At 43.3% G+C, this 130066-nt stretch overlaps 1 protein-coding gene across 4 annotated transcripts; it reads left to right on the top strand.

The window, feature by feature from the left end:
• Window positions 1-24034: 24034 nt before the first annotated feature.
• Window positions 24035-113975, top strand: CHSY1 (chondroitin sulfate synthase 1). 4 transcript variants are annotated; one of them, XM_086364898.1, is made up of 3 exons: window positions 24035-24357; window positions 39809-40304; window positions 110987-113975. In XM_086364898.1, exons 1-3 carry the CDS (start codon window positions 24035-24037, stop codon window positions 112577-112579), a joined length of 2412 nt encoding a protein of 803 aa, XP_086221024.1. In that variant the 3' UTR covers window positions 112580-113975. The 4 variants fall into 4 exon arrangements, with proteins under 4 accessions (XP_086221024.1, XP_086221027.1, XP_086221026.1 ...); XM_086364901.1 differs by lacking the exon at window positions 24035-24357 and adding an exon at window positions 36275-36295; XM_086364900.1 differs by lacking the exon at window positions 24035-24357 and adding an exon at window positions 36310-36532.
• The last annotated feature ends 16091 nt before the right edge of the window (window positions 113976-130066 follow it).

The following is a 130066-nucleotide window of genomic DNA, read 5'->3' as shown; positions in this document are numbered from 1 at the left end:
ACAGAAATGCAAAGGATCATAAGAGATCACTACGGGCAAATATGCCAATAAAAGGACAACCTTGAAGATATGGGAAAATTCTTAGAAAGGTAGTCTCCCAAGACTGAAGAAATAGAAAATATGTACAGACCACAAATACTGAAATTGAAACCGTGATTAAAAACTCCCAATAAATAAAAGTTCAAGACTAGATGGCTTTAGAGGTGAATTCTAACAAACATTTGTTGTTGTCACTCAGTGTGTCTGACGCTGTGACCCCATGGACTGCAGCACACCAGGCTTCCCTGTTTTTCAGTATCTCCTGGAATTAGCTCAAACTCATGTCCATTGAATTGATGATGCCATCGGACTATCTCATCCTCTGTTGTCTCCTTTTCCTACTGCTATATATCTTTCCCAGCATCAGGGTCTTTTCCCATGAGTTTGGCTCTTCACATCAGGTGGCCAAAGTATTGGAGCTTCAGCTTCAGCATCAGTCCTTCCAATGAATATTCAGGGTTGATTTCCTTTAGAATTGACTGCTTTGATCTCCTTGCTGTCCAAGGGACTCAATAGAGTCTCTTCCAGCACCACAGTTTGAAAGCCTCAATTCTTTAGTGCTTAACCGTCTTTATGGTCCAACTGTCAATGTCTGTACACGACTTCTGAAAAAGCATAGCTTTGACTATATGGAGCTTTTGTCAGCAAACTAATGCTTCTGTTTTTAATATGCTGTCTAGGTTTGTCATAGCTTTTATTCCAAGGAGCAAGTATCTTAATTCATGGCTGCAGTCACCATCCACAGTGATTTTGGAGCCCAAGTAAATAAAGTCTGTCACTGTTTCCATTGTTTCCCTATCTATATGCCATGAAATGATGGGACCAGATACCATGATCTTTGTTTTCTGAATGTTGAGTTTTAAGCCAGCTTTTTCACTCCTCTGTCACCTTCATCAAGAGGCTCTTTAGTTCCTCTTCCCTTTCTGCAGTTAGGGTGGTATCTACATATCTGAGGTTATTGATATTTCTCCTGGCAATCTTGATTCCAGCTTGAGCCTCATCCAGCCTGGCATTTTGCATGATGTACTCTGCATGTAAGTTAAATAAGCAGGGTGACATTATACAGCCTTAATGTCCTCCTTTCCCAATTTCGAACCAGTCTGTTCTGTGTCCGTTCTAACTGTTGCTTCTTGACCTGCATACAGGTTTCTCAGGATGTATATAAGGTGGTCTGATATTCCTATCTCTTTAAGAATTTTCCAGTTTCTTGTGATGTACATAGTCAAAGGATTTAGCATAGTCAATGAAGCAGAAGTAGATTGTTTTTCTGGAATCCTCTTGCTTTTTTGATGATCCAGTGAATGTTGGCAATTTGATCTCTCATTCCTCTGCCTTTTCTAAATCCAGCTTGAACATCTGGAAGTTCACAGTTCACATACTGGTAAAGCCTCACTTGGAGAATTTTGAGCATTACTTTGCTAGCATCTGAAATGAGTACAATTGTGTGGAAGTTTGAACATTCTTTGGCATTGCCCTTCTTTGGGACTGAGATGAAAACTGACTTTTTTCAGTCCTGTGGCCACTTCTGAGTCTTCCAAGTTTGCTGGCATACTGAGTGCAGCACTTTAACAGCATCATCTTTTAGGATTTTGAAATAGCTCAGCTGGAATTCCATCATCTCCAGTAGCTTTGTTTGTAGTGATGCTTCCTAAGGCCCACTTGACCTCACTCCAAGATGTCTAACTCCGGGTGAAAGATCACACCATCGTGGTTATCCAGGTCATTAAGATCTTTTGAGTATAGTTCTTCTGTGTATTCTTGCCACCTTTTCTTAGTATCTTCTGCTTCTCTTAGATCCATACTGTTTCTGTCCTTTATTGTGCCTGTATTTGCATGAAAATCTTCCTTTGTTGTCTCTAATTTTCTTGAAGAGATCTCTAGTCTTTGCCATTCTATTGTTTTCCTCTTTTTCTTTGCATTGTCATTTAGGAAGACTCTCCTTGCTGTTCATTGAAACTCTCCATTCAGATGGGTATATCTATCTCTTTCTCCTTTGCTTTTGACTTCTCTTCTCGTCTTAGCTACTTATAAGGCCTCCTTAGATGACCATTTTGCCTGTTGGCATTTCTTTTTCTTGGAGATGATTTTGATCATTGCCTTTTATACAATGTCATGAACCTCAGTCCATAGTTCATCAGGCACTCTATCAGACCTAATCCCTTGAATCTATTTCTCACTTCCACTGTATAATCATAAGGGATTTGATTTAGGTCAGAACTGAATGGACAAGTGGTTTTCCCTACTTTCTTCAATTTAAGACTGAATTTTTCAGTAAGGAGCTGATGATCTGAGCCACAGTCAGCTCCCAGTCTTGTTTTTGTTGACTTCTCCATCTTTGGCTCAAAGAATATTATTGGTCTGATTTCCACATTGATCATCTGATGATGTCCATGTGTAGAGTCTTCTCTTGTGTTGTTGGAAGGTGTTTGCTATGACCGTGCATTCTCTTGGCAAAACTCTGTTAGCCTTTTTCCTGCTTCATTTTGTACTTCAAGGCCTAACTTGCCTGTTATTCCAGGTATCTCTTGACTACCTACTTGTACATTCCAGTCCCCTATGACATCTGTTTTTTGTTTTGTTTTGTTTTAGTTCTAGAAAGTCTTGTAGATCTTCGTAGAACCATTCAACTTCAGCTTCTTTGGCCTTAGTGGTTGAGGCATAGACTTGGATTACTGTGATGTTTAGTGGATTTGCCTTGTAAATGAGCTGAAATCATTCTGTTGTTTTTGAGAGTGCACCCAAGTATTCCATTTTGGACTCTTGTTAACTATGAGGGCTACTCCATTTCTTCTAAGGGATCCACAGTAGTAGATAAAATGGTCATCTGAATTAAATTCACACATCCTGGTGTATTTTAGTTCACTGATGCCTAAAAGTTGGAGAAGACTCTTGAGAGTCCCTTGGACTTCAAGGAGATCCAACCAGTCCATCCTAAAGATCAGTCCTGGGTGTTCGTTGGTAGGACTGATGTTGAAGCTGAAACTCCAGTACTTTGGTCGCCTGATGCGAAGAGCTGACTCATTGGAAAAGACCCTGATGCTGGGAAAGATTGAGGGCAGGAGGAGAAGGGGACGACAGAGGATGAGGTGGTTGGATGGCATCACCGACTCGATGGACATAGGTTTGGGTAGACTCCAGGAGTTGGTGATGGACAGGGAGGCCTGGCATGCTGCGGTTCATGGGGTCACAAAGAGTCAGACACGACTGAGCAACTGAACTGAACTGATGCCTAAAATGCCAGTGTTCACTCTTACCATCTCCTGTTTGACCACTTCCAATTTACCTTGATTCATGGACTTAACATTGCAGTTTCCTATGCAATATTTTTCTTTTTTTCCACAATAGTAAAAGATATTTATCAGTTTCACAATCAATAACCAGACAAAAATTAAAAGGCAATTACAATTGTAAGCCATAATGAGAACATGATTAACTTAACAATATAAAATAACTACATACAATTTGGGAGAGTCAAGCAGAGTGATGTGGTAAGTGGAAGTGGATATGTGCATGTTTTCATCCACCCAGCCAGTCTGTCTTTTGGTTGGTGCATTTAACCCATTTACATTCAAGGTAATGATTGGTATGTGTGATCCTATTAGTGTATTCTTAATTGTTTTGTGTTTATTTTCTATAGATCTTTTTCTTTGCCTCTGTTTCCTGCCTAGAGAAGTTCCTTTAGCACTTGTTGTAAAGCTGGTTTGGTGGTGCTGAATTCTCTTAACTTTTGCTTGTCTGGAAAGCTTTTGAGTCTTGCTTGATAGAGTATTCTAGCATGCCATTCCCTTCTGGCTTGTAGAGTTTTCTGTTGAGAAATGAGCTGATAGCCTGATGGGAGTTCTCTTGTATGTTATTTGTCATTTTTCCCTTGCTGCTTTTAATATTTTACCTTTGTCTTCAATTTTTATCAGTTTGATTACTATGTGTCTCAATGTGTTCCTCTGTGGGTTTATCCTGCCTGGGACTCTCTATGCTTCCTGGACTTGGTTGCTTATATCCTTTCCCATGTTTGGGAAGTTTTCAGCTATTATCTCTTCAGATATTTTCTCAGGTCTTTTCTCTGTCTCTTCTCTTTCTGGGACCCCTATAATGCAAGTGTTGGTGCGTTTAATATCCCAGAGGTCTCTTAGGCTGTTTTCAGTTCTTTTTTCTATATTCTGTTCTGCGGCAGTGATTTCCACCATTCTGTCCTCCAGGTCATTTATCTGCGCTTCTGCCTCTGTTATTCTCCTACTGATTCCTTCTAGTGTATTATTCATCTCTGTTTGTTTGTTCCTTAGTTCTTGTAGATCTTTGGTAAACATTTCTTGCATCTTCTCAATTTTTGCCTCTATTCTTTTCCTGAGACCCTGGATCATCTTCACTATCACTTTTGTAAATTCTTCTGGAAGGCTGCCTATCTCTACTTCATTTAGTTGTTTTTTGGGGTTTTATCTTGTCCCTTCATCTGGGACATAACTTTCTGCTTTTTCATCGTGATTAACTTTCTGTAATGTGTTTTTTGTTTTAGCCACTGTGAGATTGTGCTGCCTTCTTGCTTCTTCTGTCTGCACTCTGATGGCTGAGGCTAAGGCTTGTGTGAGCTTCTTGATGGGAGGGACTGGCAACAGGAAATATGGGTCTTGCTCTGGTGGGCATGGCCTTGCTGACTAAAGCTTTAATCCAATTATATACTGATGGGTGAGGTTACACTCCCTCCAGTAGTTGTTTGGCCTGAAGCGACCCAACCCTGGGGTCTGCGGGCTTTATGGTAGGGTTAGTGGCAAACTCCAGGAGGGTTTCCACCGAGGGGGACCTTCCAGTGCCCCTGTCCCTGTGGTGAGCCTCTGCCAACCCGTGCTTCCACAGGAGGCTCTGCAACACTAGCAGGTCGTTTTGGTTCAGTCTTCTGTAGGGTCAGTGCTCCTCTCCTCTGGGTCTTATGCATGCAAAATTTTGTTTGTGCCCTCCAAGACTGGAGTCTGTTTCCCCCAGTCCTCTGGGGGACTCCTTTCTCCTGGGTCCTGGTGCACACAAGGTTTTGTTTGTGTCCTCCAGGAGTCTCTGTTTCCCCAGTCCTGTGGAAGTTCTGAGATCAAATCCAGCTGGCCTTCATATTCAAATTCCCTAGGGGTTCCCAGTCCCTTTGTCAGATCCGCAGACTGGGAAGCCTGACATGGGGTTCAGAATGTTCACAACAGTGTGAGAACTTCTTTGGTATTATTATTCTCCAGTCTGTGTCACCCACCTGGCCGGTATAGGATTTAATTCTATCGTGATTGCACCCCTCCTGTTGTCTCACTGCTGCTGCTGCTTTGTCTTTTGATGTGGGATAGCTTTTTTTGGTGGGTTCCAGCATCCTCCTGCCGATGGTTGTTCAAAAGCTAGTTGCAATTTGGGTGCTCTTGCAGCAGGAGATGAGTACACACCCTTCTACTCTGCCATCTTGAACCAAATGCAATATTGTTCTTTCTAGCATCAGACTACTTTCACCACCAGATACATCCACAACTGCGTGTTGTTTCTGCGGCTTTGGCTCAGCCTCTTCATTCCTTCTGGACCTATTTTCCACTCTTCTCTAATAGCATATTTGACACCTACCTACATGGGGAGTTCATCTTTCAGTGTCATATCTTTTTGCCTTTTCGTGCTGTTCATGGGCTTCTCAAGGCAAGAATGCTGAAGTAGTTTGCTATTCCCTTCTCCAGTGGATCATGTTTTGTCAGAACTCTCCACTATGACCCATCCATCTTGAGTGGCCGTACATGGCATGGCTCATAGTTTCATTGAGTTAGACAAGGCTGTGACCCATGTGATCAGTTTGGTTAGTTTTCTGTGATTGTGGTTTTTATTCTGTCTGCTTTCTGATAGATAAGGATAAGAGGCTTGTGGAAGTTTCCTGATGGGAGGGACTGGCTGTGGGGGAATCTGGGTCTTGCTCTGATGGGCAAGACCAGGCTCAGTAAACCTTTAATCCAATTTTCTGCTATGGGTTGGGCTGTGTTCCTGCCCTGTAGTTTGGTCTAAGACCAAACTATGGTAGGGGTAGTGGAGGTAATGGTGACCTCTTCCAAAGGACTTATGCAAGCATGCTTCACCTTCCAGAACTGCTATACTCAGTGCCCCTGACCCCGCAGCAGGCCACTGTCAACCCATGCCTCCACCAGAGACTCCTGAACAATCACAGGCAAGTCTGGATCCGTCTCTTGGGGGGTCACTGCTTCTTTCTCTTGGGTCCTGGTGTGCACAAGGTTTTGTTTGTGCCCTCCAAGAGTCTCTGTTTCTCCAGCCCTGTGGAAACTCTGCAATCAAATTCTGCTGACCTGCAAATTCAAAGTCCCTGAGAGTTTTCAGTCCATTTGTCAGATCCCCAGGTTGGGAAATCTGTTGTGCGGCCTAGAAGTTTCACAGCAGTGCAAGAACTTCTTTGGTATAATTGTTCTCCAGTTTGTGGATCGCCCACCTGGTGGTTGTATAGTGGGGCTAATGGTGACCTCCTTCAAGAGGACTTAGGCCACGTACTGCAACTCCCAGGACTGGTGCTACTAGAGCCCCTGTCCCCGTGGCTGGCCACTGCTGACCCACGCCTCCACAGGAGACACTCACAGGCAGGTCTGGCTCAGTCTCTTGTGGGGGTCATTGCTCCTCTCCCTGGGTCCTGCTGTGCACAAGGTTTTATTTGCACCCTCTGAGCATCTCTGGTGGGTCTGAGGTTTGATTTTAAATGTGATTGCACCCCTCTTACTGTCTTCTTGTGGCTTCTCCTTTGCCCTTGAATGTGAATATCTTTTTTTTTTTGGTGGGTTCCAACATTCTCTTGTCAATGGTGTTCAGCAGCTAGTTGCGATTTTTGTGTTCTCGCAGGAGAAGATGAGCACACGTCCTTCTACTCTGCCATCTTACTGAGTGTAAGTAAGTTTGAGCCTAGCTTTTTATGTGTTTTCTTGCCACCTTTTCTTAATATCTTCTGCTTCTGTTAGGTCCATACCATTTCTTTCGTTTATAGTACCCATCTTTGCATGAAATGTTTTCCTTGATCTCTCCAATTTTCTTGAAGAGATCTCTAGTCTTTCCCATTCTATTGTTTTCCTCTAATTCTTTGCACTGTTCACTTAAGAAGTCTTTCTTATCTCTCCTTAATATTCTCAGGAACTCTGCATTCAGTTGGATATATCTTTTCCTTTCTTCTTTGCCTTTTGCCTCTCTTCTTTTCTCAGCTATGTGAAAGGTCTCCTCAGACAACCACTTTGCCTTTTTGCATTTCTTCTTCTTTGGGATGGTTTTGGTTACCACCTCCTGTACAGTGTTAGGAACCTCTGTCCATAGTCCTTGAGGCACTCTGTGTAGCAATATCTAATCCCTTGAGTCTATTCATCACCTCCACTGTGTATTCATAAGGGATTTTATTTAAGTCATACCTGAACGACCTAGTGCTTATCTCTAATTTAAACCTAAATTTTTCAATAAGGAGCTGATGATCAGAGCCACAGTCAGCTCCAGGTCCTGTATTTTCTGACTCTGTAGAGCTTCTCCATCTTTGTCTGCAATAAGTATAATCAATCTGATTTCAGTATTGACCATCTGGTGACATCCATGTGTAGAGTCATCTCTTGTGTTGTCGGAAGAGCATGTTTGCTGGACCAGTGTGTTCTCCTGGCAAAACTCTGTTAGCCTTTGCCCTGCTTCACTTTGTTCTCCAAGACCAAACTTGCCTGTTACTCCAAGTATGTCTTGACTTGCTACTTTTGCATTCCAGTCCCCTATGGTGAAAAGTGTTATGGATCTTCATAGAACTGTTCAACTTCTGCTTCTTTAGCATTATGGTTGGGGCAAAGACTTGGATCACTGTGATGTTGAATGGTTTGCCTTGGAAATGAACTGAGATCATTCTCTTGCTTTTGAGGCTGTGCCCAAGTACTGCATTTCAGACTCTTGACTATGACAGCTACTCCATTTCTTCTAAGCCTTTCTTGCCCACAATAGTAGATATAATGGTCATTTGAATTAAATTAACCCATTTTTGTCCATTTTAGTTAACTGATTCCTAAAATGTTAATGTTCATGCTTGCCATCTCCTGCTTGACCAAGTTCAACTTACCTTGATTCATGGACCTAACATTAGATCTCTATGAAATGTTGTTCTTCACTGCATCAGACTTTACTTTCACCACCAGACACATCCACAATTGAGCATCATTTCTGCCTTGGTCCACCCTCTTCATTCTTTCTAGAACTATTTCTCTGCTTTGCCCCAGTAACATACTGGACACCTACCAACCTGGGGGGCTCATCTTCCGGTGTCATATCTTTTTGCTCTTTCATATTGTTTCACAGAGTTCTAGAAGTAAGAATACTGGAGTGGTTTGCCATTCCCTTCTCCAGTGGACCATGTTTTGTCAGAACTGTCCACCATGACCTGTCCATCTTGGGTGGCCCTGCACGGCCATGGCTTACAGCTTCATTGAGTTAGACAAGGCTGTGATCCATATGATCATTTGGCTAGCTTTCTGTGATTGTGGTTTTCATCCTAGAGACTGTGGGATTGTAGTTCTTACTTCTTCTGTCTGCCCTCTGATGGCTGAGGATAAGAGGCCTGTGCAGATTTCCCAATGAGAAGGACTGGCTGTGGGGAAAATTGGGTCTTACTCTGGTGGGTAGGAGAAGGCAATGGCAGCTCACTCCAGCACTCTTGCCTGGAAAATCCCATGGATGGAGGAGCCTGGTGGGCTGCAGTCCATGGGGTCGCTAGGAGTCGGACATGACTGAGTGACTTCCCTTTCACTTTTCACTTTCATGCATTGGAGAAGGAAATGGCAACCCACTCCAGTGTTCTTGCCTGGAGAATCCCAGGGACGGCAGAGCCTGGTGGGCTGCTGTCTATGGGATCGCACAGAGTTGGACATGACTGAAGTGACTTAGCAGCTGGTGGGTAGGGCCACGCTCAGTAAATCTCTAATCCAATTGTCTTCCGATTGATAGGGCTCTGCTCCCTCTCTGTTTGTTTGGCTTGAGGCCTCCCAGCCCTGGAGTCTACAGGCTCTATGGTAGGGCTCTAGTGAACCCTCCAGAGGGTTCACCAGCACACACCTCCCAGGACTGCTGCTGCCAGTGCCCCTGTCCCAGAGGCTGGCCACCGCTGACCCACACTTCTGCAGGAGACCCTCAGACACTCACAGGCAGGCCTGGCTCAGTCTCTGTGGTGCTACTGCTCCTCTCCCCTGGTTCCTGGTGCACACAAGTTTGTGCCCTCCAAGAATCTCTGTTTCCCCCAGCCCTGTGGAAGTTCTATAATCAAATCCCTATGGCCTTCAAGATCAGTTTCCCTGGGGACTCCATTCCCTCTTGCCGGATTGCCAGGCTGTGGGGCCTGGAACCTTCATAGCCTTCCTTCAGTAACTGATGGAAAATGTAGACTCAGCAAGGATGTTTTAGATCAACTTGATCCAACTGACATTTACAGAGCACTCCTCCCCAACTCAGGAGAACATACATTCTTTTTTCAAGTGTTCATAGAACATTTCCAAAGGTAGATAATACTCTAGCCATAAAATAAATGTTGAAAAGTGTTTAAAGATTCAAGTCATACAACATTTTTTTTTTTTCTGGCTGTCATGGAATTAAATTAGAAATCAGTAACAGAAAGATATCTGGGAAAATCCATTTCTCAAATATTTGGAAACATCTAACTAATCCATGAGTCAAAAAATAAAGGGAAAATAAGCATTTTTAACTAAATATAAAAATACAACACTCAAAATTTGTGGGATGCTGGTAACATAGTACTTGGCGGAACATTTATAGAATTAAACACCTATATCACAAAAGAAAAAGGCTCAAATCAGTTACCACCTCTCCGATTTCAAAAAACAAGAAAAATAAAAGCAGATTAATCCCAAAGTAACTAGAACAAAGGAAAAAATAATGATCAGAGCAGGAATCATTGAAAAAGGAAACAATAGAGAAAATCAATAAAACCAAAAGCTGGTTCTTTGATTTAAAAAATCAATAAAATTGAAAAATCTGTAACCAAACTAATCTGGTAGGGGGAAGAAAAGATACGAATTACCAATATTCGAATTGAGGAAGATAATATCACTATGGATTCTGTAGATATTAAAAGGATAAAGGGGAAATACTACAAACTTTATGCCAAGAAATTTGATAATTTAGAGGAAAAGGATAAATTTCTTGGAAGACACAGACTACCGAAGATTATTTAAGAAAAACAGAAAACCCAGGTGGTGCAGTGGTAAAGAATCTGCCTGCCAATGCAGGAGACGCAAGAGACATGGGTTCAATCCCTGGGTTGAAAAGATCCCCTGGAAAGGAAATGGCAACCCACTCCAGTGTTCTTGCCTGGGAAATCCCATGCACAGAGGAGCCTGGTGGGCTACAGTCCATGGTGTTGCAAAGAGTTGGACATGATTGAGCATGTATGCACACACAGATAATCTAAATAGTCCTATATCTATTAATGAAATTGAATCTATAGTTTAAAAGTTTTCCACAAGGAAAACTCCAGGCTCAGATGGCTCCCCTGGTACATTCTACCAAACATGTAAGAAAGATATAATACAAATTCTACACAAACTCTTGCAGAAAATCAAAGAAGAGAGAACTTTCTGACTCATTCTATAAGGATACCATTACCTCAATATGAAAATCATGCAAACACCTTACCAAAAAAAGGAACTAAAATTTAACATTTCCCAAGACATCTCCCATGAACATAAATGCATAAATTCTAAATCAAAATTGATAAAGTCCTATAATTTACAAAAAGAATAAAGAGGTCATGACATAATGATGAAGTGTGGGTTGTTTTAACATTGAAAACCAGTCAGTATAATTCAATGTATTAAAAAACTAGGAAACACCATATGATCTCAATAGGCACAGAAAAAACATTTAACAAAACTTAACACCAATTCCTAATAAAACTCAGTGAACTAGGACTAGAAAGGAATGTCCTCAACTTGATAAAGGGCATCTACCAAAAACGACCAGTTGTATCCATACCGGAAAGGAAAGTAAAACTATTATGTGCAGATGATCTGACCATCTATGTAGAAAATCTGATAGAATTTACAAAATGTTATCTGAACCTTTGAATTTAGCATGGTTGTGTGATTGGTCAGTATGCAGATTTCAATTGCATTTCCGTATACTAGCTATCTAATATAAACAATAGGAAACTAAAACCTTAAAATGATATTCTCATTATCACCAAAAACAAGAAATGCTTAAATCTGAAAAATATGTAAAAGATCTGTGTATTGAAAACTATAAATCTTTGGTGAGGGAAATTTAAAAAACATAAATTATATTTAAAAAAGATATATAAACAATATATTTATTTATGAGTTGCAAGATTTCATATTGTTAAGACAACATTTTTCCCCAAATTGATCTAAAGACTCTATGCAGTATCAATCAGAATTTCAGCAGGCATTTTCATAGAAATTGAGAAGGCAATTCTAAAATTCACAAAGGATGTAAAGTATTCAGAATATCAGAATCAGATCAGATCAGATCAGTCGCTCAGTTGTGTCCGACTCTTTGCGACCCCATGAATCGCAGCACACCAGGCCTCCCTATCCATCACCAACTCCCGGAGTTCACTCAGACTCGTGTCCATCGAGTCAGTGATGCCATCCAGCCATCTCATCCTCTGTTGTCCCCTTCTCCTCCTGCCCCCAATTCCTCCCAGCATCAGAGTCTTTTTCCAATGAGTCAACTCTTCACATGAAGTGGCCAAAGTACTGGAGTTTCAGCTTCAGCATCATTCCTTCCAAAGAACGCCCAGGGCTGATCTCCTTCAGAATGGACTGGTTGGATCTCCTTGCAGTCCAAGGGACTCTCAAGAATATCAGAATAGTCAACGTCAAAAAAGAAGTAAGTTGGAGGCCTCATGTTACCTGATTTCAAGACTTACAAAGCTACAGTACCAAGACATTGTATAGGAGGCAGTGATCAAGACCATCCCCAAGAAAAAGATGCCAAAAGGCAACATGGTTGTCGGAGGAGGTCTTACAAGTAGCTGAGAAAAGAAGAGAGGCGAAAGGCAAAGGAGAAAAGGAAAGATATACCCATTTGAATGCAGAGCTCTAAAGAATAGCAAGGAGAGAGAAAGCCTTCCTCAGTGATCAATGCAAAAAAATATAAGAAAACAATAAAATGGGAAAGGCTAGAGATCTCTTCAAGAATATTAGAGATACCAAGGGAACATTTCATGCAAAGATGGGCTCAATAAAGGACAGAAATGGTATGGACCAAACAGAAGCAGAAGATAGTAAGAAGAGGTGGCAAGAATACACAGAAGAACTATACAAAAAAGATCTTCATGACCCAGATAACCACGATGGTGTGATCACTCACCTAGAGCCAGACATCCGGAATGTGCAGTCAAATGGGCCTTAGGAAGGATCACTAGGATCAAAGGTAGTGGAGGTGATAGAATTCCAGTTGAGCTATTTCAAATCCTAAAAGACCATGCTGTGAAAGTGTTGCACTCAATATGCCAGCAAATTTGGAAAACTCAGCAGTGGCCACAGGACTGGAAAAGGTCAGTTTTCATTCCAATCCCAAAGAAAGGCAATGCCAAAGAATGCTGAAAGTACCACACAATTGCACTCATTTTACACGTTAGCAAAGTAATGCTCAAAATTCTCCAAGCCAGGCTTGAACAGTACATGAACCATGAACTTCCAGATTTTCAAGCTGGATTTAACAAAGGCAGAGGAACCATAGATCAAATTGCCAGCATCTACTGGATCATTGAAAAGGCAAGAGAGTTCCAGAAAAACATTTACTTCTGCTTTATTGACTATGCCAAAACTTTTGACTGTGTGGATCACAACAAACTGGAAAATTCTTAAAGAGATGGGAATACCAGACCACCTGCCCTGCCTCCTGAGAAGTCTGCATGCAGGTCAAGAAGTAATAGTTAGAACCAGACATGGAGCAACAGACTGGTTCCAAATTGGGAAAGGCATATGTGAAGGCTGTATATGGTCACCCTACTTATTTAACTTCTATGCAGAGTACATCATGCAAAATACTGGGCTGGATGAAGCACAAGCTGGAATTAAGATTGCCAGGAGAAATATCAATAACCTCAGATATGCAGATGCCACCACCCTTATGGCAGAAAGCGAAGAACTAAAGAGCCTCTTGATGAAAGTGAAAGAGGAGAGTGAAAAGTTGACTTAAAACTCAGCATTCAGAAAACTGCAAAGATCATGGCATCCAGTCCCATCACTTCATGGCAAATAGATGGGGAAACAATGGGAACAGTGAGAGACTATTATTTTCTGTGCTCCAAAATCACTGCAGATGGTGACTGCAGCCATGAAATTAAAAGACGTTTACCCTTTGGAAGAAAAACTATGACCAACCTAGACAGCATATTAAAAAGCAGAGACATTACTTTGCCAACAAAGGTCCATCTAGTTAAAGCTATGGTTTTTCCAGTAGTCATGTATGGATGTGAGAGTTGGACTCTAAAGAAAGCTGAGCACCAAAGAATTGATGCTTTTGAACTGTGGTGTTGGAGAAGACTCTTTTTTCTTTTTTTGGCTTTTTTTTTCTTACATATATTATGAAGTTCTTACATATCATAGTTCTTTTTAACATAGTTCCCTAGGCTCACCTTTAATCAACGTGCATAGATAATCAAAGTGAAATTGATTTATGCTCTGGTCATATACCCAGGCTCATTAGAATTTAAGAAACAGCAGAGAAGACTCTTGAGAATCCCTTGGACTGAAAGGAGATCCAACCAGTCCATCCTAAAGGAGACCAGCCCTGGGTGTTCATTGGAAGGACTGATGCTGAAGCTGAAGCTCCAGTGCTTTGGCCACATGATGTGAAGAACTTTCTCATTGGGAAACACCCTGATGCTGGGAAAGATTGAAGGTGGGAGGAGAAGGGGATGACAGAAAATGAGATGGTTGGATGGCATCAGCGACTCAATGGACATGAGTTTGAGTAAACTCCTCGAGTTGGTGATGGACATGGAGGCCTGGCATGCTGCAGTCCATGGGGTTACAAAGAGTTGGACACGACTGAGTGACTGAACTGAACTGTTTTTTTAAGTGTGCAGTTCAGCAGCGTTAAGAATATTGACATTTTTATACAGCAGCTCTCTAGGTTCACCTTTCAAAATAGGAACCTTACAGATTAAACAACTATTCCCTCTTACTCTCTGCCACCTTCTGGCACCCAGCAGTCTACTTTCAGTCTCTATGAATTTGACTGCTTTAACCTCATATAAGTGGAATCACACAGTTTTTGTCCTTATGTGATCTACTCATTTCACTTCACATAATGCCCTCAAGGTTCATGCGAGTTGCAGCAGGATGATCCATGTGTGACAGGATTTCCTACCTTTTTTGAAAAAACTGAAGTATAGTTGGTTTACAATTCTGTGGCAGTTCCTGCTGCACTGCAAAGTAACATATGTGTGTGTGTGTGTGTGTGTGTATTTTTTCTATTTTTTAAAAGTGAACAAAAGCATTGAACAGACAGTTCACCAAAATGACATACAGATAGCTTTTCATGAGAAAGTCCTCAGCGTCATTAGTCATTAGGAAAAAGCAGTTAAAACCACCATGAGGTTCTACTACATACTTATTAAAAAGGTTATTAAAGATGACTCACTATTCCAAGTGTTGATGAAGATGTGAAAGAGCTGAAATTCACTGCTAGAAGAAAAAAAAAAAAAAAGAGAAAACGTTTGACAGTTCCTAAGTTGAGGGCTTCCCTGGTGGCTCAGATGGTAAAGAATCCGCCTGCAATGCATGAGACCTGGACAAGTGAATGGCTGCTACCCACTCCAGTATTCTTGCCTGGAGAATTCCATGGACAGAGGAGCCTGTCAGGCTACAGTCCATGGGGTCACAAAGAATCGAACACGACTGAGCAATTTTCACTTTCAAAAGTTAAATCACGTACTCTACAATCCAGTCATTCCTCTCCTAAGTATTTGCCTAAGGGGAATGAAAGCATGTGTTCATATGAAGACTTCCACATGAATGTTCATAGCAGCTTTGCATGTAACAGCCTAAGTCAAAATCAATACAAATGTCCATCAGTAGGTGAATGCTGGTATGTTCATAGAATTCAGTGCTACTCAGCAGTAAAGTGGAATGAACTCTTGATACATGCAACAACATGAATGGACTCCAAAATAATGTACATGAAAGAAGCCAGATTTTTAAAAGTAGGTACTCTATAATTCCATTTATGCAAAACTATAGAAAATGCACACTAGTCTATGGTGATCAGTGTCCCCGAGATGGAGGTTGGGGCAGGGAAGGAGTAACTTTTGGGAATGACGGATGAGTTCATGTTATTGATCATGGTTGTCTCAGTCTGTTCAGGCTGATATAACAAAATACAACAGACTAGGTGGCTTATAAACAACAGAAATGTATTTCTCACATGAAATCTGGAAGCCTGAGATGAGGGTGTCAGCACAGTTGGATGAGGGTCCCCTTCCAGGTCTCAGACTTATTGTGTCCTGACATAGTGGGAAGGGCTAGAGAACTGTATGGGTCCCTTTATAAAGACGCTAGTCTCATTCATGAGGGGTCTCCATCGCAAGGGCCCTACTTCCTGATGCCGTCACCTCAGAGTTTAGGATTTCAGCATATAAGAACTGGGAGGGGGACACAAACATTCAGCTTATAGCAGTGGTGGTGTTTTCACAGATGCATACTTGTATAAAAAATTAACAAATTGTACATTTGAAATGTGTGCAGTTTATTGTAAATCAATTAGATCTCAATAAAACTTAAAATCTTTCTGTTCAAATGACTGGCAAGGTTTCTGTCCCCTGACTAGACTCTGATGGCACAGGTGGTACTGATGGGGGTGTCAGAGCTCTCTGTGGGATCTGTGAGTCTGTGTCAGTTTTGCTGTCTTGACAGCATGAAATCTCACCAAGGACTGAAGCAGAGGTGGTTTGGGCCTGGCATTGTCCCAGGTGTGTCATGCACAGTTCCCACATCTGAGCCGAAGTAACACAGCTTCTCATCCTTCTGATGTTCACTCACTTGTAACTTGGCTTCATTACTATGAAATATTTATAAATAAAAAATGTTTTGCAGTGACATAAATGCTCATTTCTCAGTAAACCAAATAAAACAGAGATTGGAAAGTATCATAAAATCCAGAAAATATAGAGCAGAGACCAATTATACTAGTTTAGTTAATTTCCTTCTGTTCACTTCAACATCACTGAAATGTTCGGCATCAGGGCCAGGTGTGTCGAGGGCCACTTTTAGTTTGTGGTAATGAAAGCATGTTAGTGATGAGATTTTTCTTGTGTTTGCTAGGCAAGAGGGCACATGTGCAGGGCGCCCTCTGAATTCAGGTGTGGGTCGAAACTGGTGCCCTCCTTGCGGGGAGCAAAACCAAAGCAAACGCTGTGTGCAGTTGACCACACCACCAGCAGTTTAATCAGAAGGATTAAAGGTGGCTTTTTGAGAAGAATCGCAAAGAAAACATTTGGAGCTCTGGGGCCCGCAGACAGCCTCTCCAATGTGAACCCCTTTGCAGCTGTGAATCTGAACAGTTGCAGGAGGAATCTGCTCCCATATACAATCAATTTACACTGGCTGACACTTTTCATATATTGAGGAAATCAGCCTATTTTCCACAAGAAAGCAGATATCCATGGCTCTCAAAACTATTTGGGTATCAGAGTCATGAAGGGGAAGTGAGCGCTAAACCTATACTCCCCCAGAGTGTCTCACTCAATTTCAAAATATAAGGAAGGGATAGTTTCTAGCTGACTGAGCTCAATTCCTCTCATTTTTACAGTATCATCAGCTGCTGCTGCTGCTGCTAAGTCGCTTCAGTCGTGTTCAACTCTGTGCGACCCCATAGACGGCAGCCCACCAGGCTCCCCCATCTCTGGGATTCTCCAGGCAAGAACACTGGAGTGGGTTGCCATTTCCTTCTCCAATACATGAAAGTGAAAAGTGAAAGTGAAGTCGTGTCTGACTCTTAGCGACACCCCATGGATTGCAGCCCACCAGGCTCCTCCGTACATGGGATTTTCCAGGCAAGAGTACTGGAGTGGGGTGCCACTGCCTTCTCTGTATCCTGAGCTAGTTAGTCACAAATCCAAGTCCAGGATATCACTTGGGCAAATGCTGGTAAAGTGGAGCCATAAAATAAAATACTCGACATTATTCTCTTTTGAGTCCAAGAGTACAGGCCTTCTGGTGACAGAAATAACTACACACCATAAGAGGGCGCCATTGTCCCAAAGTTCTAGAGCTGCTCCAGACTTTCTTTTGTGTAGTGTTCCAAGAGTCCAAGAGTTTTGAAAGATGGATTTTTTTTTAAGTGGGGGGAAAAGATGTGGCAAGAGCTCCTAAAATTATGAGAGATCCAAAAATTAAGTCCGAGGAGGAGCCACTACAAAACAAATGGAGAAAGAGATTCTGAAATGAGTACTGCTGCTGCTGCGGCTGCTAAGTCGCTTCAGTCGTGTCCAACTCTGTGCGACCCCATAGACGGCAGCCCCCCAGGTTCCCCCGTCCCTGGGATTCTCCAGGCAAGAACACTGGAGTGGGTTGCCATTTCCTTCTCCAATGTATGAAAGTGAAAAGTGAAAGTGAAGTCGCTCAGTCGTGTCTGACTCTTCACAACCCCATGGACTGCAGCCTACCAGATTTTCCAGGCAAGAGTACTGGAGTGGGTTGCCACTGCCTTCTCCCTGAAATGAGTACAGGCATGTCCATTTTGATGGTTTGAGAAGGCTCTTAATATTTCCATAGCTGGAAGAACACTTATAATGATATGCGAAATAAACGGGAAAGTAAAAGTAATTAGACCTCAGAAATTAGACCTCATTTTAACCAGTTCCTAGGGGGCGAGAGACAAAGCTTGAAAGAAGATATTTGGGGGATTCTTGCTTACAGTCTGCGGCATTCCGGCCCAGAAGGCAGACTGACTGGTTTGGTGGCAGCTCTCACCATGCTAACTGGCGCCAATTTCCACTTCTGTTAAACAAGAGCAGTGGAAGCAAATAAGTTGTCAGAATCTATGGTCTTAATGGTCAATGATCTGCGAATAGCATTTTAGGGCTTCAACTTGTAGGAAATGGGTACTTTTTTTGGAGAGGTGGATAGATAATACAGTCACACACTAAAAAATCAGAAGGGTATTTAAAAGTACCCATTGGGAACTACTGGCTTATGTCTCTCCTTTCAACCAGCCCCACCACCCACCCCAGGTTTCATGTCATTTCGTGTGTATTCTTCTAGTGTTCTGTTGTAAAGACCTGAGCAAAATTCTTATTCTCTCTGCTTTTTGTCCTAACGGAATGGCAGTCTCTCAATCAAAGAAAGGAGAGGGTTTCCTCACCCTGTTTTACATCTGCAGAATATCTCATTCTCTGATGGATACAGAGTTGTTTACTTCCTCACTCCCCTGTAAATGGACACAGGTCTAATCGTTTACTATCAAACACGGGTGGCAGAGAATAATCCAGTACAAGTGTCATTCTGTACTGGTATGACTGGAGGAAAAATTCTCAGCAGTGAGGATGCTGAGTCAAAAGTAAATTCATTAGTAATTTGCAACTGTGATGAAATTGCCGTCCAGACGAGTTGCAGGACTTGGCTCTCCCAGCCGGTTTCAGAGCCTCTTTCTCCAGACTCCCCAGCAGAATGTCTCATCTCACTGTGTTTATTTTAAACTCGGGTAGAGGCCTTACTACCATGACTGATAACAATTTTATCACCCATCACTGGGTGATAGAAGTCTTTATGACCCTAGCCTGAGCAGAGCGTGATAGCATGACAACAAGGTGTACAAATAAATGATCAATGCAGTGAGGTCATTTATCCAGTTTTATGGTGTTAAAATTTTATCCTTGCATTGCCCTTTATGTGTTTGTGGATCTGAATTTCTGCTGCCTCAGTTTGAAGCTTAAATCTTCTGCAGCTTGAATTCCACTCCACCACCCCAGGCAATTTTATGCTTCATTAGGCCTTGAGTAAAGCAAAGAGAGTTTGAGTTGCACATCTGGAACATTTCCACGAGACTCCCAGGCCTGACCACCACTGTGTGCGGCCCTCAGGTGGCAAGGCGGCAGGCCAGCTGACCAGTGTCTGGGGGTGGGGAGGCACTCCTTCCCTCTTGAGAAATGGAAGCTTTGTCTTTGTGCAAACTCTCCAGCTGTGGAAACTCCAGCACGGCTTTAAAGATTAATGGCATTACTTGGCAATGAATGGGAAAGGCAAACTGCTCTGCTACACAAGGATTAAGTCCTAGACTAGGAGCAAACTGTCGCCAGCCTTTGCAGTGAGGTTATCTCCCAGAGAACATTCAGGCAGTTTCCTGGTGCTGGCAGCCACCAGCGTTTTCTAGTTAGTAAGATTACATCCCGTCCGGACAGCACACAGAGTGGCGCTCAGTTCCTCATCCCGTCCGGACAGCACACAGAGTGGCGCTCAGTTCCTCGTCTCTCCCTCCCACACACAAACACTTGCACTTGTGTGAGAAACACACACACGCGGACTCAGTGTCTGACAGAAGAATGGACAGAGCTGATAAGCAGAACAAGGAAGCATAAAGTACATTCTAGCACACCAGCGTCGCAACCATTAGCGTGTGGAAGCCTGAAGGCATATCAGTTGCCGTTTCCTGCATCTGGCTGGAAATGCTGCAAATACAAGGGAAACAGGGAGCAAAATTCATTAGCTAATGAGGACCTTAAATGTCAGTTTAATAGCAGCATTAATAATAAAGCAAAGTTTTATTGGGTTAATAGAGGTTAAGTGGTAATATTAGTAAAATGGTCATTATAGATTTTCTTCTTTGCAGGCAATGAACAGAGCCTTCTGAAAGCACAGATTATAACTCCCTCCTCTGCATTTGCTTTTTCTTAAAAGAGGCATTTCTAAAGGTTTTAAAAATTATGACCACTTTTTGCATTGCCCCCTGTTTGAGGCAGGAGTCTAGTAGCTGTGTCTTTAAAGAAGCCCTTACAGGGAACTCTGTCAGTTGTTCAAGGCTTGCTGCCAACAAACAATTGAGGTATTTACCAAGGGTTTCCAAGAAATTGCTGCAAATTATATGAAATATTATACCTGTAACAGGCATTCAATGTATTAGGAACAGGGAAAAAATGTAACATGTGTGGGAACAGTGTTGCAATTTGTGAGAAAGTGTTCAGTAATGTAGGTAGAGATGAATCACACTCATGAAAACAGAAAGGAAGTTGGATGATGTGGCACTTTTGAACAAATTTTTCATCATCTGTCTAGAATCACTGAGGAGAAACTTCTAACATGAACTAGTGGAAAGGCTCACAAGGAAACTAAGACACTGAGGTGTCTGCATATGCTTGTCTGGGGGGATACCCTCCACGCAGAAGGAAGCTGAGACCCCAACACTCGATGGGAGGCCCCGATTCAGCCCAGGCTGCCTCATGGGTGGGGTGTGCCTTTAGGAGTCTTCCTCACTGAATACCTCTATCTGATTATGGTTAACACCATTCCTTTTTTAAATGAGAAAGACCGTTAATGACTTCAACTTAACAAAGAGGGCTCCTAGAACAGCTCCTTGGAGGAAAGTTTTTTCCTCAGTTTCCTGAGGTGAAACGGCCAGGAAATCTGATAAACCGACTTCCTCACCTTTGCAAATAAATAAAGGAAAAGAAGACACAGGGGCAGCCTTGAGGGAGTTCCGGGGAGGGGGCACGTGTGTGCAGGGCAGGGGTCTCAGAGGCGCGCCCTGCCACAGATCCCTGCTGGTGTCAGCTGTATCTGCGGTGGGGCCAGTCTCTGGATGGACCTCGTGCTGGGCTTATTTGTCTGGCCCCTGGGGCCTCTGGCTGTTCCTGAAGTCTTTGGTTCTGGGCACTTGCCTCCAGCTGTGAAATCCTCCCACACAGGAGAGTTCTGCCTCCTGATGCAGACCTCTGAGGAGGCCCTTGTGTCCTCACTTCTGGGTCCCTCCCCAGAACTGTCTTAGCCAGACCGTCCAGCTGTGCAGGAGCTTCCTCTCTGCTTCCCCACCTGCAACGTGCAGGCTCTTGGAGACCCTGGCCTGCACCTACATGACCCCGCCCTCCCTAGTCTCCTGCTTGCTCCTGGCCTAGCATCACCCCATTGTCCCGAGCACTTGACCTGTGTAGTATTTCCCTTGACCCAGGTGCTCTGAACCTTCAGGCTCAATCTTTATGGAAAATAGGTTACTTTCTCTACATTAAGAAACACGCACTCCTGTTGAGCCTACAGGTGTGCAGCTAAGGCTGCTGACCTAGGAACTGACGGGGACCTAGGAGCCAGGAAATGGAGGGGGACAAAACATAATTCAAAAAGCTAAGATCGTGACATCCAGTCCCATCACTTCATGGCAAACAGATGCGGAAAAAATGGAAACAGTGACAGACTTTATTTTCTTGGGCTCCAAAATCACCGCGGATAGTGACTGCAGCCATGAAATTAAAAGATGCTTGCTCCTTGGAAGAAAAGCTATGATGAACTTTGACGGCGTATTAAAAAGCAGACATCACTTTGCCAACAAAGGTCCATTCAGTCAAAGCTATGGTTTTTCCGATAGTCACGTATGGGTGTTAGAATTGGACCATAAAGAAAGCTGAGCGCTGAAGAATTGATGCTTTTGCATTGTGGTGCTGGGGAAGAAGACACTTGAGAAGCTGGTTCTCAAAACCTGTCAAGAAATCCGTGGCACTTCTATGTATGTGAAGACCCAACTCATTGGAAAAAGACCCTGATGCTGGGAAAGTTTGAAGGTAGGAGGAGAAGGGGATGGCAGAGGATGAGATGGTTGGATGGCATCATTGACTCAATGAATGAGTCTGAGCAAGCTCCAGGAGCTAGTGAAGGACAAAGAAGCCTGGCATGCTGCAGTCCACAGGGTTGCAAAGAGTTGAACATGACTGAGTGACTGAACAACAACACACCATTTATGTGCTTTTTAAATCAGATTTTAGTCTAGATGAGGAAACAGAGACATTTAAAGCAAGTTAGAAAATATTGAAATCATTATGTCAAAAAATTGAACATCTGTACCTAGCTAGATTTGTGCTTTATGGACATCATTGTGAATTATGAGGCTGTTGCTGAATTTGGGGGAACTTGGCATTTGTGGCTTATGGTCTTACTGGAAACCCCTTTGGCTGATTTTTGAGTCTGTAATTCATGGTTATGAATTCTGCATTTTTTTCTCAAGACCACTGTTGGAATCCTGTGTTCACTGTATAATGAGTATTTTATTTTTAGATGTGGATCACCTACCCAGGGAGCCTGTGGGAAGGTGGGTAACGAACTATATCTGGCACAATTCACAAGTGCCAGAGAAAGTGCTGATATCCAAAGAAACCAAGAGTGACCACTATTTAACTGCAGAGATGATCTCTCTCCTGTAAGATGGCACTTTAAATTGTGTATATTTTATCATTTGGTCATCTCAGCAATGAACAAAGATCCAAGGTTTACCCAAGCATGCTTATTTTCTGTCCCTAATTCTTGGGTTCATTTGTTTAAATGACGGGAACCTGTCAGGCCAAGGGAATTACTGTGCTGTCTGGGAGTTTCATTTAAAAAAAAACTCCAACACACTGGCGACTAAATAATAATACTGTTTACACAAATATTTGTTGTGTGGTCATTTCATCAGCTTTTGTTACCTTATCTGTTTTAAGAAGAAGTGCATAAAATTCAAAATCCATCATAGAGAAGCCGATTATCAAAAGCTGTCTTTAGAAATCCACGGCACTTTTACGGATAGATTATGTTAAAAAAAAAAAAAAAAGACTCAGGTTAGAGATACTAACTGATGAGTTTCTACATAGAATATATTAAAAAAAAAGCATATTAACACCATCTACCATTTCTTCAACATCCTTTAAATGCTGCTAGTGTTAGAAGGTTGGACACTGAGTATAGCTTTCTTTTTCTTTCTTTTTTTAGCTTAGAAACTAGTAGCAGAGAACAAGGTAGCTGAATTCACGGTTCATTCTGCAGTCATGCACGTTTCAAACGGCTCCTGAGCTGTTTATGCTACACATGCTCGCTCGTACCCACAGAGCTGCGGGAACAAAGATACAGTGTGAATCGGAAGGACGCAGGGAAGGTGGCCGGAGAGGTCCGCCCGGCTGGAGGGCTGGGCATGGGGAGGCGAGTGTGTCTGAGGACAGTGTGTGCAGGAGGAACGCGCGGTTCGTCCCCCACGAGTGCAGTGTTCGACGACCAAGAAGCCCCTTCTTAGAAATCCCTGATAAGATCCACGCTGGCGCAGCGTCTCGCGGCAGCCGGAGGCCGGGTGGGACAGCCTCGGGGCAGCGCCGCGCGCCGCGGCAGGGATGCCCGGCGCGAGCCGGCGGGGCGGGTAACGGGCGGCCGGGCGCCTTGCTCCCAGCCCCAGGCGGCGCCGAGCCCGACCCACGCCCCCTCCGCCCGGGGCCGCCGCAGACCGCGAGGGCGGGGCCCCGAGCTGGGCTTTCTTTTTTGGGCAAACTTTCGCCACGTGAACCGCCCCCCATTCACTGCTGCGCCAATCGCGCGGCGCGGACGGATCCCGAGCGGGGCCACAGCGCACCGCCCCCTGCGCGCCGTGCGTGACGTGCGGCGATGGCGCGCGGAGCCGGACGATGAGCAGCGGCCGCGCCGGCGCCGGCCACGGACATCAGCGCGCCGCGCGCAGCGCCAGCGGAGCCGAGCGCCCGGGGGGCGCCGCGCGGGGAGCCGAGCCGGCCGGGGGGCGCGGGGCGCGGGGCGCGGCCGGGGAGCCGCGGCCGGCGCGCGCCGAGCATGCTGCGCCCCTGAAGGCGGGGGCGCGCGAGCGGGACCGAGCGCCGGCGCGGGGCCTGCGGACGGCCCGCGCTCCGCGATGGGCACGGCGGGCCCGCCGCAGCCGCGGCGCTGCCCGGGCGGGGCCGCGTAGGGCGGGCTGGCCTCGGCGGGCGGGCTGAGGGCGCGCGGAGCGGCGGCGGCGGCGGCGGCCCGGCGGGCGGAGCGGCGCGGGCATGGCCGTGCGCGGCCGGCGCGCCTGGCTCAGCGTGCTGCTCGGGCTCGTGCTGGGTTTCGTGCTGGCCTCGCGGCTCGTGCTGCCCCGCGCCTCCGAGTTGAAGCGGGCGGGCCCGCGGCGCCGCGCCAGCCCCGAGGCTTGCCGGCCCGGGCAGGCGGCCGCGGTGCCCCTGGCCGGCGGGGCGCGCGGGGATGCGCGCGGGCAGCGGCTCTGGCCCCATGGCGAGGCCCAGGATGGCGTCCCGCGCGACAGGAACTTTCTCTTCGTGGGAGTCATGACTGCACAGAAGTACCTGCAGACCCGCGCGGTGGCGGCCTTCAGGTGAGTCCCCGCTCCCGGGCGGCGTCCAGCATCCGAGCGCGCTGCCCCGCGGCCCGCCTGCGGCGCGCGTCTTTGCCTGCTTCCCAGACCCGGTGCTCGCTGGGCTTCCGTGGGGCCGCTGTGCCCCGCGGGGCGTGCCGGGCGTTGGCAGCGGGCTCAGGGGCGGTATAGCGAGCGCAACGCTCAAAAGCAGGGGCTTTGGGGTCCAGTGGACCAGCTTGGCCCCTCTGGGTGTAGTCTTCACGCGAACTTTGTGCTCCGCGCTTCATCTTTTCTTGTCCAAGTCCTTTCTTTTGTTGAAAAAGCACGACTGAACATTTCCAAACACCCATAAGAGTGTTTGGAAAACTCAGCACAATGCTGGTGATAGTGGTGGCAGCGGGGTTATTATTCGAGTCTCTGAAAGCTGCACTTTTGGCCTTGCAGAACTAGAGCCTGTGTAAGTTAATTTGGTTAGAGGCCTTCCACTTGCAGTTTTCACTGCTGGAACCATTCTGGTAAATGGAAGGGGTACACGCTGCACACTCAACCCCACCAGACTGGAAAAAGAACCTTTGGGAAAAGCAGTTCTTGGCTCATGGTAGATTTGTTAACTAGCCCAATTTAGTGACGTGTGTGTTATCCGGTATCTGGGTCCTAGTTGGCCATATGAGTCAGAAAAGTGGCTGGAATCATGTTCAGGATTAACAAAGGGATTAGCCAAAGTAATCTTTAGAAGAGTGAAAGAGAGATGATATTGGAATGAATTTGAGGTAGAAGAAGGATGTATTAATAGATTCAGTAAAGAGATTTAATGGAAACCTTATATGTGTGAAGTACAGAAACGCTTACTCTACAGATAAGATTTGGTATTCATCCAACCACAGAGCAAACCAACCTGAGAGGTCTGCTGGGAATGGACTCTTAGAGCAGTCATTACTGAGCGAGGCCAAGCTGGTTGTTGTTGGTTCTTAATTTATAACCATCACCTTTATAACTTCAGCTTTTAACTGTAGTCCTGGACTAAATTTTCAGGCATTAGATGTTGTGAGGAGAAAAGCATATTTGGGTCTCCGTTGCTCTAGAGGAGGAGGTAAAGGGTTGAAAAGGAAGGTAGAGAGCAGGAGAGAATGTCTGCCTTTTCAGTGCATTGATTCCCCATTCCTGTATATTTCCACTGGATCTTGTTTAAGTCCATGACCTAGGTTCTGCCAGAAGGAGACTGAGTGCCTGAAAAGGTTAGAAAAGGTAGCATAAATTTGACTAAGATCATGACTTGGGAACAAACATGCAGATCATGTTTTTCTCCCAGATCTGTTGAATTAGGTGGAGTTGTGCTTTTTGTTGTTTTGTGGGGTTTTTTTTTTTTTTTCCTTTGAAGTATAGTTGATTTACAGTGTTTTAGGTGTACATCAAAAAAGCATTTGATTTTTGGGAAAAAAAAAAGGAATATATAATCAGAAATTGAGGGTGAGCTGTATACATTGTTTACAGTGTGGTTTTTAAAGTAAATCTATATGACTCCAATTCGGTGACAAGTTTTTTGAAATCACAAGTTTGGGACAGTTACCAAAAGTGGTTTGTTCAAATAGGGGACATGTAACTCCCTGCCCCCCAAGCAAATACTTTTTCATAGATACAAAATCACAAACTAGAAGGGGTCCTGGTAACACCAGCAGTACTCAGAAAATGGTTTGCAAACTGGATACTATTTAACACTTGGAAATGATCTTCCCCAAACCCATGCTTGAGGCTCTATGCTTGGCCTCCTTTCCAAATCTCCTACCTCATCTTTCTTGGATGTAGGATTTTATCTCATTGTTTATTTTCTTTAAGGCAGCTAGGGAAAAGTAAAAACATAATTTGTCCTCTGGCCCTTCTTTGTGGAAGCTCTGCCTTTTTGATAAAACCCTTACCAGGAAACGGTATATTCTGTTCAGTCATTCTGTCAGCTTTCCTGCATACTTCTTCTTGTATCTCTCTGATCTTAAGTAGTCACATTAGTTGGAGCCTGGGGGTGGACCCAGCCTTTCTGGTTAAGGTCCTCTCCTCCTCAGCCTGTCAACATTGTGATTAGACTGGCTGTAGGAGATGACACAAGACGATTTTAGCCTTAAGGAACTTTTGGGGAAAGCCAAAATTGGGATGGAGGTTATAGGATGTAACTTATAATTATGGCTTTGCTGTGCTTTGCAGCCTGGGCCAAAAGTCCACACTCAGCTTTTAAACTGGAAATTTCACGCGGTATAAAAGTTGGCTTGAATCTTCTAGCACAGGGTAGAACTCTAGTTTGGCACTGAGTTCTACATTTCCGCTGAAAGGTGAATACGTTCTTTACCTTAGGAAAAAAAGTCAATGTTTTTATTTTTGTTTATTAAAGTAAAATTTTTGTTCGGTTTATAGGTCAAAGGAGATGGCAGTGTTTTTAGAAAGATGACACTATGGTGTACTTTTATGCTAGGACGTTGACAGTGTCAGAATTCAGATTTAGGGACTACTAACTGTCTGAGATTCAGAAAGGAGCTATAAAAGCCTTTGAAAAATTCAAGGAGATACATTTGTCTGCACTGAAGTTGGTACACTTATGTGATGGGAGAGCACCATCATTACCAACTCTTCAGCTCTGCCATATGCTTCCAGTGAGGAGAGGGAGCACCAATAGATGTTAGCAGTGCTGCTACTGCTGCTGCTGCTAAGTTGCTTCAGTCGTGTCCGACTCTGTGCGACCCCACAGACGGCAGCCCACCAGGCTGCCCTGTCCCTGGGATTCACAGGCAAGAATACTGGAGTGGGTTGCCATTTCCTTCTCCAATGCATGAAGGTGAAAAGTGAAAGTGAAGTAGCTCAGTCCTGTCCGACTCTGAACAACCCCATGGACTGCAGCCTACCGGGCTCCTCCGTGCATGGGATTTTCCAGGCATGAGTATTGGAGTGGGGTGCCATCGCCTTCTCCGGTTAGCAGTACAGCGACAGCTGAAAGCAGGCGAAGCAAAACTCAGAGTGTAATCTTCAGACAGGCCAGCAGTAGCGCTCCTTCACAGGCTCCGAGCAGATATCATAGCCTTATGTTCACGGGAGTGATCTTGGCTCATCAAAATGATCCCATACACTTAGGATTCATCCCTTTGTTCAACAAATAATGTGCATGGTGCCTTGGGCCTGGACTCTGAATGTTTGGAAGCACAAAAGTGAAGATGCTTGTTCTCATGGAGCTTCTGCTCTAGTGAGAGGGACAGATACTTAAAAAGAGGGCTTCAGCTAGTGATGGTACTGTGGAACAAATAGAGCAGGGTAAAGGCAGGGTGAGGGGATGTCCTCTCTCTGTTAGATGTTTGGGGAACATCTCCGAGAATGTGGTGTTTGGGCTGAGATCTGGGAATGTCATTGATGAGTGTGCTTGGCAGAGGGAAGAGCTGGTAAATTATAAGACAGAAATCAGTTTGAAACTTGAAGAAGATCAATAAAAGAAAGAAGATGTGTGTCTGGTGTCATGGAATTTTACTCTAAGTGAATTAGAAAGCCTTTGGAGGTTTTGGGCTTCCCTGATAGCTCCGTTGGTAGGGAATCTGCCTGCAATGCAGGAGACCCTGGTTCGATTCCTGGGTCGGGAAGATCTACTGGAGAAGGGATAGGCTACCCACTCCAGTATTCTTGAGCATCCCTTGCGGCTCAGCTGGTAAAGAATCTGCCTGCAATGCGGGAGTGTGGGTTCAATTCCTGGGTTGGGAAGATGCCCTGGAGGAGGGAAAAGCTACCCGCTCCAGTATTCTGGCCTAGAGAATTCCACGGACTCTATGGTCCATGGGGTTCTAAAGAGCAGGACACAACTGAGCGGCTTTCACTTGGATGGTTTAGATGGGAAAGGGAGGGGCTTGCATTATATTCTGAAAAGTTAATTCATGCTATTGTGTGAATAGGTTGTGGGGGAGCAAGGAGCTATTAGGTGGTCTAGGTGAAGATGGTTGGGATGGAGAGAGGAGCATGGCCCAACGATATATGCAGGAGCCAAAGTTGGGGACGTGTTGACAAAATGCTTTAGAGGCCGTGAAGCAGAGAGAAATTCAGGATAATTTCTAGGATTTTGCCTTGAAAGAAAGGGTGGGTGGCGGTGTCATTTATTGAGATGGGGAAAACTAAAGGAGGAATGAATTTAGGGGGAAGGAGGTTAAGTCAGCAGAAATCTGGTTTTGTACAGGAGCAGGTGGATGTATCCTTAGTTTTATAAATATAATGAATTTTAAAAGGAATTGAGAACAGGTTTATATCTGAAGTGATTACAGTGTTGGAACTCTGAAGCTGTCTTAAAGTAAAATTCCCTTAGGGTTCTGGATAGCGTGGTGTTCTACAAGTCAATATGTAAGATTTTTTTTTTCTTTCACTCATCTGCAAAGTATTTGTATTCTAGGTAATTTCACTTTAAAATGGTTCTGTGATTCTTCTAAAGTAATTTAGTGTGCTGGTTAGTGATAGTTCATTGGAGTCTCCGGCTGGGTTCATTATGTTTTACTGTTACTAGATGCAATTTTTTTTTCCATGTTTTTCTTCGTTACATCATTTGATATGCCGAAGTTAGATGTTCATGTCGTTCAGTCTCTTCCTTTCAGGAAGCGCAGAAAGTTTATTGCCCTGGAGAGAGTTTTTTTTTTTTTTTGACCGTGCTTCTCAGCTTGTGGGATCTTAGTTCCCCAATCAGGGATCACAGCTACTCCCCCTGCATTGGAAGCGTGCAGTCTTAACTGGTGGACAACCAGTGAAGTCCCAAGATTTTTTTTAAGGAACATTTTTCTCATTTTAGAAGGGGTACAAATCATCTCACCATCATTTTCACTCCAAAGGATACATTGTCTCAGCACCACCTGTTAAATAAGCTCCCATTTCCCTACCAATTTGAAATGCCATCTTCATCATACTCAAGATTCTTGGGTATGTTTTTGGACTTCCTGTTTTGTTTCATTGATCTTTCTGTCTGTTCTTGTTCCAGTACCACCCACTGAAATTATTGAAGATTGAATAATATTTTAATATCCGGTAGACAAGTCCCCTTTGTTACTCTTCTGTTTCAAACATTACTTGGCTACACTTACCTGTTCTTGCTGAGAGAGTTTTGGTGTGCTTTGGATTTTTTTTTTTAATTAATGGTTTGATTTAAAAAAAATTGTATTTAGATTCAGTCCATTTTTATGCCCTGAACACTAAACTAATACAACACTATCTGTTTATCCTGACTCTTGCTTCCCCTGAGCTGAACATGGGGAACTGATTTGTTCTTTTTCTCAGAATAGAGAGGTGGCTGGTTTCCCTTCTTTGCCCCAAGAGTGATAAAGGGCGCTCTTAAATATTAGCGTCCGTTTATAGGGAATTATGGGAAGAAAGATCGAGAAACACTAGCTTTAGATACAAGAATCTTATTGCAAGATGTTTTATCAATTAATGGCCTCTTCCTAATGTTTTAAATGAAGGCAGACTGTTCCTTTTACCAGTCTCCATGAGCAGATCTCAGAGTTCCTTCTTTTTTGAATGCTGTAAACCATGTTTATCTTGAAACAGTTTAGAGTAGTGCTTGCTTTCTCAGAAGTCAATTTGGCAAAAAATTACTGAAAGCCTTCTATAGTCAAAATAATTAACATGTAAGTGAACTTTTGGGGGCACAACCCATTTCACATTATAAATTACCTGTATAAGAATACTGATGAAAATTACAGTCCTGAAAATTAGTTTAATGTTATATATCATGGTTCCAGATCTCGATGTCTTCAAACAGAATATTCCAAGGATGGTTTGGTTTTCAATAGAAGATATACACAATTGTGTTTTTGTTGCATTGGCAATTTCATTTTTCCCCATTCGTTAGTTAAGCTGCAGTTTTTGAAAGTAGATTAATAATTCCATTCTTGTGGAATTAATTGTCTAGGGAAGGAAGCAAGCAAATGCTACCACTGAATGATAGGGCTCGCAAGGTGCCTGGACTTGTTACTGTGTGGGTGCAGAAGAGAGAGGTCTGCATTGACTTACGAAGGGGATTGAGGAAGGTCTCCCTCACAGTCTTACCCCTCTTCCCTTGCATAGTCTTGAAGGATGAGCTGGAGTTTCTGGGGCAGACAACAGGTTCCTGGAAACTTGAAATAGCAGGAGGTAGTGAAGGGATGATGAGAAAGAACAGTTCATGGGACTGGGAGCTGAGACCTAGCAATTCTACTAGGGATGCTTCCGAGGGAATTTAAAAATGTGCTCAAGTATGTATTCTATGAAGTGGGAATTACACGAAACTTTGGTGTCCTGCATTAGGAACTATGGACCATGATTGATTTCTCTAGTTTGTCCATTTTGTGATCTGCTTCTCTAATCTTTAAAAATACTGTGGCTGAAATATGTTTATTGGAATGAAGAAAAGTTCATAATATATCTAAATGAGAGTAGGTTTTAAAACTGTATGCCAAGTATGAGACCATTTTTAAAAACAAATGAAATGTTTCTTTTTCTGTGATATAGAAAAGAAAGTATAAAAGATATACATACCGTGATGCTGAATGATTTTTCATATTCTTGGCACTTTCTGTATTTTTGAGTTTTTCTGCAGTGAGAACTTATTTTATAGTGAAGCTACATAACTACAAGTTTTTAAAAAACAGAGAGGTGACAGCTCTTGGGAGGAAGTATGAATGCAGTTTTGAGTGTGTTAATTGCTGGTACCTGCAGGACTGCTGGGCACAGGGGGCATGTTGGCTGGGGCTTGAAGTCAGGGCCATTCTTGTTTCAGTAAATGACAATCATTCCTGCCCCCAAATGTAGGGATAACACGTTTATGTGGAGTTACTATAACTGTATGTCATCAGTTACTGTATCTGTACACTTCCAGATGATACTGAGGAGAGTCAGGTGACAGCATTTTTAATGTGAGGGCTTTTGTGTATTCATAGTATTCTCTTCCTCCGTCTTCTGGTTCTGGATGAAATTGAAGGAATGAGAAACTTAGTTATGATGTAAAAGAAGCGGAACTGGGGCTTCGCTGGTGGTCCAGTGGTAAAGCATCCGCTTTACAACGCAGGGGACACCGGTTTGATCCCTGTTCTGGAAAGATCCTCCATACCATGGAGCACCTGAGCCCGAGCCTCCGCAGTGGAAGCCACGGCGGTGAGAAGCCTGTGCTCCGCGACAGAGAGCCGCCCCTGCTTGCCACAGCTGGAGGAAACCTGTGTGTAGCAACAAAGACCCTCCACAACCAAACGATAAATAAATCTTTTTAGAACAAGGTAGTGAAACTGTTCACCTCACCTTAATTGTCATGAACTGAAGCGTTCGTGGCTACTATATTTGTTCTGTAGTTAAGTATTTTTCTGTGGATGATTAAAAATGAGGTGGTCTGCTCTGATTTGATGTCAACTCTGGGCTTGCAAAGCCTGAGGATGATTGAAAATGTAGCTATTAATGCCATTAAAATGATTGCTTTGTAATTGAACCTAGATGCAACCTAATACTAGAAAATAATTGGGCAGGATTTGGAGTGACAGAGGGACCCAAAGACAGAATGAAAGTTTCAGGAAGTTAGTTTTGAATGAAGTCTTCTGGCATTTGAAATCAGCCCAAACTACGAAGGTATCCTTCGATGGGCAGGTCTTAGCCAGGCAGACAGATAACATGGCAGGCAGTGACTGAAACGGGTATAAGGCTGCTTCTCCCTATCTGTGATGCCTGTTTTCTCAGCTGGGGCTTCCCTGGTGGCTCAGATGGTAAGGAATCTGCCTGCAATGCTGGAGACCTGGGTTCAATCCCTGGGTTGGGAAGATCCCCTGGAGAAGGACATGGCAACCCACTCTAGTATTCTTGCCTGGAGAATCCCCATGGACCGAAGAGTCTGGCGAACTGCAGTCCATGGGGTCGCAAAAAGTTGGACCCGACTGAGCGACTAAGCACACGCACACAGCAGAGGAGGAGGGACTGCAGAAGTGTGAGTGATGACCTGGGAGAGTAGTGTGAGATGAGCAAGGCAGCGAACGTGTTAGAGTCAGACCTCACTGGTGGCCTGGCTTCCACGTTTTTAGCTGTGTGATCTTGGGCAACTTACTTACCTGGCTCTGAGCCTGAGTCTCCTCTGTAAAATGTGGGTCTCAGTATCTCTCGCATCTCGTGGCGTTGTTGTAAGGTCGAGTGTCTGATGCCCTCAGCATGCACTGCCCCTTACGCCGTAACTGTTGCGTTGTTGATGATTGTGAGGCAGGCTTGATGCCAGGGAGCACTCCAGCAGAAGACGACGACTGGCTTCACAGGAGTTGGCTGTGGGTTCAGGGTAGTTTCAAACAACACTGATTTTTTTTTTTTTTTTTCCCTTAAAATTACATTTGAAAACTTAATTTTGTTTATGCATGGTTAAGAATTAGTTGTGTGTTTACCCTTTTTAAGTGTAAGCAGCAAAATATAAACTTATAGCTTTCTAAAAGTAGCTAAGACTTGAAGCTTGGAAATGGACCACAGGATCAGAATTTATCTTCTGCTATTAACACTCCAAATTTTAATTCTTGTGTTTCATGGATGGCGTATTTGTGGTCTCTGTTGGTAAGTGTTTCTGTTGTTTGCTGTGAACCTAGGCTCAAAGGGCAGATTGCTCTTAATACCGTGGTGCTGCCTCCTGGGCTTCTGCCCAGGCTATTGTTGAGGTGGGAAGCTGTCACCCACCCTCCAACAGCTTTATTGAGTGGGGGAGCTCTTTAATGTTTGCTTTTAGCTTAAGTCTGGTTTTCAGGATTAATGGTCAGTGGTCTAATTTGATTTTTCCTTTAAAAAATTTTCCCAACATTTGTGATCCCTGTTATATACTTCCCCACCCGCTTCCAAAAAGACTTTGAGATTGCTCATGTCATACAGTCATAGCAGCGAGGCAGTTAAACATTTAAAAATAGGAAGCCACATACCCGGAAACCACATGCATAGAAGAGGGAAGCTGCAGCTCAGTACTCTGACTGCAGTGCTCCTGGAGGTAATGGGCTGAATAGGCTTGTGGTCTCCTGCCAGGGACATTCCTTCAGTTCCAGGAGAGGCTGTGAGTCCTCACTGGGTAGCCTGCCTGGGAAGCCCTCCTTGTTCTCCAGGCCCCTGTCTGCTCTGACTGGCAGTCTAGAACTGTCCTTTGTGGACTCTCTTGGGAGGTTGAACTAAGGCTGCTGCTCCATCGCGTTGTGCCTCCTGTAAGGGTGCTCTGTTCCTTTGCTCCATTTCTTTGCCGTAGACACAGGGGAGAAACTTCCTTGGGGTCTTAGTATCTAGAACCATTATCTCACTTGACCCTGAACAGTGGGGCCCAGTCTTGTGACTCCTCTTGGTTGCCTGCTGAAAGGCTTACAACTAAATTTGGCGCCATGTTAGCAGACATAGAGGACGTGTGACAACTGATAAGGTCTCGCCCCTTGAGCTCACTGGGTAATCATGGTCCGGTACTGAGGTGGGCAGGCAGCCCTGACCCTGATTTTGTCCTCTCTGCTACAGGTACCACCTTCATGCCTTGCTCCAACTTTCCTACTTTTGTTTTTCTTTTGCCTAATTTTCTTGATTATTCTTTTCATCTTGTATGCATTTTGGTTAAGTTGTCTTAAATCCTTTCTGTAATAGGGAAGAATATAAATGTGTACATTTAATTACACAAGCATAATTACAGGAGCCAAACATCCTGGAGTGTGAAGTCAAGTGGGCTTTAGGAAGCATTACTACAAACAGAAAACTAGTGGAGGTGATGAAATTTCAGCTGAACTGTTTCAAATCCTGAAAGATGATGCGGTTAAAGTGCTGTACTCAGCATGCCAGCAAATTTGGGAAACTCAGCAGGGGCCACAGGACTGGAAAAGATCAGTTTTCATTCTAGTTCCAAAGAAGGGCAATGCCAGAGAATGTTCAAACTACTTCACAGTTGCACTTATTTCACGTACTAGCAAGGTAATGCTCAAAAATCCTTAAGCTAGGCTTCAGCAGTATATGAACTGAGAACTTCCAGATGTCCAAGCTGGATTTAGAAAAGGCAGAGGAACCAGAGATCAAATTGCCAACATCTGCTGGATCACAGAAAAAGCAAGAGAATTCCAGAAAAACATCTGCTTCTGCTTCCTCGATTAGAATACCTTACCTGCCTCCTGCGAAACCTGTATGCAGATCAAGAAGCAACAGTTAGAACCAGGCATGGAATAACAAGCTGCTTCAAAATCGTGAAAGGAGTACGTCAAGGCTGTATATTGTCACCCTGCTTGTTTAACTTCTGTGCAGAGTGCATCATGTGAAATGCCAAGCTAGATGAATCACAACCTGGAATCAAAATTGCTGGGAGAAATATCAATAACCTCAGATATGCGCATGACACCACCTTTATGGCAGAAAGTGAAGAGGAATTGAAGAGCCTCTTGATGAAAGTGAGAGGAGAGCAAAAAGCTGGCTTAAAACTCAACATTCAGAAAACTAAGATCATGGCATCTGGTCCCATCACTTCATGGCAAATAGATGGGGAAATGATGGAAACAGTGACAGACTTTATTTTCTTGGGCTCCAAAATCACTGGATGGTGACTCCAGCCATGAAATTAAAAGACTCTTGCTTCTTAGAAGACAAGCCATGACCAACCTAGACAAACAGCATTAAAAAGCAGAGGTATCACTTTGCTAACAAAGGTCCATCTAGTCAGAGCTATGGATTTTCCAGTAGTCATGTATGGATGTGAGAGTTGGACCATAAAGAAGGCTGAGCGCTGAAGAACTGATGCTTTTGAACTGTGGTATTGGAGAAGACTCTTTGAGAGTCCCTTGGACTCTCAAGGAGCTCCAACCAGTCCATCCTAAAGGAAATCAACCCTGAATATTCATTGGAAGGATGGACTGATGCTGAAGCTCCAATACTTTGCCCACCTCATGCAAAAAGCCAGCTCGTTGGAGAAGACTTTGATGCTAGGGACTACAGAGGGTGAGATGGTTGGATGGCATCACTGACTCAGTGAACATGAATTTGAGCAAACTCAGGGAGAGAGTGAAGGACAGGGAAGCCTGGCATGCTGCAGTCCATGGGGTTGCAAAGAATCGGACATGACTGAGGGACTAAACAAACAAACAAACCTATCAATTCGTAGGGGAAAACTGTATTCTCCCTTCCTTCCTTGACTAGAAATTACAAAGTGATTTGATCATGAGTCCTTTCAAACTTACACTGTAACCATCAAACCACATATGTAATAATGATTCGGGGCAACTCACAGAAAATCTCCACTTATTTATAAAACTTAATATAACTTTTAAAGCCTAGAAAATGTGAAAGTACTCAATCTTACTCCATTTTTCTCTTAGTTTTTTTCCCATTAAATAGAGTAAAAAGTATCACACAAGTAAAATTATCTCATGTCAAGTTCTATTTCTTTGGATGCTTTTTAGTTTGAAGCTTTCCCTTGGACTTAAAATTTTTTTTCTGTAACTGTATTTGTTGTAGAAAACATGAAGAAAAGTAAATCCCTTCTGATCCTCTATCCAAAAATAACTATTGTAAACACTTTGGGGTAGAGTTGTTCATTATTTTACTTTGTGTGTGTACTTTTGTTCCCCTGTTACTCCATATCACAAGTATTCTATTGCTTGCTTTTAAACTTAGCTACATGAATGTGTACCCAGGACAGTACTCATGCTGTAGATGTGGTTTTGTACAGAAATGTATTTTATGTAGTTTTTCTTAAAGTGACATAAATAGAGATGGAAACTGTTATTAAATCCCAATTCAGCAAAGGCATTCCTCAGCGAAGCTAATGTTGTGCAGCTGCGTGACCTCACTGTGATTTAACTCGGTATAGGGGTAGGGTTTAGAAGCCTGGAGGAAAGGAGGATTATTGGCTTGGCATTCGCAGATTTCAGTTATCTTGTCTGCTTTAGCAAGAGTTGGTTATCAGCTCATTGGAAAGTGAGCTTTCTGGCAGGGACCCATTCAGATGTTCTGTGGTTTGAATTAAGTAGGAGCTCTTTCCCCTCAGTTACAAATGTGTTGATGGCAAAGTTGATGTTTGCTTATGAAAATTAAGGATGCTAACCTGTTTCTGTCTCAGAAAGGGGAGGGCAGTTTGCTTCTTCAGTAGCATTTTCTTCATTTCTTTGGAATTATGGATGCCCTCACCTTGGTTCCCCGAGGGTGATGAATCATGATTTGTGTTCCAGAACTCTTTAACTTTATGGAGCTAGTTAAGCTAAAGGTATCCTAAGTTAAAAGATCGTAATTTATCGAGATTAAAGGATTTACAACAACTCCATATTGAGAGATTTCCCTCAAATCACCAGCCATCTAAGCAAAAGGGCAGCATGAGATTCCATGGGTTACCTGAGGAAAAGATAATAATGGTTGGTGTTACCTTAAACTGCAGAGAGGCTTTCAAAGATGGTTTGAAGTTAGATTGTCTGTTTTTAAAATTAATTGCTTGCTCTTCCTGGACACATTAACGCCATTTCAGGTTACAGTTCAAGTGTTAATCACTTCACTGATGGTTGTGCCGCTAGGGCTTCCATCTCTGTATTCTCTGTGGGGCAGCCATGGGAAGCAGAGCCAGACCAAATGGGTTTTTATTCTGTTTAGTATGAAGGATTGCGGTGTTTTAAGTGAGAGCGCTTTTAAAGTTTAGTCTTTTTAGACTTGCACCCTGATGTTGTCTTGAGGTTCATAATATGATAGAACTTGTCCTATAGCTTCAGTGTCCGGTTTTTAGCCAGAAACAAGAGAAGCAGCATTCATCTCCCTGCTTTCACTTTGGGGTGTAATCTTGAGACCGACTATTCTAAATTCAGCCCACAGTTTCCTCTCTCTCTCATTTTTATTTCAGTACCTTATTTTATTTGCAAACTCTTGTCTTCCCTAATGAGTCACACCTGCATACTTGCTTATCTCACGCCAGGCTGGCGTTTTTAGGTATAATAATCCACTTAACCCTCACCCCAACCCTACAAAGCAGATATTTTTTATTATCTCCGGTTCACAGATAAGGATAGTGAGCCACAGAATATTTTGCCCAAAGTGAAGGCAGGATTTTCATCCCAGCAGCCTGAATCCTGAGTCCACGCTTTTAGCCGTCACACACCATATTGTGTCTCGAGAACAGGTTTTTCCTGTGGAGGTGGACGTTGTCTTACAGCCCCTGTATTCCAGATAATCCCATGATGCTTTAGTATTTTAATGGCTTGTGGAATTGACTACTTTAGTACTACTTTGAACTTGGTCTGTGTTGTTAATCACAGAAGCATTTGGGTGGAAGCTAAAGCTAAATTGATTTTATTCATTACCCTTTTAAAATCAGCTGTGAGATACTACAGACTATTTAGCTTTAAATTGCATTTCAGAAGTAGCATGAATGGTAGTATATTTCAACTCAAGTATCATGTGGATTTTACCTCTTAATAATTGTATTCTGGTTGTGTTTTGATAAAATTGGTTTCTTTGTGCACATAGGAATATTAATGTGGCTCTCTTGGAAATTTTTCAAAGATAAGAAACAAATGGTTTCTTCCCTTTAGCATGCCCACACATGTACAAAGGTATCTTTCAGTCACTTACTTCACACGGCTGAGCAGTGTTTACTGAACACTATTACATGCCAGGGACTGATATATGAGTTATATTTTGTGTAGATTGGGGCTCATTCCCATTTTAAAATGGGCTTTTTCTTTATGAGAGGGTTGATTTCTCTTTAAATTAATTTCCTCATTCCTGCTATGTTTGCATACTTTTCAGGAGCATATCATTTGTAAAAATGTAGTAACCTGGTATATTTTCTATAGTCCAGTCAGGTTTCATTTATGCCAAATTCTTTGTTAAGGGTTCTATAACTGGCGTAAGACCTATAGGTCCATTTTAAATCCATAGGCATTAAGGGAAAAGCACGATCAGGTGGCGCTAGTGGTAAAGAACATGCCAGTGCAGGAGACAGAAGAGGTGCAAATTCGATCCCTGGGTTGGAAAGATCCCCTGGAGGAGGGCATGGCAACCCACTCCAGTATTCTTTCCTGGAGAATCTGGTGGGCTGCAGTCCATAGGGTTGCAAAGAGTTGGACACAGCTGACGCGACTTAGCACTTGTTACAACTACTATACTATATACATTCTAAGATGGGCATTGTTTTCACATTTTAGCATCTCTGAAGTGAAGATGCATTTTACAGTGGCTGGCATTATGTGATTACAACTGGCAGTATAGGCATATCTCATAGTTAACACTGGAAATTTGTAGCTGCTGCAGAAAAACAAGTATCACAAGAATGCAAGGCACACAATTTTTTTTTTTCTTCCCACTGCATATGAAAGTTATGTTTATGCTATACTGTGGTCTTTTAAGTGTGCATATCACTATGTTTAAAAACCAATGTACATATGCTAATTTAAAAATATTTTATTGCTAAAAATGCTAACCATTATCTGAGCCTACAGAGAGCATAAATGTTTTTCGTTGATCTTTCAGTTGTTTTTCACTATAATAAATATAATTGTAACAGTTACCTACAATAAGACTATATTGGAAAGAACATCATTTGGAAACTAGGCTTTTTGACTGTATTAAGGCTAAATGTACGGTTTCATTTATTCTCTATGATGTTTTTTCTAGAAGTCGTTTGTATATAAATGTATTTTTGTAGCTAGACTACTTCAACTCTTAATATGTAGCATAAAGAAAGCATAAGGAAAAATGTAATCTGATGGCCTTAAATCTGTTGTTTGGCAGCAGAATTCGTCACTGTTTTCTCTTAATTGACCCCTAATGTTTCCTCTGGCAGGGAATGAGCAGTTTCCTATGAAAGGCATGTGTTCCAGAGCTCAGGGCCCTTCACCTTGACTCCAGCGGCTTCCTGCTGTTTTAAAGCATAAAGGCCCCCTCGCTGGGGGGCTGTCAGGCCCTGCACTCTTCCCCCTGCTCTCCCCCAAGACTGCCCCTGCCCCTGGGTCTGCTGCACCCTTGATGTTCCCCTGCCACGAGGGAAGCAGTCCCTCCTCCGCTCTGGTTCGCATCCTTCTGCTTGGAGAGAGATGCACTTCAGCTGGAGGATCTGTGTTTTGCTCACCACTGCATCCCTGTGGCCTAGCACATAGTTGGCACTTGATGAGCGTTCCAAGAAAATGTGTTGAATGAGCAATTTTATTTTTTAATCTTTTGTTTTATAGAGCAGAGGGTTTTATAGGTGGGGAGTCGGTAGTATCAGAAAATTAACCTGAATATCTAGACTTCGATTTTCCAGCCTTAGCCAAAACATAGTTATCTGGGAAATATTTTAATATTCATCATTCTTTTTCGTTGGGATTCCTTTGAAAACAAGTTAGAACTTTGCAGTACCCGGTAGTGTGGGCTTCTGTTAAGGAGAAGCAAGCATATCAAGTAGCTTTTTATCATCCTTTTGAATGTACAGTGATTCAACATGAGTCGATATGGGAATTTATAGAAATGGGAAGCTTGGAATGAACTGTTCTCTCACTGATGTTTACTTTAATTCCAGGACGTGGTCCAAGACAATTCCTGGGAAAGTTGAATTCTTCTCTAGTGAGGGTTCAGACACGTCGATCTCGATCCCAGTAGTACCACTGCGGGGCGTGGATGACTCCTACCCACCCCAGAAGAAGTCTTTCATGATGCTCAAGTACATGCATGACCACTACTTGGACAAATACGAATGGTTTATGAGAGCAGATGATGATGTTTACATCAAAGGAGACCGTCTGGAGAGTTTTCTGAGGAGTTTGAACAGCAGTGAACCCCTCTTTCTTGGGCAGACGGGACTGGGCACCACGGAAGAAATGGGGAAGCTTGCTCTGGAACCTGGCGAGAACTTCTGTATGGGGGGGCCTGGTGTGATCATGAGCCGAGAAGTTCTCCGGAGAATGGTCCCACACATCGGCAAGTGCCTCCGGGAAATGTATACGACCCACGAGGACGTCGAGGTGGGAAGGTGCGTCCGAAGGTTTGCGGGGGTGCAGTGCGTCTGGTCTTACGAGGTAAGAAAAAGAAGAAAAGCTGTTGATTTTGTCGTTAGTTCTGGACCACCATAGGAAACCGTGATAATGTCCTTAACGCTTAACAATTGGTACTAAGTTATTATATATTTTTACCTTAGTTCTTTTGAGTTCTCTCTCATTACCTTTTCTCTTAGCTTTTAAATTTTCCTTCGTACTCTGGTCCTGAAATTTTAGTTAATGATGGCGTTTGGGACCCAAAGAAAAGGGTTAATACAGGTCACGGTGATACTTTCATGATTTTCCCGAAGATTCATTTACTCTGACTTCTGATTCTGCAGATGTGATTTGCAAGAGTGGCCTTTTTCTTCCAAAGGCCTGACGCCTCTCATCTGGTCATGCTGACCGCATAGTTTAGAGACTTACATGTTTTGAATTCATAAAATGAGTAATAATGTAAAACAACCGACAGTATTTGGGTTTGCATTTATTTTAAACCTTGACTTTCTTACAGTTACTAAGATCTGGAAGTTTGCAATACAGTTTTCCTTTCAGAATAGGCAGTTTATGAGTTATATTGATACATAAGTGCAATTTTTTGAAGGAAACCTACTTGGAGATGTTTTCTTTTTAATAGTTCTGGAGAATATGAGTTAGCTTTTGACTTTTCTGTGTTTATTGGCAGATGTTCACCTCTTGCCTGCAGTTGCAGGATGTGATATTAGTCAGAATGGAAAAAATTATTTAGGTTGTGTTGTGTTTAGATGGATAAACTACTGATAGTTGTGAGGCACAGAGGGGATTGCTAGACCTTTGCCCAAGAAAAAGAAACGCAGCTTCAGATGTAAACTGTTAGCCTGTCTTCAGAGTTAATTTTCTAAAGTGCTTATGTGAAGAAATGGTGTTCTTGCCTGTACTTGTCTTTTCCCTGGACTTCTTTTGAAATGTCTCCTAATCATACTGTTTCTTTTGTTTGAACTTTTAGCTAAGTGGACACTTTCAAGTATACAGGCAGCAGCCTTCCTGCAGTTTCCAAATACAAAAGATGCCTTTTGAATCAGAATGCCATCTGAGTGAACCCTGTCATCTCTGTCTCTTCCCGTGCCCCTCCATCCACCAGCTCTTGCTCCCTGGATTGAGGGGAGGTTCTGTTTTCACAGATTTTTGCTGCTAGGAAAGCTATTTGGGAATTTCGTGGAGTTTTAAACAAAATACAGCTACTGTATTCTTGCATTTTCCTCATGCTTAATTAAGTAGTTTTAACTTGAACATGTTTCATCATGTTTAAAATGTGTAATGCCCTCTGTGTTTTGGAGTGGTTTATACTGCCCCTGAACGCTGAGGCGCTAGCCTCCTTGCTAGAAATGTCGAGGATAGGCCCGCCTTTGAGGTGCGTGCCAAGTCACTCCCGTCCTGTGTGACTCTCTGCGACCCTACGGGCTGTAGTGCACCAGGCTCCTCTCTTCATGAGGTTCTCCAGGCAAGAGTACCAGAGTGGGTTGCTATGCCCTCCTCCAGGGGACCTTCCCAGCGCAGGCATTGAACTGTCTCCTGCGTTGGTGGGCGGGTTCTTGACCGCTAACACCGCCTGTTAAGCAAGCCCGTCTCAGTGTTGTCGCACTGTTAGACCTTACACGCTGCTAGGTAGGCACCAACGCTCAGTGGACTGAGTTATCAAGAACTTAGACCTAACATTAATGCCGAGATAGAGGGAGGAAGTATTATCCTGAGGTTGTAGGACTTGGGAGCCAGTTTGAGGGGCTATTTTTCTTTTCACGATGTGAGCGCCAAAGTTTTGTAAGGCCTGAAGTGAGGGTGCTGGAATCATCCCATCTGTATACTTGGAACTGCTGGTTAGACTTCATGGGTCTGGTAAATGACCTTATTAAAAAAAGGGCCTGGTTGGGGAGGAAGCTCCCTTCACTGCTTGTGTGACCCGTCACTGCTTGTGTGACCGTGTCCCTGCCCAGGAGCTCCTGAGTCACCTTGGATGCAGGCCCCACTCCTCTGCATTTCTCTAAAGCCTGATGACAGTTTTTTCTAGATACTGCTGGCTTGGCCTCCACAAGACTTATACCAGATGACTTTCCTTCTGTGGGAGAATATCTTTTACCTGGGCCTTCCCCAGAGGCTCAGAGGTAGGGAATCTACCTGCCAGTGCAGGAAACTTGCCTTAGATCCCTGGGTTGGAAAGATCCCCTGGAGGAGGAAACAGCAACCCGCTCCAGTATCCTTGCCTGGGAAATCCCACGGACAGAGGAGCCTGGCGGGCCACAGTCCATGGGGTCCAAAGAGTCGGACCTGACTGAGCAGCTGAACGACAGCAGCAGTCTTTTACTGCAGTGAAGCTTGTCTTTTCACTGTAAATATGGGATTTCTAATATATGCAAGTTATGAATTTAAGTGTAGTCTAATTCATCATTCTTTCTCTGTGTGGTTTGTGCTTTTTTTTATGTCTTAAGAAGTTCTTCCCTTCCTTGGGTCACAGGAACTTTATATATATATTTCTTTGTAAATTTAATTTTCACGTAGAGTTTTTCACTGTCATTTTTAAGAACTCTATTGAGGCATTCACCACTTTGTTAGACTTTTGATTTCTTTTCTCTTTCCCTTTATGTAGGGCTTTAAGCAGTTCTAACCTGAAAAGTCATTAGAATTTATTATTATGTTCACCATAATCCCCTCATGTGGATGAGGAACTTTTATTAAACTTTCTGTAAAATCTAGCTTCTCTGTTAAGGCTCACATTATGAGAAATTATTGAGGTGGAGTCTTATATTAAAGACAGCTATGTTAAGCTTTGGATCTTGGAAGGTACTGTTATAAACGTAGCCAGAAGGTTTTTTTTTTTCCTTTTTGCAAGTCCCAAGTAACGCCTTGGGATTACACTTACATAATTAAAGTGGCTCCTCAGAAGCAACTGTCATAAGCAAAATTCAGATTCATTTCTACACTTGTTTTGACTTTTTTTTTTTGCCATGCCATGCAGCACATGGGGATCTTAGTTCCCTGATTGAACTTGTGACCCCCTGCATTTGAAGCGTGAAGTCTTAACCACTGTACCACCAGAGAAGTCCCTGTTTTGTCTATTAATAGTGGCTGATTCTTAATACATGACTTTAAAAACTTTATTTGGCAGTCATTTTAATTTTATAGGAACATTACAGGAATTAAAAAAAAAAATGCAAGCCTACACTCAGTGTAACCTGTTAGTGTTTTATCCATTTGTGCCATCATTTGCTTGTATTCCCACTTGCCCCCCCTTTCCTTCCAGTACAGAGACATAGACATACTCAGCCACCATTTAAGGGTAGCTTTCTTTGTGGCCCTTTACTTTAAACAGTGTCAGTGTATTTTGACTACAAATATACAAATTCTCTTACACCACCACAGTACAGCTTAAGTAAATGAAACATAATGTCTGTAGACTCAGTAAAGCCCCAGCAACATCTCCTCCTTCTCCATTACAGCCTCCATCCTGGGGTCAGGCATTACATTTGATTGTCATGTCTCTTTAATCTGGGGTGTTTGCATAGCCTCTTTCTTTGTTTTTCACGACCTTGGCATTTTTAAAACATGATTTTCATATTGAAAATAAGTGACTTAAATATAGTAAACCATTAGATGGTTTTTAGTAATGCTCTTCAAGGTTTGTTAAAACCTCCCATGAGAGCACCTCTCAGCACAGTGTGGGCCTTGAGACTGTTAATGCTGGTCAGAAAGTCAGGAGGAGCTCGCAAGCCTGATTCTCCCTTGTCACATAGGATCAGTATCACTACCTCACATTCTTTTCTTAAGAAACATTATTGAACAGTTCGAAACAGTTAATTTATTTAGGCAAATATATGACATATTATACCACACACTACTCTTTTAATAGGAGGGACAAAAACGAAAGTTGAGCCAAGTAACCCATGCATCTTCATTTCTTACTGAAGTGTATTTATGCCTCTGGAAAAGTGCACAGATCATACCTAAGTGCAGAGCTCAGTGGGTTTTGGCAAACTGGACACAGCTGGGTAACCAGCATTCAGATCTTTCTTGTATGATTTTAACTCAGTGTTGGACTAATAATGAATGTGTTTGGGGTAGAAAATAATCATTACCAGTGAAAGTCAGTAACAGGAATAGATACAGCAACTTAAAGTGAAAGTCGCTCAGTCGTGTCCGACTCTTTGCGACCCCATGGACTATACAGTTCATGGAATTCTCCAGGCCAGAATACTGGAGTAGCTTTTCCCTTCTCCAGGGGATCTTCCCAACCCAGGGATCAAACCCAGGTCTCCTGCATTGCAGGCGAATTCTTTACCAGCTGAGCCACAAGGGAAGCCCATTTTTAGCAACTTAAAGATCTTTTTAATAGTTAATGCTGTCACGTGGTTCAAAATTCGTACGGGCAAAGGGCTTACAAAGATAAGTCCTCCCACCATTATCTCCAGCCACTGGGTTCCCCCGAAAGTCAGTCACCGTGGTCCACCTTTACAGTTGCACTCTATGCATTGTTTCTTGTTTTTCAGGCCCTAAGTCATTTCTGACTCACGACCCCATGGACTGCAGCATGCCAGGCTCCTCTGTCCTGTATATAAGCAGTTACGTTTGTGTATCTTCCCCCTTTTTATACAGATGGCAGCATGCTTTACATACTATGCCCATCTTGCTAGTCTACACTTATATGGATTGGAAGATTTTCAATTTGATACAGAAAGAGTGTTACCGTTTTCATGGCATTCAGGCTATTTCTAGTTTTTTCCAGCCGTGTTTCTAACCAGTGATGCGTCCTAATGTTTCCCAGTCTTTTACATCATGGCACACGGCAGCTGCCTCCAGAGGGCTCCTGCTACCCCAGTCCTTAACGCTCTACCCGCCCCGTCCAGACCCAAAAGGGTGGTTATTTGGCACATCCTGAACTGTTTGGGGATACATCAGTACACCAAGTGGAGAAGGCAATGGCACCCCACTCCAGTACTCTTGCCTGGCAAATCCCACGGACGGGGGAGCCTGGTGGGCTGCAGTCCAAGGGGTCGCTAAGGGTCGGACATGACTGAGCAACTTCACTTTCACTGTTCACTTGCATGCATTGGAGAAGGAAATGGCAACCCACTCCAGTGTTCTTGCCTGGAGAATCCCAGGGACGGGGGAGCCTGGTGGGCTGCCCCGCACAGAGGTTGAACATGACTGAAGCGACTTAGCAGCAGCAGCAGCAGTATACCAAGACCATCAGTGGTGATGTCTGAGTTAACTGGTAAGTGTTTGTTAAGGGAAATTGGTAGGAAATTGCCAAAGAAGGATGAAAGAAAAATGGCCTTTTTCTGTCTCAGAGACTTTAGTTAAGGAGATAAAAATATATATGTTCATGAAATAGTTGGAAAAAACTTAGAAGTGTTCAACCTTGTGATGCTGATTTTAAAAATATAAAACAGGGAAAGGTAAGATCTATTCAGTTCAGTCTTTCAGTCATGTCTGACTTTTTGCGCAGCACGCCAGGCCTCCCTGTCCATCACCAACTCCTGGAGTCCACCCAAACCCATGTCCATCGAGTTGGTGATGCCATCCAACCATCTCATCCTCTGTCGTCCCCTTCTCCTCCTGCCCTCAATCTTTCCCAGCATCAGGGTCTTTGCAAATGAGTCAGCTCTTCACATCAGGTGGCCAAAGTATTGGAGTTCAGCTTCAACATCAGTCCTTCCAATGAACACCCAGGACTGATTTCCTTTAGGATGGACTGGTTTGATCTCCTTGCAGTCCAAGGGACTCTCAAGAGTCTTCTCCAACACCACAGTTCAAAAGCATCGATTCTTCGGTGCCATACGTGACCACTGGAAAAACCATAGCCTCGTCGGTAAGATCTATGACGTTCTTTTTTTAGAAAGGCGTATCACCAAGGGAGATTGGAGTTTAGAGCAAAATACATGAAAAGAGAAGTTCTTCTGTGTTAGTCTGACTGGTTTTTAAAGGAATATTGAACATCCTTACGTCAGAAGTCTGAGTTTTTTTCCTTTAATGACAGAAGAAATAATATTTCTTAATGCTAATTGTTGTAGAGCTGGTTTGTGTTATATGGGGATGCCTTCCTCGTTCCTTTAGGCTGCCCCTTAACCTTTCCTGCCCAAGACCCAGGCAGGCTTCTACAGGCTAGATGCTCAAATACTGAGCACTAGTGTGCCTGCTTCTTCAAGGCAGAACCCCTGTGGTCTTCTACTGAGTCTTTTTCTTTTGTTCTGGCAGTTTGGTGGTTCACTTTCCAAGCCCTAATAGATTACCTTCTAATCTGTGAGCACCTACGGTATAAGGACTGTGTCAGTTGTAAGTGGGAAGGGCATGAAAGGAAGTGAAAAATAAAAGAAAATGCAGCTATGACCTGCACAATAGTCTTGAGACCAAATATTATCTTACTGATTTCTTTCTAGTTTCATTCAATATGGTTGGAAAACATACTTTGTATTTCCAGTTTTTAAAAATTGCTAAATCTTTTTTATGGTGTCACATGTGGTATACCCTGGAGAATGTTCCACATGCACTGGAGAAAAATGTGTATTCTGCTCTTGTTGTGTGGGCTGTTGTCTGTTAAATCTAGTTGGTTTTTATGTTGATCAAGTCTGTTTCTGTCTTTGTCTGGCTAGTTTTTCTGTCCATAACTGAAAGTCAGATATTGAAATCTCCAATATTATTGTTGAATTGTCTATATTTCTCCCTTTTATTATGTCAGTTTTTGCCTAATACATTTTGGGCCTCTCTTGTTATGTGCAGTTATGTTTCAGTTCAGTTCAGTTGCTCAGTCGTGTCCGACTCTCTGCGACCCCATGAATCGCAGCATTTATGTTTATAACTCTTATATTTTCACAATGAATGACTCCTTTTATCAGTATAAAATTTCTTCTTTTATCTTTAGTAACAATTTTTGTCTTGGTTCAGTCCCTCAGTTGGTTCCAACTCTTCTTGATACCATGGACTACAGCACGTGAGGCTTCCCTGTCCATCACCAGCTCCCGGAGTTTGCTCAAACTCAAGTCCATCGAGTTAGTCATGTCATCGAACCATCTCATCATTTGTTGTTCCTTTCTCCTGCTGCCTTCAATCTTTTGAGCATCAGGGTCTTTTAAAATGAGTCAGGTCTACATATTACGTGGCCAGAGTTTTAGAGCTTCACCGTCAGTCCTTCCAATGAATATTCAGGACTGATTTCCTTTAGGATTGACTGGTTTGATCTCCTTGCACTCCAAGGGACTCTCAGGAGTCTTCTGTAGCACCACAGTTCAAAAGCATCAATTCTTTGGTGCTCAGCTTTCGTCGCAGTCCAACTCTCACATCCATATATGACTACTGGAAAAACCATAGCTTTGACTAGACGGACCTCTGTCGGCAAAGTAATGCCTCTGCTTTTTAATATGCTGTCTAGGTTGGTCATAACTTTCCTTCCAAGGAGTAAGCATCTTTTAATTTCATGGCTGCAGTCACCATCTGCACTGATTTTGGAGCCCCAAAAAATAAAGTCTGTCACTGTTTCCATTGTTTCCCCATCTGTTTGACATGAAGTGATGGGACCAGATGCCATGATCTTAGTTTTCAGAATGTTGAGTTTTAAGCCAACTTTTTCACTCTCCTCTTTCACTTTCATCAAGAGGCTCCTTAGTTCTTCACTTTCTACCATAAGGATGGTATCATCTGTGTGTCAGAGGTTATTGATATTTCTCCCGGGCGATCCTGATTCCAGCTTGTGCTTCATCCAGCCCTGCATTTTGCGTGATGTACTCTGCATATAAGTTAAATAAGCAGGGTGACCATATACAGCCTTGATGTACTCCTTTCCCAATTTGGAACAAATCATGTTCCATGTCTGGTTCTACCTGTTGTTTCTTGACCTGCATGCAGATTTCTCAGGAGGCAAGGAAGGTGGTCTAGTATTCCTATCTTTTGAAGAATTTTCCACAGTTTGTTATAATCCACAATAAAGAAGTAGATGTTTTTCTGGAACTCCCTTGCTTTTTCAGTGATCCAGTGGATGTTGGCAATTTGATCTCTCATTTCTCTGCCTTTTCTAAATCCAGCTTGAACATTTGGAAGTTCATAGTTCACATACTGTTGAAGTCTGAGTTGGAGAATTTTGAGCATTATTTTGCTAGCGTGTAAAATGAGTGCAATTATGCTGTGGTTTGAGCATTCTTTGGCATTGCCTTTCTTTGGGATTGGAATGAAAACTGACGTTTTCCAGACCCATGGCTCCTGCTGAGTTTTCCCAATTTGCTGGCATATTGAGTGTAGCACTTTAACAGCATCATTTTTTATCATTTGAGATAGCTCAACTGGAGTTTCATCACCTCCGCTAGCTTTGTTTGTAGTGATGCTTCCTAAGGCCCACTTGACTTCACATTCCAGGATGTCTGGCTTTAGGTGAGTGATCACATCATTGTGGTTATCCAGGTCATGATGACCTTTTTTGTATAGTTCTTCCATGTATTGTTGCCACCTCTTCTTAATATCTTCTGCTTCTGTTAGGTTCATACCATTTCTGTCTTTTATTGTGGCCCATCTTTGCATGAAATGTTCCCTTGGTATCTTTAATTTTTTTGAAGAGATCTCTAGTCTTTCCCTTTCTATTGTTTTCCTCTATTCCTTTGCATTGATCACTGAGGAAGGCTTTATTATCTCTCCTTGCTGTTCTTTGGAACTCTGCATCGAAATGGGTGTATCTTTCCTTTTCTCCTTTGCCTTTCACTTCTCTTCTTTTCTCAGCTATCTATCTGTAAGGCCTCCTCAGACAACCATTCTGCCTTTTGGCATTTTTTTTTCTTGGGGATGGTCTTGATCACTGCCTCCTGTACAATGTCACGAACCTCCGTCCGTAGTTCTTCAAGCGCTCTATCAGATCTAATCCCTTGAATCTATTTCTCATTTCTGCTGTATAATCAAGGGATTTGATTTAGGTCATACCTTCATGGTCTAGTGGTTTTCCCTACTTTCTTCAACTTAAGTCTGAATTTGGCAATAAGGAGTTCATGATCTAAGCCACAGTCAGCTTCTGGTCTTGTTTTTGCTGACTTTATAGAGCTTCTTCATCTTTGGCTGCAAAAAACATATCAGTCTGATTTCGGTATTGACCATCTGGTGATGTCCATGTGTAGAGTTTTCTCTTGTGTTGTTGTAAGAGGGTGTTTGCTATGACCACTGCATTCTCTTGGCAAAATGGTCAGCCTTTGCCCTGCTTCATTTTGTACTCCAAGGTCAGATTTGCCTGTTACTCCAGGTATCTTTTGATTTCCAACTTTTGGATTACAGTCCTTTACGATGAAAAGGACATGTTTTGGGGATGTTAGTTGTAGTTCTTCATATAACCGTTCAACTTCAGCTTCATCAGCATTGCTGGTTGGGGCATAGACTTGGATTACTGTGATATTGAATGATTTGCCTTGTAAACGAACAGAGATCATTTTGTCATTTTTGAAGTTGCATCCAAGTACTGCATTTTGGACTCTTTTGTTGACTTTGAGGGCCACTCCATTTATTCTAAGGGTTTCTTGCCCACAGTAGTAGATACAATTGTCATCTGAATTAAATTCAGCCATTCCAGTCCATTTTACTTCACTGATTCCTAAAATGTGAATGTTCACTCTTGCCATCTCCTCTTTGACCACTTCCAATTTACCTTGATTCGTGGACCTAACATTCTAGGACTAACATTCCTAAGCCATATTGCTCTTTACAGCATCAGACTTTACTTCCATCACCAGTCACATCCACAGCTGGGCGTTGTTTTTGCTTTGGCTCCATCTCTCCATTCTTTCTAGAGTTATTTCTCCACTCTTCTCCAGTAGCATATTTGGCACCTACCAACCTGGGGAGTTCATCTTTCAGAGTCATATCTTTTTGCCTTTTCATACTGTTCTTGGGATTCTCAAAGCAAAAATACTGAAGTGGTTTACCATTCCCTTCTCCTGTGGACCACATTTTGTCAGAGCTCTCCACTGTGACCCATCCGTCTTGGGTAGCCCTACAAGGCATGGCTTGTAGTTTCACTGAGTTAGACAGTGCTGTCGTCCATGTGATCAGTTTGATTAGTTTTCTGTTTTTGTGGTTTTCATTCTGTCTGCCCTCTGATGGAGAAGGATTAGAGGCTTATGGGAGAGGTTCCTGATGGGAGAGACTGACTGAGGGGGAAACTGGGTCTTGTTCTGATGGGTGGGCCATGCTCAGTAGATCTTTAATCCAATTTTCTGTTGATGGGCTGTGTTCCCTCCCTGTTGTTTGACCTGAGACTAAACTATGGTGGAGGTGATGAAGATAGGGCAACCTCCTTCCAAAGATCCTGTGGAGGCCCTGCCGCAGTCAGTGCCCCCAGCCCGAAGCAGGCCCCCACCAACCCATGCCTCCACCAGAGACTCCTGGACACTCACGCGCAAGTCTCTTATGGGCTCACTGCCCCTTTCTCCTGGGTCCTGGTGTGCACAAGGTTTTGTTTGTGCCCTCCAAGAGTCTACTTCCCCAGTCCTGTGGAAGTTCTGTAATCAAAACCCATTGGCCTCCAAGTCAAATTCCCTGGGGGTTCTCAGTCCCTTTGCCAGATCCCCAGGTTGGGAAATCTGTTGTGTGTCCTAGAATTTATTTGGTATAATTGTTCTGCAGTTTGTGGGTCATCTGCTCAGTGGCTCTATGGTCGCGTTAGTGGCGACCTCCTCCAAAAGGGCTTATGCCACGTGCTGTGACCCAGGTCTGCACCCAGAGCCCCTGCCCCTGCGGCAGGCCACTGCTGACCTGTACCTCCGTAGGAGACACTCAAACACTCAAAGGCAGGTCTGGCTCAGTCTCTGTGAGGTCTCTGGGTCCTGGTGTGCACAAGATTTTGTTTGTCCTCTGAGCATCTCTGGTGGGTATGGGGTTTGATTCTAAATGCGAGTTTGCCCTTCCTTCCATCTTGCGGGGGCTTCTCCATTGCCCTTTGTGGGGTATCTTTTTTTGGTGGGATCCAACATTCTCCTGTCAAAGGTTGTTAAGCAGCGAGTTGTAATTTTGGAGTAAGATGAGCGCAGGTCCTTCTACTCCACCATCTAAAAGTCTGTCTTATCTGATGTTAGTATAACCACTCCATCTCTTTTGCATGGTACCTTTTGTTCCATCCTTGCTCTTTCATCCTGTTTGAGTCTTTGACTCTAAAGTATATCTCCTTTATGGTTAGCCAACGGAAGGATAGGGGGAAGGGGTGGTTAGAGAGTTTGGGATTGGACATGGACAGATATAGACAGACTACTCTATTTTAAATGGATAACTGACAGGGACTACTACATAGCACACAGAACTCTGCTCAGTGTTACATGGCAGCCTGGATGGAAGGGGAGTTTTCCGGGAGGATGGATACTTATGTATGTATGGCTGAGTCCCTTTGCTGTACACCTGGAACTATCACAACAGTGTTAATTGGCTAGACCCCATACAAAATAAAAGTTTAAAAAAACAGAGTGTATCTAGTAGAAACCATATAGTTAGATCATTTTTTAACACATTTTGCCATTCTGCTTTTTGATTGAAGTGTTTAACCTCTTTATATTTAATATTACTGATACAGTGAACTACTGCACAATTGCACACATCTCACACACTATCAAAGTAATGCTCAAAATTCTCTAAGCCAGGCTTCAACAGTACGTGAACTGTGAACTTCCAGATGTTAAAACCAGATTTAGAAAAGTCAGAGGAACCAGAAATCAGATTGTCAACATCCTTTGGATCATTGAAAAAGCAAGAGAGTTCAGAAGAACATCTGCTTCTGCTTTATTGACTACGCCAAAGCTTTTGACTGTGTGAATCACAACAAACTGTGGAAAATTTTTAAAGAGATGGGAATACCAGAGCACCTGACCTGCCTCCTGAGAAATCAGTATGCAGGTCAAGAAGCAACAGTTAAAACTGGACATGGAACAACAGACTGGTTCCAAATCGGAAAAGGAGTACATGAAAGCTGTAAATGGTCACCCTGCTTATTTAACTTATATGCAGAGTACATCATGTGAAATGCTGGGCTGGATGAAGTACAAGCTGGAATCAAGATTGCCAGGAGAAATATCAGTAACCTTAGAGATTCAGATAACACCACCCTTATGGCAGAAAGTGAAAAAGAATAAAGAACCTTTTGAGTGAAGGTGAAAGAGGAGAGTGAAAAAGTTGGCTTAAAGCTCAACATTCAGAAAACTAAGATCATGGCATCTGGTCCCATCACTTCATGGGAAATAGATGGGGAAACAACAGAAACAGTGACACTATTTTGGGGGGCTCTAAAACACTGCAGATGGTGACTGCAGCCATGAAATTAAAAGATGCTTGCTCCTTGGAAGAAAAGTTACGACCAACCTAGACAGCATATTAAAAAGCAAAGACATTACTTTGCCAACAAAGGTCCATCTAGTCAAGGCTATGATTTTTCCAGTAGTCATGTATGGATGTGAGAGTTGGACTATAAAGAAAGCTGAGCCCTGAAGAACTGATGCTTTTGAACTGTGATGTTGAAGAAGACTCTTGAGAGCCCCTTGAGCTGCAAAGAGATCCAACCAGTCAATCCTAAAGGAAATCAGTCCTGAATATTCATTGGAAGGACTGATGCTGAGGCATTGAAACTCCAATACTTTGGCCACCTGATGCGAAGAGCTGACTCATTTGAAAAGACCCTGATGCTGGGAAAGATCGAAGGCGGGAGGAGACGGGGACAACAGAGGATGAGATGGTTGGATGGCATCAGCAACTCAATGGACGTGAGTTTGAGTAAACTCCGGGAGTTGGAGATGGACAGGGAGTCCTGGCGTGCTGCAGTCCATGGAGTTGCAAAGAGTCAGACACGACTGAGTGACTGAACTGACTGAACTGAGGATTTATGTCTCTCATTTTGCTATGTTTTTTATATGTCATGTCTTTTTTTTGTTCCTCCTTGCCACTTTCTTTTGTGTTAAATACACATTTTCTATACATTTTCACTCTTGTCATTTCTTTTTTTATTTTTTGTTATTTTTTTAGAAGTCACTCTGAGTGTTAAAATTAACGTATTAACTGATAAAAACCTTGATCAAATTAATTCCAGCTTAATAGCAGTAATATACAAAATCTTTGCTTCTGTATACCTAATTCTCCCCTCAGTCCTTCATGCTGTTATTATATGGAAATTATATATCTCTGTATAATTATGTATGCCCACTGAGGTGCATTTATAATTATTGCTTTATGCAGTTGTCTTTTAAATCACGATAAAGAAAGAAAGACTTAGAATTTTAAAAAATGCACTTATAGTATTTTTTGTATTTAGCTATATGGTTACTCTTAGTGGACTTCTTATTCGTGTGTATCTGTGTTACTGCCCAGTATCTCTCCATTTCGGTGTGAAAGACTTCAGTATTCCTTGGGGTGGTTCGGGCAGAGTGCCGGGTGCTGCCGCAGTGGGAGGCCCATGCGCCACCACGAAGAAGAGCCCCGCTCAGTGCCGCTGGAGAGAGCCCGCACCCAGCACAACCGAAAACAAAAAAGACGTTCTTACAAGTGCGGTCTCCTCGGGCACCACTGGGCAGGTCGGGTGACAATGGTTCTCTGGGAACGGGACTGCGAAGGATGTGCAGCCCCATCCTGCCTCCTTCCATGGCTGCCATGCCGCTGGTTTTCACCGTGACGGTGAGCTAGTGATTTTCAAATTTAACACATTGCTAGGACTCTGGGAAGGGAAATAGGGCAAGTAATAATGTCACAAAACCCAATGTTCTTACCAAAATTTCAGTTATTCTTGTAGAAATGCTTCCTGAATTACTGCAGACCTTTGACTAATATTCAGAGTCCTGAAAAAAGTGTCTGAAAAAATTTGGGGGGCATATGTCTTTGTGACGGCTTCCAAGGTGGCACGAGTGTGAAGAGCCTGCCTGCTCGTGCAGGAGTGGTGAGAGATGCAGGTTCAGTCCCTGAGTCCTGAAGATCCCCTGGAGGAGGGCATGGCAACCCAGTCCAGTGTTCTTGCCGGGGAAATCCCATGGACAGAGGAGCCTTGCAGGCTGTGGTCCACGGTGTAACAGAGTCGACATGACTGAAGCGACTTAGCATGCATGTACCCAGGTGGCTCAGTGGTAAAGAATCTGCCTGCAAATGCAGGAGATGTGGGTTCAGGAGATCCCCAGATCAGGAAGATCCTCTGGAGGAGAAAATGGCAACCCACTCCAGTATCCTTGCCAGGAAAATCCCAGGGAGAGGAGTCTGGTGGGCTACAGTTGATGGGGTCACAAAGAGTCAGACACGACTAAACAACTAACACTTTGTAATAACAGTGTTTTCTTGGAATCTCTGTTTTCTTTTATAATTTTGAGAATACTGTTCTGATGGAACAAATCACAGTTTACCTGAAATGAAGAAGTCCATTGCTTTGGACCTGCAATTATCTTTGTGGCAAGATGAAACCTCCTATAGGTACTTAAACACTTCTGAAACGGTTTCAGTGTTTGATATAGCAGAGTCTTGTGGTTGTGAGGTGTGGGTCTAAGGCAAATAGATACGTCTTCATGAGGTTCATATTTGGTAGGAGTGTGTTAAAGGTATTCTAGGCTTTATATCAGAGAAGGCAGTGGCACCCCACTCCAGCACTCTTGCCTGGAAAATCCCATGGATGGAGGAGCCTGGTGGGCCGCAGTCCATGAGGTTGCTAAGAGTCGGACAAGACTCAGCGACTTCTTTCACTTTTCACTTTCATACATTGGAGAAGGAAATGGCAACCCACTCCAGTGTTCTTGCCTGTAGAATCCCAGGGACGAGGGAGCCTGGGGGCTGCCGTCTATGGGGTCGCACAGAGTTGGACACGACTGAAGCCACTTAGCAGCAGCAGCAGCAGCAGCAGCAGGCTTTATATATTAACCACCTTTCTTACTGGGAACTCATAACAAGGCATATTTAACTTAATGTTCAGTTGACAGGAAAGGGCTCCTAGCAACATTATCAGGAGATGGGCTCCATGCATCCTTTTCTTTATCTTACAGTACAGCAGAAGAGCATTTCCTGTATAGTTGAGAAGATTGAGATCATAAAGGTCATCACCCCAATTCTTGTAATAAACTGACAGTCTATCTTCTAAATTATCTCAGTATTCAAAGTGCTTTACAAGCCATTGTAAAATGAGCTGTGAAACTTACTATCACCATGTGAAAATGGACTAATCTATGCGAAAAATGCTTCATTACCTAATACTACTAATAATAAGCCATCAGTAAACCAGAGCAAATAGTGTGAACCACACAGGAAAATGTGGCGGGCCTGTGGAACAGTTAGGATGAGGCAAGATGACTTGGGGGACAGTGTGGAGGGGGCTTTCCCGGTCTGGGCCACCACCTTCTCTGAAGATGGCTGGGTCTCCGGACTGTTGGGAGCAGTTAGGAAGCTGTCTTGTCACGTCCGGGTGAGGTCTCCGGGTGGCAACAGCAAAGGTTTCTAAAGCTGTCAATTCCGGGAATCTCCCCGGTCACCCCACTCCCATTGCCCGTGCCCCCGCCATTTCTCGTGTTTGTTCTCTGCATCTGTGTTTCTGTTCCTGCCACACTAGCAGGTTCCTCTGTACCACTTTGGGGGGCTTCCCTGGTGGCTCCGACAGTAAAGCATCCGCCTACAATGCAGGGGACCTGGGTTCTTTCCTGGATCAGGAAGATCCCCTGGAGGAGGGAATGGCTATCCTCTCCAGGATTCTTGCCTGGAGAATCCCATGGACAGAGGAGCCTGGCGGGTTGTAGTTCATGCGATCACAAAGAGTCCCACATATATGTGTTAATATATGATATTTGGGGTTTTTTTCTGACTTACTTCACTTTGTATGATAGATTCTAGATCCATCCAAATCTCCACAGATGACCCAATTTCATTTATTTTTCTGGTTGAGTAATATTCCAGTGAACATTGGGTTACATGTGTCTTTTTGAATTATGGTTTTCTCAGGGTATATGCCTAGCAGCAGGATTGCTGGATCATATGGTAGTTCTGTTTTTAGTTTTTTAAGAAACCTTCATAGTGTTTTCCACAGTGGCTGTATCCATTTACATTCCCCCCAACAGTCCAAGAGGGTTCCTTTCTCTCCACACCCTCTCCAGCATTTGTTGTTTGTGGATTTTTTGATGATGGCCATTCTGGTTGGTGTGAGGTGTTAACTTCATGGTAGTTTTGATTTGCATTTCTCTAATAATGACCGACGTTGAACATCTTTTTTCATGTGCCTCTTGGCCATCTGTATGTCTTCTTCAGTGAAACGTATATTTAGGTCTTCTGCTCACTTTCTGGTTGGGCTGTTTGTTTGTTTGTTTTACATTAAGCTGCATTACCTGTTTGTATATTTTGGAAATTAATCCTTTGTCCACTACTTTGAAAATATTTTCTCCCATTTTGTGGGTTATTATCTCCTCATACGGTTATGGTTTCCTCTGCTGTGCAAAAACTTTTGAGTTTAATTAGATTCCATTGCTTATTTTTGTTTTTATTTTCATTAATCTAGGAGATGGGTCATAAAAGACCTTGCTGTGATTTATGTCAAAGAGTGTTTTTCCTATGTGTTCCTCTAAAAGTTCCATAGTGTCCAGTCTTCCCTTTAGGTCTTTAATCTATCTTGAGCTTATTTTTGTGTATGGAGTTAGGTAGTGCCCTAGTTTCATTCTTTTACATGTAGTTGTCCAGTTTTCCCATCTCCCTGTATTGAAGAGTTTGTCTTTTCTTCATTATATATTCTTGCCTCCTTTGTCAGATTAAGTGACTGTTGGTGTGTGGGTTTATCTCTGGGCTTTCTAACCTGTACTGTCATCTGTATTTCTGTTTTTGTGCCAGTACCATACTGTTGATTACTGTAGCTTTGTGTTATAATCTGATGCTGGGGAGCCTGGTTCCTCCAGCTTTGTTTTTCTTTCTCAAGATTGCTTTGGTTATTCAGTGTCTTTTGTGTTTCCATACAAATTTTAAGATTTTTTTGTTCTAATTCTGTCGAAACTGGTGTTGTTGATTTAATAGGAATTGCATTGAGCCTGTAGATTGCTTTGGATAATGTGGTAATTTTCAAAATGTTGATTCTTCCAATCCAGGAGCATGGCATATCTCTCCATCTGTTTGTGGCCTCTTTGATTTCTTTCAGTGTTTTATAGATTTCTGAGTACAGGTCTTTGGCCTCGTTAGGTAGATTTAGTCCTAGGTATTTTACTCATTTTGTTGCAGTGGTAAGTGGTAATTACATTGCTTGTCTGTAAACCGTGTGATTTCTCTATAGATCTTAGGATCAACGCATCTGGGTTGTAGGTTTTTCCCTTTCATCGCTTTAAACGTGTCCTGCCACTCCTTTCTGGCCTGCTGAGTTTCTACTGAAAAATCAGCTGACAGCCTTACTGGGATTCCTTTGTATATTGTTTGTTGCTTTTCTCTTGCTGCCTATAATATTTTTCTTTGAATTTAATTTTTGTTAGTTTGATTAAAGTGTGTCTTGATGTGTTTCTCCTAGAGTTTATCCTATATGGGACTCTCTGCACTTCCTGAAAGTGAGTAGCTATTTCCTTTCTGATGTTAGGGAAATTTTCAACTATAATCTCTCAAAATATTTCCTTAAAGCCGGTTTTTTTTGTTTTATTCTTGTAGGACCCCTATAATTTGAATATTGATACGTTTAATGTTGTCCCAGAGATCTCTGAGAGTGTCCTCCGTTCTTGTCTCTTTATTCTGCTCCTTGGTAGTTATTCCCACCATTCTGTCTTCCAGCTCACTTATTTGCCCTTCTGCATCAGTTATTCTACTGTTGGTTCCTCCTAGTGTTTTTCATTTCAGGTTTTATGTTGTTCATCTCTCTTTGTTCTTTAGTTCTTCGAGGTCCTTGTTAAACATTTCTTGTATTTTCTCAATTCTTGCCTCCATTCTGTTCCAAGATTTTGTATCATTTTTACTGTCATTACTCTGAACTCTATTTGAGGTAGGTTGCCTGTTTGCTCTTCATTTATTTGGTCTTGTTGGTTTTTACCTTGCTCCTTTGTCTGTAGCATACTTCTTGGTTGTCTCTCTTTTTTGATGGGTTAGGGTTGTTTGCCATGACGTTTCTAACACTGGCGTTTGCAGCCAGTTTGGTACAGCCAGGTCTCGGTACCTAGATGGGACCTCACTCTGATTAATATTCCAGGGGGTTTGAGATTCTGTTAGCTCAGTGGTTTGGACTTGGCATCCTCACCACAGGAGCTCAAGCCTGACCCCCAGCCTGGGGACCAAGATCCTACAAGCTGCATGATGTGGCAAAAGAAAAGAAAGGACAGTACAATAACAAAAGAATAGAAAACAAAATAAAGTTGTAAAACTTAAAAATATATTAGGAAAAGTAAAAATGTAAGTGAAGCAACTACAGCAAGGTAAAACAGACGAACAGCAGAAAAAAGGAAAAGGGGGCAGGGGAAACAAGCCAGAAGTAACCTAGCAATAACAAAGTGTAAGGAGTAAAAGTGAAAAAAATTATTAGAAATAAAAACATAAATGAAACAACAAGGTAAAACAGAACCACAACCCCAAAAAAGAAAGGCCAGAAAGGCCTTTGCTGTAGGGGATCTTAGAGTAGCTGAGAAAAGAAGAGAAATGAAAGGCAAAGGAGAAAAGGAAATGTATACTCATCTGAATGCAGAGTTCCAAAGAATAGTAAGGAGAGGTAAGAAAGCCTTCTTAAGTGAACAATGCAAAGAAATAGAGGAAAGCAATAGAATGGGAAAGACTAGAGATCTCTTCAAGAAAATTAGATACCAAGAGAACATTTCATGCAAAGATGAGTACAGTAAAGGACAGAAATGGTATGAACCTAACAGAAGCAGAAGATACTAAGATGAGATGGCAAGAATACATAGAAGAGCTATACAAAAAAAGATCTTAATGACCTGGATAACCATGATGGTGTGGTCACTCTCCTAGAGCCAGACATCCTGGAGTGTGAACTCAAGTGGGCCTTAGGAATCATTACTAAGAACAAAGCTAGTGGAGGTGATGGAATTCTAGTTGGGCTATTTCAAATCCTTAAAAAATGATGCTGTTAAAGTGTTGGACTCGTATGCCAGCAAATTTAGAAAACTCAGCAGTGGCCACAGGACTGGAAAAACTCAGTTTTCATTCCAATCCCAAAGAAGGACAATTGCAGAGAGTACTCAAACTACCACACAACTGTGTTCATTTCACATGCTAGCAAGGTAACGTTCAAAATCCAAGCTAGGCTTCAATAATATGTTAATCGTGAACTTCCAGATGTTCAAGCTGGATTTAGAAAAGGCAGAGGAACCAGAGATCAAATTGCCAGCATTCATTGGTTCAGAAAAAGCAACAGAATTCCAGAAAAACAATCTACTTCTGCTTCGTTGACTATGCTAAATCCTTTGTGTGGATCACAACAAACTGGAAAATTCATTAAGTGATAGGTATACCAGACCACTTTACCTGCCTCCTGAGAAGCATGTATGCAGGTAGGTCAAGAAGCAACAGTTAGAACGGGACATGGAACAATTCACTGGACTGGTTCAAAATTGGGAAAGGGATACCTCAAGGGGGTATATTGTCACCCTTGCTCATTTAACTTATATGCAGAGGACATCATGTGAAATGCCAGGCTGGATGAAGCACAAGCTGGAATCAAGATTGCCAGGAGAAATATCAATAACCTCAGATATGTAGATGACACCACCCTAATGGCAGAAAGTGAAGAGGAACTGAAGAGCCTTTTGATGAAAGTGAAAGAGGAGAGTGAAAAAAAAAAAAAAAGCCAGCTTAAGACTCAAAATTCAAAAAATGAAGATTGTGATATCTGGTCCCATCATTTCATGGCAAATAGATGGGGAAACAGTGACAGACTTTATTTTCTTGGGCTCCATAATCACTGCAGATGGTGACTGCAGCTGTGAAATTAAAAGACACTTGTTCCTTGGAAGAAAGCTATGAAGAACCTAGACAGCATATTTAAAAGCAGAGACATCACTTTGCCAACAAAGGTCCAAATAGTCAAAGCTATGGTTTTTCCATTAATCATGTATGGATGTGAGAGTTGGGCCATAAAGAAGGCTGAGTGCCGGAAAATTGATACTTTCAAACTGTGGTGCTAGAGAAACTCTTCTTGGTCCCTTGGACAGCAAGGAGATCAAACCCGTCAATCCTCAATGAAGTCAACCCTGAATATTCACTGGAAGGACTGATGCTGAGGCTGAAGCTCCGGTACTTGTGCCACCTGATAGGAAGCACCGACTCATTGGAAAGACCCTGATGCTGGTAAAGATTGAAGGCAGGAGGAGAAGGGGACAACAGAGGATGAGATGGTTGGATGGCATCACCGACTCAATAGACATGAGTTTGAGTAAGCTCTGGGAGTTAGTGATGAACAGGGGGGCCTCACATGCTGCAGTCCATGGGGTCACAAAGAGTCAGACATGACTGAGAGACTGAACTGACTTAGAAGGTGGAGATTAGGCAACTCAGGACTTAGGTATAGGCAGGGTTTAGAATGTGTTTGGGGCGTAGACTCAGGACCCACAGGGCCAAAGAGGGCCTCAGAGGGTGAAGATTAGGTCCAAGACCTCAGCAGGCTCCCCGGGACCCAAGTGGGAAGAGGAGACACTGACCAAGTTCCTCTGCTGTCTTCTGCCCTCCCAAGGGTCTTCCCCTCACCACTGGTACCCTCCGTGCTGGTGGGCCCCTCTTGGGGTGGACACCCCTCCCCAGCTGCCCCTCAGGGGCACAGGTCCCCTCCCTGGCCTCCCCACCCACATCCTACCCAGTGGCTCTGGGGTCCCCCCATCCCATTAGGTGCCTGTGCTTCACAGCCAGTGCCTGGGAGGCGCCCGAGTCATGCAGAGATGGGAAGTCCGCATCCTCCTAGTCTTCCACCATCTTCTGTTAATTGTTTTCCTTTTTCATGTTTAAGAACTATCAATGCCATTTATTTACCCTTAAAACATTTCTCCTGAGCCAGTAAGTTTTGAAACTGAGTAGAGACCTAGTTGTTTTGATTAATTGGCATCATCTCCTTTAACCCCTGTGGAGAGCTTTGCCCTGGGTAGTGGAGAGCACGGAAGAGGAGTTTAGACTTTGGCCTTTCCAGTAAGGAAATTACAGTCCAGTTGGTAGGGAAGCCAAACTTGGCACACAATATCCTCTCATCATTTATGTTTGGCAGGCTTATGGTTTATATATATATATATATATTTTTTTTTTTCCCTTTCTTCCCTTTTCTAAGCCATGTTAATTGCGGTCTGACAGATAAAAAAGTCAGTGACGATGAGTGCTGGTCAGCAGTAAATCCTGAGTAAATGCATCTCTGTTAGATGCAGTGATGAAAATAAAGAACTTTTGGGCAGAGATTAAATGGACAAACACTTTAAAGCTACAAGTCAGTGATATTTTAAAATAGCATTATTTGTCTCTGCAATTTTTGATTTCACAAATATCTATGTGTTCTGGTTATAAATCTTTCTCAAGGCTCAAGCTTGCTTCTTCTTTTTTTTTTCCCCCTATTTTAAGCCTCAACCTTTGTTAGTTGCTGTGAACCATAACTTGAGATTTGTTTATCAAACAAATTTCAGTTTAAAAAAGTAGTTACAAAGTATTTATTCATCACTGTGGTGGTTTGGGGCTTCCCAGGTGGTGCTAGTGGTAAAGAACCCTCGGGCCCATACAGGAGACTCAGGTTCGACATCTGTGTCGGAAAGATCCCCTGGAGGAGGGCATGGCAACCCACTCCAGTATTCTTGCCTGGAGAATCCAATGAACAGAGTCTGACGGGCTATGATCTATAGGGTTGCCAAGAGTTGGACACGACTGAAGCGACTTAGCACACATGCATGGTGGGTTTAACAGTCACAGATTATTTGATAACCTTCCCTCCTGGAGGTGGAACTTACTTTCCCTCCCCTTGCCATGTGGACTGAACTTGGTGACTCATGTTTAAATGAATGGAATAGGGAATAGAAAAAATAGTAACTTCATAGTAGAAACCCGTGGCACACCAGGGGGTGGGATATGAGGAGAAAGCTCTTCACGTCTGCCTTAGTCCTCCGTCAGTTACGAGAAAACATCAGACAGACCGAGCTGAGGAACATATTGTAAAATACTTGGCCACGGTCATGAAGAGTGAGGAAATACTGAGGCACCGTCCCAGCATGGAGGGGACAAAGGAGACATGGCAGCTGAATGCAGCGTGGGTTCCTTGGTTGGAAGAGAAAAGGGACATTGGTGGGAAAACTAGTGAAATCTAACGCCTGTGGTTTAGATAATAGTGTATTAATGTTACTTTCTTAGTTCTAGTATGTGTTGAATAGTTCCATAAGATGCTAACACTAGAGGAAGCAGGGTGAAGACATGGGAACTCTCTCCACTGCCTTTATAACTGTGCTGTAATTCTGAAATGATTTCAAAATAAAAAGCAATGAGAACCCATTGATGATTTATTTGGACACAGAAGTGAGGTCGCCGTCTCTGCCACTCTGTCGCATTGACTGCCCAGTGCCTTGGGGAACCGGGTAAAGTCATAGAAGACCTTCTATGAGTCTTAAGTATCAGGCAGGATGTGATTTTTAGCTTATTGACTTCTAGGAAATCCAAGACAGAAAGACCTTTGTTTGAGAGGACTGCAGACTTTTAACCCTCATAAAGAGCTTATCATTGGAGCAAGCTTATAATGCACTGTGTTATTACTGTAAGAAATTTGTAATGGTACCGTTACAGCAGAACTTTTCCCTGGCTTAAAGGAATCTTTCAGCATTCACTCAACAGTTTAACGCTAGCACCCTGGCTGATGTCATCATGTTTAACCCTATAATGTTCTGCTTCTGTGTTTCTGTTTGTGGACCTTTGCTGGGATTAAATCAGTACAAAATTATTTTCTTTGATATCTGTCATCATTATTTTCAAAGGTTTTTTTTTTAATTCTTTCAAAACAATTTTTTCTTTTGATAAATACTGTAGGTACTACTTTTCCTTTCATGTTAACATCTATGTATTTCTCTTCAGGGGGAACACTCATTTAAAGACATGAGGCTTATTTTTATTTACAACAATACAGTTTATTTAAGGCAGAAAGATGAGTCCATTCTTAATTCTTTCTTACCACCCAAAGAACACTTCTGTTTGCTTTTGAAGGTTTTTATATGTTGTTTCTATAATCATTTAGAATTCTGGTTGTTTTATTAGGATCAGGTGGGTGTGAGATCCCGGATGATACAAGCATACTTAAATTTTTTTTAGTGGTTAATTCATTAGAAAACTACCTGCACGCCCATTGTGTGGCAGGCCCTGTTCTAGACGCTGGGATTGCAGCAGTGAGTCCAGCAGCACACTCGTGACACATTTACTCCTGTGTGGGAACATCAGAGAATAAGGAGACAGATACATAGTGTCAGGTGGTGCTAAGCCCTCTGGAAAAATACAGGCATGAGAAGGGGATAGAGTGATGGAGGGGTGGGGGAATGCTAGTCCCGCTGAAGGAGTAAGAAGCAGGCCTTGTTATGTATGGGGTAGGTCATCTCCAGCAGAGGGAATGGGGTGTGCAAAGCCCTGGGGCAAAGGATGTTGCATGGTTAGGTCTAGTGGCTGGAGCGCATGCGTGAGAGGCCAGGTCCTGTAAGGCCTGCCCACGGTTAGGGCTCTGGGTTCCATGCTGAGTGATCTGGGACGGTCCTCTGGGTTGTGGGGAGAGGAGTGCAGCTTGTAGGTATTTCAAAAGGACTCCCCTGGTTTGTGGAAGAAGAAACTGCAGGGGAGCAAGTGTGGGAGCAGGAAGATTGGTGAGCCAGACAGGCAGCCCCTGTTGGGGTTGGGAAGGGTAGTGGGAGCCCAAGGAGGGAACAGTAAGAGTGAGGAGAAGTGGTTAGATGGTGGGTGGATTTCAGAGGTGTCGCTAGTAGGGTTTGTTGAGGGATGAGATGTGGGGAGAGGAAAGTTGCTTGAACAGGTAGAGAGAGAGGATTAAGGTGGTGGGAGAGACTGGAGAAATTCTGTGAGTCATCTGCATCTAGACATTTTTTAAAGCCAGAGGACAAATAACATCTCCCAGGGAGTTAGTAGAGATAGAAACAGGGCTGTAAGGCTGAGTCCTGGGGTTGCCAGGGGTTAGAAGTTAGAGGTGGAAAGGATCCAGGGAGACTGGGCAGGGGAGGCTGGTGAAATAAGAGGAAGCTCTTACCTTTGATTGATGTTTGCTTAGTTTGAACTTGCAGTGTTTGAACACCCGCCATTGAGGTACTTGTTATAGTTGATTTAAAATTTAATAATGTGGGAGGTGTTTTTTTTTTTTAAGCAAAAGTGATTATTTTCTTCTTTAAAATGAATTTCCTGATATGGGTAGGCAAGGTGGGAGGTGTGCTGGCATAATGTTGAGGAGCTTTTTTTAATCAGCTAATGACTAGTGTGTGGGAATACTTCTGTTGTTTAGTTGCTGAGTTGTGTTCTACTCTTTTGCACCCCTGTGGACTGTAACCCGCCAGGCTTCTCTGTCCATGGGATTTCCCAGGCAAGAATACTGGAGTGGGTTGCCATTTCCTTCTCCAGGGGATCTTTCCGACCCAGGGATTGAACTCGCGTCTCCTGCATTGACACGCGGGTGCTTTGCTGCTGAGCTCTCAGGGAAGCCTGTGAGAACTACTTGAAACTAACAAATCTCAGGGCAACCTGAAGACCAGTGGACCACAGACGGCTGGTGGTCAGCCCCGAACAGAAGCCAGAACATTGTTTGCTTGGAGTGGTAAGCACTGAGGCTTGTGCACCTGTGTTGTAGAGGTTTTACTTATCATGAAATTTAACACTTACTTTTATTGATTTTTGAATGACATGGTTTTGCTTATTTTTAAAAAGATAAGCCACTCATAGTATTGCATGCATTGATCATGGAATCGCTGCACAACCTTTACTAATTGATAGAGAAATGTAGCAGGGGCTCAGCCTTTCTAATTTTTGGCTTATAAAACTCCTACTAATCAATGGAAAGCCTGTTTATCACCAAGTGATCTAAGTTGTTTTGTAATAGTTATGGTAGATCCGTAGTATTTCCCAGTGGGCATTTAACTTAGAAGGCAGAAATCACTATTAATTTCAGGAGAGAACTTTAATTGAGCATTATTCAGTTAAGCCATTGTAACAGTTTGTTTTTGGAGAGGGGTGAGGTTTAGAGGACATTTTATGCTCTAAGCTCTGGTCTCCAAGTCTGTGAATACAGGGTTACTTAACTCATCCAGGGTACAAAAGGTTAAGTGCTTGATTCTGAATTTGAATCCAGGCAGTCTAACTGCAGATCCTGCAATTCTAACTCGGATGAAATTACATTTTCTTTTTCTTTATAATGCACTGCACTCTGCCTTTTTACTGTAAATATTGCCAGTATTCATTTGAAAAGAATAAAGTTCAGTTGTCAGGAATCTGAAAAGAGGGGAAGATTTTTGTGGTCCTTACATTTCTTTATTTGGCAGCATATTTTCAGTATGCTCATGTAATACTAAGATAATGTTTAATGGATAGCAGTTAGACGTAATAGTACTCTGTCGGTTTTCTTTGAGACTCCTGCCAAGCCAGTGGAAATGACTTGTTTAAAGCAGTGATGTAATGGGTGTAAAGTGCTGGACCTCAACCTAAGAACAAACAAAGGGGAGTTTGATTTTCAATCCCTAGATTTATTCTTAGGAAATTTTCATTGTAAAAGCAGCAGAACAAACATTCCTAGATCAGTTTCTTGAGAAATTTTTAAGCTAGTCCTAAAAATTTCCCAAAAGTCTTTAAAGATCAGAATCATCTTGAACAAGTTCTTTGAATTCTCCAGCCTTGAACAAGGTGTTTATTAACTGTAAGTTGAATTTTTGATAGTTTAAAAGACGGCAGTATTTCACATTTGTAGTTGATTTTGTATGGTATTGTGTGGTCATGCCTATAGAAAGAAAAAAGCTGAAAGATCCTTGATTAGAAATCTTCATTCTCTGCTATAATTTTGTAGGAGAAATCCATTAGATTAGCATCCTGTCTTACAATATGTGTAGTAGGTTGAATAATCACCACCCAAAGGCATCAAGTCCCCATCCCTCAAATTGGTAAAATTTGGAATATGGTCTTTGCAGATGTATTTAAGCTAAGGATTTTCAGATAAGGAGATTCCAGTTGGGTCCTAAATGCCATCCTAAGTGTTTTTGTAGGAGAGAAACAGAGGGAATTAACACGGATACACAGAGGAGACAGGCAGAGATTGGAACCATGTGGCCAAGAGCCCGGAATACTCGCAGCCAGGGGAAGCTGGGAGAAGGCAGGGCGGCGCCTTCTCCATGGGGTGCTAGATCTCCCCTGCTAGATTTCAGACTTCTGGCCTCCAGAGCTGCTCCTGTTGTGTTAAACCACTCAGTCTGTGGTAATTTGTTATAGCTGGCCAGGAGATGAATACAGTGTGTTGCCCAGAAATGCTGCCCCAGGAGAGTGTAGGACAGAGGTTCCCCAGTCCCGTTGTGTGATTATTCGGCCAAGGAGAAGCACTGTCTTGATCTGCAGTGGGTGTGGTGAAACCTTTCTCACAGGTGTGTTGCTGTAAGTACCTGCAAGCACCCAGTAATGGCCACTCTTACTGCTTGGTTTTTGTAAATCAGAGATTTTCAGAAGTGTGCTCCCAGACCTGTAGCCTAAGCATCATCTGGTTCTCAGGTCCTGCTCACTTCTGGTATAAGAAATCAGAGCCCCTGGGCAGACTTGAGCATGTATCATTGTCACCTGAGGGGCTTTTTTGAAAACACAATTGCTGAGCCCCATCCCCTGACGGGAATCAGTAGACCTAGGGTGGGGCCTGAAAATTCACTTTTCTCACAAGTTTCCAGGGGATTCTGATGCTGGTCCAGGGACTGCACTTTGACAACCACTGGGGTAAGGTTTGATTGTGAGTAGAAGGAGATTTTGGTTTGTTTCATTGTGTTTTAAAATAAATTTTTGACTTTAGAACAGTTTTGGATTTACAGAAAAATTACAAATAAAATGCTAAATCAGATGTCCATAGTTTCTACCAGCATCTTTTTCCTATCGTCACCTCTCCTTATGCTCCTCTGCTCTGTAATGGTTTCTTAAACCTTCTTTGTTTTTGATGACCTTGACAGTTTCCAGTCAGGCATTTTGAAAGTGTCCCTCTCCTAAGATTTATCTGTCGTTTATCTCATGATTTGGCCGGAGTTGGGGTTGTGTAAAGGAGGACCACAAAGGTGAAGTGTTGTTCTTATCACATATCCCCAGGTGACTTATCACCGTTGAGGCTGACCTTGATTACCTGGCTGAGGGAGTGTTAGGTTTCTCCACTGTAAAAATTCTCTCTCATTTCCACACTGTGCTATTTGGAAGGAAATCACTATGCACAGCCCCACCCTTAAGGAGTGAGGGCTTATGCTCCCCTGGTTCTTAAGCTTGGAGTATCTGCATATATCACAAAGGAGTCGGACAAGGCTTAGCAACGAAACAACAGCAGCAATCTGCATATATTACTTAGATACTTAGGATTCTGCATGGATTTGTCTCTTCTTTCCCGTTTAATTGCTCAATTTTTTTTTTTTATATCACCTATGGACTCGTGGATATTTATATTTGAGGTTATACACTACTTGATTTGGTTGCTAGAATTGTTCCAGGTTTGGCCATTGCGGCTTCTTTCAGTTGGATTCCCTGCCCATCTCCCCAATACTCCCTGGCAGTAGAATAAGCTGCAGGCTCGTCTTATAAATTTTTCTGCCCCAGTCTTAGAGTCAGCCGTTTCTTCAGGAAGGCCAGCCAGGCTCCTTCTCTTGGAGGAGAGTGTTAGAAACCAAGATCTGGGTGCTGGGTGTGCTCGTTGCTGTTGGGGTATCATTTGCTCCTGGGTGCCCCTTCATACTGACATCTGTGTATGTGTACTGACCTGTATACATAAACATGTCCATAAATATTTCTATATGTAATCACCTGTATGTCAGACTACATCTGTATGAAACTAAATACGAGCTAGTACTGATGTCTCCAGCTGGAATCAGTATGACATGCACCACTCTCACCACTGTTTTTGCTTAACTACAACCTTTCCACTACAGCAGTGAAAAGCATGGCTCTCAACATCCACTGTCCCTTGGCCTAACTGCTCAGGTCCTTTGCCTTTCCTCTCAAATGACTTCATTTTTTATTTTTAATTTCTTGGGTGGGCTGCACTGCATGGCATGTGGGAATCTGCGTTCCCTGACTGGGGATCAAACCTGTACCCCCTGCAGTGGAAGTGCAGAGTCTTAACCACTGGACCACCAGTCCCTTCAGTGACTTTCAGTTCAGTTCAGTTCAGTCGCTCAGTCATGTCCGACTTTCTGCGACCCCATGAATCGCAGCACGCCAGGCCTCCCTGTCCATCACCAACTCTCAGAGTTCACTCAGACTCACGTCCATCGAGTCAGTGATGCCATCCAGCCATCTCATCCTCTGTCGTCCCCTTCTCCTCCTGCCCCCAATCCCTCCCAGCATCAGAGTCTTTTCCAATGAGTCAACTCTTCGCATGAGGTGGCCAAAGTACTGGAGTTTCAGCTTTAGCATCAGTCCTTCCAAAGAACACCCAGGGCTGATCTCCTTCAGAATGGACTGGTTGGATCTCCTTGCAGTCCAAGGGACTCTCAAGAGTCTTCTCCAACACCACAGTTCAAAAGCATCAATTCTTCAGCGCTCAGCTTTCTTCACAGTCCAACTCTCACATCCGTACGTGACCACTGGAAAAATCATAGCCTTGACTAGATGAACCTTTGTTGGCAAAGTAATGTCTCTGCTTTTCAATATTCTGTCTAGGTTGGTCATAACTTTTCTTCCAAGGAGTAAGCATCTTTTAATTTCATGGCTGCAGTCATCATCTGCAGTGATTTTGGAGCCCTAAAAAATAAAGTCTGACACTGTTTCCCCATCTATTTCCCATGAAGTGATGGGACCAGATGCCATGATCTTCGTTTTCTGAATGTTGAGCTTTAAGCCAACTTTTTCACTCTCCACTTTCACTTTCATCAAGAGGCTTTTGAGTTCCTTTTCACTTTCTGCCATAAGGGTGGTGTCATCTGCATATCTGAGGTTATTGATATTTCTCCCAGCAATCTTGATTCCAGCTTGTGCTTTTTCCAGCCCAGCGTTTCTCATGATGTACTCTACATATAAGTTAAATAAGCAGGGTGACAATATACAGCCTTGATGTACCCCTTTTCCTATTTGAAACCAGTCTGTTGTTCCATGTCCAGTTCTAACTGTTGCTTCCTGACCTGCATATAGGTTTCTCAACAGGCAGGTCAGGTGGTCTGGTATTCCCATCTCTTTCAGAATTTCCCACAGTTTATTGTGATTTACACAGTTAAAGGCTTTGGCATAGTCAGTAAAGCAGAAATAGATGTTTTTCTGGAACTCTCTTGCTTTTTCCATGATCCAGTGGATGTTGGCAATTTGATCTCTGGTTCCTCTGCCTTTTCTAAAACCAGCTTGAACATCAGGAAGTTCACGGTTCATGTATTGCTGAAGCCTGGCTTGGAGAATTTTGAGCATTACTTTACTAGTGTGTGAGATGAGTGCAATTGTGCGGTAGTTTGAGCATTCTTTGGCATTGCCTTTCTTTGGGATTGGAATGAAAACTGACCTTTTCCAGTCCTGTGGCCACTGCTGAGTTTTCCAAATTTGCTGGCATATTGAGTGCAGCACTTTCACAGCATCATCTTTCAGGATTTGAAATAGCTCAACTGGAATTCTATCACCTCCACTAGCCTTGTTCATAGTGATGCTTTCTAAGGCCCACTTGACTTCATATTCCAGGATGTCTGGCTCTAGCTGAGTGATCACACCATCGTGATTTCTTGGTCATGAAGATCTTTTTTGTACAGTTCTTCTGTGTATTCCTGCCACCTCTTCTTAATATCTTCTGCTTCTGTTAGGTCATACCACTTCTGTCCTTTATCAGTGACTTTCAATGACTTTAAATGCTGTAAAGTTCCATGGGTTTTGACAGATACGTACATAGTGTTTTACGTCCATATCACAACTTCATATTACATCAGAATTCCGACTGGATGGACATGAATTTGAGCAAACTCCAGGAGTTGGTAATCGGTAGGGAAGCCTGGCTGCAGTCCGTGGGGTCTCAGAGAGGCGGACAAGACTGAGCGACTGAACTGACTGACCCTCAGAGGTCCCTGTGCTTCACCCGTCCACTGCTCCTCCCTCTTCCCTTCACCCTGTGAGCCCTTGGCAATCACTCCTCTTTTTACCAGCTGTATAGTTTAACTTTTTCCAGAATGTCATATAGTTGGAATCATGCACGGTGTAGCTTTTTCTGACTGGCTTCTTCACTTAGGAAGAAATGATTGGTTTAAGATTCATCCGTGTCTTTTGTGGCTTGGTAGCTTATTTCTCTGTATTACTGATAGACAAATGGATGGTCTTTTTGTACCGTAGTTAATCTGTTCATCCATTGAAGGACAATTTGATTGTTTTTAGTTTGGGTGATTATGAACAAAGTGGCTGTAAAACTTTTGTCTGCATGACTTTGTATAGATATAAGTTCTTAAATTGGTTGGGTAAATTCTGAAAGTGTGATCGCTGGATGATATGGTAAAACTGTGTTTAGCTCTGTAAGAAGCTGCCAAGCTGTCTTCCACAGTGGCTGGCCCAGTTTGCATCCCCACCAGCAATGAGAGAGGTTTTTGTTGCTCTCATCTCTCCAGCAGTTGGATTTGTCAGTGATTTGGATTTTAGCTGTTCTAGTAGGTGTCTCCTAATGTCTTACTGTTGTTTTCAGAGATTTTTAGTACCCTGTTTATGGCCAGTCCCGGCTGGTGTACCTTTTTTTGGTTCTGTATTTCTGTTTGTAATTTGGGCTAGGTTCAGGTGGGGAGGGGCAAGCAAGGCGGCAGGTTGAGGGTAGTCACGTGATAGTCTGGGAATGTACAGTCATCAACTCTCTTTTGATGTTTTCCCCCAGCAGAGATAAATTGTATGCCTTATATCCCATCCTTTTCCCCTCAAAGGCAAATAAAATGCCAGTGATATAACTGAAGGCACATCATGCAGACACTGGATTTTTTTAGATGACATTTTTACCATCTGATAGAAGCAGTACAGACTGATAGAAGGATTTTAAGCAGGCATGCGGAGGATCAAAGATGAGTAAGACTGGACCCCACTGTCAAGGAGCCTGTGGTCCTGCAGGGGAGAAAGCATGTAAACTCATGTCTCAGTGGGAAGTGCTGGCAGAGCCAGGAACAGGGTGTTCTGGGAAACCAGACAGACTGGGGTGGAGGAGTGGGGTGGGAGAGAGAAGCCCGTATTGGAGGACAGGTACCCAGAACCTTACTGGATGGTCCCAACCTCACAGGGCTGAGGTAGCAGTAAGTCCCATGAATATGGGATAGTCTGATCTGCAATGAAAGAAAGCTGAGCGCTGAAGAATTGATGCTTTTGAACTCTGGTGTTGGAGAAGAGTCCCATGGACTGCAAGGAGATCAAACCAGTCCATCCTAAAGGAAATCAGTCCTGAATATTCATTGGAAGGACTGATGTTGAGGCTGAAACTCCAATACTTTGGCCACCTGATGGGAAGAACTGACTCGTTGGAAAAGACCCTAATGCTGGGGAAGATTGAAGGCAGGAGAAGAAGGGGACAACAGATGATGAGGTGGTTGGATGGCATAACCGACTGGATGGACATGAGTTTGAGCAAGCTCCAGGAATTGGTGATGGACAGGGAAGCCTGGCATGCTGCAGTCCATGGGGTTGCAAAGACTCGGACACAACTGAGCAACTGAACTGATCTGCTGTGAAAACTACATGTGTCTTAGTGTAATGGGTTGGTAGGAAATTAGACTGGAAAGATGGATGAACCAAAGTGGTTAGATCTTATTTTAGAGGATAAGGGTATCGAACAAGCACCCTGTTCTTTGCATACTGCCTTGATGTGTCAACGAAAGTCTTTTTCCTGATTAGGTAACAAACAAGTAAACTAACAGACCTTTGTATAGAAAAGCTGAACTTTGTATAACTGATAAAGTAATTACAATGAAGAGATTAAAGATTTCCACAGTTTGTTCAGAGGGAGTTGAATATACCCAGCTTACTTTGCCTGATTCCTCCAAGGGAACTTATGCGAATCAGAATTATCCCATGTTGTGACAAGGGAAGGACTCTTAAAGTGTCCCCAGATCCTGATTACAAAACTACATGGGACAAATCAAGGCGGAATAAAATGTGTTTTAGTGTAGCTGTGTTGTAGTCCTACTGAAGATGTTTACTGAGCTGCTTCTGCTCTAAGACAGGAAGACCATAGACTCTACCTCTTAACCTTAACTTCCTATGGCCAAATGTGTGAAAAAATCTGACCGATTTTAAGGTAATATATAATCTCAAACCATGTAATGGGTAGTTACTATCAAATCTTGTATCAAGGTTAATAAGAGATCTTTTGAGCTTACCTTTCCATACTTTTTACTTAAAGCATTTGGGAAGTTTTACCAGGGTGAGTGAGTGGGTAGTAGGATAGATGCTGGACTGAAAGTTGAAGACAGGGACTTTGAGAAACTTGATCAGTATTTTAACAGTGCTGGCTCCAGAGTGATCTTAAAAGACTAAAGTACAAAGTTGGAGGCACTTTTTACACATTCTGTATTGAACTTGCTATTTAAATTACCTTCTACTGTAGGTCAGTCCCATACTGGTAGACTTTAACACATGGTTATAGCCATTCCCTTCCAGTCAACTGACACGTGTGTAAGCAGATACCTCCATGGGTAGGTACAGTTTCTGGCTTGACTGTTTGTGTATCCTCTCCTAGAAGTTTAACATAGAAAACAGAGAAAGGTTCGTTTTTGCTGCCTTTTTGTTGTTTACTCCTTTGTTGACTTCACGCAAACGCATCCCATTATTGCTGCAGAGCAACTGACTGTAATTTTTATTTAGCACCTTTTTTTAATATGGAACTTTGAGTTTGTATAACAGTTTCCAGTCTCTCAAGTATCAGTGATCAAAGTTTTTACTTAGCCCCTTTCCCTTAAAACAGAAAAAGCTTCATGGCATACAGGTGTGCTTCTCTTTGTCATTTTTCTATAAATCTGTGTAAATTGAAATTTTATTAGAATAGGTAGCATTTTAAGTGCTCTGAGTGTTGTGTCCCTTTGATCTGAAGTAGGTCCTCAGGCTTCTTGAGTTTTAGACCTTGATGCTTTTGGAGAGCATAGACTGGTGAAGTGTTCATCAGTTTGGACTTGCTTATTGTTTCCTCCCAGTTAGATTAAAGTTATGCCTTTGGGGTAGGAATATGACAGAAATAATGCTATGTTCTTATATTTTTAAGTGCATGGTTTTGATTTGTTCTGTTACTGGTGGTATTAACACTGATCACATGATCAAGGTGTTGTCCACTATAAAGTTACTTGCTCTTTTTTTTTAATTAAAAAAAGTTATTGAAACATAGTTACTTTACAATATTGTGTTAGTTTCAGGTGCACAGCAAAATGATTCCGTTATATAGAGATTTTCTTCATATTCTTTTCCATTATAGGTTATTATACGGCATTGAATATAGTTACCTGTGCTTTACAGTAAATCCTTGTTTATTTTATATATAGTAGTATGTATCTCGGAGAAGGCAATGGCACCCCACTCCAGTACTCTTGCCTGGAAAATCCCATGGATGGAGGAGCCTGGTGGGCTGCAGTCCATGGGGTCACTAAGAGTCAGACACGACTGAGTGACTTCACTTTCACTTTTCACTTTCATGCATTGGAGAAGGAAATGGCAACCCACTCCAGTGTTCTTGCCTGGAGAATCCCAGGGACTGGGGAGCCTAATGGGCTGCCGTCTCTGGGGTCCCACAGAGTCGGACACGACTGAAGCAACTTAGCAGCAGCAGCAGCAGTATGCATCTATTAATTCCAAACTCATAATTTATCTATCCTCACCCCTTTCCCCTTTAGTAACCATAAGTTTTTTTCTATGTCTATGAATGTGTTTCTGTTTTGTAAATAAGTTCGTTTGTATTGCTTTTTAGATTTCACATATAAGTGATATCATATGGTATTTATCTTTTCATGTCTGACTTGCTTCACTCAGTATCAAAATCTCTGGTTCCATCAATGTTTCTACAAGTGTCACTGTGTTATTTATTATGGCTGAGTAATTTTCTCTGTGTGAGTGTGTATATTTGTGTGTTTATATATACATCTTTATCCATTTATCTGTCCATGGACACATAGCTTGCTTCCATGTCTTGGTTACTGTAAATGGTGCCACTATGAAAATTGGGGTGCATGACTTTTTTTGTAATTAGTGTCATTATGGAGAGGAACGTTCAGGCTCTGTAAATTCCTCATCAAACTCATACGCACTAGTTTTAATAGCCATCAGCGATTTTTAGCTGAATAAATCATCACAAATGATCGCCGAATGATGCTTGTCTAGTTACAGTCATTGTCTGTACTTTATTAGTGGAGACTAGATAGAGCTCGCTCTTCCAGCTGTCTGTCCATGTATGTGTCTGCATGAGGAAGGGTCTTCTAGTGGGTGATGATCTTTTACTATTATGCTTTTCTGTGTTTAAATATTCCCCGACTTGTCCAGTGGCCGTCTTTTATTGTTGGCTTCTGGGTCTTTTTGACTTGTACCTGTCTTTATTTTGAGTAGTTTCTCGCTTTCTGGCACAATAAGATCTTCCAAGCTCTTATTTTTTTCCCTGCTATTTCTCTGCACTCTGCCGTATCTCAGACCCTGGATCGTTTTCATGGGAAATATTTAGAAGCCAAGAAAGTGGAAAAGTGAAAGTGTTAGTCGCTCAGTTGTGTCTGACTCTTTGCAACCCCATGGACAGTAGCCTGCCAGGCTCCTCTGTCCATGGAATTCTCCAGGCAAGAATATTGGAGTGGATAGCCATTCCCTTCTCCAGGGGATATTGCCGACCCAGAGGTCGAACCTGGGTCTCCTGCATTGTAGGCAGATTTTTTACCAGCTGAGTCACTAGGAAAGAGACCTCGGCTCTAAATGTGCCCATTGCTATTGGGGTGTTGCCACTCTCAGGCCTGTTCAGTGAACTGAACCACAAAGTAAGTGTGTGTGTGTGTGTGTGTGTGTGTGTGTGTGTGTGTATCCGTGAGTTTACACTGGGGTGTTGTCACTCTCAGGCCTGTTCAGTAAACTGAACCACAAAGTGTGTGTGTGTGTGTGTCTGTATCCATGAATTTACATTGGTACCCAGAATCCCATTTCAACACTAAAGGATTCATTGTAATTTTCTTCTTTTCCATATTTGTGTCTTTCTTTGACAGTTGAAGAATCTAGCTTCCACTACCCTCAGAAATAGATACTCGCTGGGTCAATTCCGCTGTATGTGGTTAACGGGACATCTTTGTGTAGCTTGTTCAGGCTCTGATACTCCACCTTTGGTGCTACCTGCCTCCCGTTAGGGACCTTGCCTTGCCTGGTGTCATTGATGGTTTTACTTCAGGAAAAGGGTACAGAATGAGCAGGAAGCCTGCTGCTGCTTCTCCTAAGTCGCTTCAGTCATGTCTGACTCTGTGCGACCCCATAGACGGCAGCCCACAAGGCTCCCCCATCCCTGGGATTCTCCAGGCAAGAACACTGGAGTGGGTTGCCATTCCCTTCTCCAATGCATGAAAGTGGAAAGTGAAAGTGAAGTCTCGCAGTCGTGTCCGACTCTTAGCGACCCCATGGACTGCAGCCCACCAGGCCCTCCGTCCATGGGATTTTCCAGGCAAGAGTACTGGAATGGGGTGCCATTGCCTTCTCCGAGCAGGAAGCCTAAATCCATCTTTTTTCCTTTTCATAATATTTATATTTTGTGGAAGTACAGTTGACTTATAATATTTCAGCTGCACAGCAAGGTGATTGAGTTATACATATATGCATATATTATTTTTGAGGTTTTTTCCATTATAGGTTATTACAAGATATTGACTATAGTTCCCTGTGCTGTATACAGTAAATCTGTGTTGCTTGTTGCATTTTTTTTTTTAAATTAGAAATAGAGCATTCTAGTCATACTAAGTCAAACAAATAGAGTTTAGTTAGGCAAAAATTAATGAATTTTCTAAGATATATATTATGCATACTATTTATATATATGTATACAAAAGCTTTTCTACTATGCTTGATAAAGGCTTGAGAAAGAACATCCGAAAAAAAAGAGAGATGAAGAAATTGGGAAACATAAACTAAAAGATTAAATGGGAGCACTGAATACGAAATAGAAAAAGTGAAACAAACTGGATGAAAGAAAAAAATCATATAGTCCGGTTGTTTTTAAATATGGCTGCTCATTAGAAACATATCTGGAGCTCTGGAGGACAAAAGCAATAACTGGGCATTTGTATTTTTCAAAAAATTCCAAGATAATTCTGATATGCATCTGGATTTTTAAAAAGTGACTATAGGTTTTTCTATTAAATGGTAGTTTTGGTGATACAGAATTCTGTTATTTTTCTTTTGACCAATCATGATACAATGATAATTGACTAATAGTTACATAATCACAATAGAAAAGATGTTTATCAGTTTTAACAATCAATAACCAGACAAAAAATAAAAGAAAATTACAATTATAAGGTTAATGGAAACGTGATTAATGATATAAAATGATTATGAACAGTTTGGGAGGGTCAAACAGAGTGGTGTGGTAAGTGGAAGTGCGTATATGCTGCGCATGTTTTCATCTGCCCAGCTAGCCTGTGGTTTTTTTTTTTGGTGCATTTAAGCCATTAACATTTAAGGTAATGATTGATATGTATGCTCCTGTTACCTGTTTCTCAGGTTTTTGGGTTTATTTTCTGTAGATCTTTTCCTTCTGTTGTGCTTCCTGCCTGCAGAAGTTCCTTTAGCATTTGTCATAAAGCTGGTTTGATGGTGCTGAGTTCTTTTAACTTTTGCCTGTCTGGAAAGCTTTGATTTCTCCATCAAATCTGAAGGAGAGGCTTGCTGGGTAGAGTATTTTTGGTTGTAAGTTCTTCTCTTTCATCATTTTAAATATATCATGCCATTCCCTTCTGGCTTGTAGAGTTTTCTGTTGAGAAATGAGCCGATAGCCTGATGGGAGTTCCCTTGTATGTTATTTGTCATTTTTCCCTTGTTGCTTTTAATATTTTATCTGTCTTTACTTTCTGTCAGTTTGATTACTCTGTGTCTCGGTGTGTTCCTCCTTGGGTTTATCCTCTCTGGGGCTCTCTGTACTTCCTGGACTTGGTTGACTATTTCCTTTCCCATGTTTGGGAAGTTTTCAGCTATTATATCTTCAAATATTTTCTCAGGTCCTCTGTCTCTCTTTTCTCCTTCTTGGACCCCTATAATGTGAATATTGGTGTGTTTAGGCCTCTTAGGCTGTCTTTATTTTTTTTTCCTTTCTTTTTCCAGTATTCTGTTCTGCGGCAGTGATTTCCACCATTCTGTCCTCCAGGTCACTTATCTGTTCTTCTGCCTCAGTTATTCTGCTATTGATTCCATCTCTATTTGTCCTTTAGTTCTTATAGGTCTTTGGTAAATGTTTTTTGCATCTTTCCCATTCTTCACTCTCATTATTCTAAATTCCTTTTCTGGAAGGTTGACTGTCTCTACTTCATTTAGTTGTTTTTCTGGTGTTTTATCTTGTCATCTGGGACAAGATAACTTCACCTGGGACATAACTTTCTGCTTTTTCATCCTGATTAGCTTTCTCTAATGTGGTTTTATTCTAGCTGTGGGATTGTGGTTCTTCTTGCTTCTTCTGTCTGTCCTCTGATGGAGGAGGCTATGAGGCTTGTACAAGCTTCCTGATGGGAGGAACTGGCAGTGGGAAAAACTGGGTCTTGCTCTGCAAAGCTTTAATCCAGTTATCTGCTGATGGGTGGGGTTGGCTCGAGGCAGCCCAGCCCTGGGATCTGAGGGGCTGATGGTAGGTTAATGGCGACCTCAGAGAGGGCTTACGCTGTGGGGGGCCTTCCAGGGTTGCTGCCGCCAGTGCCCTGTCCCTGTGGGGAGCCCTGCTGACCCACGCCTCCGCAGGAGACCCTCCAGCACCAGCGAGTAGGTCTGGTTCAGCCTCGGGTGGGATCACTGCTCCTCTCCTCTGGGGCGTGGTGTGTGCAGTATTCTCTGTGCTCTCCAGGACTGGAGTCTGTTTCCCCAGTCCTGTGGAAGTCCTGTAGTCAAATCCCACTGGCCGGCAAGGTCAGGTTCCCTGGGGATTCCCAGTGCCTTTATTGAACCCCCAGGCTGGGAAGCCTCACGTGGGGTTCAGAACCTTCACATCAGCAGGAGGGCTGCGTTGGTGTTACTGCCCTCCAGTTTGTGGGTTGCCCACCTGGCCAGTACGGGATGTGATTGTGTCGTGGCTGTGCCCCTGCTGCCGTCTCGGTGTGGCCGCTTGGTCTTTGGACGGGGGCGCCTTTTTCTGGTGCGTTCCCGCGTCCTCCTGTCAGTGGTTGTACCACAGCCAGTTGTGGTTTCCATGCTCTCACAGGAGATGAGCAGCGTCCTTCTGCTCGATCGTCTTGAACCAGAGCCCTTAAATCCATCTTCATACAGGCTTTTGTAGTTTTAGTTACCTGAGTCTAGGTAATACCTGACTGTGTCACATAGCAACGTAGCCCTCCTCTTATGATCCTATTGATAAATTTACCAAAACAGTATTTGTTTTCATAGTATGTTCTCTTGAAGATCTGCTTTCTCTCGGTGTGACTTTGAATCAAATTTTCTACTTTGTTTTTTTCCTGGTAAATTGGGTCTTAACCATTTCTTTATTCCTCTTAGAGGCCTAACATATTATACACTTTATGTGTTTGATAAATTAGCATTTATAGGTAATATGATAAAGTTACCTTGAGTTTTTTTTTAATGATCTGTTAAAATTGAAATAAAATATTATATAAAGTATTAGACTATATAGCTATTAGCCAGCCAGCAAAGTGAATTGTGTTGTAAAAACCAGAATGAATAATTTCTAAAATACCATTATTACTTGGCAAAGTCGAGAAGTACTTGGTGATACTAATTCTTCCCATTCTGAAGTTTTATATGGGTATAACTCTTTCCTCTTCTTTTAGCCAAAGTTTTTTGTTTGTTTGTTTCAAGAAATGAGGTGTAGAAGAAAGCCTTTCTCATTTTAGGTAGTGAGTTTTCTTTTTTTGGCTGGCTATGTTGTATTAATATAGAAAATATTTATCGTGAGTGGGCTTTTTTCCTGACTAGACAAGATGTGTTTCAGACATCCCACTAAAATTCTCCCCTGTTAAGTTTTATTTCTTTGCTGTTGGTTTTGTTTTCTTTCGTCTGGTCTTATTTCTCTTAAATAAAATTCTAGTTTTAGAACCAGGCTTTTCCAAAAGGGTTCCCAAGTGCGTGCTCCTAGGTTGGGGAAAAATGAGTAGCCAGAGGATAACCATGGAAGCTTGGGCTCCCTGGGCGGCTCAGTGCTGAAGAGTCTGCCTGCCAGTGCCGGAGATGCAGGTTTGTCCCTGGGTCAGGAAGGGGTTTAAGATTGAAAGTGGAAAAAGAAATTTAGTATTTATTGGAGGACTGCTTTAGACTATGCCCTCCAAACTGCAGGAGTACTCATCTTTTCTTCTCTGCCATTAAGGTACTTCTGCGTGCAAAAAAAAAGAAAAAATAAATGCATTTATGCCAGTACAGCAACTAAGACCCAGAACAACAAAAAATAAATAAAACTATTTTTTTTAAATACATTTGTTTTCTCACAGGCTAGATCGTCTCTTTTACCCTGTTCTTTTCTGTAACAAATTTATTGATGTTGTGTAATGCTCCTCTCTTTTCTGACTTCCCTAGTTTACTTATATAACACCATATTCTTGCAGTGAATAATGATTTGTTATCCGTTCCTTTATTTTCTCAAGTGTTACTTGTATGAAATGAATGTACATAAACCTACTCTGAGCCACTTCCACAGGAAACAGGTCTCAGTTGTGACCATAGCATTTAGCATTCTGCGGTCTTCAGAGCCCCATAAACCAACTGCTCCTCCCTGTCCCACCCCCGCACCATCTCAGAGGCTTAGTTGCTTCTCTAACGGACTGTTGTTCAGTCACTAAGTTGTGTCCAACTCTTTGCGACCCCATGGACTGCAGGCTCCCCTGCCCTTTGCTATCATGTCAGAGTTTCTCAGTGGATCATTATGACTCTTTAAAAACAAACACTTGGGAATTGGCTCTTCTGCTGCTTTGTCTAACCTCACACCTGGCACAAGAGCCAGATCTGCCCATATGGCCTCAGTCCATTTCCTAGACCCTACCTGTTTGCTCAGACTGCCCCAGGTGGGAGAGAAAGGAATGTAGGCTTGTGTTTGGATTTTAAATTAAAAAGAATACATTTGAATCAGTTCTAATGAGATGGATGAAACTGGAACCTATTATACAGAGTGAAGTAAGCCAGAAAGAAAAACACCAATACAGTATACTAACGCATATATATGGAATTTAGAAAGATGGTAACAATAACCCTGTGTACGAGACTTCAAAAGAGACACCGATGTATAGATCAGTCTTATGGACTCTGTGGGAGAGGGAGAGGGTGGGGAGATTTGGGAGAATAGCATTGAAACATGTATATTATCATGTATGAAACGAGTCGCCAGTCCAGGTTCGATACACGGTACTGGATGCTTGGGCCTGGTACACTGGGAGGACCCAGAGGGAGGGTAGGGGAGGGAGGAGGGAGGAGGGTTCAGGATGGGGAACGCGGGTATACCTGTGGCGGATTCATTTCGATATTTGGCAAAACTAATACAGTATTGTAAAGTTTAAAAATAAAATAAAATTAAAAAAAAAAAAAGAAATTAAACTTCGCATTTGGTCATACACTGTGTAATATTCATCAAAAATCAAAGACCCTTAGTTTAAGGATGGAACGTTTCCCTACCTACATGCACTTGAAATATTAGGTTGGTGCAAACATAATTGCAGTTTGGGACTGTGAATTTTCAGTCATTATAACTAGGCTCAAACACATCTTTATTAATCTACGCAGAAACCATTGCAATCAACACACTTTAGCCAACAAGAAGTAAGTTTATTTGGTAGCATAAAAATAGGTGCATTGGGATTCTGTGAACTCTTGGAAAGCACTTTCTGCTTCCTGCTGGTCGTGGAAGTGTTTTCCCTGCAAAAAGTTGCTGAGATGCTTGAAGGAAGTGGTAGCCAGTTGGCGAGAAGTCAGGTGAATATGGTGGATGAGGCAAAGCTTTGTAACCCAATTCGTTCAACTTTTGAAGCATTGATTGTGCGACATACATTTGGACGTTGTTGTGGAGGACAGTTTAGCCCTTCTGTTGACCAATACCTGCTGCAGGCATTGCAGTTTTCAGTGCATCTCCTCAGTTTGCTGAGTGTACTTCTCAGATGTAATGGCTTCACCAGGGTTCAGAAAGCTGTAGTGGATCACACTGCAGCAGACCACCAAACAGTGACCATGACTTTTTTTTGGTGCTAGCTTGGCTTTGAAAAGTGCTTTGAGCTTCTTCTCATTCCAGACATTGAACTGGTCATCGCCGGTTGTCATATAAAATCTACTTTTCATCACATGTCACAGACCAATTGAGAAATGGTTCATTGGTGATTCACAGAATAAGAGAAGACAACACTTCAAAATGACCAGTTTTAAAATATTCAGTCAGTTCACAAGGCACCCACTCACCCAGCTTTCTTCACCTTTCCTGTTTGCTGCTAATGCTGAATGACTGTAGAATTGTTAACACTGAACTCTTCGGCAGCTTCTCGTGTAGTTGTAAGAGGAACAGCACTAGTGACTGCCCTCAGTCATTATCAGCTTCTGATGGCTGGCCACTACATTCTTCATCTTCAAGGCTTTCGTCTCCTTTGCAAGACTTCTTGAACCTCCACGGCTTTACAACCCCCTTTTGAACTCGAATAAGAAAATTGACTGAATTTGTCTGACATCATTTCCCTAGTCTAAAATAAATAGATAATAAACAATAAGTCATTAGCAAAAAAACGCAAAGCAAAGAAATGTGCATCAAAATGACATGTAACATAACCACATTTATTTAAGAATGTATTCCAGTATCAAAAGGCAAATTTAAAAAATCCAAAACCGCAATTACTTTTGCACCAACCTGATAGAAATCCATACCATACCGAGGAGCATGGGAGATAGAGCAAATTATTAAACCATCTTCAAAATCAACGTTTTCCACTTTGAGCAGTTTAAGTGTGTATGGGTTTGTGTGTCCCAGTGTCAGAATGGCTAGTACAGATAGTCATCGATTGAAACGTCAAATTCATAAGAGTTTTATAATACCATTTAGGTTTGCATATGTGTCTTTCAGCAAGTGGTATAAAGATCTGGTAGAGCTGTATATTTTCTTTGATTATCAGAAAGTTTATAGAACATATATAGATTAATGCCTACTTTTTTTATGTTAAGGGTACTACAAAGACTTAAGCTTTTTCCTAACTGATGAGTATACAGGTTCTAGTAGTACATGCTAAGTCCCCCCACCCCCCACCATGAATCATCAGTGTGTATGGTGGTAATTTAGTAACTAGGAGGCACTGTAAATTATTGGGTATAATAAATTGATGTCATGCCCACAGCACAGCAGCAAAAAGGATGAATTAGAGACAGAAATAGTAACAAGTTTTTGTCCAGGAAACCTCAAAGAATATAATGAGGTGTTGCCATGTTGATTACTTTAAAAAAAAAAAGAGTGGAAAATAGATCCAAAAGATGAAATACTGAAACTTTAGGTTGAATAAAAGCTGTTACAGATCAAAAGCATCTTGCTTTATACTTCTGAAAACATCTTTGAACATCTGGAGAACCTTTTAGAAATACTTACTGTCATTCATGATTTCTTTGTTGGTGAATGGACTATTACAGAAAAAGACCATGGTCATTTTTAACCTCTCTTTTTGGTGGTGGTTTTTTTTTTTTTTTTTTTCATTTTGAAATAACTTTAGACAGGATAATTTCGAGAATAATGCAAAGAACTCCTATACCCTTTCATCCAGATTTCCTGGTTGTTTACCACATTTGCCATATCATTTTCTATGTATATATATTTTTTCTGACCCATTTGAGAATAAGTTGCAAATATTATACACTTTTTTCTCCTTACATATATTTTCTAAGAATAAGGACATAATAGGAACATGTGATGTCAATGTGACCCCCCAACGAGCAGGACTAACTATGACTGCTTCTGTTTTCCCCTTTGTAATTAATAGATACTTATTTTATAGGGAGATATTTTGAGACCATGAGCTGTCCTATTCCTCCTCTACTGCCATCTACTAATTTTAGCATCCATTCATGATTCTTCCCTGAATTAATGACTCTGATGTTTGTCAAATGGTGATATTCTTTACCAGATGCTAGTTTATATGTCTGGCAACTTTATAATGGAGCTTTTTGGTAATTGTTTACTTTCCTAGAAGTAGTTTGAGTGACTAAATATGCTAAGTGTTTGTGTTGAAATTAAACAGTGTCTCCCTTGTCCTCTGTCACCTTGTACTTGTGAGTGTTAGCCTTGACCTGTGCAGTGAGTGGCCCAAGGGGAGAAGGTGTGGGGCCTGTGGGAATTTTGGACAGGACCTACTGAGTACTCTCTGGGTGCCTGGGCTGTCTTGTAGTCTTCATTCCCCTTTCAGAGGCTTGTGGATTCTGGAACTCAGCATATTCCACTTTAAAGCTTGGTTTTAGGTCTAAACAGTTCTTAATAAAAATTGATATGTGGTGGTCTTATTTCATTTTGGAGAAGGAAATGGCAACCCACTCCAGTATTCTTGCCTGAAGAATCCCACGGACAGAGGAGCCTGGTGGGCTACAGTCCATGGGGTCACAGAGTCGGACTGAGTGACTAACACTGTTTCATTTACTTGGAGATAGCTGTTACTGAATCTTGCTATCACAGTTTTAAAAAATTATATATATATATTTTTTAATTTTATTTATTATTTTATTTTATTTTTAAACTTTACAATATTGTATTGGTTTTTCCAAATATTGAAATGAATCCGCCACAGGTATACATTTGTTCCCCATCCTGAACCCTTCTCCCTCCCCATACCATCCCTCTGGGTCGTCCCAGTGCACCAGCCCCAAGCATCCAGTATCGTGCATCGAACCTGGACTGGCGACTCGTTTCATACATGATATTATACATGTTTCAATGTCATTCTCCCAAATCTTCCCACCCTCTCCCTCTCCCACAGAGTCCATAAGACTGTTCTATACATCAGTGTCTCTTTTGCTGTCTCATATACAGGGTTATTGTTACCATCTTTCTAAATTCCATATATATGCGTTAGTATACTGTATTGGTGTTTTTCTTTCTGGCTTACTTCACTCTGTATAATAGGCTCCAGTTTCATCCACTTCATTAGAACTGATTCAAATGTATTGTTTTTAATGGCTGAGTAATACTCCATTGTGTATATGTACCATAGCTTTCTTATCCATTCATCTGCTGATGGGCATCTAGGTTGCTTCCATGTCCTGGCTATTATAAACAGTGCTGCGATGAACATTGGGGTACACGTGTCTCTTTCCCTTCTGGTTTCCTCAGTGTATATGTTAACTGATGGTATTAATGTTTTCTTCTAGAAACAAGTGACCTTTTTATAGCAGGTCAAAATGGATTTGGGAAGAAAAAAGAAATCTTGGTCTACATATAAGCCCGAAGATACTGACGTTCCCCCCCAAATTACAGCTGGTTCAGGCTGGTAGGGAAAAAGCCTTCTAAAACACAATTTATCTCACCGATATTTGGAGGTTTTTTTCTTTGTATGTTTTCCATTAAATAGATCTCTTTTAATTATTGGTTCTCATTTTATGATTTTTTATCCTTCAGTCTTAACTACCTTCCCAAAATTTCTAAACATGCAAACTACTATTTATCAGTCAGCCTTTTTAAAGTTAAAAAAAGGAAGAAAAAGCCCACCACACTAAGTTGGGGTTACCTCGTCCCAGCTAGTGAGTGCTGCTAGCAGTCCCACATGCCTTGATCCCCCACCGCCCTTCTTTCCGGAGCCCAGGTCCTCTTGCAGGCCTGCCCCTCCCCTGCCTCTCTGGCAGGCTGGCTAGGATGAGAGCTTGTCTCAGCAGCCTCTAAAGCTGCTCAGGACATGCAGTCTGACCCATCAGCGTTAGCTCAGATTGAAAGCTCTGGTGCAGTCAGAGAGTTGAGGGTTGTCTCTATCTGGCGATGGCCTTGGCTCAGGTGCTACTAACCTCAGATCACTTCTTGCCCCTCCGGTCACTTCTCGGCATGAAGGCAGTGTCCAGTGCTTGCTCGGTCTCAGTTCAGGAATGGTGGAAGGCTACAGTCTTCCTTTCCTTCTGTTCCATCTGGCTAGCCTGGTCTCCTTGAGAAAGGGAGACCTCAGAAAGACGTGAGCGGCCCTCCCTGTCGCAGGGCCCCAGAGCTGCCAGGGAGCGCCTGTCTGCGTTTCCTCCCTGCCACCGCTCTTCTGGCCGCTTGGCCCCTCTCCACGCAGTGGCTCACAGCTGCGCTTCTCAGTAAAGATTGAGCCCCTGTGACTCCTGTTTGCTTGCCCAGCGTCCTGCTGGATGAAGAGCCACTGCTCTACCCGTTAAACACAGCAAATTAGCCCCAAGAAGACATGAAGGAGTGAGCTGAGGACTGCTAACCAGCTCCTGCCCATTTTTTGGCATCTTTCTTATGAAGTTTTTTCTGGCTTATCCATTTGTCCCGCACCTTTGTGCCACAGGATTTGAGAGATGATCCTTCCTGCCAGAGTGCCTTCATGTTGATACTCATGGGCAGGGCACATGTGGGGTAATAGGCACCGGTCCTTAAGGGCCCCTTTCTCTGACTCCAGCCTCATTAGATTCTTTATAGAGTGAGTTTCGCCAGGAGCGTGCATCAGAATCTCAGTTGATTCTGCCATGTTCTCCTCGTGGAGAATCACTGTTCTATAAGAAGACTTTTATCTTCTGTTTGGCCTCAAACTACCCACCCCCCACCCCAGTCACCCACACACCTGTGAGCACACCCCAGGACATCCTGGGAGGCAGGGCTCAGAATCAGGCAGCGCGAGATCATGTGGCAGAAAGTGCCCAGGTTCCTGGAGCCGCAGATTTTGGCTCAGGAAAAGACTGAGTCCCAGGGGGACAGGGCGATTGGTACGCACGGTATGGGGTGGCTGCCAGCTCCAGAAGTGCCTCGGAATTGGGCCTAGTGGAGATGGTTGGAATGCGAGGAGACCTCGGGGTTACATACAGCAGCTCTTTTGGGTGGATCTGATTACTCCCAGCAAGCAAGAAGCATGATGTATTTGAAAGGTCACCCCGACAGGTTTAGAGGAAGATGAGGCTTGGGGCAGGGAAGACAGAAGAGATTTCCGCAGCAGCCCGGTGAGACAGGATGAAGGTCAGCGGTAACCAGGACCCTTGCTGCGGGCTGCGGAGGAGGGGCGTCTCAGCAGCACCTTGGCTGCACTGCCAGTTTGGTGGCGGACCGATTTCGGGGGTGCAGGTTGGAGGCAGAGGATAACCAGGCATCCTTGTCAGTGCCTGTCTGTGTTGTCTTGGAGAGCAGTGTTTGAATGGGCCCCCTTATCCTGTTCATACTATTAGTTTACCCTGAATTGTAACCCTGGAAGGGACTTTCATTATTTCCCAATTGCTTTATTTCACAATTAAGCTGAGACTTGTTTGAGAACACATAGCCTGTGAGGAGCTAAACAGGTTCTGGGATCTCAGCCTCATCTTCACAGCACATGTACCAGTCACATAGATCAGACCTTCATAATTTTCTTTACAGCTGGCAGTTTGTGGCAGGAGGAGTCAAAACTTCTCTTTTTTTTTTTTAACCTTGAAACACATAAGAATGAAAATTTAAAAATCTAGAAGTAAATCGGCTCATTAAATGACTGCAGATGGTGATTGTGTTTTGTCTTAATCTGTATTGTCACGTAGATGACAAGTACTTGAAAAATATTTACTTCATGCTTTAGAGTACTGGGTGACTCTACACCTCTGCCTGATACATAGTAGGTGTTCAAAAAATATTTGTTGTGAAAAACAAATATTTCCATTTGTTGTGAAATGAATTGTGTAGATGAAGTCACTTTTTCTCATACCTTATTCAGACTGATGCTTCTGGGAGCTTTTGTGACTCATTCATATCCAGTTGCTCGTGCAACTCCAATGCTGGTTAGAAACAGGGATAAAATGAACAGAAGTCTGCTGTTCGTGGTCTTTGAGGGTTCTATTTCAGGGAGTGTTATGTCATGGTTTTGTGTCTTGAAACGGCCTTTATGGACAAAACCAAAGCAAATGAATATATACCACAAAGTATAAAGTATGCAGAATTTGATGCATTGAGTTTCTGCTTCTGGTGTTACTATTTTCAGACTTTTAATTTCCCTTGAATCAAGTATTTATTTTAAGCAACTTACATAAAGTTTTTAATTTTGAAATTGCTTTTTTTTAAGAGCTGTATAGATAGCGTCAAGAAGGTCAGAAGCCAGAGCTGTGACTTCCATGGGTGTAATGGAGCGCCTTGTGTGAGGGAGACACAGCCCGGCCCTAGTCAAGAGTGGTGGGTTTGGGGGCAGGAACACAGGGCTGCGGACAGGGAGGTGAGCCGTGGGGAGGGCCCCGCACCAGGCACAGTCTCTGCATGCCTGGCTTGGCCCTGGTGAGCAGAGGCACTGTGACAGCATGCGGTTCCAGACCAGGGGTCAGTGGACTTTTCCTGTCAAGGGCCAGACAGTAAATACTCTAGGCTTTGTGGGCTGTAAGGTGTCTGTCCCAACAAAAGCAGCCATAGACAATAGTTAGGCAAATGAGCGTGAGAAGCAGGACTTGCCATGAACGTGCTGGTCTCTGCTCCAGTTAAGACACAGGCGTTCAGACGTCAGCTCTGCCGTTACTCGCTGGTCTCCTTGTCGGCTCAGCTGGTTTCCTGAAGCTGTTTGTCTTCTTCTGTTAAATGGGAATGATCCCCAGGACTGGCATGAGATCACACGAACTATGTAAAATCCTGCTCAGAAAATAGTTGCTACATAATTTTTGAGAGATGTCATCCTACAGAGTTACATATGACTTAGAAGAGGGCTGAACACCGTCACAGCCACCTGAGAAATGCAGTGGAGATGGACGTTAATTTCTTTCTGGGTAGGCGTGTATTCCAGGAAGGAAGGGACTCTGCTCCTCACAGTCATTTAGGGACCTGAACGGGTCTGTATGTAGTTTCGTTTCTCCGCGTTGTCTGGTGGCCTTGTCCTCAGCTGCACGGTTGTGGTGCTCTGGGTACGTGCACAGGAGGAGACCAGGGCCTGGGGAGACAGTCGGGCTTGAAAAGATACTAGCCAGCAGGGGAACATTTGGAAATCATGGCAATGTACCAGGGTCAGATGTTATAGTTGCACAGTCCCATTTAATTGACTTTTAGCTTAAAAAGCTAATATGAGATCTGAATGGGAAATAGGTTTCTATCAAGCATTTCCATTGGCAAGAATCATTGACTGTTAGGAACTGGTCATCAATACATTGTAGTTCTGTTACAAGATCCAACCAGTCCATCCTAAAGGAAATCAACTCTGAATATTCATTGGAAGGACTGATGTTGAAGCTGAAACTCCAATATTTTGGCCACCTGATGAGAAGAACTGACTCATTGGAAAAGATCCTGATGCTGGGAAAGATTCAAGGCGGGAGGAGAAGGGATGACAGAGGATGAAATGGTTGGATGGCATCACCCACTCAATGGACATGAGTTTTAGTGAGCTCTGGGAGTTGGTGATGGACAGTGAGGCCTGGCGTGCTGCAGTCCATGGGGTCACAAAGAGTCAGACTCGACTGAGGGACTGAACTGAACTACTTGAACAAGCTTGAGTCCATGAGCAGCAAAGCCAGTCAGTCTGCTGACACCAGGTTGTGGTGAAGAAAAGTGCAGCATTTATTTGCAGGGTGCCATTTGCAGGGCTTCCCTGGTGGCTCAGGAAGTAAAGAATCCGCCAGCCATGTGGGAGACCTGGGTTCGATCCCTGGGTTAGGCAGACCCCGTGGAGGAGGGCATGGCAACCTACTCCTGTGTTCTTGCCTGGAAAATCCCCATGGACAGAGGAGCCTGGCGGGCTGCTGTCCATGGGATCGTAAAGAGTTGGACTCGACTGAGCCACTAAACACAAACAAAGAAGCACAAAGCATGGAGAACAGGCAGCTCATACTCAGTAGACCTGAACTTCCTGATGGCTTTCAGGGAGGGGCTTTTAGAGGCAGCATTTGGGGTGAGGGGTGCAGGGCAAGGATTTCTTCTGACAGGCTGGCGGTAAGGTAGCAGCGTGGCGTTTTGGGAATCTTAATCATGCATGAACCTTCTGGTTCCAAGCAGTCTGGGGTCTGCATTTGTCGTCACCATCCTCCACCTGGGTGGGAGTCTTAGTTTCTGTAGAACAACGCGAAGATGTGCATGAGATTGTTCAGCCATCATGACTTCTTGCCTGACTGCTCTTCCTTTGTTCTGCAGTCTCTCACTTTCCTAATTAGTTACTAACTGAGTCTGCTTTCTGTTAACTCAGGGAAGGCCTTAGGAGACTAAAGACTTTTTCCTACAAACAAGAAACGGGAAGTGGAGGGGGCTTTTGTACCAGGGCAGGCTTGGCAGGGTCCCGCTGGGTTTCAGTATTATCCTGTTTACTTTGATAGCCTCAGTCCTGAGGGGAACAGAAAAGGGACTTGAAAGGAAATACTGGTTCAGATAGAAAGGTTAATGATAAGCTTGCAGGGAAGCTCAGTTCTGTGGGGGGCTTCCTTTCATTCGTGGTTTCGGTTTTATTATATGTAGTATGGTTTTTTGGTATGAATTAATTAACTTTATATAAGCACCATAATTTAGGGTGCCCTTAGATACTGCCCCTGAGTTTTCCTCTCATGGAAAAACAGTGGCTGTAATAGTAGGATGTAATGTAAGGCTTAGGAATATTCTCAAGTTATAGTGTGAAACTAGCAAATCAGTCCAGCTGGGAGTTTCCCTTGGGGTATCTGCTATGTGTCTTTTAACTTTACCCCTACTCTTAACACTGAGACTGGGAATTCATTTGTGATTAAACTTCCATTTGGGGAGCATGGAAATGCTTTATTACTATTATCAGAGCTTAAAGAAAATATAATGGGTTTGTCGACTGAAAAAAGATGCACAATGTAAGGGTTGTGAGTTAAGCTTTATTTGGGGCAAAATGAGGACTGCAGCTCAGGAGTCAGCACCTCAGATAGCTCTGAGACTGCTCTGAAGAGGCAGAGGGGAACGGTCAGTATATATGTGATTCTGGTGAAGGGGGAATACGTACAGTCAAGCACGTATCTTTCCAGAAGGTTTCCACTAGTCTCATGGAGCTTTGCTGGTCATGAGGAACAGTCGTCACTATGAAGGATTTTAGTGCTTTTCTAGTTATGGGGAGATACAAGACTTGGGCTCTTAAAATCAAACTATCTGACTATCTGAGGGTCTGCTTTCCAGCCCCCTGCCCCTCCCGGCTCCCCCCCCCACCCCAGCACAGAGCACCTCATGTCTGCTCCACCCTGAACTCCTTTCAGCAGGGATTGAGGATCAGCAGTTGCAGCAGCATGATCTAATTGTTGTAGATGACAGGTGCCAATTTGTGATTGTCAGGTTTGAGGGAAAATAGATTAATACAACCTTTTTTTTGGAGTAAGAAATGGCAACCCACTCCAGTATTCTTGCCTGGAGAATCCCTTGAACAGAGGAGCCTGGTGGGCTGCCATCCACGGGGTCACAAAGAGTGGACATGACTGAGCTCACATAGCACCACCTTTGGGAAGAAATAAAGCAAAATCTGTGATTCTTAAGTATTTGCGTTGTGCTTGCTTGCATGCATGCGAAGTTGCTTTAGTCCTGTTTGCCTCTTGGTGCCCCTGTGGACTGTAGCCCACCAGGCCCCTCTGTCCATGGGGTTCGCCAGGCAAGAATACTGGAGTGGATTGCTGTGCCCTCCTCCAGGGCATCTTCCTGAACCAGACATTGAACCTGCATCTCTTAAATCTCGTGCATTGTCAGGCAGACTCTTCACCACTGGCACCACGGGAAAACCCTTACATTTATTATACTTGAAAGTAATGTACAACAAAGATTAAAGTAATTAAAACTAAATATATGTTGCTCCTTTGTATTCTAGGAATGTGTCTGTAGTTCATGGTGGATTACTTCACAACTTTAAACCCTTTGAGGGAAAACCTGTTTTTATTCATAAGCCATTGCCCCATCAGCACTTGCTGAATAAATGAACATCATTTCTCACATCACACAAATGAGGACAGAAAGATTAATCACTTAACAGTAAGTGGCTCCAGACAATATTTAAACATAACAAGGAAAAAGCAGCACCAGCTTAGAAATCATTGGAAGGACTGATGCTGAAGCTGAAGCTCCAGTACTCTGGCCACCTGATACGAAGAACTGACTCATTAGAAAACACCCTGATGCTGGGGAAGATTGAAGACAGGAGGAGAAGGGGACAACAGGATGAGATGGTTGGATCACATCACCGACTCAATGGACATGAGTTTGAGCAAGCTCTGGGAGTTGCTAATGGACAGGGAGGCCTGGTGTGCATAAGAGTCGGACACGATTGAGCAACTGAACTGAACTTGGGTCAACATAATATGTAACTTGAATTCGATTCTAAATCTTTATGAAATTCTATTCAGTTGATACTCTTCCCCCACCAAACTTTTTTTTTAATGAAAGAAGTTTGTACTTCTAGCCTTTGGTTGATGTATGACTTATTCCTTTACTTTTAACCTTTCAGCTTTCTTGCTTCTGTGAAATTTTTGCTTTCCTCATGGCTTATAATTTTAGTGACCCTTTTTCTTTGCGTAAAGTCCTGATAGCTTGATTTTATTTAGCAGTCACTGTTGTTTCAAGAAACAACACTGTTTCAAGAAAATAAGATGGTCAAAAGTAGAATTATTACTCAGGTGTGGTGTGTTTATAAAATAAGTATATACACACTACCTAATTTACCAAGTATAATTTGGTTTTGTTGCTGAAGCCTAATCTGGCCTCTGTACCCAACTCCAAATTAAATCTCGGAGAAAGAGTTTTGAGTGAAGTACAAAAGAAGAGCATTATTGCTTTGCCAGGCTAGGCCACAGCAGGTTTGTGTGATTAAATACCACTTCATTTGGTGTTTAGAAGCAGTTATCCCATTTTCTTTCTGTGCTGTGCTTAGTCACTCAGTCCCGTCTGACTCTTGGTGACCTCGAGGACTGTAGCCCACCAGGCTCTGTCCATGAGGATTCTCCAGGCAAGAGTACTGGAGTGGGTAGCCTATGCCTTCTCCGGGTGATCTGGAGGCAGATTCTTGACCAGCTTAGCAACCAGGGAAGCCCATTCTGTTTCTAGTACTTGATTATTAGTTATATTAGGTTGGCTAAAAACTTTGTTTGGGTTTTTCATAAAGCTTTATGGAAAACCTGAACTTTTTGGCCAACCCAGTATGTAAAGGTGCAGAATATTAGGTAGGAAGCAAGGGAGGGCCATAAGGGCAAGATTGATAGCTCGAGAGTTGTATTGGCCACAGAACTTAGAGGAAAATTAATTTAGAAGTTATCATTTAAAATGCATTCATTAAAATATATTATTTTGAAATGTTACCTAGCCTGCTTAACTGTATCTCAGAGATCCACCATGTGAAATGTGTTGATATGTGAACAGGCTAAGAAACAGGAGGGTAAACAAAGAATCCAAAATGCAAAAAAAAAAAAAAAAAAAAAAAACCGAATCCAAAATGCAGTACTTGGATGCAATCTCAAAAACAACAGAATGATTTCTCTTCATTTCCAAAGCAAACCATTCAAAATCACGGTAATCCAAGCCTATGCCCCAACCAGTAACACTGAAGAAGCTGAAGTTGAACGGTTCTATGATGACCTACAAGACCTTTTAGAACTAACACCCAAAAAAGATGTCCTTTTCATTATAGGGGACTGGAATACAAAAGTAGGAAGTCAAGAAACACCTGGAGTAACAGGCAAATTTGCCCTTGGGGTACAGAATGAAGCAGGGCAAAGGCTAATAGAGTTTTGCCAAGGAAGCGCACTGGTCATAGCAAGCACCCTCTTCCAACAACACAAGAGAAGACTCTACACGTGGACATCACCAGATGGTCAACACCGAAATCAGATTGATTATATTCTTTGCAACCAAAGATGGAAAAGCTCTATACAGTCAGCAAAAACAAGACCAGGAGCTGACTGTGGCTCAGATCATGAACTTATTGCCAAATTCAGACTTAAATTGAAGAAAGTAGGGAAAACCACTAGACCATTCAAGTATGACCTAAATCAAATCCCTTATGATTATACAGTGGAAGTGAGAAATGATTTAAGGGATTAGATCTTACAGACAGAGTGCCTGATGAACTATGGACTGAGGTTCATGACACTGTACAGGAGATAGGAATCAAGACCATCCCCATGGAAAAGAAATGCAAAAAAGTAAAATGGCTGTCTGAGGAGGCCTTACAAATAGCAGTGAAAAGAAGAAAAGCGAAAAGCAAAGGAGAAAATGAAAGATATAAGCATCTGAAGGCAGAGTTCCAAGAATAGCAAGAAGAGATAAGAAAGCCTTCCTCAGCGACCAATGCAAAGAAATAGAGGAAAACAACAGAATGGGAAAGACTAGAGATCTCTTCAAGAAAATTAGAGCTACCAAGGAAACATTTCATGCAAAGATGGGCTCAATAAAGGACAGAAATGGTATGGACCTAACAGAAGCAGAAGATATTAAGAAGAGGTGGCAAGAATACCCAGAAGAACTGTACAAAAAAAGAGTTTACAACTCAGATAATCACAATGGTGTGATCACTGACCTAGAGCCAGACATCCTGGAATATGAACTCAAGTGGGCCTTAGAAAGCATCACTACAAACAAAGCTAGTGGAGGTGATGGAATTCCAGTTGAGCTATTTCAAATCCTGAAAGATGATGCTGTGAAAGTGCTGCACTCAATATGCCAGCAAATTTGGAAAACTCAGCAGTGGCCACAGGACTGGAAAAGGTCAGTTTTCATTCCAATCCCAAAGAAAGGCAATGCCAAAGAATGCTCAAACTACCGCACAATTGCGCTCATCTCACATGCTGGTAAAGTAATGCTCAAAATTCTCCAAGCCAGGCTTCAGCAATACGTGAACCATGAACTTCCACATGTTCAAGCTGGTTTTAGAAAAGGCAGAGGAACCAGAGATCAAATTGCCAACATCTGCTGGATCATGGAAAAAGCAAGAGAGTTCCAGAAAAACATCTATTTCTGCTTTATTGACTATGCCAAAGCCTTTGACTGTGTGGATCACAAGAAACTGTGGGAAATTCTGAAAGAGATGGGAATACCAGACCACCTGACCTGCCTGTTGAGAAACCTATATGCAGATCAGGAAGCAACAGTTAGAACTGGACATGGAACAACAGACTGGTTCCAAATAGGAAAAGGAGTATGTCAAGGCTGTATATTGTCACCCTGTTTATTTAACTTACATGCAGAGTACATCATGAGAAACGCTGGGCTGGAGGAAGCAGAAGCTGGAGTCAAGATTGCCGGGATAAATATCAATAACCCCAGATATGCAGATGATACCACCCTTATGGCAGAAAGTGAAGAGGAACTAAAAAGCCTCTTGATGAAAGTGAAAGAGGAGAGTGAAAAAGTTGGCTTAAAACTCAACATTCAGAAAACAAAGATCATGGCATCTGGTCCCATCACTTCATGGGAAATAGATGGGGAAACAGTGGAAACAGTGTCAGACTTTATTTGGGGGGGCTCCAAAGTCACTGCAGATGGTGATTGCAGCCATGAAATTAAAACACGCTTACTCCTTGAAAGAAAAGTTATGACCAACCTAGATAGCATATTGAAAAGCAGAGACATTACTTTACCAACAAAGGTCCGTCTAGTCGATGGTTTTTCCGGTGGTCATGTATGGATGTTAGTTGGACTGTGAAGAAAGCTGAGCACTGAAGAATTGATGCTTTTGAACTGTGGTGTTGGAGAAGACTCTTGAGAGTCCCTTGGACTGCAAGCAGGTCCAACCAGTCCATTCTGAAGGAGATCAGTCCTGGGATTTCTTTGGAAGGAATGATGAAGCTAAAGCTGGAACTCCAGTACTTTGGCCACCTCATGCAAAGAGTTGACTCATTGGAAAAGACCCTGATGCTGGGAGGGATTGGGGGCAGGAGGAGAAGGGGACGACAGAGGATGAGATGGCTGGATGGCATCACCGACTCGATGGACATAAGTTTGAGTGAACTCCAGGAGTTGGTGATGGACAGGGAGGCCTGGCTTGCTGCGATTCATGGGGTTGCAAAGAGTCGGACGCGACTGAGTGACTGAACTGAACTGAAATTCTTAATTAGTGGAGATAGCTTTACCAGGAATGAAGTTTCTCATCATTCTGTTTCCTTTCAATTTAGAGTACCCCCGGCCCATATGTAAATAAACGTTAGTGATAAAATAAAAGTTACCCTTTCTTGTTTTACAGCCAGTTTTCTTTTCAGTTTTCTGACTTAGAAATTCCTTAACTCCTGTTGCTAATAATGGCTTTGCTGTCCAAGACTCAGTCACTCCATCCATAGGGCACTGAGGGAAAGTTGCTTAGTACTTTTGAGCCACTTCTGCTGTAAAGACAACTGGGCTGGCATTTGGATCCTACTTGGTTCTGGTGCTGGGCCAGGGCTGGCGGCTATGGATGCCTCTAAGCAGCTTCAAGAAGGAAGGAAGTGGATGGAGAGGGAGGTATGGGGATCTGTGCCAAGTGCAAGTGGCACTGTCCCTGAAGAGGTCCCCCTCTCCCGGCACGCCCCCGGTGCTGAGACTCAGTGCCCCCAGCTGCTCCCCGCTGACACTCGGTGCCCCTGGTGCTGACACTTAGTGCCCTCGGCTGCTCCCTGCTGAGACTCAGTGCCCCCGGTGCTGAGACTCAGTGCCCCCAGCTGCTCCCCACTGACACTAAGTACCCCCGGTGCTGAGACTCAGTGCCCTCTGCTGCTCCCTGCTGAGACTCAGTGCCCACTGGTGCTGACACTCAGTGCCCTCAGCTGCTCCCTGCTGAGACTCAGTGCCCACTGGTGCTGAGACTCAGTGCCCACTGGTGCTGAGACCCAGTGCCCCCTGGTGCTAAGACTCAGAGCCCCCGGCTGCTCCCTGCTGACACTCAGTACCCCCTGGTGCTGAGACTCTGTGCCCCCAGCAGCTCCCTGGTAAGAGGCATCGCACGTATGGCCGACACAGCATCAGTCCCATTCCAGCAGGGCGGGGCATTGCTGCTGGCCCCACCCCCTCTTCCTTGGTGCCAGGATGTTTGTGTTGTGCTCACATCAAAAAGGGGCTTCTTCATTCTTGTCTTTGCTCTTATACTGTCTGACAAATTTTGGTCCCACTGTGTGTGTGTGTGTGTGCATGTATATGTATATGTTAAGTCACTTTAGTCCGACTCTTTGTGACCCCATGGACTGTAGCCTGCCGGGCTCCTCTGTCCATGGGATTCTCCAGGCAAGGGTACTGGAGTGAGTTACCATTCCCTCCTCTAGGGGATCTTCATGACCCTGGGATCAAACCTCCTGCATTGCAGGCAGACTGTTTACCACTAGTGCCACCTGGCAAGCCCCATTTGTGTACAGACACACACTTATTCAGAAAGTTCGGGGTAGTCATTTCCTCCTTTTAAACCTTTGATAAGATTATGCTGTTAAAATTCTGTCCATCTCCCTCCCCTCCCCGCCTTCTGTTCACAGAGGTACACACACACACTGTTATGTAACTAACTTATCATTGGCCCCACAGCCACATGAACATGCCTTGCTGTGAGCCGGCCTGGAGGGACTGTAGTAGCACCTTGGGCCCCTTGGGCCGCGGAGCTCAGGGGAGCCAGCCACGGTCTGCTTCTGGCAGGTAGGGTGAGCGTGGAGTGGACGGACGCCAGCTCTCGGGAGCGCGTCGTCGTCTCCTGTCTGACCTGCTGTGCCCTCTGCAGCACTTCCCTTCCCAGTTGCTTCTGACCGGGCTTGGCTCTGACAGCCCCTGCCTGAGCGCCTTCCCTTCCTGAGTCTGCAGAGCTCCCCTCTGTCCAGTCTCCCACCTTCTGGTCCTCAGCCTCCTGTGTCAGCTGGTCTTCCTACACTGCATGTTCTGGCCCTGGAGGGTGAACGCCCCGAGAGCAGGGCCCACCCCGCCCCTGGGGTCCCTGGGTAGCTGATGATGGTCTGCACACACCCCCGACATCCCCCACCCGTGTGTGAGATGCGTGGGGCAGCAGGACCCCCACGGCCTCACACGTGAGCCCATGCTGAGTGCTGCACAGACCCTCCCAGAGGTGCTGCTTACTAATGCCTGCCTGCCTTTCTGGGTTCGAGGTGAGAAGCCTTTGTTACAAAGTCCAGTACCCTTGAAGAACCCTTTGGAGGAAAAGACCTGCGTTCTCACGGGTAACTTCTAATAACAGTCCCGTTGAATGGTTGTATGAGGGAGGTAGGTTGTCTTGGAATTTATGTTATTAAAATATAGTTGATTTCACAATGTAGTCTTAGTTTTTGGTATAGAGTGGAGTGATTCAGTTGTGTGTTTATATACATAATGTGTGTGTGTGTATGTGTGTATATGTATTTTCTTTTTCATCTTTTACAGTATAGGTTATGACATGATACTGAGTAGAGTTCCCTGCACTGTACAGTAGGTACTTTGTTGTTTATTTTGTATATAATACTTTGTATCTACCAATCTCAAACTCCTAATTTATGCCACCCCCACCCCCGCCACACTTTCCCCTTTATACCCATAGGTTTGTTTTCTGTGAGGCTGTTTCTGTTTTGTAAATGAGCTCATTTGTATCATACCTTAGATTTCACATATGATATTTGTCTTTCTCTGACTTTACTTAGTATGATAATCTCTAGTTTTGGCAATTGAGTCATATTCCATTGTGTGTGTGTGCGCACATATGACATCTTCTTTATCCACTCATCGGTTAATAGACATCTGGGTTGCTTACATGTCTTGGCTATTGTAAACAGTGCTGCCATGAACTTGAGGCACATGTATCATTTTCAATTAGAGTTTTCTTTGGATATATGGCAAGGAGTGGGATTGCTGATTCATTTGGTGGTTCTACTTTTAGTTTTTTGAGGAACCCCCATGTTATTCTCCATAGTGGCTGCACCGGTTTACATTCCCACTAATGGTTATAGGACGATTCCCTTGTCTCTGCATCATCTCCAGCATTTATCCAACTGGTATGATGTGATCAGTTCAATTCAGTTATCGGTTGCTCAGTTGTGTCCGACTCTTTGCAACCCCATGGACTGCAGCACGCCAGGCCTCCCTGTCCATCAGCAACTCCCAAAGCTTGCTCAGACTCACGCCCACCGAGTCAGTGATGCCATCCAACCATCTCATCCTCGGCCATCCCCTTCAGTCTTTCCCAGCATCAGGGTCTTTTCCAGTGAGTCAGTTCTTCACATCAGGTGGCCAGAGTATTGGAGCTTCAGCTTCAGCATCAGTCCTTCCAATGATTTCTAAGCTGGTGCTGCTTTTTCCTTGTTATGTTTAAATATTGTCTGGAGCCACTTACTGTTAAGTGATTCAGCTTTCTGTCCTCATTTGTGTGGTGTGAGAAATGATGTTCATTTATTCAGCAAGTGCTGATGGGGCAATGGCTTATGAATAAAAACAGGTTTTCCCTCAAAGGGTTTAAAGTTGTGAAGAATGTGTGCATTTGTGGAGAGAATCAAAGGGAGAGAAGCATGATGTCTCATAGTAGATGGTCAGATGCTCAAACTATTTCTTCTCTTTCTATAAGGCTTTTTAGTTTGGATTACTGTCGTAAAGGACAAAAGATTATATCCATTGTGATAGTAAATCACTTGCATTTTTATTTTCACTTACCTCTTTTCACAAAGCGTCTGAAATTTAAAGTATTTTATGTATTTATCTAAATGGTTTGTTTTGTCTAGAGCAGTGAGTGGATGGATGAACAAAGGAAGGGTGAAAGAACTGATCATAAATAACAATCCAGAGAAAAAAGATTTACTATTTTCCCCTAGAATCTGTCTTAATTAACATAAATATTTTGAGGACTTTTTTCCCTAGTGGGTGGCCTGTATTTTTTGTTTTTTTGTTTTAAGTAATAAGCTCCATTTTTTGTAGTTTTAGTTTCAAAGCAAAATGTACCAAGTTCCATATACCCCAGCCCTCCCACCCCACCACACATAGCCACCGCATTATCAACATCCCTCACCAAGTGGTACATTTATTATAATCTGTGAACCTGCATCATAATTATCCAGAGTCCATAGTCCACCTTAGGTTCCGTCTTGGTGTTGAACACTCCCTGGGTTCTGACAAGTGCGTGATGCCCCGTGGCCCCCACTGTAGTACCATGCAGATTCGTTTCCCCGCCCTGGAAATCCCCTGTGCCTCACCTGGTCATCCCTCGCCTACCCGCTAACAACACTGGTCTTTTTATTGCTCCTAGTTTTGCCTTTTCCAGAATGTGATACAGTTGATATTGCAATAGTATGTAGCTTTTTCAGGTTGGCTTCTTTCACTTAATAGTATGCACTTACAGTTCTTCCATGTTTTTTCATGGCTTTATAACCATTTCTTTTTAGTTCTGAATAGTATTCCATTTTCTGGATGTATCACAATTTATCCATTCACCTACTGAAGGACATTGGAGAAGAGAATAGCAACCCACTCCAGTATTCTTGGGCTTCCCTTGTGGCCCAGGTGGTAAAGAATCCACCTGCCATGTGGGAGACCTGGGTTCAATCCCTGGATTGGGAAGATCCCCTGGAGAAAGGAAAGACTACCCACTCCGGTATTCTGGCCTGGAGAATTCCATAGACTGTATAGTCCGTGGGGTCGCAAAGAGTCGGACACAGCGACTTTTCCTTTCACTTTCCAGTATTCTTGCCTGGAGAATTCTGTGGACAGAGGAGCCTGGAGGGCTACAGTCCATGGGGTCGCAAGAAATCGGACACAACTGAGCACCTAACACACTCTGAAGGACATCTTGGCTGATTGCAGGATTTGGCAGTTATGATCATCCATGTGCAGGTTTTTTTGTGGATACAAGTTTTCAGTTCAGTTTGGTAAATACCAAGAAGTGCAATTGTTAGATCATACAGTAAGAATACATTTAGTTTTATAAGAAATTGCCAAAATGTCTTCCAACAAAGTTTTTCTTATAATCTTTTGTGAAAGAAAACTTTAAGAATTCAAGGGTTTGTGTGATAGTTGTGCATTGAGAATCCCTTCTCAGACTTAACACAGTCTGAGTCTTAACACAGACTTAAACTCTGTTTTAACCCCACAGAGTTCATTAAACCTGAGTATCCCAAGCCCACTATTGATCCACTAATTCAAGTGCATATTCCTCAGCGCTGTGTACTTGGCTAAAATACTGACTTTAATGTGTGAAACAAATCTGTAATACACACCATTGGTTCTAAAGTGGTTGCTGTGCTTTATGAGACGTTCAGGGTCTCATAAATGCAGGGTAATCGAGCTGTGCTTTCCCCACTGCCCCCTCCCCCAGTTTGCTTGCTGCCTTCACCTGATGGCCTTATCTCGTGACTGCAGCTCTCGTCATTCATAGTCCTTCATAATTTAAAGGCCGCTTGAATCTTTACGGGGTGGGCTTTGGTGAGATACTGCTTGATAAACGTGGAAAGTTAAATGGTACAGGGACTTACCTGGCAGTCCAGTGGTTAATAAGACTTTGCCTTCCAACACAGCAGGTGCAGGTTCGATCCCTCTTCAGAGAGCTAAGACTCCAGGTGTCTTGTGTCCAAAAGTGATACTGTAACAAATTCAGCTTTAAAATAAATAAAACATTTTAAAATAAAATATTAATGGTACAAAATATCTTTAGACAGAATGAGATTCCATAACAAATCAGGAATAGACTTTTAAAAAATCCTAGAAGGAGATGAACTTATAGGCCATATTTGACCCACAGGCTTATTTTGGCCTGTGTTTCTTTTTCTCGTTTGAAATGGTTGCTGAGATTTAAAAGGTAGAAGATTCTACACAAAACAGTCAGATTTCTAGCTTCTCTTTAAAAATCTGGCCTCACAGGGCTATATTCCTATATATCCTGCTCTCCTGACTCCCTCTTGCTTAGTTTTATTTTTGTTCTGCTTTGTTTTTTGGTGATCTAGACCACAGCTTAACTCAGTTTGTCACAAAGACTTTTGGTCAGGTGTGAGAGCTGTGTGTCGCTTGTTGACTGGAGCTTCTTTCCGGTTCTGAGAGTGATGGATCAGCAGAGGCCAGTGGGGGCTGGACCCAAGTACCTGCTGTGAGCCGAGTTTCAGAGGGAGCCCCTCACTGGTGTCCTGTGTCAGGCTATTCAGTGCTGGGCTCGGTTGCATATCAGAGAGAGCGAGAGTGTGTGTGTGTGTGTGTATGTGTGTGTGTACACATGCTCACGCATCCTTTTGTTAGGTAGGTAGAATAGGGAAAAGGAGTCCAAAATGGCGGTGGCTAAAAGACAAGGAAGGTCAAAGGAAGGTCCGAGGACCAGAGTGAAGACTTCGAGCAGAACAAACAGCACTCCTGGCTAAGCCCAATTTGCATAGGGCAGGCCCAGGTGGAGGAAAAAACATAAAAGGAGGAGCCAAAGCATTTTCTCAGGGACTCTCTCTCCCCCATGCGTGTGCGTGCTCACTCTCTCTCTCTCTCTCTCCTGCTATCTTCTAAATAAAATAGAGCTGTAATACTGATTTGCTTAAGAGCTGTAGCACGGTTTGTCCAAGACCCAAGAGCTGTGATGCGCTGAGGGCTTTAATGTCCGTCGCTCCAAATCTTTGTTGTGACGAGACAAAGGACCGAGGAACATACACTCACGTGACACTTTGTATGTGGCCGGGTGTGTTTGTGTGTACATGTGCTTGCATATCCTGTCTTTATACGTGGCCTTGTGAATTTTCCCTGCATGGTACAATGCCTTTAATGTGAATGTTCAGTCAAGTATTTGGTGCTGTATTTGCATAAGACTTTGGTCATTTAAAGATAGTTCTGCATATACTTTTATTGTCTGATGTAGAAGTCCTAAATTACTACCAACAGTTTTCCTTTACTTTGCCAAGATTAATTCTCAATTATTTTGAAATGTGTCAGGCTTTTTTAAAAGGTTGTTTTTAGATTTCAAAATTTAACACTAACCATTCAAGACACGCATATAGTTCTTTTTTTTTTTTTTTTTTTACCATTAAAGACCCAGCTTAATTCCCATGGAAAACTTACTTTCTTGAATAGAGTCTTTAAAACACTAAGCACCTAATCCTTGAACTTAATTGGATGAAAATTGGCAAAGCCTACACAAAACTAATTAGAAGAGACCTAATAGGGACATGTAGAGTAACCATATGTGTTGAGAGCTGGGAACAGGCCCAGTTTGTATCAGTGATCTTGACCTGATAATCAACAGATTTCCTCTTTCATCTCAGAAGATCCTGCTTCAGGCAATAAACTTTCTGGAAACCCTACCTGCAGGTTTATGACATTGTTATTTTAAGTATTTAAAACTTGTGAATATAGTTATTTTGAAACTACCCCTAGTTATGGTCTCCTGACATTTACACAATCCATATTTTCTTTAAATCAGTTCTTAGGACAAAAGGGTAAGAAGAATTCTGTGCAGTGAATTAAAACACTGCATAAATCACAGTTAGAAATAGCTGTCCATCTGGAGCAGTGATAATCTGTTGATATTGCTGAGTACTTAATGATGACATTAATGTAAACAGTTAATGGGAAGAGTCTTGACTTAATGAGAATGTTGATGTTCATTGCAGAGGACAAGAAGGACATTTGCTAATGAAGACCATTGAAGTATTTGTTAACTAAAGATTAGGCATGGGTAGTTGATAGTTATTCCCAGCTGGTTAGAAGTTCTGGGAATAGAGTGACCTTGCTATTTATTAACCCCTTTCAGATTTACAATAGAATGACTCAGAGTCTTGAAACATCTCCCAGAAAAGAGATAGATTTTCTGGAATCCAAGATTATGGGGCTGCTTTTTAGATCAAAGATTAAGGGCTGTTTTATGGACACTGGAAATTAACTTCAAACCTTCAGTGGTACTCCATCTTGAAAAGCCTTTAGAGAGTTTTCAACAAGGTATTCCTTGTGATTATTAGATAACCTATATGCATTTATTTGTGTTTTCTTCTGCAGTGCTTTTCAGCTTTGCTTTTTATAATATCTTTCCAAAGAATGTGTACTTGTTAATAATAAATCCTTGCTCTAAATTTGGTACTATGCAAAATACATATTCTTTATTACCAAAAACTTGGATATTTGTTACCTCTAGTGTTACTAAAATGAACTATTATGAGTCTCATGTTCTTAACTCTTTTCATTTATAACATAATTGGAGGTTTGTTTTTATGAGATGGAAACAGTTCCTTGGGATGTGTTGTTACCCTTTAATACAGTTTGATATGGTAAAGGTAGAATCCTATAACATCCTGATGTTACACCTTCAACCATATCAGGATGGATGGGTTGAAGAACATCAGGGCATGACTATGGGACTGGTTCTACAGTTAGCACATAAGAGCTTAGAATTCTTCACTTTGAAGGAACCTCTGTACAATCATTTTATAAATGAGAAAACTTGAGGCCCAAGAAATTCAAATGACTTGTCTGAGGTCTTATTGGTAGCATAAAAGCAGTAAGTGTCAGTATGTAGTCTTATTTTTTTAACCTTTATACTTTGTCGTTATATTCTAAATTTTCTTTAAGAGAAATGATAGTTTTATTTCTGTTATTAGAAAATTGCCAAGTTTTCTTAATGATACGGTTATTCCTCTAAGAGACTGAAAACTTCGTTCCTGTTGAATCCAGAAAATTCTCTGGAGTTCAGAAATTAAATCTTACCTGCATTTCACCTGCTTAATGGGGAACGTTGTAGTAAGCAGTGGAATTAGCTATCGTATGAGGGAAAGAGGGACAACGGATAGTGATATAGATGGTCAGCTTAACGATGCAGTTATTTCTCATTCAAGTGCCTAAGAGCAAAATGGTTTAATTTCATCCCACCCACAACATGCCTTCTTAATGCAACCGGACAGCTTCAGAGAAAAGTAAAAGGTAGGAAAAACCTGAATAACAGCAGAGAACTAGTCAAGGTAAAAACAAAGATAGCTTGAGGAGAGCTTTGCCAGAGATTCCAAAATCAAATGCAGCCTGAACTACTACAAAGGCAGAAATGAGACCTCCGAGTGCTGAGGTGGGCTCGGGCGAGCCGTGGACAGGGCGACGAGGGGTGGAGTGCTGGGGGGTAAATGCGGGGGGCCCTGACCGCTCCCCCCCACCAGGGCCGCCCTGCAGGCCTGGGCAGGTGGGGTAGGAGGGCCATGTCTAAGCACGGGCTGCTTCTCCAGGACCTCCCTCCAGCCCCCGCCTCCTTTTCAGGTTCAAGTCACAGAGCATTCTCGAGCCTTCTTCCCTAACCTGGCCTTCATATCTCACTGACATCTTTACTTGGAATTATGCTTTATTTTTCTGTTCTTAATTTGGAAGTTCATTTGTTGTATGTATTTCTCTCTTCAAAAGTTTCCCTGAAATCTGAATTTTCCCTCCTCTCCCATTGTGCCACATTGAGGGTGAGAAGAAAATGATTTCTTGCCTCTGCACGGTATAAGGCTTTGTATAGAAGTTGAGGGAGATTGCTAGATGTGCTAAATGACCATGAGGTGCCAAGGGCAGCCAATTCAGGCAGGGTCTGAATATTGCCATTAACACCCTTCTGCGGAGCTGCCCATGCTCACCTGTTACACTGTGTCTACTTCTCTGTGAAGTACTTGCACCTGCATTTGCCCTTTTAGAAACGGAGCTGTTTCACTGGCATTTATTTAGACTTTTCTTAGGATCCTAGCAGGTACGTTACTCCATCCTGTGTGCCAAGTGAGCGGCTTCTTTGTCTAAAACATTTGTCTTGTGGCAGTGTTAGTGGGCTAAGTCAGTCGCTTGGAGCGAATTGAGGAGGGGAGGCACTAGCTAGTGTAGGTATAGATTTGACCTTTGTTATAAAATAAGTGCTTCCTCCACTAAACACACACATGCACGCACAAATGTGCATACACAGTTCTGTCTTGCAACAGATTTCTTCTCAGTAAAAGAAAGAAGGAATATAATACAACATTTCTTTCAGCCAAACTTTAGCCAGCAGCTTTACTACAGCTTGAAATTCTCAGTCTGCAACAGTTCCAGGGGATCAGAAGCCTGCTGGTCAGTCATTTTCTCTTCTCTGTATTTATTCCTTCAGCACCCTGAAACTCCGCGTTTCAGGTAAAGCTGGTCTCTACTTCAGTCACTATGAAAGTAATGGCCATGGACCGCTTCTGAAACATTCTGAGAAATGTTTCCCTGAAAGTGTTTGGAAACATGATGTCATATTGAGTCTAAGAATTACCAGTCACACGTGAAGACCTGCTTTCACAGAGGATTCCTGATGGGCCTTGCTCTCCTCATGCAGGGTTTTGATAGCCAAGAATAAAACTCACAGTAGTATACTGGTGTCTGGGGAGTGAAAACCAAATGACAGCTATATCCTTTGATGGTATGTATTCTCTTTCAAGACACGCTGCTGATTTTTACGTTTTGGAGTGTATCCTGGTCAGTGGAGCACAGCTATATTGTATTGTGTCTATCCGCATCAGCTGTGGTCGTTCAGTTTCTTGATACTTGCTATGCTTCAGGACCACTGTTAATCATTAATTCAAGTTGAGTATCTTGCAGTGTGTCAAGCACCGAGCTGGACTCTGGAGATGCAAGCAGTGAGCCGTCTGTGCCGTTTTCCGTATGCACTGGTACCCTCAGCCTGCTGCAGAGCTCTTTGTCTAGTCTGTTCCAGCTGCTAGAACAAAAATTCTGTAGACTGGGTGGCTTAAACAGCAGCAGTTTTCACAGTTCTGGAGGCTGGAAGTCCAGGATCCGAGTGTCAGCATTGTGGGTTCGGTAGGACTGTCTAGGGGGTTTGCACACAGCCGCCTTCCTGCTGTGTCCTCTCCTGGTACTCCGTCCCCTTGTGAGTGAGGTCCCCTGTCTCACTGGGGGCCCTACTCTCACGGCCTGTCTAAGCTCAGGCACCTTCCAGAGGCCCTCCCTCCCGACTCACGAGTCTGGGGGACACAAACCTGCAATCCACAGTACTGTTCTGGGCGGACTTCCTGGCACTGTCATTCTGGGCTCTCTTCTTCCTTCTGTGTTTTCCCCTTGCTTCCTGGATCCTGTGTCATCTTTCCAGACTTATCCCCGTATTCTGGATGGGCACTTCCTCTAGGAGCTTCCTGGGAAAGAATGGATGCAGGGTGAAATTGGGGTTGTTGAGTACCTGAAACTGTTTCTTCCCTCTTACTTGATGGATAGTTTGGTTGGGAAGACACTTGTATATGAAGAAATAATTTTCACTCTTCCCACTTTTGAAGGCGGTATTCTTTAGTTTTGTGTATGTTTAGTGCCACTCCAGTTTCTGAATTATTTATATGCAGCCTTTTTTCTCCTCTAATAGTTTTACCTGTAGCATTCCCAGTCTGTACTCTGTTCTGGGCACTTAGGATTCAATCCAGGCATCTGAACACTTTCATTTTAGACCCTTTTTTGGTATTTTCTTCCCCATGTGCTTTCTCTTTCTAGAATGAATATGTTTCTCTCCTGTGTTTTGTTTTTGTTTCTCTATTTTCTGGTGTATTCTTCAGTTTTATCTTTGAACTCTATTCTTTTTGTTTTGCTATTTTATTTTAATTTCAAGAGCTTATTTGTTTTCTGGTTGTTCTTTTTTATAGTATTCTATTTTTGTTGCACAGAGACAGTAGCTTCTCTTTGAATACCTGGTAGTTTTTGTTTTGGTTGTAGAGTTTTTCTTGTCATTTCACTGTTTGCGTTTTCACCAAGCTTTTTGTTTCTTTGTCTCCATCTTTCCCATTGGAACCCTCTCCAGTTGCCTGATGGTCTTTGCTGTTGATTGTCACTTGAGACTGAAGCATTGAAAAACTAAGTGGAATCTCTGTAGGCAAGATTTTTTTAAAAACCAGTATCTTTGCTGTCTCCCTGGTAGTTCAGATGGTAAAGAATCTGCCTGCAATGTGGGAGACCTGGGTTCGATCCCTGGGTTGGAAAGATCCCCTGGAGAAGGAAACAGATACCCACTCCAGTATTCTTGCCTAGAGAATTCCATGGACAGAGGACCCTGGCAAGCTACAGTTCATGGGGTGCCAAAGAGTTGGACACGACTGAGCAACTTCACTTCACTTCCCCCTGTTGTCAGCTTTGAACTCACCTCTACGCAGGTGTTCACATTTCATTTTTGGAGAGATTGAACTTAAGGCTTATGTGCTTATCAGTGAAGTAACCCCAGAGGAATAAAGAAAGATAACCTATAAACAGGGACATTCAGGAATAACTACTGTGAATGATTTCTGCATTAAGAAACCGCCAGTATTTGCTACTCACAGTGCTAGTTTAGTTGCAACAGTCGACAGGCAACCTACATGAATTCTGGCAAAAGACCCATCGTCTAAATGGCAGAGTGACTGGGAGCGTGTTTCTAAAGATGTTGGGCGTCTCCTACCAATGGCCTCCCTCGGCTCCTGAGATGTTCTGTGGGAGGAGCCGTGGGGCTCGCCCTGCTCCCTATTCCCAGTTCCTCCACTCTCCCTGCTTCATATTCCCAGCACCTCCACTCTCCCTGCTTCATATTCCCAGCTCCTCCACTCTCCCTGTGTTCAGCCCTGGAGCTCCCCAACCCACTAGCTTTTGCAACACCAGTATCTTTTCCCAGGGGTTCTCAGGATTAAATAAATTGGCTCACTCTTCAGAGCAGTCTGTTTGGTTTCAACTTCCTTCATGCTCCATTTTCTAAGAATTTGGGGACATTTCCTGTCTACTGTGTCTGTGTCTGTGACCCCATTCTCTTGGTCCTTACGAGTTTATTCTTTTTGCATTTCTTTATTCTCTTTTAAGAGCATTTGGGAAGGAGACTCATGTGGGTTCTACCACGCATATTTTAGCCTTAAGCCTCTGATATATATTTTAAGAAGACTGGTTTTGGTACTGTGCAGAATTGAGGAAAGAACAGAATTCTGCAAGGAGACCCATTGGGAGACGGAGACATCAGCCAGCAGGCTGGGAGCAGAGCAAAGTTGAGACGCCTGTGCAGACGGAATTGGCAGCACAGGGCGAGGAAGGAGCCTGCCTGCTTCAGAGCATCTTCAGAGTTGGAAAGCAGCATTTACGGCCAGGCTGATGGCTGGCTGTGTCTGTATTCTTGAAGATGTAAAAGGGACCTTTCCAAAACAGTCGTGGTTCTTCGCGCTCATTTTCAAAACTTTGAAAGTTATAAGCAGACAAAATGGAAATAATTTGTAATTATAACAGATATTTAAACTCTGCCAAAATCGTTAGGAAACCTTCCATCATATGGCTTACAGTGGTGATTGTACTTTTCCCTGACCTCAGAGCATTGGGTTTTGCCGAGTTCTTTGCTCTGATGAGGATGTTGCTGACCTTTGAGTGACTCTTCTCACACAGTAGAGTCTTCAGGAGGAGAAAGCGGGGTCAGGTGGCTTGCCTAGCTAATTTGATGGATGTTGTAAAGGCTGAGTTTGTTAAAACTGGAAGAATGACCTCAAGTTGTTGGGGTATATAGGGGTTAGGGTCAGAAGAAGGAAATGATGGTATTGAAGGTATTTGTTTCATATCTTTAGCATCTGCAAAGGGTTTTCCCCAGTGTTTCTTCGTGGTTTTGAATCCTCAGAGGACACTCACTTGTCACCTTGGAGCCAGGTACTTCTTCCCCAGAAATCAGCCCAGCTAGAAAATGAATGGTGAAAATACTTTCGATAGGAATTCCATTAAAGTTTTTTGTTGTGACCTGTCTAAAGAGTGAACTTAAAAGAAAGGTAAATTCCTACGGTCCTTACGACCATCATCCAAGCCTTTTCACTTTTCTTATTTACCATCCTGTGGCCTGTCCGTCCGGGGCTGGAGGAATTCACGCATCAGTTACTGAAGGCCCTCTCAGCAAATCAGGTCATTTACTAAGTGGGGTGTTTTAAGGAGTTAAGTGCTGTTTGTGCTAAGAGTAACAGTGAGTGGGCACTTGCACACAGGTGGGTGAGCACCCCACGTGCCTGCTGCCGAGAGAAGGGTGGTGCTCTCTCCAACGGTAGAGACACTCTCTCTGCTTCCTTTTCTTTTCTTTCTTTCTTTCTTTTTTTTTTTGCTTGACTACCTGTTCCACCTAACTGTAACACTTGGAAATTATTTCAGTGGATAATTCCATGTGCACACGTGCCTTGTATGTTGATTATAGATGATTTGGAGAGCAAAGTCGGAAATGATGAGTTCCAGGCTGGCTTGCTCTTCCAAGGACAGGACGTAGGTGGTCAGTGTTCAGCAGACTCACGGCTCCAGGGATTGAGCCAGTGGGTGTGCTCACAGCCCCTGCTCACCACCAGTAGCATTACATGTGTGCCTTTTTATTTTTCTACTTAAGCCATTCTTTGAAAGCATTTCTCTTCTTTTTGCTCTTACTGGCTTCATTTATTGTAGCCTATGGTAATTGTATAGAAAAAGAAAATGTGGTGTAAAAATATTAATCTGTATTTTTCTATTATTACAACTTTAGTGGCTCGAGGAAAAAAAAAAGTCAAAAATATGACTGCCCAGAGGCAAATAAACTACTTGATCCAAATCCATGTACCCTTGTCAAGAGTTAGTTTTTACTAACGTGTTCAGAAAGACAAAGTTGAGCCACAAATGAAACAAAGACTAGGTTATCAGATACCAGCTGTAAACCTTATTTTTACTAAAACATTTTTTGCAAATTTTTAAATTCTTCATTCTTATAGAGGTCATCATTCTGTTGCGTGACTGTACTGGATAATTAAGCATATTCCCTATCTAGCTTGAGGCAACAGACCCTGTTTTGGCTGAAGGACCTCAAACTTTTGTTTGCCCAACCAGTGTCCTAAGACAGGGAGAGCGAATGGGGTGATGAACCCCCTTGCCTTGCCTGCCCTTCAGCTCTGCCCTGGCGCTTGAGAGCTGGTGGCTAGCGAGCAGGCCCTCTCCTGCCTGCCTAGGAACACACAGATGGTTAAGGGACTCTCAGAGTGTGGTCCTGGCAACCTTGCTGACCCTTGATTTTACCTACAGCGTGCCCTGCCAAGTGGCAGGCCTCTTTCTGCGTGTGGCTGGATGGTTTTCTTTTTGCTCAGCTCCCTGGAAGCAGCATTTGTCTGTGTTCGGCTCATTCTCCTGGAGTTCTCCTTTTCACCCCACTGATAACGGTTTATTCCTGTTTAGACGGCAGCTCCTTGTGGGTGCCAGTCTTCAGGGAGGGGACCTTGGCTCTCCAGTCCCCTTCCCAGGTTTGTTGGGCGCTAAAGGTGGCATTCTCTTCCAGGTATGCTGAGTTGGTGCACTGTGAGCTCAAGATTATACTTTTACTTTATGGGAAAACTTTTTTTCATAGTTCTATTTGCCTACAGAATTGTATTGACCAACTTGATTATTGATGAAGTCTTGTTTCTATAAGCAGTTTACAGTTACTCTACTATCACTGGACTGCTGTATTTCAAGCTTTACCTAGAATCTTAGGTATGCTCTGACTCATTTAGAAAGATTTGTAATAGAGTATGCAGATATATAAGGAAGTACAAGAGGGGGGACACTCACCCACATATTACTAATAGAAATCTTACTTATTTCTTCACAGATGCAGCAGCTTTTTTATGAGAACTATGAACAGAACAAGAAGGGGTACATTAGGGATCTCCATAACAGTAAAATTCACCGCGCCATCACCCTGCACCCGAACAAAAACCCACCCTACCAGTACAGGCTTCACAGCTACATGCTCAGCCGCAAGATCGCTGAGCTTCGCCACCGCACCATCCAGCTGCACCGCGAGATTGTCCTGATGAGCAAATACAGCAACACCGAGGTTCATAAAGAAGACCTGCAGCTGGGAATCCCTCCTTCCTTCATGAGGTTCCAGCCTCGCCAACGAGAAGAGATTCTGGAATGGGAGTTTCTGACTGGGAAATACTTGTATTCAGCCGCTGACAGCCAGCCCCCTCGAAGAGGGATGGACTCTGCGCAGCGCGAGGCCTTGGATGACATTGTCATGCAGGTCATGGAGATGATCAATGCCAACGCCAAGACCAGAGGGCGCATAATTGATTTTAAGGAGATACAGTACGGCTATCGCCGAGTGAACCCCGTGTATGGGGCTGAGTACATTCTGGACTTGCTGCTTCTGTACAGAAAGCACAAAGGGAAGAAGATGACGGTCCCTGTGCGGAGGCATGCGTATTTACAGCAGACCTTCAGCAAGATCCAGTTTGTGGAGCACGAGGAGCTGGACGCAGAGGAATTGGCCAACAAAATCAACCAAGAATCCGGATCCTTGTCCTTTCTCTCAAATTCCCTGAAGAAGCTTGTTCCCTTTCAGCTTCCTGGGTCCAAGAATGAGCACAAAGAACCCAAAGAGAAAAAGATCAATATATTGATTCCTTTGTCTGGACGGTTTGACATGTTTGTGAGATTTATGGGGAACTTTGAGAAGACGTGCCTCATTCCGAATCAGAACGTCAAGCTCGTTGTTCTGCTCTTCAATTCTGACTCCAACCCCGACAAGGCCAAGCAGGTTGAACTCATGAGAGACTACCGCATTAAGTACCCTAAAGCTGACATGCAGATTTTGCCTGTGTCTGGAGAATTTTCAAGAGCTCTGGCCCTAGAAGTGGGATCATCCCAGTTTAATAATGAATCTTTGCTCTTCTTTTGTGACGTTGACCTTGTATTTACTGCAGAATTTCTCCAGCGATGTCGAGCAAATACGGTTCTGGGCCAACAAATATATTTTCCAATCATCTTTAGCCAGTACGATCCAAAGATTGTTTATAGTGGGAAGGTTCCCAGTGACAGCCATTTTGCCTTTACTCAGAAAACTGGCTTCTGGAGGAACTATGGGTTTGGCATCACTTGTATTTATAAGGGAGATCTCGTCCGAGTAGGCGGCTTTGATGTTTCTATCCAAGGCTGGGGGCTTGAGGATGTTGACCTTTTCAACAAGGTTGTCCAGGCAGGTTTGAAGACATTTAGGAGCCAAGAAGTAGGAGTAGTCCATGTCCACCACCCTGTGTTTTGTGATCCCAACCTTGATCCCAAACAGTACAAAATGTGCTTGGGGTCCAAAGCGTCAACATATGGGTCCACACGTCAGTTGGCTGAAATGTGGCTAGAGAAAAATGACCCAAATTACAGTAAAAGCAGCAATAATAATGGCTCAGTGAGGACAGCCTAATGTCCAGCTTTGCTGGAAAGGACATTTTTAATTAATTTATTTTTCAAAAATTTTTTTGTACGATCAGTTTTTGAAGTCCATACAAGGGGATATATTTTACACATGGTTTTCTTACAAAGGACTCCTTGAAGATTGAGCTTTTTAAACAAAAATGTGATCATGTTTGCCTTTTGAACACATTTTCTTGCTAAACATTATGTAGCAGACGTGCTTAATTATGACTTGAAATGTACCTGAGGAGCAAAACTTTTTTTTAATATTTCTTTTTCAGACCTCTTTGCTATAGTCCTATGGCAGAAAACATGAACGTTACTGCAAAGTATTATTGTAACAAAACACTGTAACTCTGATAAATGTTTTGTTTTGACTGTTAACTTTGCACAGATTCTACCTTTTGTCTTTTTTACAACAGTTTTTTTAAAGCCATTTCATGTTCCAGTTGTCAAATAAGGAAATGTGACAGTAGCTATGTCGTCATCCTTGAGCTTTCCAAAGGTGATTGTTTCCCCAAAACTTGTCTCATTTTTCAAAACAAGGGGAGCAGGAAAGCATAGTAAGATAGATGGCTGTTCTTACTGCAATTAGTGTGGCCTGACGGACCTGGCATTAGATTTCAAGAAGAGTCTGACACTTTCTCCTCTCCAGACCCTTCTTTTTAAAAGATAAAATATTAATATTTAGAACGGCAAAGAAGAATTATTGCCATAAATGTAATGTATGCAAGGTTAAACAAAATAAACAAAACCTAACCCTAATGAAAGAATTAGGGGAAAATGTATCCGATTTTGTTCACTTCCTCCTATCTGTGTTATGTTGACAGAGATGGGTGTCTCATTTTTAATTACTGTTTTGTTCTATCCTTTGTATCTGAAATACCTTTAATTTATTTAATATCCGTTGTTTAGAGCTCTACCATTTCCCAAGTTCTGTTAGTTATTAGTATTTATGTGTATAAGGAGTGTTTAGTATATTTTATTTGCAGTAAACTGATCTCCAAAGATTTCTTTTTGAAAACTCTTCCCTATCCTCAATTTTTATATTCCTTACTGTTTTACTAAATATTGAGTGTTCTTTGATAAATCCTGGTGCTCATGTGTTTTGGGGACAAAAGTGAAATGAATCTGTCATTACACCAGAAAGTTTGTTTTAGACTCACAGAACAAATGTGCCTTAATAAATTTTTTTTTCATTTAGATTTCAAACAGTAATAGTTTTGTCGTTTTAATATACATCATTGGAGGTCTGCTTATTTGTAAATAGCCTATTGCTCATTTGGAAAAATAAACCAGTGGACAATATTTTTCTATTGTACTTTGCAAAACCATTTTGTTCTCAGTACTCCTGTTTTAGCTGAAGAATTTTATTACATTTGGAGAGTAAAAATCTTAAACACTGATTCATAAGGTTTTTCAAGTTATTTGAGGGAATATCTATGTGCACTGCAGTTGGAAATGAAATGAAACTTTCAAGTGCCTCTTTCCTCTTTTTTTTTTTTTTTGCTGGAATGAATGCGTCATCTTATGTTTGTTCTTCTTAAAGAACTTGCTGAATCTGTGTTTTATAGAACAAAGGTCTTCAAACCAGGTCCAAGCCCCCTCTGGCTTCTTGATACAATTGTATCTTTCAGGGCCCCTTAGTGAACCTGCTAGGCCCCTTAGAATCTGCATTTTCACAAGTGTCCACTTGCTGGTACTGTGTGCATCAATGTGCTCAGGATTTTAGGGTGGATCTAGCTACAGAATAAATTGCCCACAGTTGCCATATAATCTAAGAATCAAACAAAGTAAGATCTTTGACGCCAAAGCAGCAAGCTTTGTGGATGTGAATTACACTCCCAGGACAGGTATTTACCATGTAATGACAGTGAAGATCCAGGATAATGACATCGTGCTCACAGTAGGAATTGCTGTCCTTCAGCCTAATTGCCATTTACTTTGTGGGAGTAGTTAGTTTTTCCTTGGAAAAAAGCACAGACGTTTTTATTCTTCAGTAAGGAAGAGCATAGTATACATCCTGATGACAAAGTCAGTTAACTTCTCTCCTGTTTATCATAATAGGGAACCATAGGACAGAGCGTGAGCAATTGCTTTGTTGAGCCTCAGTAGCCATCAGGTGTCCCAGTGATCCTTTCACACCAGCCCCTTCCTTCCCTAATCTCATTCTTGCCCACGTCTGCTCCTCTTCCTGACATCAGTGTTGATGATGGAAGGGCTGCCCTCTCTTCATCAAGACTCTGGCTCCAGAGATGCCGTTGGAGCCCTTCACTCGCCTGGCATTGCCATGCCTGAACTCGGTACCCCTGGCCTGTGGGCTTATGCTCCAGTTGGACACTCATTCTTCCTAAAGCACCCCTCCAAATCAGCAGCTCTGGTTCCCCCTGCTGCCCAGAAAGAAGACTCTGTAGGACCCGCAGGGTGCCACCCAGCCGAACAGACTCTTCGTTCATGAGGACGTCAAGTCTCTATCCGCCTGTGCTTTCCCTCTGCCTGGAGCACTCTCCCTGCCTCACCACTGACTCGTCTTCCAGGAGACCCTGAAACTCCCCCGTGTCCACCCTGGTGTCATTTCAGGCCCTCCCAGTGTGGATGTGACACAGGTGGATAGTCTCCCTAGACCGCAGTCCTGGGTCTCTCCTAGGTGATGACCACGCACACCAGGCCTGTGTCTGCAGAAGCCTGCAGTACCCCACGCTGCCCGGCCCTGCATCCGTGCTCCAGTCACGGAGCCCACCCCACACGCCTCTCGGCAGATGAAGCCCCATCCTGCCTGCCCACTGCACGGCCTCCCATACTCATGACCTACAGATGAGTCCTTCCCTTAAACTTGGAACGCTTTCTGGTTAGAACTCTGTTTTGCTTGTTACTTTAGACTTTCTCTTAGCCTGTGTAACTTTAAATACAGAGAAGAATTCAACTGAAATGGCCCATAAACCCCAAACCAGATAACTCCTGTTAAAAATTAAGGATAATATGTGAAAGTGGTGAAGAGGGGCAATCACAACGCGCAAAGACACGCACAGCCCCCCTCCTTCCTCCAGCCAGCCTTCAGGCCCTTCCCGCCAAGAACCACCAGGTGTGTGGGGTTCTGGTACGGAAGGCGGGATGAATTGTGTAATAGGCTGACTTGGTAGCATTTTAAAACTTCACTGAAATGGATAAGGGAGGGCACATGCTTGCTTGGATCTGTGTCAGCCTCTGTTGCCATGAGCAGACTTACAGACTTGTGTTTGGAGGAAAGCAGGCTGGGTGGGCTGCCCATGTGGGAGGTCTGCCTGAGTGGAGGCTGGAGAGCCTGTCTCAGGTCAGACAGTGCAGCTCGTTACTTTTGGAGGGCCCCATCGCGTTCCCAGCACTGTTCTCTGAGCCAGCGTGAGAACGTGCACGACAGATCTTAGCATGCAGGACTTCGGCTGGAGACAGGCCACGTGGCGCATAGTGTGGGCCATGTGGCAGCCCTCTTGGCACAAGGGAAGTGCCATCACTCTCAGAGTCTGAGAGCAGAAGGGCTGGGTGGTACTCCCCTCCAGGGCCCTTTCTGAGCCCAGACACAGAAGGAGCCACGACCCTCGGGAGCTGGTCTGTGTCCCACTGCCCCAGACACCATCAGCCCAGTGGCCAAGTTCCTGATAGCCGCGGGCAAGTCAGCCTTCCCCTCCTTTCTGCCCAGCACTCTGACCACATCCTGTTTCACAAGGCCAACCGCATCCTGATGCAAGTGGAGCAGAGCAAAACATGCAGCGCAGACAGCAGACTGGGGGCCTTGGCTAATGCCTCCTAGCACAACCTTTGTCACGATGTGTGACCAGGCTAAGTGACAAGTCATGTTTCACCTCAGTTCTCAGCACTTGAAAGGTCACTGAGGCTCTGGTGGTGTCTGCAGCCACCTTCATGTGTTACTCAGTGTTTCCATGGGGTACCAGCGAGATGTGGTCTCCACACCACCTCCCGAGGATAGTGGTCAGGTTAAGAGAACGGTGGGTCTACAGAAGCTTTTCTCGCCTTACAAGTCCTTCCTCCAGGAAGATGACACTTTGGGCACTGCCTACCCGCTGGACGGATTGCCAGTGGCTGAGGGGCTCCACCCAGTCCCAGACTTCCAAGATCTCTCCTTATGCTTCCTTGTCATGGCAGGAAGCAGGTGCCAGCCCTCCCTGGGGGGTTTCAACTGCATTGCTGCGTGTGATCTGCTATAATCTCCGCTGCAAAGGAACTTATTGCCACAGTGATGGGAGCCAGCAAGGGATCTGTCTCATGAAGTGGCTCCACACAGCTGCCTCGAGGGGTCCCACTGTACTTTCCCAGTCCTCAAAGAATGTCCCTGTTCCACTGAAGGAAAAGGCCAGCTCACACCAAATATGCTTAGTCTTGTTATAAATACAATGAAACATAAGTGTTGCCATGCAGAGGAACAAATTAAATCAACTCATTTTGTGTGACTTTATGTAGAAGTGTTGCTATGTTTCAGGGTTCTGTTTGTTTTTTACAGAGGTGTACGTGGAGGAGGTTGTTGTTTAGTTGGTAAGTCGTATCCAACTCTTCTGTGACCCAGTAGACTCTAGCCCACCAGGCTTCTCTGTCCATGGAATTTCCCAGACAAGCATATCGAGTGCTTGCCATTTCCTTCTCCTTGGGATCTTTCCAACCCAAGGATTGAACCTGTGTCTCCTGCATTGGCAGGCAGATGCTTATTTAACTTACATGCAGAGTACATCATGTGAAATGCTGGACTGGATGAAGCTCAAGCTGGAATCAAGATTGCTGGGAGAAATATCAATAACCTCAGAAATGCAGATGACACCACCCTAATGGCAGAAAGTGAAGAGGGACTAAAAAGCCTCTTGATAAAGGTGAAAGACGAGAGTGAAAAAGCCAGTTTTAAACTCAGCATTTAAAAAACAGAGCATGGCATCCAGGCCTGGGCCTCCCTTGTGGCTCAGCTGGTTAAGAATCCTCCTGCAATGTGGGAGACTTGGGTTTTATCCCTGGGTTCAGAAGATCCCCTGGAGAAGGGAAAGGCTACCCACTCCAATATTCTAGCCTAGAGAATTCCATGGACTGTATAGTCTGTGGGGTCGAAAAGAGTTGGACATGACTGAGTGACTTTCCCTTTCACTTTCTTCCAGTCCTATCACTTCATGGTAAATAGATGGGGAAACAGTGACAGACTTTATTTTCTCGGGCTCCAAAATCACTGCAAATGGTGACTGCAACCATGAGATTAAAAGATGCTTGCTCCCTGGAAGAAAAGCTATAACCAACCTAGACAGCATATTAAAAAGCAGAGACATCACTTTGCTGACAAAGGTACATATAGTCAAAGCTATGGTTTTTCCAGTAGTCATGTATGGATATGAGAGTTGGATTATAAAGAAAGCTGAGCAGTGAAGAATTGATGCTTTTGAACTGTGGTGCCTCTTGAGAGTCCCTTGGGAACCAAAGAGATCAAACCAGTCAATCCTCAAGGAAATCAACCCTGAATAGTCACTGGAAGGACTGATGCTGAAACTGAAGCTCCAATATTTTGACCACCTGATGCAAAGAGCTGACTTATTGGAAAAGACCCTGATGCTGGAAAAGATTGAAGGCAGGAGGAGAAGCGGGCAACAGAGGATGAAATGATTGGATGGCATCACTGAGTCAATGGACATGAGTTTGAGCAAGCTCTGGGAGATAGTGAAGGACAGGGGAGCCCGGTGTGCTGCAGTCCATGGGGTTGCAAGAGTCTAACACAACTGAGCAACTGAACAATGACAACCACGTGGAGGAGGAGATGGGAGTAAAACGTTCACTGAAAACACAGGACCAACCAGAGTTGAGGTTGGCTTGTTCAGTTAAGCCACTTAAGTGCCTGTTGTCAGATTTTTTTTTAATAACATTCAATTTACCACTCATTATATTCCAGTTATGAGAGTCTTCTTTTCTTACTACTGTAAACCAAAACAAAGTTGTTGTTATTTTTTTCCTTTAAGAATATCCTGGCTACATTTCCTTTAAAATGGTAATAGCTATCCATTGATTTCTAATGAAAAAACTTAATAAATTGATTAAATCATTTAATGGTGCAAATTAGGCCAGATCTGGAATCTGCTTAGACAAAGCTGATGCATCCGTAATGAATTTCTCTCTGTTAAGTAGCCCATCACAGTTCAGTCGATGACACCTCTGAGCTGCCACTTCCTCTTTCCTTTTGCTGATTTGCCCCAACCCATCACCCTGTGTCAAGTCCAGCCCCACACACGCCTAGCTCAGTGCTATAGACATATTCCCATTGCAGAAAAGAGCATTTCTAGCCAAACCTCAAAATGACCTTCAAATTTATTAATTCCAAATTAAGTTCAGGTCTTTCTCTAGGAAAACACTTCCTGTTACATAACTAAAGGGGAAATCTCATTCATGTGCTCAGAATGCCCTCTGCAAACTAGAAATGTAAAACTAAAACTGCACATTCAAATGATCATGTTGCGAAGGAAGCAATTTGGAGTTTTAGATGAAGACTGTCTCCTCCACTGTAAATGACAGTGTCTTCACAATGCAAATATAGATTTACTGGGAAGTAGAGAAGGAAAAGGAATGGGCTTTAGTACCCTCCTTTTGCACCATCCTATTCCATTTTGGTAAATTTCTCTAGGGTTTTTCTTTATAGTTTAATGTGTGCATACATACTGTTTGGCATCTTGCTCTCCCTCTCCCACTTAAAACACACTGTCTCTACAATTATCTTTAGAGGCCCTCATGTCTCTTATTAGAGTTGAGAATTTCCCTGCTGTTGGCCACCTCGAGCATCCTGTTACATCTTGGATAACACTATAGTTGAAGCCTTTTGCACAAAGCCCTTTTCATACTTTAGATCATCAGATTGGTTTCCAGTAGTAGGTCATCCACTTCTAGGGACCTTAGTATTTGGCCACTTCTGACATTTAAGTCATTTGGTATTTCACTTGGTCAACACTGACATTTAGTGCCTACTAGTCATTTAATAAAACCTTTTAAAAATAAACCTGAACAACTAAATGGCCTTCAAGAAATACTGTGGGAATATTGCACCCTGTGTCTTGGTTACATCATCCCGTGAAAACAGAAATTCAACAAACCTAATTTTGTTGCTGCAAAACTTGAGTCATTGCAAAGTGAGAAAAAAGGCAGAAAGATTTACTGATGACTCAGGGGTGAGGGGAAGCAAGATGTAGGTAGATGGGCTGTTTGGGAATGAGGTACATATCTCCACTCCCGGGTCACAGATACTTGTCCCATGAGATCAAAGCAAGATACAGAAGTGGCAGCTCAAGGTAAGAGGCTCCTCCCAGACTTTGAGTGGGGTGGGCGTAGGCATGCCCAGAAGCAAGGGCATTTTTCCAGGGAGAAAAGTGCACATTTGAACACAAATGGGAATTAATTTCAGTCTTACCACTGACCCCTTACCTATGTTGTAGGGAGGTGTTGAGGGTCTATATAAATAAAATTATATATTTTAGTTAATATAATATATGGGCTTCCCAGGTGGTTGAGTGGTAAAGAATTTGCCTGCCAATACAGGAGACACAGGATATGTGGGTTCAATCCCTGGCTGGGAGATCCCCTGGAGAAGGAAATGGCACCGCACTCCAGTATTCTTGCCTGGAGAGTCTAATGGTCAGAGGAGCCAGGCCTGTAGTCCATGGGGTTGCAGAAGAGTTGGACACAACTGAGTGACTAAACAATGTATAAAATACATGTTGACTTAAAAAATTCACAACCTAAAACTTGAGAGTTATGTTTTAATCCATGGGAATTATTAGGACTTCAAGCCCGGGAGACAGGATCTCAAGTGACCCTGGGAGAACGGCTCTGAAGAAGTGAGGGGAGGAGCCAGTTTATAGAGAAGTTCTGCAACAAAGGGGCAGCTAGTCTGAACAGCAAGAGATTATTGTTAATTAAAGAAAACTAGATATCCCAAGTTAAGGAGTTTGTGCTTTTCTATGTATTGTAAGGTGCAAGAATCTGGGTTCACTGAAATCGTTCCTTTAATAAGCATCTCAGCTCTCCTGGGCTGGTATCCGGTGTTTCTTCACGTCCTGAGCTCCCTTGGGGCTCACCATTGGGAGTGGCTGCAGTCTGAATACCAGTATTCTTCTCCTTCCTAAGTGCCCTTAGGGCCCTTCAGCTCACACTGGAGGGCTGGAATCACCAATGACTGTGATATCTTTGTTTGCTGATATGGCAGGAAATATTTCATTTCATTTCTCAATAAAACAATGCAATTTATTGTTACTTGGCTTCTGTGCTCCCTGGAAGCTAAAGCCCATGACTGAATTTCAAGGCCGGGGGCTTCCGTGAGCGATCCTTTGTTAGTAGGAGCAGCAACGAAGGGAAGATAAGGGCACCTCATGATAGACAAAGGCACCTTGAGACCACTGTTGCTCCTGGGTGAGCTGGAGGTCTCCCAGAGGCTCTTGGGATCAGGGGAAACCACAGTTAACACGTGCCTTCCCGACTTCTCCTTGGCTGGAGCTGAAGGTCCGAGTCAGTCACCAGGCAGTCCCTGGGTAATGAGCAGTTTGGGTTATGATTCACAGGCCTTCTTTAAAATTAGATTTGGGGACAAGCCTTTCCTTCTCCCAAAAGGGTGTGCCTGCCAGCAAAAGCTCACCAGGGCCAGTTTCTCTGAGGCAAATTGTGAGCACAGCCCACCATGAGCCATGTCCCGGGGAGGATGTGAGGCATATGCTGTGCAACTCAGCAAGACAGGAAGCCCTGTTCCAGCCCCAGCGAGGGGCCTGAGGTTCAGGGAGTCACGGGGCAGCCTGGCCTCGTGCCTGCCCATGGCCCAGGGCTTGGCTGCCAGGTGTCCCCTAGCTGGGAGAATGCACGACTTCTATTTCACCCCCTGGTGACTTCCTGTTAGATGGGTCCCTGCAGTGCCAGCCACCATCATGCCCCCCAGCTGAGGGCCTAACACCGCCCTTCCCGCAGAGTGGCTACTGCAGCGGTTTGCTGCCCCCAAGTTGCTTTGGAGATGAGTTTGTCACAGAGTTGCTTGGTTTCACCTAAATCCTCATCCCCTCCTCACCCACAGAAGGGCACCATCCGCGGGGTTCCTCTTGCCCTAATTCCTTGCTTGATGTGTTTGCCTTTCTTCCGCCTCTACAGCAGTCAGTTCCACGTTAGAAGGAAAGTACTCGCAAACAAAATGGGGGAGGACCTGTGACACATGAATGTTAGTAGGGTCAGTGCTAAAATACTGCAGATTGTCTGAACACGAATTGTCCGTAAGTTGTAGCTTGGACAACTCTGAAGACGGTTGCTGTGCGTATTGAATCCACTTCCAGATTGTGGCACCAGTAACACCATCCCTACTTGGGACAGGAAACCGCTGTGTTGGGTTCTGAATGATGAGCAGATATCCAGTCCTTCTGATCCAGGAAAGCTGCCAAGTGTGGTTCCTCTGAGCCCTCCAGACACATGATGTGTGCTGGCTGGAGTGCTTCCTCTGCAGACTCAGCAGAAAGTCCCCGTGTGAGATTTGCCCTGAAATACAGCTCCAAGGAATTCACTGCCCTGAAATCTCAGGGAAGGGAGCCTGGGCACAGAATGGGGAACTGTGGCTTTTCTCACTAATTTGTATTTCACTGTAACCCACTCGCTATACCAATCTGTGGAGAGAGAAACCCTGGAGAGGTTGGGGTGAAGGCCAGTGACTGAAAATGCAAGAAACTGGGGAAGTTGTGAGGTGTTTGGTTTGTCACTGTGAAGGAAGAAGGGGCCCCAGTGCCAGGCAAACCTGAGTCAGTGTCAGGGATGAGCTGGCAAGTACCCGCTCACCCACTCATGACAATGACTTACACACAGCCCTTCCCAACTCCATGTTCAGTGACATCTTGCTGGTGGTCTGAAATTGGCCTAGGTGGGAGGAATATTTACAACTCAGGAAATGGCAAATGCTTCAAGTCAGGCTTTTTTATTTGAATTGCAATTTCCAGAATAAGCTCTGGTTTGCACTGGTTCGGATCAACTCCAGAGACAATGGACCAGGCCCTGCGCCAGGCCACCCACTGCTTTGTGATCTCAGGTGAGTTGCCCTCAGCAGAGACTGGCGTCCTCCTCTGAAGGGGTCACAGTTATGATTACCTACGAGACTGAGGAGAGAATTCACAGGACCTGGGGCCCCTCCTGTCACTGCTTCAGTTAACATATCACCCCCACATCACCGCCCCACCTAGAAATCTCAGTTGCTCAAGACTTCTTCCAGATGCACTTCCGGTGAGTCATCAACTTCCAGACGCACTTCCAGTGAGTCATCAAAGTGGTCCAGCCGATCCTGGACGCAGTCACCGGATGGCCCCTCCTCCCACCCCAGTGTCTCCCCCCAGAGCTGGTGTATCTCCTGACCATTTCCTGCTCCTTCAGGCCAGCCTCCTCTGGGTCTACGCACTCTTCCTCCTAAAGAAGCAATCTTTATCTGGACTATTCTGCTTAGACAGGACACTGGTTTGAGCCCAGAAGTGATGGCCGGACCACCTAAGGCCCTGATTGACCCTGCCTCCTCCCACCTTTCCAGACTCTGAGCTCTAACCCCTGCCCCCACCACCACACCTCCCCGCAAAGGGACAAGACACCTCTCTTAAAGCTCCAAGCTTTGGCCCACATAGCATCCTTGGGCTGGAATGCCTACCTCCTATCTTCTTGAGAAAATATGAAGATTCTGTGGCAAGATCAGTCCAGCCTTCCTGGGCACTTTGACGGAATTCTGTCAAGCCTCCTCACCCCATCCAGGCCCCTTTCCACTAATCCCAGTAGATTTCAGCTCCTTATTGGGGGTTTCTTGCCTTCACCTGTGGGTCCCCGGCTGCAACACCAGACTGGCCCTAACCGAGGCTCACTCACCTTCATCACCCACCGGCCTGAGGTCAGTGTGCAGCCAGTACTAGTTTCTCTTTACTTCTATTCTAGGCTCTTGGTGGGGTTATTTGCCACCAAATAACATTTGCCATTAAATGACTGTGTCTCAGATTTATCCTAAAATCAATGGCAAAATCCAAACAGACTTCCCTTAATAAGTGTAAAAGACAAATCACCAAATTGAGATGTTCAGCCAGAATTTAACAGGAATTTCACAAAAATCAACACTCTTCAGAAGAAGATAACAGAATCCAGGGGCTATTTTCCAAGGGGAAATAACAACTAAGATAAAATATTTTTGCACAAACAGCTTGGGATATCCAATTTTTAGCTTAAAATAATCAAAGAATTTTTGGTATAATAATGAGTCTTACTTCAGAGAAATGGAATGTTTCCCTTATGAATCATGAAACTAACATTTATAGAAGAGTTACTAAGTCCTGGGCACTTTATATAAGTTACTCCATTTACTTAACCTCTATGAGATCAGTATTCTTGACTTCAGTTTACAGAGGAGGAAAGGAAGTTCAGAGAGCTCACATAATAAATGGCAGATCCAGAATTCATACTAGATCAGCCTTTTTCCAACATTCATGTTGGGGCAGGGGTCAGGGTGTGGAGGGGACATGAAGCAGTGTGTCTACTTGTCAGGGAGATTTCAGCACTCAATTTAAAGTGCTCACAAATTATTAGGAAATGAAAACCCACGGAATGGTCTGTTTTCAGAACCATAGGAGAATGGCAGAATTCATATATACTTTATCATTTAAAGTATCATTATCATTTTTCTAAGTACTTTTCTAAGTACTTTATCATTTTTCTGCCTTTTTAAAAGGCTAAATACTTTTTAAGATTCCAAAACATGCAATTCAATACAGATGCAATAATACTTTTTTAAAAATACACAGTACTATGAAGAGTTTTTGTTTTAGTAACAGGGGAGTAGGGAATAGCAACCCACTCCAGTAGTCTTGCCTGGGAAATCCCATGCACAGAGGAGGTTGGTGGGCTACAGTCCAGGGGGGTCACAAAAGAGTCAGACAGAACTGAGTGACTGAACGACAGGAATAACCGTGGAGTACTGTGTATCAGATTAACCCTCCCATAGATAGCAAAATAAACTATGGACAAAATAGCAAAAAAAAAAAAAAGATAATAAAAACACAAAAAAGGAAAGTAGAAAAAATTATTTGAAGCACTGGGGAGTGACCAAAATCAGACAAATGCTAAAGGAGATTTAACTCATGAAAGAAGAGAACTACATATTGTTATAATCATGCATATTATTTATCCAGCTTTTTCCTGGAGGATACTGTCCAGGCCACAGAGCACTGGGGGATTAGAACCAAGAAAGCTCCATTATTATTGGCTTGAGGCACCTGAAGGTGGGGTTTGAACTGACAGTTCATCTGGAAGAGAAAAAGAGAAAGCAAAGGAAGCAGGGAGACACGGAGAGGAGAACTTCAAAATCTTACTAAGTCAGTTGCTCCTGGAATTGTTGCATGGGGGCAACTGGACAGAACACAGTGGAAAGAATTAACTGAAAAAGCTAGTAAAAAAATTCAGCTGCTTCCCACTGCAGGAAAGTCAGAGTTCAGAATTCCACTAGGTTAGAGGAGCTTCCCAAACACCTTGAAATGTCCATTGAAACTCCATTGGGCTGTATATTAGGAGAAAAGACTATATCTCAGATTTACCCTAAAACCAATGGCGAAATCCAAACAGAATTCCCCTAACAAGTGTGAGAAACAAATCTCCACAAAATTGAGATGTTCAGCAAGAAATTTAACAGACGGGAACCTCACAAAAATTAATATTCCTCAAAGGAAGTGAAGTGAAAGTACTCAGTCATATCCTACTCTTTGGGACCCCATGGACTGCAGCCCACCAGGCTCCTCTGTCCATGGAATTCTCCAGGCCAGAACACTGGAGTAGGTAGCCATTTCCTTCTGGGGATCTTTCCAACCCAGGGATTGAACCCAGGTCTCCAGCATTGCGGATGGATTCTGTACCACCTGAGCCACCAGGGAAGCTCTGTAGTTGTGGCAGGCAGGCCCTTGAGTGTGCAGGCTTTAGTAGTTGTGCACACGGGCTTTGTTGCTCTACAACTTAGCTGCTCTTCAAAGGAAGATATCCAGAATTTCCTCCTCAATCAAGCCTTTCTTAGTACCTTGGGCAGAGTTTTACTCAGGGCTCCCCATCTGATTCTGGACCCTTTTTGCACTGTGCCCTGTTAAATTCTGCATACATAGGGTCTCTTGTCAAGATCTGTGGTTGTGTGGCTGCCATAGTGATTAATAACTTTTGATTAGGAGACATGTATACGGGGAAATGGGACCTATAATCAAGAGAAGATCCAAGCAAGAGAAACATAATTTCAGACAAGGTCTCTGAGATAGCTATTATAAAATAGCCAAGGACTTCCTTGGTGGTGCAGTGGATAGGAGTCTGTCTGCCAATGCAGAGCATACAGGTTTGATCCCTGGCCAGGAGGACTCCACGTGCTGCAAAGTCACTAGGCCCGTGCACCACAGCCACTGAGCCTGTCCTCTCTGTAGAACCCACATGCCGAAACCACTGAAGCCCCCGTAGGCCTGTGCTCTGCAACAGTAGAATCTGCAGTAATGAGAGGCCCAACCCGTGCACTGCAAGGAAGAGTACCCCCACTCACCACACCCACCTGCAGCAATGAAGACCCAACACAATGAAATACATAAATAATATAATTTAAAAACAATTTTTTTAAATAGAACTTCTTTGGTGGTACAGAGGATAAGAGTCCACTTGCCAATATGGAGGACATGAGTTCAAGCCCTGGCCTGGGAAGATTCCACATGCCACAGAGTAACTAAGCCTGTGCACACAGCTACTGAAGCCTACACAGTCTAGAGCCTGCATGCCACAGCTGCTGAAGCCCAGACACCTAGAGCCTGCGCTGTGCAACACGAGAAACCACCACAGTGAGAGGCATGTGCACCCCAGCCAGAGGCCAGCCCCTGCTCGCCGCCACCGGAGAGAGTCTGCATGTAGGGATGAAGACCCAGTGGAACCAAAATCAGTCAATCAGTCAATTAATAAAAAATAGTCAAGAGGAATCTTAATGAGAAATAAAAACTAGAAAAATGGACTTCATTGGCTATTCAGAAAAATGCAATATCTGAAATGAAGAATGCACTAGATAAACTTGATGGCACATTGAAAATTTTAAAAAATTAGCAAAGCTCTACAAAGACTAATCAAGGGGGGAAAAAAGACTAATCGCAAATTACCAATATACCATTGAAAAAGAGGTTATCACTACAGATCTTGAAGCTATTTAAAGAGTAATAAGAGATAACTGTATGTCAATTAATTGAGTAACAAAGATGAATGGGCACGTTTAAAAATATGACTTAATAAAATTGACACAAGGTGAAATATATAATCTGAATAACCTTATATAAAATAAAATATTTGTAAAGAAAAACCTGGCCAGAGGGGAAAATCTCCAATACCAAATGGCTTCACTAGTTAATTGTATCGATATTTAATTAAGAAATGATACCAATTTCATAGAAATTCTGTTATGAGATAGAGGAGGAGGGAGCACCTCTCAATTTCATTTTTAAGACCAACATAGTACCCCAATACAAAATCTGACAAAGATATCACAGGAAAAGACTGATACATCTTACCAACATAGACACAAAGATCCTTTAGAAAATGTTTGTTAGCAAACCAAGTATAGCAACATGTGGTGGTTGTGCAGGGAATGTAGGACCATTACAGAATTCAAAGATCACTCACTACAATTATAGAACAGAGTCAAAAATCCTATAATCAGCTCATATATGCAGAAAAAGTACTTGATAAAATTCAACACTCATCCATGGTATCAACTCAGCAAACTAGGAATAGAGGGGGCTTCTTCCCTCTATTATTCCCTCTAAAATAACTGGACTGCTGACATTACGCTTAATGAGAAGTATGGAGCACTTTACCCCATCCCTAGAGACAAGCTTCACTGCTCTACTCAGCCCTGCGCTGGAGCTCGGCATGCAGAGGGGAGTGTCAGCCCAAGTGCCCTAGCTCTCGGACTCTGTCCACTGGCCGTGTGGGCCATGCTCACACCCTCCTGCTCCATTGCAGAGCCTCTTTACAGGGGCACTCTCTCAGTCTCAGTTGTGCCCTCAGATACTCAGGAAACATTTGTCTCCTTCTGGGCCTCTTCTGCTTCCCATCTCCAACACTGCCGGGCACAAGGGTACATCTGGGGTTTTGCTAATGTCCCCAATCCTACTCAGGTCGGGGGCACCTATTCCTTCTGCTCTTATATTTCCAATAACCTGAGGCATCAAGGAAGGGAACAGCAACCCACTCCAGTATTCTTGCCTGGAAAATCCCATGGACAGAGGAGCCTGGCAGGCTACAGGCATGGGGTCGCAAAAGTCGGACACGACTTAGTAACTGAAGAGAGAAAGAGAGAGACGCATCAAGAGACATGGTCCGGAGACAGGAAGACTGCTTCAAGCTCTCTCTGTCCCTTGCTTCTCCTTCTCCTCATCTAAGTGATCTTTATCTCATCTTATAGGTGTGAAATACTAGCTCTGACTTATCTGTATCTTTTTGAAATTCAAGAGTCAACAACTTGACTATTTTTCATCTATGTTCTGCTACAACAATCATTCCTGAAGAAATGGAAATAGGATATAGGCCAGGTGGGTGAATGAGGGGATAACATGGAAGTTGTACGGTGGTGAAAATATGTGTTTTCAGAAGGTGATTCAGCCACACAGTTCTGTATTAAGGGACTCGGATAAAGCCTGGGGCAGGCAGAGAAACAGACCCATGGGACAGAGTAGAGAGCTCAAAAACAGGTGGGTGCATATGTGGATACCAAATGTTATAGATCTGTGGGAGAGGATGGATTGGTTTTTCAATGATGGTGCTGGCAGCAAGCTCAGGTGGGTGCTCTGTGATAACCTAGAGGAATGGGTTGGGGGGGTGCTAGGCAGGAGGCTCAAAAAGGAGGGCATATATGTGCACATAGCTGATTCACGTAATTGTACAGCAGAAACCAAGACAATGCTGTGAAGCGGTTATACTCCAATTAAAAAATAAATAAACAATGGCACTGGGACAATTGTGGAGAATTAGACCACTACCTTTTACCAATAAATAAATAAACCAAAAAATAAATAAATAACAGATGGCTTAAAGACCTGAATGTGAAAGACAAGGCAATACAACTTTTAGAACGGAACGTGGTAGAATATCTTCTTGATCTTGGGATTAAGAAGAGTTTCTTAAAGAAGAACCCAAAATGTACTAACTTAAAAGGCAAAGAGTAATAAATACATACACATCAAAATATATAAAGGAAACCAAAAGACAAGCCGTAGATTAAAAGAAAATATTTGCAACAGATATAGCTGACAAAGCACTTGTATTTAAAATATATAAAGCATTCCTATAAGCTAATAAGAACAAGACAGACATCCCACAGGAAAGGCTCATTTGTCTTGGCAAATGGCAAAAGATCTCAAAGAGAATTCTACAGTGAAAGGAATCCAAATGGCCAGTCAACGTGAAAGGATACTCAATTTTATTAGTCATCAGGAGCATGAAGATTACAGCCATAATGAAATACTCTCACATTATCACTTGACCAGTAAAAATGTTAAAATCTGATGGCCCCTAGTGTTGGTGATGCGTGGGCGCTCAGTCGTGTCCAACCCTGTGTGACTCCATAGACTAGCCCGCTAGGCTCCTCTGTCTGTGGAATTTTCCAGATAAGAATACCTGAGTGGGTTGCCATTTCCTCCTCCAGCGGATGTTCCCAATCCAGAGCTCAAACCTGCATTTCTTGCCTCCCACATTGGCAGGTGGATTCTTTACCACTACTCCATCTGGGAAGCCCAGTGTTGGTGAGGATGTGGAGAGATGAGAACTTGTCCACTGTGGACAGGAGTGTGCACTGATACAGACACACCGAAAACAAGTTTGGCATTATCTAACCAAGCTGACGACGTAGACTTTGTCTTAGAAGGGAATCCACTCATAAGTGTTTCAGTTCATTTCAGTTCAGTTCAGTCACTCAGTCGTGTCCGACTCTTTGCGACCCCATGAACCGCAGCACGCCAGGCCTCCCTGTCCATCACCAACTCCCTGAGTCCACCCAAACCCGTGTCCATCAAGTCGGTGATATCCTCTGTCATCCCCTTCTCCTCCTGCCCCCAATCTTTCCCAGCATCAAGGTCTTTTCAAATGGTCAGCTCTTCGCATCAGGTGGCCAAAGTATTGGAGTTTCAGCTTCAACATCAGTCCTTCCAATGAACACCCAGGACTGATCTCCTTTAGGATGGACTGGTTGGATCTCCTTGCAGTCCAAGGGACTCTCAAGAGTCTTCTCCAACACCACAGTTCAAAAGCATCAATCCTTCTGCGCTCAGCTTTCTTTATAGTCCAACTCTCACATCCATACATGGCCAATGGAAAAACCATAGCCTTGACTAGACAGACCTTTGTTGGCAAAGTAATGTCTCTGCTTTTTAACATGCTGTCTAGGTTGGTCATAACTTTCCTTCCAAGGAGTAAGTATCTTTTAATTTCATGGCTGCAGTCACCATCTGCA

Source organism: Bos grunniens, chromosome 21 (assembly GCF_055505025.1).
Source record: "Bos grunniens cultivar Pamir isolate PY7600 chromosome 21, Bosgru_T2T1.0, whole genome shotgun sequence".
NCBI classification, from domain to species: Eukaryota; Metazoa; Chordata; class Mammalia; order Artiodactyla; family Bovidae; genus Bos; species Bos grunniens.
The sequence above is the reverse complement of the archived record's forward strand: the minus strand, read 5'-3'. Positions and strand labels throughout refer to the sequence as shown.

What these genes read in the sequence shown, in the direction of transcription:
- CHSY1 (XM_086364898.1), top strand. Translation starts at nt 24,035, where the DNA reads ATGGCCGTGCGCGGCCGGCGCGCCTGGCTCAGCGTGCTGCTCGGGCTC. An exon ending in CGCGCGGTGGCGGCCTTCAG is followed by an intron (nt 24,358 to 39,808) that starts GTGAGTCCCCGC and finishes CTTTAATTCCAG; the next exon opens with GACGTGGTCCAAGACAATTC. An exon ending in AGTGCGTCTGGTCTTACGAG is followed by an intron (nt 40,305 to 110,986) that starts GTAAGAAAAAGA and finishes ATTTCTTCACAG; the next exon opens with ATGCAGCAGCTTTTTTATGA.